Source organism: Salmo trutta, chromosome 12, assembly GCF_901001165.1.
Source record: "Salmo trutta chromosome 12, fSalTru1.1, whole genome shotgun sequence".
In the NCBI taxonomy this organism is placed as follows: domain Eukaryota; kingdom Metazoa; phylum Chordata; class Actinopteri; order Salmoniformes; family Salmonidae; genus Salmo; species Salmo trutta.
In genome coordinates, this window is record NC_042968.1 from 56641091 (window position 1) to 56762986 (window position 121896).

General features: G+C 42.4%; 1 protein-coding gene across 2 annotated transcripts; it reads right to left on the minus strand.

Annotated features, from left to right (window-relative positions):
• Window positions 1-54757: 54757 nt before the first annotated feature.
• On the minus strand, window positions 54758-119889 carry LOC115203846 (noelin). 2 transcript variants are annotated; one of them, XM_029768878.1, is made up of 6 exons: window positions 119388-119889; window positions 82426-82575; window positions 75007-75162; window positions 72802-73021; window positions 67094-67200; window positions 54758-57162 (listed from the first exon to the last, which is right to left on the minus strand). In XM_029768878.1, exons 1-6 carry the CDS (start codon window positions 119451-119453, stop codon window positions 56488-56490), a joined length of 1374 nt encoding a protein of 457 aa, XP_029624738.1. In that variant the 5' UTR covers window positions 119454-119889; the 3' UTR covers window positions 54758-56487. The 2 variants fall into 2 exon arrangements, with proteins under 2 accessions (XP_029624738.1, XP_029624737.1); XM_029768877.1 differs by lacking the exon at window positions 119388-119889 and adding an exon at window positions 87483-88049.
• Between the last annotated feature and the right edge of the window lie 2007 nt (window positions 119890-121896).

A 121896-nucleotide genomic window follows, 5' to 3' on the forward strand; every position in this document is an offset into this window, starting at 1 on the left:
GGTTATTTGTTATTGTAGTTTGGTCAGGGCGTGGCAGGGGGTGTTTGTTTTATGTGTTTCAGGGTTTTTGGTTTATGTTCTATGTTAGTATATTTCTATGTTTATTCTAGTGTGTCTAGTTCTATGTTTAGTTTCTTGGGTTGACCTTCAATTGGAGGCAGCTATTCCTCGTTGCCTCTAATTGAAGGTCCTATTTAGTAGGGGTGTTTTTTTTCCTGTGTTTTGTGGGTGGTTGTTTCCTGTTTTGTGTATGTTGCACCTGATGGGACTGTTTACGGTCGTTTTGTTTTTTGTTTGATTTTGAGTTTAATAAAAGTAAGTATGAGCACATCACACGCCACGTCTTGGTCCCCATTAGATGACCCACGTTACAGAACCACCCACCATGACTGGATCAAGCGGCGTGCCTGGGCAGAGATGGACACCTGGTCGGTATTGGAGTAGATGGAGAGAAGAAACTGGACCTGGGGGGCAAGTTATTGAACATTATCGGAGCCTACCAGGGAAGAACGAAAAGCAGCCCCCAACATTTCTTTTGGGGGGGCACACGGGTAGTTTGGCTGGGCCAGGGGTAAGCCCTGAGCAAACTCCCCGTGCTTATTGTGTCGAGCATGTGCCTGCTTCTCGCACTCTCTCTCCGGTAAGCCTCAACAGTCCAGTGCGTCCTGTTCCTGCTCCTCGCACTAGCCCTGAGGTGCATGTTACTAGGCTGGCACCTCCTAAGCCAGTCCTACGCACCAGGCCTTTAGTGCGCCTGCCCAGTCCAGTACGTCCTGTTCCTGTTCCTCGCACTAGCCCTGTAGTGCGTGTCACTAGTCTGGCGCCTCCAAAGCCAGACCCACGCGTCAGGCCTTTAGTGCGCAGTCCCCGTCCAGAGCTTCCGGCGACAGTGCCACGTCCAGAGCTTCCGGCGACAGTGCCCCGTCCAGAGCTTCCGGCGACAGTGCCCCGTCCAGAGCTTCCGGCGACAGTGCCCCGTCCAGAGCTTCCGGCGACAGTGCCCCGTCCAGTGCTTCCGGCGACGTCCCACAGCCCGGCGCAGCCAGAGTCGCCCGCCAGCCCGGCGCAGCCAGAGTCGCCCGCCAGCCCTGAGCCTTCAGCCTTCAGCTGAGCCTTCAGCAGGGGTGGACAGGTTAGAGTGGGGATTAAGCCTGGAACCAGAGCCACCTCCGTGGGGGGAGGTTTGGGAAGGGGGGGTGTAGCACAGGAACCGTAGGTGACGGTGGCCACCGTCCCTTCCCTCCCTTTATTTTGGGTTAATTTTGTGTTTTTTGTTTGAGGTGCATACGGGGTCTGCACCTTTGCGGGGAGGTACTGTCACCTCCTGACCAGTAAGGGTGTTATTTGTTATTGTAGTTTGGTCAGAGCATGGCAGGGGGTGTTGGTTTTATGTGTTTCGGGGTTTTTGGTTTATGTTCTATGTTAGTATATTTCTATGTTTATTCTAGTGTGTCTATTTCTATGTTTAGTTTCTTGGGTTGACCTTCAATTGGAGGCAGCTGTTCCTCGTTGCCTCTAATTGGAGGTCCTATTTAGTAGGGGTGTTTTTTTCCTGTGTTTTGTGGGTGGTTGTTTCCTGTTTTGTGTATGTTGCACCTGACAGGACTGTTTACGGTCGTTTTGTTGTTTATTTGATTTTGAGTTTAATAAAAGTAAATATGAGCACGTGACACGCCACGTCTTGGTCCCCATTAGACGAGCCACGTTATACTCTCTGCCATAACAAATTTATTCAGATGCTAGCCTCGTTACAGAAAAAAAATGCCACCATTTTAATTCAGCAGGCTACCTCTTTGAAAGAACTTCTAAGGCTATTCATATTAATATTGGGCTGGATGCTGATAGGGGAAACTTGCTGAATGATCAGAGAAATGATAATCAAATATTTTCTTTGCTAGCAATAGACAATGAGAAATCCACAGGGGCCGACCAATTGGATCCCGGTCTGCTTAAATGTGCAGTGGCCGTGAATGTTGGTTCAAAAACCCACATTTTCTATTTAACATTGTAATCAGGAAATATTCCAAAAAGTATGGAAATCAGCTCGTGCTGCCACGCCATAACGGAGGGATAGTAGTGATATTAATCATTATTGCCCCATTTTAAGGCTTGTTTGCCTAGCTAAGATTCTTGAATCCTTGGTAAATGTACAACTTTGCCCTTTTCTATCTGTGTATTTTGAATGTAAACCAATCAGGGTTTAGGCCTGGGCATAGCAATATTACACCAACCACTTTAGTTTTGAATGATCTTGTCAATGCTTTAGACCCTAAAATGAAATCAAATCAAATCAAATGTATTTATAAAGGCCTTCTTACATCAGCTGATATCTCAAAGTGCTGTACAGAAACCCAGCCTAAAACCCAAAACAGCAAGCAATGCAAGTGTGGAAGCACGGTGGCTAGGAAAAACTCCCTAGAAAGTCCAGAATCTAGGAAGAAACCTAGAGAGGAACCAGGCTGTGAGGGGTGGCCAGTCCTCTTCTGGCTGTGCCGGGTGGAGATTATAACAGAACATGGCCAAGATGTTAAAATGTTCATAGATGACCAGCAGGGTCAAATAATAATAATCACAGTGGATGTCGAGGGTGCAACAGGTCAGCAAATGTGCTTCTTTCTTTGTGGACCTGTCAAAAGCTTTTGATACTGTTGATCATGCTATTTTATTGAATAAGTTGTCCTCAATAGGCCTGAGCTCTGATGCCTGTTCATGGTTTCATGATTATCTTAGTGACAGAACTCAGCCCATTGGGATTGATGGGGTTAAGTCTGAATTACTTGATGTACAGTTCCAGTCAAACGTTTGGACACACCTACTCGTTTTCTATATTTTTACTATTTTCTACATTGGAGAATAATAGTGAAGACATCAATACTACGGAATCAAGTAGTAACAAAAAAGAGTAAAAAGAATCTGAATATATTTTAGATTCTTCAAAGTAGCCACCCTTTGCCTTGATGACAGCTTTGCACAGTCTTGGCATTTTCTCAACCAGCTTCATGAGGTAGTTACCTGGAATGCATTTCAATTAACAGGTGTGACTTGTTACTGGTTTACTTGTGGAATTTCTTTACTTTGTAATGTGTTTGAGCCAGTCAGTTGTATTGTGACAAGGTAGGGGTGGAATACAGAAGATAGCCCTATTTGGTAAAATACCAAATCCATATTATTGCAAGAACAGCTCAAATATGCAAAGAGAAACCACAGTCCGTCATTACTTTAAGACATGAAGGTCAGTCAATCCGGAAAACTTTAAGAACTTTGAAAGTTTCTTCAAGTGCAGTTGCAAAAACCATCAAGTGCTATGATGAAACTGGCTCTCACGAGGACCGCCACAGGAAAAGAAGACAGAGTAACTTCTACCGTAGAGGATAAGTTCATTAGAGTTGCCAACCTCAGAAATTGCAGCCTAAATAAATGCTTCACAGAGTTCAAGTAACAGACACATCTCAACATAAACTGTTCAGAGGAGACTGCAGGAATCAGGCAATCATGGTTGAATTGCTGCAAACAAACCACCACTAAAGGACACCAATAAGAAGATACTTCCTTGGGCCAAGAAACACAAGCAATGGACATTAGACAAGTGGAAATCTATCCTTTGGTCTGATGAGTGCAAATTTGAGATTGAGATGCAGAGTTGGTGAATGGATGATCTCCGCATGTGTGGTTCCCACCGTGATGCATGGAGGAGGAGGTGTGATGTTGTTGGGGTGCTTTGCTGGTGACACTGTCTGCGATTTATTTAGAACTCAATGCACAGTTAACCAGCATGGCTATCACAGCATTCTGTAGTGATATGCCATCCCATCTGGTTTGTGCTTAGTGGGACACCTCCAGGCTGTATAAGGGCTATTTGACCAAGGAGAGTGATGGAGTGCTGCATCAGATGACCTGGCCTCCACAATCACAAAAATAGTACAAATAAAGAAAAACCCATGAAGGAGTAGGTGTGTCCAAACTTTTGACTGGTACCGTAGATAAAGGTGTACCACAGGGGTTGATTTTGGGACCTATTGTCTTCACTATTTGTATAAACACCATTGTTCAATCTGTTAAATTGCAAACCTCATCTAAAATCAGAAAAAAAGAAACACCCCTTTTTCAGGACCCTGTCTTTCAAAGATAATTCATAAAAACCCAAATAACTTCACAGATCTTCATTGTAAAGTGTTTAAACACTGTTTCCCATGCTTGTTCAATGAACCATAAACAATTAATGAACATGCATCTGTGGAACGGTCGTTAAGACACTAACAGCTTACAGACAGTAGGAAATTAAGGTCACAGTTATGAAAACTTAGGACACTAAAGAGGCCTTTCTACTGACTCTTTAAAACACCAAAAGAAAGATGCCCAGGGTCCCTGCTCATCTGTGTGAATGTGCCTTAGGCATGCTTTAAGGAGGCATGAGGACTGCAGATGTGGCCAGGGCAATAAATTGCAATGTCCATACTGTGAGACGCCTAAAGACAGCGCTACTGGGAGACAGGATGGACAGCTGATCGTCCTCGCAGTGGCAGACCACGTGTAACAACACCTGCACAGGAGCGGTACATACAAACACCAGACCTGCGGGACAGGTACAGGATGGCAACAACAACTGCCCGAGTTACACCAGGAACGCACAATCCCTCCATCAGTGCTCAGACTGTCTGCAACAGGCTGAGAGAGGCTGGACTGAGGTTTTTTAGGCCTATTCTAAGGCAGGTCCTCACCAGACATCATCGACAACAACGTTGCCTATGGTCACAAACCCACCGTCGCTGGACCAGACAAGACTGGCAAAAAGTGCTCTTCACTGACAGGTTGGGGTTTTGTATCACCAGGGGTGATGGTCGGATTCGCATTTATCATCAAAGGAATTTGTGTTACACTGAGGCCTGTACTCTGGAGCGGGATCGATTTGGAGGTGGAGGGTCCGTCATGGTCTGGGGCGGTGTGTCACAGCTTCATCCGACTGAGCTTGTTGTCATTGCAGGCAATTTCAACGCTGTGCGTTACAGGGAAGACATCCTCCTCCCTCATGTGGTACCCTTCCTGCAGGCTCATCCTGACATGACCCTCCAGCATGACAATGCTACCAGCCATACTGCTCGTTCTGTGTGTGATTTCCTGCAAGACAGGAATGTCAGTGTTCTGCCATGGCCAGCGAAGAGCCCGGATCTCAATCCCAGCACGTCTAGGACCTGTTGGATCGGAGGGTGAGGGCTAGGGCCATTCCCACCAGAAATGTCCGGGAACTTGCAGGTGCCTTGGTGGAAGAGTGGGGTAACATCTCACAGCAAAAACGGGCAAATCTGGTGCAGTCCATGAGGAGGAGATGCACTGCAGTACTTAATGCAGCTGGTGGCCACAGCAGATACTGACTGTTACTTTTGATTTTAACCCCCCCTTTGTTCAGGGAAGCATAATTCCATTTCTGTTAGTCACTTGTCTGTGGAACTTGTTCAGTTTATGTCTCAGTTGTTGAATCTTGTTATGTTCATGCAAATATTTACACATGTTAAGTTTGCCGAAAATAAACGCAGTTGACAGTGAGAAGACATTTCTTTTTTGCTGAGTTTATTAGTTGATGGTACTATTATGTATGCCATTGCCCTGACTGTTGATCTGACTGTGTCAAAAACCAGCTATGCAAGAATCCTTTGCTGATTTAAACGTATGCTTAATACAGGAAAAACAAAATACATGTTGCTTTCAAACTCTTGTAAGAATGTTTAAGATTAACTGTACCTGCATATGTGTGCCCGCATATGTAAACGCAACAGTAAAGTGTTGGTCCCATGTTTTATGAGCTAAAATAAAAGATCCCAAAAATGTTTCATACACACTAACCTTTTTTAAAATTTCAAATGTTTGGCACATCCCTGTGAGTGAAACATTCTCCTTTGCCAAGATAATCCATCCACCTGACAAGTGTGGCATATCAAGAAGCTGATTAAACAGCATGATCATTACACAGGTACACCTTGAGCTTATAATGTGCAGTTTTCTCACATAACACAATGCCACAGATGTCTCAAGTTTTGAGAGCGTGTTCTATTGGCATGCTGACTGCATGAATCTCCACCAGAGCTGTTGCCAGAGAATGTAATGTTAATTTCTCTGCCATAAGCCACCTCCAACGTCATTTTAGAGAATTTCGCAGCACTTCCAACCGGCCTCACAACCAATGACCACGTGTCACCACACCAGCCCAGGACCTGCACATCCAGCTTCTTCATCTGCTTGATGGTCTGAGACCAGCCACCCAGACAGCTGATGAAACTTTGGAGTATTTCTGTCTATGATTAAACCCTTTTGTGGGGAAAAACGTGTTCTGATTAGCTGAGCCTGGCTCCGCAGTGGGTGGCCCACCCATGGTCTCGCCCCTGCCCAGTCATGTGAAATTCATAGATTAGGGATTAGTAATTTGATTTCAATTGACTGATTTCCTTACATGATCTGTAACTCAGTAAAATCTTTGAAATTGTTGCAGGTTGCGTATAAATACTTAGGCATGTGGATTTATATTGATTTGACGTTTAAAAACATATAGATATGGCGGTTAAGATCTAAGATTTGGCATTTTCTTTAGGATCGGATCGTGGTTTTCTCAAAACAGTAGGAAGCAGATTATTCAGTCAACCTTTTTATCTGTTACTGATTATGGTGATTGTCACGATTTCCACCGAAGGTGGCTCCTCTCCCTGTTCGGGTGATGCTCGGCGGTCGTCTTCGCCAGTCTACTAGCTGCCACCGATCCTTTTTTAGTTTGGTCTTGTCTGTTTTGATTGTGCACCTGTTCCTTGTTTAGGTTAATTAGTGTGGTTATTTATTTTCTTCCTACCCGCTTTGTTTCGTGCGGGTTTATTTTCGTTTCCCTGTTTCTATGTTGGGCAATGTTATTTTTGTTCATGTATATTCATTCAGGTTTTTCCCTAGATTGTTATTTCTAGTGGTGTTAACGGACTGTGTATTTAGGTCCTGGGCCTGTATGTTTTGGATGGACTCATTAAACACTTTTTGCATCTACTCCTCTCCTGCGCCTGACTCCTACACCCATCTCTCGTAGAGAGTTCTGACAGAAACCTGCACCTATTATTATGGAGTCAGCAGGAGCAGACGCACCCTCCCCATCCATGGAGGAGCGCGTACACCAGCATACAGCCGTACTCCACCAGTTGGGAACGGCAATGGACCAGGTACTGGCGAGACTGGAGAGATGGGAGAGGAGAGGTATTCCTCCACCATCATCAGCCACTTTTCAGCCTGCACCACCACCCTCTCCAAAGATATCCAGCTCCAGCGGGATTCGACTCGCGCTTCCGAGGGAGTACGATGGAGCGGCTGCCGGGTGCAAGGGGTTTCTTCTCCAATTAGATCTTTACCTGGCGACCGTTCGCCCAACTCCCTCGGGAGAGGAGAGAGTTAAGGCCCTCGTTTCCTGCCTTTCGGGGAAAGCCCTGGAATGGGCCAACGCAGTTTGGGAAGGCCCAGACTCAGCGAGGGAGGATTACCCAGAGTTCACCCGCCGCTTCCGGGCTGTGTTTGACCATCCACTGGAGGGTAGAGCGGCGGGTGAACGTCTGTTTCATCTAAGGTAGGAGACGAGGAGCGCACAAGACTTCGCGTTGGAGTTCCGGACCCTGGCCGCAGGTGCGAGGTGGAACGAGAGGGCCCTGATAGACCATTATAGGTGTAGCCTACGAGAGAACGTCCGCAGGGAGCAAGCTTGTCGGGACACCTCCCTTACCGAGGACCAGTTAATTGACATGTCCATTCGACTGGACAACTTGCTGGCTGCTCATGGGCGTCCTGATCGGGTCCTGCTCGTTCCACCTCCCAGCCCACCTGCTCCGATTCCCATGGAATTGGTAAGTGCTGCCGCTAGGCCGACCGGAGGAGGAGCCTCCTCCTGCACCAGTTGTGGTCGTAGAGGACACACTGCTGACCGGTGCTGGAGGAGCTCATCTGGGAGTCGAGAGGGCAGGCAGAGCACTGCTCGAACATCCCAGGCGAGTCCGCACCAGACTCACCCAGAGCTCCCTGTTGGTAATATGTATGTGTATGTTTCCTTTCCTGAGTTTTCCCCTCACTCCCAGCATAAGGCGCTAGTAGATCCAGGCGCAGCGGGGAGATTTATTGATCGTGGGTTCGCTAATAAGTTAGGGATTCCCTTGGTTCAGTTGGACCAACCCTTCTCCGTGCACACCTTAGATAGTCGACCACTAGGGTCAGGGCTGGTCAGGGAGGCCACGGTCCCACAGGACATGGTGATGCGAGGGGGGCATGAGGAGCGGATTAGTCTCTACCTCATTGACTCTCCTGCGTTTCCGGTGGTACTGGGGTTTCCCTGGTTGGCTGATCACAATCCTAAAATTTTGTGGAGACAGGGGGCTCTAGAGGGGTGGTCAGAGGAGTACTCAGGTAGGTGTTTAGGTGTTTCCATCGGTGCAACGACGGTGGAGAGTCCAGACCAAGTCTCCACCGTGCGCATCCCCCCCGAATATGCCGATTTGGCTATCGTTTTCTGTAAGATGAGGGCGACCCAATTACCACCTCATCGTAGTGGGGATTGTGCGATAGACCTCCAGGTTAACGCTGCACTTCCTAGGAGTCACGTGTATCCCTTGTCACAGGAGGAGACAGTGGCTATGGAGACATATATCACTGAATCTCTGAGACAGGGATACATTCGGCCATCCATGTCACCCGTCTCTTCGATTTTCTTTTTTGTGAAGAAGAAGGATGGAGGTCTGCGTCCGTGTATTGACTATCGAGGTCTAAATTCCATTACAGTGGGGTTCAGTTACCCACTACCTCTCATCGCCACAGCGTTGGAGTAATTCCACGGAGCACGCTTCTTCACAAAACTGGATCTCAGGAGCGCGTATAATTTGGTGCGTATCCGAGATGGAGATGAGTGGAAAACCGCGTTTAGTACCACATCTGGCCATTATGAGTACCTCGTCATGCTGGGTTGAAGAATGCTCCAGCAGTTTTCCAATCCTTTGTAGACGAGATTCTCAGGGACCTGCACGGGCAGGGTGTGGTGGTCTACATCGATGACATTTTGATCTATTCCGCTACATGCGCTGCGCATGTGTCCCTGGTGCGCAAGGTACTTGGACGATTGTTGGAGCATGACCTATACGTCAAGGCCGAGACATGCGTGTTTTCCAAGCAAGCCGTCTCCTTTCTGGGGTATCGCATTTCCACATCTGGGGTGGTGATGGAATGTGACCGCATTGCTGCCGTGCGAAATTGGCCAACTCCGACCACGGTGAAAGAAGTGCAGCGGTTTTTAGGGTTTGCCAATTACTACCGGAGGTTTATCCGGGGTTTTGGACAGGTGGCTGCTCCCATTACCTCAATGCTAAAGGGGGGGCCGGTGCGTTTGAGGTGGTCGGCGGAGGCGGACAAAGCTTTTAGTCATCTGAAGGCTCTGTTCACCGATGCGCCCGTCTTGGCACATTCGGACCCCTCTTTACCATTCATAGTGGAGGTTGATGCGTCTGAGGCTGGGGTTGGAGCTGTGCTCTCACAGCGCTCGGGCACGCCCCTCAAGCTTCGCCCCTGCGCTTTCTTCTCTAGGAAGCTCAGTCAGGCGGAGCGAAACTATGATGTGGGGGACCGGGAGTTGTTGGCTGTGGTCAGAGCCCTGAAGGTGTGGAGACATTGGCTTGAGGGAGTGAAACACTATTTTCTCATCTGGACTGATCACCGTAATCTGGAGTACATCCGGGCGGCGAGGAGACTAAATCCCCATCAGGCTAGGTGGGCGATGTTTTTCACCAGATTCCGCTTCACCATCTCGTATAGACCAGGTTCCCAAAACACTAAGGCTGACGCACTGTCCCGTCTCTATGACACTGAGGCGAGGTCGATCGATCCCACTCCCATACTTCCGGCCTCTTGCCTGGTGGCACCGGTGGTGTGGGAGGTGGACGCGGACATCGAGCGGGCATCACGATCAGACCCCCCTCCACCAGGTTGTCCAGCTTGTCGGAAGTACGTTCCGCTTGGTGTTCGCGATAGATTGATCAGATGGGCTCACACGCTACCCTCCTCTGGTCATCCAGGTATTGATTGGACGGTGCGGGGTCTTAGAGGGAAGTACTGGTGGCCCACTTTAGCTAAGGACGTACGTCTCTTCCTGTTCGGTGTGCGCTCAGTGTAAGGCTCCTAGACACATGCCTAGAGGGGAGTTACAGCCCCTTCCCATTCCACAGCGACCTTGGTCCCACCTGTCGGTGGATTTCCTCACTGATCTTCCTCCATCACAGGGGAACACTCCGATCCTGGTCGTTGTGGATATGTTTTCTAAGTCCTGCCGTCTCCTCCCTTTGCCCGGTCTGCCTACGGCTCTGCAGACCGCAGAGGCCCTGTTTACACACGTCTTCCGGCACTATGGGGTGCCTGAGGACATAGTTTCTGATCGGGGTCCCCAGTTTATGTCCAGGGTGTGGAGGGCGTTTATGGAGCGTCTGGGGTCTCGATCAGCCTGACCTCTGGTTTTCACCCCGAGAGTAATGGGCAGGTGGAAAGAGTTAATCAGGATGTGGGCAGGTTTTTGCGGTCATATTGCCAGGACCGGCCAGGAGAGTTGTCGAGGTTCGTCCCATGGGCTGCGATGGCCCAGAATTCCCTCCGCCACTCTTCCACAAACATGTCACCGTTTCAGTGAGTGTTGGGCTATCAGCCAGTCCTGGTACCATGGCATCAGGGCCAGACCGAGGTTCCTGCGGTGGAGGATTGGGTGCAGCACTCAAAGGAGACGTGGAGAGCTGTCCAGCAGTCTCTTAAAACCTCTTACATCTACACGTTCCGCTAGCGGAACGTCTGCTCCAATATCCAATGATGGGCGGGGCGCGAAATTCAAACTCCTCTAAATCCGAAAACTTACACTTTTCAAACATATGACTATGTTACAGCTATTTAAAGACAAGACTCTCCTTTATCTAACCAAACTGTCCGATTTCAAAAAGGCTTTACAGCGAAAGCAAAACATTAGATTATGTCAGCAGAGTACCCAGCCAGGAATAATCACACAGCCATTTTTCAAGCTAGCATATCATGTCACATAAACCCAAACCATATCTAAATGCAGCACTAACCTTTGATGATCTTCATCAGATGACACACCTAGGACATTGTGTTATACAATACATGCATGTCTGTTCAATCAAGTTCATATTTATATCAAAAACCAGCTTTTTACATTAGCATGTGACGTTCAGAACTAGCATTCCCACCGAACACTTCCGGTGATTTTACTAAATTACTCACGATAAACGTTCACAAAAAGCATAACAATTATTTTAAGAATTATAGATACAGAACTCCTCTATGCACTCGATATGTCCGATTTTAAAATAGCTTTTCGGATGAAGCACATTTTGCAATAATGTAAGTACATAGCCCGGCGTTACAGGGCTAGCTATTTAGACACCCACCCAGTGTAGCCTTCACCAAAATCACATTTCCTATAAGAAAAATGTTCTTACCTTGCTTGTTCTTCATCAGAATACACTGCCAGGACTTCTACTTCAATAACAAATGTAGGTTTGGTCCCAAATAATCCATCGTTATATCCAAACAGCGACGTTTTGTTCGTGCGTTCTAGACACTATCCCAACGCTAAATCTCGGCCACGAGCATGACGCAAAATATGACAAAAAATTTCGAAATATTCCATTACCGTACTTCGAAGCATGTCAACCGCTGTTTAAAACCAATATTTATGCAATTTATCTCGTAGAGAAGCGATAATATTCCGACCGGGAATCTGCCTGTCTGTAAACTGAGGAAAAAACCGAAAGCCGGGGGCGGGGCGTGTCACGCGCCTAAGGCTTAGTCCATTGACTGACCACTCAGCATTTGCTCTCGTGTGCTTCAGCCAGGGCTTTGAATGACATCATTCCTGTTTTTCCCGGGCTGTGAGACTCCATTGTTGACGTGAGAAGTGTCACGTAAGAGCAGAGATCCTTTGTAAACGACAGAGATAATAAAGAAGGGCAAGAAATGTTCAGACAGGGTACTTCCTGAACAGAAGCATCTCAGGTTTTTGCCTGCCATAGGAGTTCTGTTATACTCACAGACACCATTCAAACAGTTTCAGAAACTTTGGAGTGTTTTCTCTCCAAAGCTAATAATTATATGCATATTCCAGTTTCTGGGCAGGACTAATAATCAGATTAAATCGGGTACGTTTTTTATCCAGCCGTGAAATTACTGCCCCCTAGATGTAACAGGTTAAACAGGCTGGGGGACGGCAGAAGGTGAGCGCTGACCGCCACCGCAGTAAGGCTCCACTGTTCGCGCCGGGAGACCGGGTCTGGCTCTCGACCCGAAACCGGCCCCTCCGCCTGCCCTGCCAGAAGCTGGGCCCACGGTTTGTAGGGCCATTTAAAGTCCTGAGGAGAATAAACGAGGTATGTTATAGGTTAAGGCTCCCCCCTCACTATCGTATTAACCCCTCGTTTCATGTCTCTCCTCAGGCCGGTGGTAGCTGGTCCACTGCAGGACGCTGAGGTACGGGAGGTCACTCCGCCCCCACTGGACATCGAGGGGGCACCGGCGTCCACTGTACGGTCCATCCTGGACTCTAGGCACCGGGTGGGGGGCCTGCAGTACCTCATGGATTGGGAGGGGTATGGCCTGGAGAAGAGGTATTGGGTAAGGAGGGGGGACATCTTGGACCCATCATTGCTAAATGAGTTATACAGCCGCCGTCCGGATCGCCCTGCGCCTCGTCCCCCGGGTCGTCCTCGAGGCCGGTGTCGGCACGCTGCGAGAGCCGCGCGTCGGGGGGGGGGGGGGGGGTACTGTCAGGATTTCCACCGAAGGTGGCTCCTCTCCCTGTTCGGGTGATGCTCGGCGGTCGTCGTTGCCGGTCTACTAGCTGCCACCAATCCTTTTTTAGTTTGGTCTTGTCTGTTTTGATTGTGCACCTGTTCCTTGTTTAGGTTAATTAGTGTGGTTATTTATTTTCTTCCTACCCACTTTGTTTCGTGCGGGTTTATTTTTGTTTCCCTGTTCTATGTTGGGCAATGTTATTTTGCTCATGTATATTCATTCAGGTTTTTCCCTAGATTGTTATTTCTAGTGGTGTTAACGGACTGTGTATTTAGGTCCTGGGCCTGTATGTTTTGGATGGACTCATTAAACACTTTTTGCATCTACTCCTCTCCTGCGCCTGACTCCTACACCCACCTCTTGTAGAGATCTCTGACAGTGATATTATTTATCAAATTGCAGCTGCTACTGTGCTACTTAACTTTGGATGCCATCTACCATAGTGCCCTTCATTTTGTTACAGCTGACAGTTTTGATACTCATCACTGCATACTGTATCAAATGGTTGGCTGGACTTCGCTAAAGGTCTATAGATCTTTACATTACTCCCTTTTGATTACAGAGCTCTACTTGATAAACTTTTGTCCTGTCTAACTTTGCTGTTGAATTATAGACACCTGAGTTGCCTAACCCGTTCACATGATTGGTTAACTCTTGAGGTTCCTATGGTCTCAACAAAGCAAGATAAATCTGCTTTTAGTTTTAATGCACCGTAATGCTGGAACCAAATTCAAAAAATGCATTTCATCTTGATGTTAAGGGCAATTTAAAATATTGATTGGGGAATTATTTGTAGAGCAATGTAACTGTTTTTCTGGGATATTTGTGATGTTTTATTTGTGCATCCCATGATTGTATTTTTGTATTTTAATGTGTATATGTTTGGGTCTAATGTGCATATTTATGTTGTGTGTGTGTGTGTATATATACAAGTCTCAATATGTTTTCAAAATAAAGGTTAAATAAAACCATTAAAAAAATATGACTCTTTACATCATTGTCATAGCCTATGTTTCTTTAACAGTTTAGATCATGGTTAGTCATTTAAGCTGGCGGTTGCATTTGATTAACATCAAATGTTTTGTCACTCATTGAGCAACGGTCAGGCCTGAACGTTCTTCCAGCGATGCGGAAATAAGCAATTTTCTTATTCCGCCATTAAAATGCAACTGTCCAATGCCATCAGTTATGTAGGTTCAGGTATATCCCTCATTCTGAAATGAGTGGAAAAGATAAGCACAGAATGAAACAAGGGAATTATATCGCACTTACAGTATGTTTCCATTTAGCATTAAGGCAAAGAACATTTTTCTTAACTAATCCAATTTGTTATTTATATTTTTTGCACCTGCTACTGAAATGTTTGTTACAGTTTAGATTCTTCAGTCGTCTCACAATGTTCCTAACCAAGACACTCATTCTGAACGAAGGTTGCAGGTCAATAAACATTCCAACTGTTGAATATCCTAACTCTGTGAAAATGTATATCGGAATGAAACGTTACTTTGCAAATCAGCGAAATGTGACTTATAGGTAGGGTTGCCAAATCAAATCAAAGTTTATTGGTCACGTGCGCCTAATACAACAGGTGTAGAGCTTACAGTGAAATGTTTACCTACAGGCTCTAACCAATAGTGCAAAAAAGGTATTAGGTGAACAATAGGTAAGTAAAGAAATAAAAGCAACAGTAAAAAGACAGTGAAAAACAGTAGCGAGGCTATATACAGTAGCGTTAAAGTGACTATGCATATATGATAAACAGAGAGTAGCAGCAGCGTACGAGGGGTTGGGGGGGGGGCACACAATGCAGATAGTCCGGGTAGCCATTTGATTACATGTTCAGGAGTCTTATGGCTTGGGGTTAAAAACTGTTAAGAAGCCTTTTTGGCCTAGATTTGGCACTCCGGTACCACTTGCCGTGCAGTAGAAGAGAGAACAGTCTATGACTGGGGTGGCTGGGGTCTTTGACAATTTTTAGGGACTTCCTCTAACACCGCCTGGTGTAGAGGTTCTGGATGGCAGGCAGCTTAGCCCCAGTGATGTACTGGGCCGTACACACTACCGTCTGTAGTGCCTTGCGGTCGGAGGCCGAGCAATTGCCGTACCAGGCAGTGATGCAACCAGTCAGGATGCCCTTGATGTTGCAGCTGTAGAACCTTTTGAGGATCTCAGGACCCATGCCAAATCTTTAAGTATCCTGAGGGGGAATAGGCTTTGTCGTGCCCTCTTCACGACTGTCTTGGTGTTTTTGGACCATTTTAGTTTGTTGGTGATGTGGACACCAAGGAACTTGAAGCTCTCAACCTGCTTCACTACAGCCCCGTTGATGAGAATGGGGACGTGCTAAGTCCTCCTTTTCCTGTAGTCCACAATCATCTCCTTAGTCTTGGTTACGTTGAGGGATAGGTTGTTATTCTGGCACCACCCAGCCAGGTCTCTCACCTCCTCCCTATAAGCTGTCTCGTCGTTGTCGGTGATCAGGCCTACCACTGTTGTGTCATCTGCAAACTTAATGATGGTGTTGGAGTCATGCCTGGCCATGCAGCCGTGGGTGTACAGGGAGTACAGGAGGGGACTGAGCACCCACCGATGGTGGGCTCCAGTGTTGAGGATCAGCGTGGCAGATGTGTTGCTACCTACCCTCACCACCTGGCGGCGGCCCGTCAGGAAGTCCAGGATCCATAGCTTAGTGATGAGCTTTGAGGGTACTATGTTTTTGAACGTTGAGCTGTAGACAATGAATAGCATTCTCACATAAGTGTTCCTTTTGTCCAGGTGGGAAAGGGCAGTGTGGAGTGCAATAGAGATTGCATCATCTGTGGATCTGTTTGGGCGGAATGCAAATTGGAGTGGGACTAGGGTTTCTGGGATAATGGTGTTGATGTGAGCCATTACCAGCCTTTCAGAGCACTTCATGGCTACGGACATGAGTGCTACAGGTCTGTAGTCATTTGGGCAGGTTGCCTTTGTGTTCTTGGGCACAGGGACTATGGTGGTCTGCTTGAAACATGTTGGTATTACAGACTCAATCAGGGACATGTTGAAAATGTCAGTGAAGACACCTGCCATTTGGTCAGCATAAACTCTGCTAACTTTTGCAAGTTTTCCAAAAATCCTGGTTGGAGGTTTCCTGGAAATGGAAGCAGGAAATCCATAATCATTCGATCGGGATTTTTGCAACCCTACTTGCAGGACAATTATGCATGTAGCTTAAAGAATAACCTTACTGCGTATCACTACAGAGACAAGTGTTTGTAGCACATTGGGAACAATTCTAAACCTTTTTCTTCTTAAAGTTTAATACAATGGTCTGAAACTCATGGTTTACAGGCCACAGCAGGCCTGCAAGTCACATCCTCCTAGATCTATCCGCTCCCTTCGACACCGTCAACCATCAGATCCCTCCTCTCCACCCTCTCAGGGCTGGGCGTCTCAGGCTCTACACACTCTTGGATTGCATCCTACCTGGCAGACTGCTGCTACCAGGTGATGAGGTGAGGATCTGTGTCTGCACCACGAACTCTCAGTACTGGTGTCCCCCGGGCCTCGATTCTAGGCCTTCTCCTCTTCTCTATATACACCAAGTCACTCGGCTGCACCATATCTTCACATCTCCTGTCATTGCTATGCGGATAACACTCAATTACTTTTCTCCTTCCTCCTTCTGACACCCAGGTGGCAACACACATCTCTGTGTGTCTGGCAGATATCTCCGCTTGGATGTCGGCTCACCACCTCAAGATTTTTGTGAACTAACACTCACACTTGACTATTTTCCCTCTTATTAGCTCTGACTTTGCTGATAGCTACTTTATTGAGGAAAAATGTACTTACTATAAATGTGATATGTGGTTGGCCCACCTAGTTATACTAAGATGAATGTGCTAACTGTAAGTTACTCTGGATGAGAGTGTATGCTAAATGACTAAAATGTAAATATAAAGAATCCCTATCTAATACTATTTAGACCATTTTTGGGTGTGTGTGTACCATAGCTACAAAGTAAGTAAAATGTCCGTTTTGTAGCTGGCTTAGTAGTGATGGTTCAATAGTAGGACAATGTCCTGATGGAGGTTGTTTCAGACTGAATTTTTGGTAAATAAGATCTATTAATTTATTGGATGTATCAAGATTACCAGTGTGTTGGAGTTTCTTATTTTGAATAGTATATGAACAACAGTTTCCGAAAGGGTAGTTCAGTGTTTAAACAGTGACAGTGACTTCTGCCTAATGAATACGCACTATGTAGATCAGAGAGAGAGATACTGACAGAAACATACAGTGACAGGGAGGACAGGAGATGCACACAGCAAATTGGCCAGTGTTACCTAGTATTGATTTTTCAGTGTAACATTGTTGATATTGTTTATTCAGGTGTTAAATTAACTCTAAGTATTAAATGAACACGCATTGGTGTAAAATAACCCCTGTGTTGGTGTTAATGAACAGTGTTAAACCAAAACCACGACCATCCTTATCATATTTCCCAGCATGCTCTATAGCAGGTTGATTTTTAGAATTGTTTGTTTCAATGTCTATGTTTTTGCATGTACATTGGTTGATTAATTCATCTTATGCTACTCAAATATAAAAAACATTTTTCTAAAGTAATCCAATCAAACTTTTTGCACTGTTACTAAAATGTTTTTTTTTTACAATTTAAATGGTTTAGATAATATAATATCTTAGTTTTCTCAACCCAGCAGTCATTTTGAATGCAGGTGAATAAAATATTAAATACCTCCACTCTGTCTGGATTTTCAACCAGCATGATGTAACTTGCAGGCCTGAGGCCTGATGTTGCCTGTAAATTGTTAGGCTAGAAAATAAATGAATGCAACAACCATGTCTCTGTCACTAACAAATAAAGTAATGGGTGGTAACGGTAAAATTCACTTGAAATGGAAGGCACTCAGGGAAATATGCAAATTATAAATATGCAAATAATGCTTTACATTAAGCAGTGTGTTGATTTAACACTGAAATGTGCGGACCCGTATAGACAGTGGACCAGTATTAAACTTAACACTATCAGTGCAGGCCTCAACACTGAGAGACATGGGGAGAGAGAGAGAGAGGGAGAGAAAGAAAGAGAGAGGGTGAGAGAAGGAGAGCGCGAGAGAGAGAAAGACACGCACACGGACATAGAGATGAGAACAATGCTGTTTTAATGAGTCTCTACAGGTTGAGGCGTGTGTCTGGGTTAATCTGATTTTCCATATCAGAGAACCCAAGTACGTCTGCTGGATAGGTCTTCTTGTGTTTACTTTGAAATGAGTGTGGCGGGAGAGTGTGCTTTGTCACTAGTTCATTTTCATTTAAAACCCAACCACATCTCGTTGGATTTCTACTTTCAGTTTCATTCCAATCGAACAGCATCGGCTGAGTTATTCATTTTTAGATCTACGGCCCCATCGACCATCGTCCTTATATGATCTGAGAGAAAGTATGGAGGAAAATGTGGAGTCATGATGGATCACCAATTGCCACTCACACTGTGATAGATCATTACTCATGTTTTCGTAAGTTCATAGCAGCCAAATGCCATTGCATTTACCCAGTATTGCCAAGTATCCAGCATAGAGTGGATTTGCCACAAACACTGACCATATCTACTTACACCAATCTGTTCACTGCGGGGTTCTTCATGGTGCATGTCATACACAACAGGTTTTTACTGGTTGCTCCGTGGCACTATGTGCTCATTGGTCACAGTCCCCTGGGAGTACTGGCACAGTTTATCCACGGACAAATCTCCTGTGTGCACAGATGGCATGCATTTTGTCACCACAGCTTGTGTTGTGAGCGTGGACGTGTGCACACACACACACACACACACACACACACACACACACACACACACACACACACACACACACACACACAACTTGACCCTTGGTAGAGTGCCAACTATATTGTCACAGCAGAGCGTGGGTTTAATACAAGCCTGTTGTCTACACATGGGACTATTTCAATGTGAAGGTATGTGTACTATATGCATGATATTGCACATCTATGGTTACTCAGCCACACGTATGTACACAACACACGCAAGCACCCACACAGGGGCACACGCCAGACGCACTCATGCACACACATGCAAACATACACACAAACATGTACACACCCAATCTATATGCAAAATAGAATATGCAGGAATGGGTGAGACACAAACACACAAACACAGTTTGCTATCTGCCTCAGATCTAGACATCGCCCCTGGGCTTTCTGGGATTTAGGGTAAAAACAGACTTTTTTTGTGCAAAAGTAATTCCCTTATGATGCATTGGGTACTATGAGAAATGGTCTTTATAAATAACGCATATCATTGTTATTCGTGGAATAGTTTGTATATGCTAGTAATGCAGCATTCCCGTGTGAAAAGAGCTAGTGGTGCAATACAAATGGTGGCGCAATAACATAATCATATTTTTTATTTGGCTTAAACTATATTTATTGGTCAACAAAGTGAAAGTAACATGAAATGGGATCTAAGCTAAAAAGTTTTACCTTAGTGGTCGTGTGTGTGTGTGTGTGTGTGTGTGTGTGTGTGTGTCCTCTCCATGGCAATCAAGTTGTTGTTTTGTCTGAGACTATTCTGTCTGTTGCTGTGTCTGGGAAAATGTTAATTGGTTTGGTTTGTGTAGCGGGTTGTTTTTTTGGGGGGTGTAGCAGGTGTTTGAAGCACTGACAAGGAGACATTCTAAATGGAATCAGTGCAGAGAGAATACCAACAGGGACATCCAAGTTCTTCTAACTTTTCCTTTTTATTGCGCACAATGATGAATTGCTTTTTATGGCTGTTGTTTTTCCTCCCAGTCTTCTAGCTATACGGCTCTATTGATTTATCATAGGCTGGTGTTCCAATCTACGCTGGGGTGGTAATAGTTGTAGCTTGCAAGATCCCCACTGAGCACAAATGTAGACGTGGATCTATTGTTATTTTTGCTTCCTTCTGCTGCTCTCAAATTGATGAATTTAGCATAGGCACCGGAACCAAACCGAGAAAGTGGTTCACAGCATGTGTGCGTCATCCTGTACTACCAGTGAATGACTCTTCTTACGGAAAAAAACACATGATTTCATATGTGGAAAATCACGTTTTCACGTGACATTTCCACGTTTTTTGTACATGTGAAATCATGTGAATCCTGGTATTTTTGGAACAATTCACGTGATGGCATTTTACATGAAGTTTCACATGATCACATAACCTTTAACAAATTTTCACACGAGATTTCACAGGTGATGCACTGCACACCAAAATAGTTCACGGCATTCTGATCTTCCTGCTGTGCCACTGTGTCTGTGCCAGTAACTGATTTCACCTACACTTTCCTACACTTTGGACTTCAAAGTAAATCTCAGCTTTCTTAATAATAAACTCAAGAAAAACAATAATATTTATCATAGTGATTCAGGAGTAGCATTAAAACAGAATAATATGCCCCACCAACATTAGACTAGAAATAAGTCAATTAAATCAATGATCAGAAAATAGTCTGAAAATAGTCTGAAAACTGATAGCAGTGCAGATGGCAATCTTTTGCTAACTGCAGAGATGTATTAAAGGTAATGAATGTTTAGGGGAATGCTACAGACTTTGTGGTGCAGCAGAAGGATCAGCGTACCTCAAATACAGAGGTTGTGAGTAAGCATTCCAAGTGTGGTTATGGTTTAGCTCAACAGCGATAACACATGGAATTGCACATTTGATCACATATTAAGTGTTCCAAAAACACATGTTTTCGCATGTGAAATGTCATGTGAAGGGTTCCAAAAATACATGTATTAACAAGAAACTACACTGTTAGCCATTGTTGTTAATTTTGTGGTAAATTGTACAGTCTTTATACAGAACATTTGTATAGTAATATGATACTGTATTAGTGATTTGCTATATATTTACTGTCAATCACAATGCACTTGGGTACTTTTTGGCTCATCCTGCAAATGAACTTGGAATGCCTCACTTGCAATTGCATTTAAACCTATAGGATACTTACTTGCGCTTATGGTAAAAAAAAAATGTTTTTAAATCCTTTAATTTTATAGTAATTTACCGGCTACTGAGTTGCGGTGAAAATAGTGGAAACAAGTTGTGTATTTCTACAGCTGAACTGTATTTTGTCAGTAAATATACAGCAATGAACTGTGTACAGGAAGTACACAAAAATGTAAATTCTAATTATTTTACAGTAATTTCAATAGCGGAAAATTTGGATTAGCAATTTGGTTTACTTTCTGAAAAGACGGGAACTTAACCCCCTAAAGTCGATTGACGCTCCCTAGCGACACACAGTGATGTAATTTGGAATATTGAATAGCTCCTTGTGTGTTTAGGCTAGAGACTTAACATTTTTTGTATAGGCTGCAGCTCAATCCCCCTCTTTCCGCCGATATAAAGCTTGTGCCTATTCCATAACATGAGACAGTCTTTTTCTACAAAAAAATCATTAAGAAATAGTATGTAAAACCCAAACGGCTTGAGCTACAAATGAGTAAGTCACCCCCATCGAAAGATGAGATTCTCACGAATACGACAGTGTCAGTTTTTCTCTATGACATCCACAAGCTTTACGGCAGTCATTTGAACTCTGTCGCAGATGTCCTAATTTCAAAGATGTCTTCAACAGCAACAAAAAATACTGTCCAGACTGAACAGTTGGCGCTACAAATTAATATCTCACCAATATCGAAAGGGGAGATTCAAGAATACGAAGGTGATTTTTATTTTGCTCTGTTTTGCGACACACACCATCTTCAGGGGAGTCGCCTGAAGGTAACCCAGTACCGGTCTGTAAAAGTGTCACAATGTGCATAAGGGGTAAATAGTCCGCCTAATGACATGACCAAAAATGGGCCTTTTATATACTACTAGTCCAAAGTTTGGACAAACCTATTAATTCAACATTTACATTTTAGTCATTTAGCAGACACTCTTATCCAGAGCGACTTACAGTAGTGAATGCATACATTTCATACTTTTTTCCCCCTGTACTGGTCCCCCGTGGGAATCAAACCCACAACCCTGATGTTGCAAACACCATGCTCTACCAACTGAGCCACACGGGACCTCAAGGGTTTTTCTTTATTTAAATTTTTTTTTCTACATAGTAGAATAATTGTGAAGACATCAGCCTATGAAATAACACATATGGAATCATGTAGTAACCAATAAAGTATGAAACAAATCAAAATATATTTTAGATTCTTCAAAGTAGCCACCCTTTGCCTTGACAGCTTTGCACACTCTTGGCATTCTCTCAACCAGCTTCACCTGGAATGCTTTTCCAACAGTCTTGAAGGAGTTCCCACATATGCTAAGCACTTGTTGGCTGCTTTTCATTCACTCTGCAGTCCAACTCATCCCAAACCATCTCAATTGGGTTGAGGTCGGATGATTTTGACTGGTACTGTATATATATCTCAGCTATAGAACAGGCACTTCAAAACCTTATTCCTTATGATTTATTTTTTGGGTACATGTGCAGATATTCTAATATAATGGTACATTTTTCCCCAAAATATATGACATATAAAGCTGCATTCATAACAATATGGAAGGTGGGAATTTACTAGTTGTGAAGTTGGAAATTCAAGTTGGAAAACGTCAATTGGCCAATGGCCAACAAGCTGCGTCAACCATAAAGTAAAAGTACAGCTATCATGCTTTTAAACAAATTCTAGAGTTCAAGAACAATATTAATAGATTGCTTTTAATGAATAATATTTTGTTGTTAGATTTATCTGCTGAAAATGCTGTTGTTGAGGTCATTTCCTTAGTAGGTGATGTCAGAGGTCAGCATGTGGGAGAAGTTGGAGCTCAGGGATGAGTAATTACCACGAGTAATTATCAGTTGTAGGGCCGTTCAAGTGGATTTTTCCCAGTCTTACGTGGTAAATTCCCACTTGGTTACGAACACAGTTTTAGGTACAATCATTACTGCACTTTGAAATGTAGGTGGAGGCAATGTGCTGGTGGGGCTCATTAGCATATTTTGGGGTTTATAATCTGTTGTATTTGTGTCAACCATCAGTAAAAATATTGTACCAGTTTAAGTAGTTTAGTCTAGTGATGGGGGAACAAACCTTCCTGAAGCATTGAGGTTTTCCAGCTAATTGTGTCAAAAATAGGTTAATTACTCAAGGCTTTTACCAACACAGTGTACACTAGTGGCACCTCCTGGTCAAATTAATGATATACGATGCCCCATAGCACGTGCTCAGCGTAGCCTTTTTGTGTTATACCAAACCAAATCAGGTGGTTGTTCGATGAAACTAAACTTCGGATGTCATTGATCACATGCTTCTGATAAAGTGATACAGGCATCTGCACCAGAGTATGTGAGCGGAGCGAAGCTGGAGCGGAGCGAGGGAGTCTAGGTCTTAAATCATTTTCCTGTATTTAGTTTTCATGCTAGTGAGGGCCAAGAATCCACTCTCACATAGGTACGTGGTTGCAAGGGGCATCAGTATCTTAACAACACAATCTGCCAAGGCAACAAACTCTGAGCACAGCCCTATCCAGAAATCTGGCAGTGGCTTCTGATTAAATTACATTTTGTTGCAATTTTGATGAGGCTCTCTTGTTCAGATATCGGTAAGTGGACTAGAAGCAGGGCATGAAAGGGATAACGCATCCAGTTGTTTTTGTCGTCCGTGTCACTTCTAAATAAGTCACAGCCTATAAGGGCAATTTGTAGAGTATAATGATTTAACAACAAAATGGTGTTTAAATGCTGAGCGCTTTATGTCCCTACTAGCTTATTGAGTCGCATTCGCAAATGCTTCGCAATATATTTCTTTGTAGGTTATAGCCTTGAAATCATTTAAATAATATAGCCTAAATAATTCATTTTCAGCTAACCTAGAGTCCAATCAATGAGACGAGATTGGAGATGTTGGTTAAAGTTGCCCTGCCCTTTAAAAAACACTCGCAAAATTTGAGTTTGCTATTCACAAGAAGCAGTGCCTGATGTGAACCACACCTTGAACAAAAGAGATCGCAGAAGACCTAAGAATTGTTGACTTGCATAAAGCTGGAAAGGGTTACAAAAGTATCTCTAAAAGCCTTGATGTTCATCAGTCCACGGTAAGACAAATTATCTATAAATGGAGAAAGTTCAGCACTGTTGCTACTCTCCCTAGGAGTGGCCATCCTGCAAAGATGACTGCAAGAGCACAGAGCAGAATGCTCAATGAGGTTAAGAAGAATCCTAGAGTGTCAGCTAAAGACTTACAGAAATCTATGGAACATGCTAACATCTCTGTTGACAAGTCTACGATACGTAAAACAGTAAATAAGAATGGTGTTCATGGTAGGACACTACAGACTTCTGTCCAAAAAAAACATTGCTGCACATCTGAAGTTCGCAAAAGAGCACCTGGATGTTCCACAGCGCTACTGGCAAAATAGTCTGTGGGCAGATTAAACTAAAGTTGAGTTGTTAGGAAGGAAGGAACACACAACACTATGTGTGGAGAAAAAAATGGCACTGCACACCAACATCAAAAACTCATCCCAACTGTAAAGTATGGTGGAGGGATTATCATGGTTTGTGGCTGCTTTGCTGCCTCAGGGCCTGGATAGCTTGCTATCATTGACGGAAACAGTTTTGTAAAGAGGAATGGTCCAAAATTCCTCCTAACCGTTGTGCAGGTCTGATCCGCAACTACAAAAAAATGTTTGGTTGAGGTTATTTCTGCTAAAGGGTCAACCAGTTATTAAATCCAAGGGTTCACATACTTTTCCCAACCTGCACTGTGAATATTTTTGTGGTGTGTTCAATAAAGACATGAAAAAGTATAATTGTTTGTGTTATTAGTATAAGCACACTGTGTTTGACTATTTTGTGACTTAGATGAAAAGCAGATGAAAAGCAGATCAAATTGTATGAATAATTTATGCAGAAATCCAGCTAATTCCAAAGGGTTCACATACTTTTTCTTGCCACTGTATATCCAGCATCAAAAGTAACATCACTAGTTTTATCGTTATGTCGATGAAGGTTGAAAACCTCTTTTGCCATTGTCAGTTCTTCAATCTTTGTTAGAACTTCTGGCAATCAAGAACTGCACTGTTAAGAGGTTACTTTCCATTTTCCAGTAGGATAATGGCAGCTGGTTCATCAGAAAGTGAATGTTTAATTTTCAATAACTTCCTGTCAACTACACTGGACAAAAATATAAATGCAACATGTAAAGTGTTGGTACCAATGTTCCATACACACAAAAAGTTGGGTTGGGCTGGGCCTGGCCTGGCTCCTCTCTGGGTGGACCCCCCCCCCCCCCAATGCCCCCCACCCACCCACCCATAGCATAGCTATCAAACACTCCAACTGTTAAAAGACTTAGGCATATATTAATACACACATATATATATATGTACCCCCCCCCAAATATGCTATTGAGCCCGACCAGTACATTACCCCCACCTAAGAAAGAGCAGTGATGATCATACCTTATATAAAAACATTGGCTGTGAAGTGTACCTTTGACCTTTTTCTACCCCAGGTAACAACACCGTACCCTAACCATACCCCAATTTGGCACTGCAGAAACAATGATGCACACCCAACCAAGAGGTTGCAAGATTAAATACTCAAATAATTGATTTATACTCTATGTGTAGTAAGATTGAACAATTCAAGTTTTACATTGCTGGTAATAATTGGACAATTATTTACTTGACTCTGGGCAGCTTTTAGCAAAGTGCAGAAATGCATTTTGCCAGTAAGTCTGTGGCCATATCTCTTTCACACTCACAGATCTAGTGCTATAGCTGCACTGTAGCAGGAAATTTCAGGTTGTTAGCAACCAAGAGATTAAGAGATCTAATCCAATTTAAGTCTGAGTCACAAGTTTGTTTTACACTAATTGAAATCAGAATACAGCTGCATAATGTTTATAGAAATAACACATTCCATTTGTTTTATATACACTGCTCAAAAAAATAAAGGGAACACTTAAACAACACAATGTAACTCCAAGTCAATCACACTTCTGTGAAATCAAACTGTCCACTTAGGAAGCAACACTGATTGACAATACATTTCACATGCTGTTGTGCAAATGGAATAGACAACAGGTGGAAATTATAGGCAATTAGCAAGACACCCCCAATAAAGGAGTGGTTCTGCAGGTGGGGACCACAGACCACTTCTCAGTTCCTACGCTTCCTGGCTGATGTTTTGGTCACTTTTGAATGCTGGCGGTGCTTTCACTCTAGTGGTAGCATGAGACGGAGTCTACAACCCACACAAGTGGCTCAGGTAGTGCAGCTCATCCAGGATGGCACATCAATGCGAGCTGTGGCAAGAAGGTTTGCTGTGTCTGTCAGCGTAGTGTCCAGAGCATGAAGGCCCTACTAGGAGACAGGCCAGTACATCAGGAGACGTGGAGGAGGCCATAGCAGGGCAACAACCCAGCAGCAGGACCGCTACCTCCGCCTTTGTGCAAGGAGGAGCAGGAGAAGCACTGCCAGAGCCCTGCAAAATGACCTGCAGCAGGCCACAAATGTGCATGTGTCTGCTCAAATGGTCAGAAACAGACTCCATGAGGGTGGTATGAGGGCCCGACGTCCACAGGTGGGGGTTGTGCTTACAGCCCGACACCGTGCAGGACGTTTGGCATTTGCCAGAAAACACCAAGATTGGCAAATTCGCCACTGGCGCCCTGTGCTCTTCACAGATGGAAGCAGGTTCACACTGAGCACGTGACAGACGTGACAGAGTCTGGAGACGCCGTGGAGAACGTTCTGCTGCCTGCAACATCCTCCAGCATGACCGGTTTGGCGGTGGGTCAGTCATGGTGTGGGGTGGCATTTCTTTGGCGGGCCGCACAGCCCTCCATGTGCTCGCCAGAGGTAGCCTGACTGCCATTAGGTACCGAGATGAGCTCCTCAGACCCCTTGTGAGACCATATGCTTGTGCGGTTGGCCCTGGGTTCCTCCTAATGCAAGACAATGCTAGACCTCTTGTGGCTGGAGTGTGTCAGCAGTTCCTGCAAGAGGAAGGCATTGATGCTATGGACTGGCCCACCCGTTCCCCAGACCTGAATCCAATTGAGCACATCTGGGACATCATGTCTCGCTCCATCCAGCAACGCCACATTGTACCACAGACTGTCCAGGAGTTGGCGGATGCTTTAGTCCAGGTCTGGGAGGAGATCCCTCAGGAGACCATCCGCCACCTCATCAGGAGCATGCCCAGACGTTGTAGGGAGGTCATACAGGCACGTGGAGGCCACACACACTACTGAGCCTCATTTTCACTTGTTTTAAGGACATTACATCAAAGTTGGATCAGCCTGTAGTGTGGTTTTCCACTTTAATTTTGTGTGTGACTCCAAATCCAGACCTCCATGGGTTGATAAATTGGATTTCCATTGATTATTTTTGTGTGATTTTGTTGTCAGCACATTCAACTATGTAAAGAAAAAAGTATTTAATAAGATTATTTATTTCATTCAGATCTAGGATGTGTTGTTTAAGTGTTCCCTTTATTTTTTTGAGCAGTATATTTACTTTATTTTTATTACACCTTTAGGAATTGCAATTATGGCCACAGACCTAGTGGTGCATCAATAACTTAATGTTGCTAACAACCGAAAGTTTGTCAGTTCAAATGCCATTTGAGGTGTAAGTAATCAACATACAGCAGCATACTGACCTTTAATTTTAAGACCTACTGTAGTTGTAGATCTACCATATTTTCACAGAAATTAGACAAAATCCTCCACGTGACCATGACTAAAAATGTCCTTTGGGACGTCGCTGGAACAAACCGGGAACAAGACAAAACTTGCAGGGGACCATAACTGTTTAAATTGAACTAAATATAGTAGAATATTCAAAATCTGACACCTGGATTTTCACACACTCACATGTTGTCATGTGTTGAAATTTTGCATCCCCGTGTTGTCATTTTTCTTTCACAGTTTCACATGAGATCATGATGTCATATGTAGTGTTATCACATGTTGCTTCACATGTTGCTTCAGGTTGCCACATGTTGTTTCACATTAACTTTACATTAAATCACGTGATCACACAAGATCATGTGTTCACATGGTTCTCTTTAGTGTTAGGATCATCAACCTTGTATATCTATAATGAAGTTGTAAGTCTTCCTCCAAACGTGGAGATGTATCCACTCAGTCAAGTAGGCCTACTCCACGACCCACAGCAATGCAGTTTATGCCAAAATCTCTGTCTGTAGCAAAACAAGGCCAAATTGATATTGTATTGGCTAAAATGATTGCCACAGATTTCCAGCCATTTCCAGCCATTAGAAATTATAGCAATAGTCTAAATCCAATGTACACAATTCCAAGCAGGAAAACCCTTTCAAAATCACTTATTCCACAACTGTACGAGAGCACACAGGCTTCAGTGCGGGAAAGAGTCCAAAAAGCTACTGCAGTTTGCATTAAATCAAATCAAATCAAATCAAATCAAATTTATTTATATAGCCCTTCGTACATCAGCTGAAATCTCAAAGTGCTGTACAGAAACCCAGCCTAAAACCCCAAACAGCAAGCAATGCATGTGAAAGAAGCACGGTGGCTGGGAAAAACTCCCTAGGAAAAACTCCTGAGAAAGGCCAAAAACCTAGGAAGAAACCTAGAGAGGAACCAGGCTATGAGGGGTGGCCAGTCCTCTTCTGGCTGTGCCGGGTGGATATTATAACAGAACATAGTCAAGATGTTAAAATGTTCGTAAATGACCAGCATGGTCAAATAATAATAATCATAGTAATTGTCGAGGGTGCAACAAGCACGTCCGGTGAACAGGTCAGGGTTCCGTAGCCGCAGGCAGAACAGTTGAAACTGGAGCAGCAGCATGGCCAGGTGGACTGGGGACAGCAAGGAGTCATCATGCCAGGTAGTCCTAGGGCTCAGGTCCTCCGAGAGAAAGAAAGAAAGAAAGAAAGAAAGAGAGAATTAGAGAGAGCATATTTACATTCACACAGGACACCGGATAAGACAAGAGAATACTCCAGATGTAACAGACTGACCCTAGCCCCCCGACACATAAACTACTGCAGCATAAATACTGGAGGCTGAGACAGGAGGGATCAGAAGACACTGTGGCCCCATCCGATGATACCCCCGGACAGGGCCAAACAGGCAGGATATAACCCCACCCACTTTGCCAAAGCACAGCCCCCCACACCACTAGAGGGATATCTACAACCACCAACTTACCGTCCGAAGACAAGGCCGAGTATAGCCCACAAAGATGTCCGCCACGGCACAACCCAAGGGGGGGGCGCCAACCCAGACAGGAAGACCACGTCAGTGGCTCAACCTACTCAAGTGACGCACCCCTCCCATGGACGGCATGGAAGAACACCAGTAAGTCAGTGACTCAGCCCCTGTAAAAGGGTTAGAGGCAGAGAATCCCAGTGGGAAGAGGGGAACCGACAAGGCAGAGACAGCAAGGGCGGTTCGTTGCTCCAGCCTTTCCGTTCACCTTCACACTCCTGGGCCAGACTATACTTAATCATAGGACCTACTGAAGAGATAAGTCTTCAGTAAAGACTTAAAGGTTGAGACTGAGTCTGCGTCTCTCACATGGGTAGGCAGACCATTCCATAAAAATGGAGCTCTATAGGAGAAAGCCCTACCTCCAGCCGTTTGCTTAGAAATTCTAGGGACAATTAGGAGGCCTGCGTCTTGTGACCGTAGCGTACGTGTAGGTATGTACGGCAGGACCAAATCGGAAAGATAGGTAGGAGCAAGCCCATGTAATGCTTTGTAGGTTAGCAGTAAAACCTTGAAATCAGCCCTTGCCTTAACAGGAAGCCAGTGTAGGGAAGCTAGCACTGGAGTAATATGATCAAATTTTTTGGTTCTAGTCAGGATTCTAGCAGCCGTATTTAGCACTAACTGAAGTTTGTTTAGTGCTTTATCCGGGTAGCCGGAAAGTAGAGCATTGCAGTAGTCGAGCCTAGAAGTAACAAAAGCATGGATTAATTTTTCTGCGTCATTTTTGGACAGAAAGTTTCTGATTTTTGCAATGTTTCGTAGATGGAAAAAAGCTGTCCTTGAAGCAGTCTTGATATGTTCTTCAAAAGAGAGATCAGGGTCCAGAGTAACGCCGAGGTCCTTCACAGTTTTATTTGAGACGACTGTACAACCATCCAGATTAATTGTCAGATTCAACAGAAGATCTCTTTGTTTCTTGGGACCTAGGACAAGCATCTCTGTTTTGTCCGAGTTTAAAAGTAGAAAATTTGCAGCCATCCACTTCCTTATGTCTGAAACACAGGCTTCTAGCGAGAGCAATTTTGGGGCTTCACCATGTTTCATTGAAATGTACAGCTGTGTGTCGTCCGCATAGCAGTGAAATTTAACATTATGTTTTCGAATGACATCCCCAAGAGGTAAAATATATAGTGAAAACAATAGTGGTCCTAGAACGGAACCTTGAGGAACACCGAAATTTACAATTGATTTGTCAGAGGACGAACCATTCACAGAGACAAACTGATATCTTTCCGACAGATAAGATCTAAACCAGGCCAGAACTTGTCCATGTAGACCAATTTGGGTTTCCAATCTCTCCAAAAGAATGTGGTGATCGATGGTATCAAAAGCGGCACTAAGATCTAGGAGCATGAGGACAGATGCAGAGCCTCGGTCTGACGTCATTAAAAGGTCATTTACCACCTTCACAAGTGCAGTCTCAGTGCTATGATGGGGTCTAAAACCAGACTGAAGCGTTTCGTATACATTGTTTGTCTTCAGGAAGGCAGTGAGTTGCTGCGCAACAACTTTTTCTAAAATTTTTGAGAGGAATGGAAGATTCGATATAGGCCGATAGTTTTTTATAATTTCTGGGTCAAGATTCGGCTTTTTCAAGAGAGGCTTTATTACTGCCACTTTTAGTGAGCTTGGTACACATCCGGTGGATAGAGAGCCGTTTATTATGTTCAACATAGGAGGGCCAAGCACAGGAAGCAGCTCTTTCAGTAGTTTAGTTGGAATAGGGTCCAGTATGCAGCTTGAGGGTTTGGAGGCCATGATTATTTTCATCATTGTGTCAAGAGATATAGTACTAAAACACTTTAGTATCTCCCTTGAGCCAAGGTCCTGGCAGAGTTGTGCAGACTCTGGACAATGAAGCCCTGGAGGAATACCCAGATTTAAAGAGGAGTCCGTAATTTGCTTTCTAATGATCATGATCTTTTCCTCAAAAAAGTTCATAAATTTATTACTGCTGAAGTGAAAGCCATCCTCCATTTGCGAATGCTGCTTTTTAGTTAGCTTTGCGACAGTGTCAAAAAGAAATTTCGGATTGTTCTTATTTTCCTCAATTAAGTTGGAAAAATAGGATGATCGTGCAGCAGTGAGGGCTCTTCGATACTGCACGGTACTGTCTTTCCAAGCTAGTCGGAAGACTTCCAGTTTAGTGTGGCGCCATTTCCGTTCCAATTTTCTGGAAGCTTGCTTCAGAGCTCGTGTATTTTCTGTATACCAGGGAGCTAGTTTCTTATGACAGATGTTTTTAATTTTTAGGGGTGCAACTGCATCTAGGGTATTGCGCAAGGTTGAATTGAGTTCCTCGGTTAGGTGGTTAACTGATTCTTGTCCTCTGACGTCCTTGGGTAGGCAGAGGGAGTCTGGAAGGGCATCAAGGAATCTTTGGGTTGTCTGAGAATTTATAGCACGACTTTTAATCTTCCTTGGTTGGGGTCTGAGCAGATTATTTGTTGCAATTGTAAACGCAATAAAATGGTGGTCCGATAATCCAGGATTATGAGGAAAAACATTAAGATCCACAACATTTATTCCATGGGACAAAACTAGGTCCAGAGTATGACTGTGGCAGTGAGTAGGTCCAGAAACATGTTGGACAAAACCCACTGAGTCGATGATGGCTCCGAAAGCCTTTTGGAGTGGGTCTGTGGACTTTTCCATGTGAATGTTAAAGTCACCAAAAATTAGAATATTATCTGCTATGACTACAAGATCCGATAGGAATTCAGGGAACTCAGTAAGGAACACTGCATATGGCCCAGGAGGCCTGTAAACAGTAGCTATAAAAAGTGATTGAGTAGGCTGCATAGATTTCATGACTAGAAGCTCAAAAGACGAAAACGGCATTGTTTTTTTTTTTTGTAAATTGAAATTTGCTATCGTAAATGTTAGCAACACCTCCGCCTTTGCCGGATGCACGGGGGGTTTGGTCACTAGTGTAACCAGGGGGTGAGGCCTCATTTAACACAGTAAATTCATCAGGCTTAAGCCATGTTTCAGTCAGGCCAATCACATCAAGATTATGATCAGTGATTAGTTCATTGACTATAACTGCCTTGGAAGTGAGGGATCTAACATTAAGTAACCCAATTTTGAGATGTGAAGTATCACAATCTCTTTCAATAATGGCAGGAATGGAGGAGGTCTTTATACTAGTAAGATTACTGAAGCGAACACCGCCATTTTTAATTTTGCCCAACCAAGATCGAGGCACAGACACGGTCTCAATGGGGAAAGCTGAGCTGACTACGCTAACTGTGCTAGTGGCAGACTCCACTAAGCTGGCAGGCTGGCTAACAGCCTGTTGCCTGGCCTGCACCCTATTTCATTGTGGAGCTAGAGGAGTTAGAGCCCTGTCTATGTTCGTAGATAAGATGAGAGCACCCCTCCAGCTAGGATGGAGTCCGTCACTCCTCAGCAGGCCAGGCTTGGTCCTGTTTGTGGGTGAATCCCAGAAAGAGGGCCAGTTATCTACAAATTCTATCTTTTGGGAGGGGCAGAAAACAGTTTTCATCCAGCGATTGAGTTGTGAGACTCTGCTGTAGAGCTCATCACTCCCCCTAACTGGGAGGGGGCCAGAGACAATTACTCGATGCCGACACATCTTTCTAGCTGATTTACACGCTGAAGCTATATTGCGCTTGGTGACCTCTGACTGTTTCATCCTAACATCGTTGGTGCCGACGTGGATAACAATATCTCTATACTCTCTACACTCGCCAGTTTTAGCTTTAGCCAGCACCGTCTTTAGATTAGCCTTAACGTCGGTAGCCCTGCCCCCTGGTAAACAGTGTATGATCGCTGGATGATTAGTTTTAAGTCTAATACTGCGGGTAATGGAGTCGCCAATGACTAGGGTTTTCAATTTGTCAGAGCTAATGGTGGGAGCCGTCGGCGTCTCAGACCCCACAGCGGGAGGAGCAGAGACCAGAGAAGTCTCGGCCTCCGACTCCGACTCGCTTAACGGGGAGAACCGGTTGAAAGTTTCTGTCGGCTGAATAAGCGACACCGGTTGAGCATTCCTACAGCGTTTCCCTCCAGAAGCCATGAGAAAGATGTCCGGCTGCGGGGACCGTGCGAGGGGGTTTATACTAACGTTACTATCTGTACTTGCTGGTGGCACAGACGCTGTTTCATCCTTTCCTACACTGAAATGACCCTTGCCTAACGATTGCGTCTGAAGCTGGGCTTGCAGCACAGCTATCCTTGCCGTAAGGCGATCGTTCTCCTGTATATTATGAGTACAACGACTGCAATTAGAAGGCATCATGTTAATGTTACTTAGCTTCGGCTGTTTGAAGTCCTGACGAACCATGTCCAGATAAAACCTCCGGGGTAGGAAAGTTGAATGAAAAAAAAGTTGAGTGAGGGAAAAAGTAAAAATATACGGTAATGAAAAAGTAAAAACCGTCAGGTAGCAAAGTAAAAACGCACAACAGCGTAAACAAGTCTGCAAGTTGTGACCGGAAGCAGGAAACAGGAAACAGGAACAGGAAACAGGAAAAAAAGTTAGACACAGTACCACTGACTGTTGGACATCAAGGGTAACCACTTCTTTCTTACATGTCGGTTACATGTCACTTCATTGAAGATTTTTCGATGTCTAGCTGTCTTCTGGACTGCTTTGAGTTCAGTGACAGACAAACCACAGAGAACTTGGCAGAGAAACTGTTGAGAGTGACCAGAGAATGGCAAGTAGATGGAAAAGTGGTCTGTTGTGTTAGCGACAATGCAGCTAACATAACCAAAGTCATTAAAATGTTAAAATGAACCCATCATCCATGTCTTGCCCACACAATCAACCTGATTGTAAGAGATGCTCTGATGGTGATGAAGTCCACTGTGGACAAAGTGAAAGCAGCTGTGGAATACTTCCACAGGAGCACAGTAGGTGCTGACAAACTAAAGTCTACACAATGCCAGATGGGGATGTCTGAGCTGAGGCCTAAACAAGACTGCACTACAAGGTGGAATTCAACATTTATATGTTGAAGTGGTTCCTTGAGGCAAAGGATGCCATCATCTCTACCCTGGCCATTGTCAATGCACCTGCTGATGCTCTGACCCAAGAGGAATGGGAGATGGTGGAGGAGGTGTGCAGAGTCCTGGAACCCTTTGAGCAGGTAACTGTAGAGATAAGTGGAGAGAGGTACAGAAAGTAGTTATTACCAGAGGTGGGACCAATTCATTGTTTTACAAGTCACAAGTAAGTCTCAAGTCAAGACAGGCAAGTCCGAGTCAAGTCTCAAGTCCTAAACTTTGAGTTTCGAGTCCTAAACAAGTCATAATGTTCTCTTCACCAAATGTAATACCATTTCATATTTTTAACAAGAGTAATAGTTAGTATATTACATTTACGCAAATCATAATTGCTTTTAAAAATATAGATATTTATTATTTTCCAAATAAACTTTATATTTCCATGGAAATACATGGGTAGCCATGAGAAAGACCACCCCATAGCGATCGACTATCGAGGATTGCTATAGGGCGCAAACGGGCAATGTACACAATCGCCCAACCTTAACAAACACACACACACACGCACGCACACACACACACACACACACACCCTCTTTGTGTGATATCATAAGGTGAATGCACCATTTTGTAAGTCGCTCTGGATAAGAGCGTCTGCTAAATGACTTAAATGTAAATGTAAATGTGTGTGGTTACAGTAGGCTAACATATGTCAATGGTTTTAGGAACAGCAGTAACATCAGGCAGGATTTAGGCTACCAACTGCCTAGCCAGTTGTAGCTCAATCTAGGGTGCAATGATCATGTTCCCGCACTGACTGACTGTGTAGAGGCTCATTGATTTAACGTTACTTTAGCCTACATGCTACACTAGCAAATATATAAATTATATAGCTGTCGGCTATATTAGCCACTACTTACCCTTCTTTTTGCAGCTTCAAATGTCAAACAAAGTTGTAAGTTGTTGCACCTCCATCTGTAATTTCCTTCCCCCATGTTTTGCAAGTTGCAATCCGTTTTTTGTTGATACAGTGTAGTCTTTATATCCAAAATTATAATTTTGGGTATCATCTTTCCAAGGGCTCCATCTGAATTCACCCTCCGACGTTCCTCTGCACAACTTTTTCTCAGCTGGCACAATTTGATTGGCTGCTGTCCGATTCAAACTGTAATCTGTTAAATGAAGAGTTGATGCGCTGCACACTTTTTTTAATAGCATCATTTTTAATATCTGGGCTTGGGGAGGGTATCAATTCAGGTCGAGTCAAAAGGCTCAAGTTCAAGTTAAGTCACGAGTCATTGGTGTTAAAGTTGAATTACAAGTCATCATATTTGTGACTCGGGTCTGACACGAGTCCAAGTCATGTGACTCGAGTCCACACCTCTGGTTATTACTACATCATTATACAATCCAGTATTATACATGTATATTTGCAGTAGATGAGAATGTAGTATCAGTAGACAAAACATGAACCTGAACTAGTAAGTTACTGTTCTCTCTTTTCAGCTATGTGACAGCCTCAACAATGATACTCCTGTGTAAGGGTCTGCAGCGAATCACAGCCAGCCGCCAGAGAGAAGCAAATGTAACCACAGGACATATGACAGAGTTGATGGACACCCTCTGTTCACAAATGGACAGAAAGTTCCACAGAATGGAATATAATCACGTGCTATCAGAAACCACTGCACTTGACCCCAGGTTTCAGAAGTTAGCCTTCAGTGATGCCAGAGCGATTGATGAGGCTCTTCAAAGAATAACCTCAGCAACAGGGAGGGACAGCCCCAGCAGTCAGCTGGCTCAGGCACCAGGGAAACAGGAAGAAGAGCAGTAGCAGTAGTGCCACAAAGAGAGAAGAAACCGCACCAGCCCCTCGAAAGTGAAGCAGCTTGCATTTCTGAATGCAAATCTCTCATAAAAGCATAATATGGTCAGCATTGCTGTGTGCTGCTGGTTATAACATGGCAATAAATAAGGGAGAGAAAAGAGGGATCAGTTTAATGTTTTAAGTGGGATGCTGCAGTTTCCACATTGTTATTTATTTTTCTTTGATATGGAGCAATATTCTATTATTATGTTGGTCAGATTGTATTCATTTTGAATTGTTACATTTATATGCACTTTGTTTATATACGTTAAAAAAGTTATACTTCAAATGCAGATGTGTAATAGCATCCTTCTTTTTTACATTTATTTCAATTTGTGGGATGCTGCAGTTTTGCAAATTGTTATTTATTTTTCATTGATATGGTGCAATATTCTATTATGCTGTTCAGATTGTATTAATTTTGAATGGTTAGATTCATATGCACCTTGTTTATATGCATTAAAAAGTTATACTTTAAATGCAAATGTTTAATAGCATTCTTTTTTATAACAAACCAATGCATTTTTAAATAAATTGTGGTTAAGGTAGAGTATGATTTCATTTAATGATTTAATTATAATTGTTTTAACACCAATCATAGTCAAACTATGGCAAACTGTTTGACTTGAAAAAATACAAAACATATTTTTTTTAAAGAGCTGTTTGGGAGTCACAAGAGCCGGCTCTTTTTCGTGAGCTGAGCAGAACGAGCCGGGTCACTGAAAAGAGCCGCAATGCCCATCACTATCAAACACTACTAGAAAATAGAAAAAAGGGAGTATGCTGTCAACTGGGCCTGTCAGATTTAAACAGACAAAATAAGAGGTTTGGGAAACACTGGTTTAGAAGACTAGGGTCTCTACTCAACCCGTATCGTGGATGTTTAGCGTGTGATTGAAATACACTACATGACTAAAAGTATGTGGACACCTGCTCGTCATACGTCTCATTCCAAAATCATGGGCATTAATATGGAGTTGATCCCTTCCGGAGACACCTGAAACCCCACCTCTTTAAGGAATACCTGGGATAGGATAAAGTAATCCTTCTAACCCCCCCCCCTTTAAAGGATTTAGATGCACTATTGTAAAGTGTTTGTTCTACTGGATACTATAGGTGAATGCACCAATTTGTAAGTCGCTCTGGATAAGAGCGTCTGCTAAATGACTTAAATGTAAATGTAAATGTAATCCCTCTTTTGCTGCTATAACAGCCTCCACTCTTCTGGGAATGCTTTCCACTAGATGTTGGAACATTGCTGCGGGGACATGCTTCCATTCAGCCACAAGAGCATTCGTGAGGTCGGGCACTGGCTCGCAGTTAGCGTTCCAATTCATCCTAAAGGTGTGTCGTTGAATATTCTAATCAAGTGAGAGAGACTTTGTCATTTCTTCAAACAATCATCTTTATTCAATATTAATTATTATTGCAAAAAGGAGACTAGTCAGCCCAACACTCTTGACTGTTGGGCCAAGCAGCCTAACCTTTACAGAAAATGTTGTTCCTTATATAGCTGACACTAAGAATGCTTAGTCATGGCTGGTTCTACCCCCCTCATGCAGATTGGGTGGCACCATAAGCCACTTTGGGTTCATTTCCTGGTTATCTGCCTCTGGTGTTGTTTCTCAGATGCAAGAATGATTACACATAATAATGGTTTTGTTCTATTCCTCCAGGCTCTCTCTATCTCGGTTACACCCACCACATCTTATCTATGGAATGCCCGCTGTAGGTTTTTAAGCTCCTCTCAGTTCACATAGACATAGATGAGAGTACTCATCAAAGCTATTTGATGCATAAACAGCATTATAACCTAATCTTGTAATTTTCCCACCATAGGTGTCCGATGGGGTTGAGGTCAGGGCTCTGTGCAGGCCAGTCAAGTTCTTCCACACCGATCGCAACAAACAATTTCTGTATGGACCTCGCTTTGTGCACGGGGGCATTATCATGCTGAAACAGGAAAGAGCCTTCCCCAAACTGTGCCACAAAGTTGGAAGCACAGAATCATCTTGAATATCGTTGTATGCTGTAGCGTTAAGCTTTCCTTTCACTGGAACTAAGGGGCCTAGCCCGAACCATGAAAAACTTTACAGTTGGCACTATGCATTGGGGCGGGTAGCGTTCTCCTGGCATCCGCCAAAACCAGATTCGTCCGTCAGACTGCCAGATGGTGAAGCGTGATTCATCACTCCAGAGAAGCCGTTTCCACTGCTCCAGAGTCCAATGGCAGTGAGCTTTACACCACTCCAGCCGACACTTGGCATTGCGGATGGTGATCTTATGCTTGTGTACGACTGCTCGGCCATGGAAACCCATTTCACGAAGAGGCCGACACACAGCTCAAGTGCTGATGTTGCTTCCAGAGGTAGTTTGAATCTCAGTAGTGAGTGTTGCAACCGAGGACAGACAATGATTACGCACCATGCGCTTCAGCACTCGGCGGTCCTGTTCTGTGAGCTTGTTGTCACGGCTGTTTAACCTGTTATGGATAGGGGGCAGTATTTTCATGGCCGGATAAAAAACATACCAGATTTAATCTGATTATTACTCCTGCCCAGAAACGAGAATATGCATATAATTATTAGCTTTGGATAGAAAACACTCCAAAGTTTCTAAAACTGTTTGAATGGTGTCTGTGAGTATAACAGAACTCATTTGGCAGGCCAAAACATGAGAAGATTCTGTTCAGGAAGTACCCTGTCTGACCATTTCTTGCCCTTCTTGATTATCTCTATCCATTACAAAGGATCTCTGCTGTTACGTGACACTTCCTACGGCTTCCATGGGCTCTCAGAGCCCGGGAAAAAGCTGAATGACGTAATTACAAGCCCTGGCTGAAACACACGAGCGCTTTTGCTAAGTGGTCTATCAGCGGACAAAGGGATTCATGCTCGTGCATGATACGACACCATCTTTTTATTCTATCGTCTCTGAACGGATTCAACGACTCCCGGTCTGAATATTATCGCTTTTTTACGAGAAAAATGGCATAAAAATAGATTTTAAACAGCGGTTGACATGCTTCGAAGTACGGTAATGAAATATTTAGAAATCTTTTGTCACGAAATGCGCCATGCGCGTGACCCTTATTTACCATTCGGATAGTGTCTTGAACGCACGAACAAAACGCCGCTGTTGGAACATAACTATGGATTATTTGGGACCAAACCAACATTTTTTATTGAAGTAGAAGTCCTGGGAGTGCATTCTGACGAAGAACATCAAAGGTAATCAAACTTTTCTAATAGTAAATCGGAGTTTGGTGAAGGCTAAACTTGCTGGGTGTCTAAATAGCTAGCCCTGTGATGCCGGGCTATCTACTGAGAATATTGTAAAATGTGCTTTCACCGAAAAGCTATTTTAAAATCGGACATATCGAGTGCATAGAGGAGTTCTGTATCTATAATTCTTAAAATAATTGTTATGCTTTTTGTGAACGTTTATCGTGAGTAATTTAGTAAATTCACCGGAGGTTTGCGGGGGGTATGCTAGTTCTGAATGTCACATGCTAATGTAAAAAAGCTGGTTTTTGATATAAATATGAACTTGATTGAACAAAACATGCATGCATTGTATAACATAATGTCCTAGGGTTGTCATCTAATGAAGATCATCAAAGGTTAGTGCTGCATTTAGCTGTGGTTTTGTTTTTTGTGACATTATATGCTAGCTTGAAAAATGGGTGTCTGATTATTTCTGGCTGGGTACTCTGCTGACATAATCTAATGTTTTGCTTTCGCTGTAAAGCCTTTTTGAAATCGGACAGTGTGGTTAGCTAGCGGAACGTCTAGATGTAAGAGGTTAACTTCTCTGGGCTAGGTGGGACGTGACCGTCCCACACTATTCAACAGCCAGTGAAATAGCATGGCACGAAATACAAAACAGCAAAATTAATTTCATTTTCTCAAACAATCAACTATTTTACACCATTTTAAAGATAAGACTCTCGTTAATCTAACCACATTGTCCGATTTCAAAAAGGCTTTACGGCAAATGCATAAAATTAGATTATGTTAGGACATAAACTTCACAAGAAAATCCACACAGCCATTTTCCAAGCAAGGACATGCATCACAAAAACCAAAAGTACAGCTAAAATATTCACTAACCTTTGATCTTCATCAGATGGCACTCATAGGACTTCATGTTATACAATACATGTATGTTTTGCTCGATAAAGTTCATATTTATATCAAAAAACAGCATTTTACATTGGCGCATGATGTTCAGAAAATGTATTCCCACCAAAACATTCGGTGAATGTGCACATCAATTTTCAAAAATACTCAACATAAACGTTGATAAAATTTACAACAGTTATTGAAAGAATTATAGATACACTACTCCTTGACACAACTGCTTTGTCAGATTTCAAAATAACTTTAAGGAGAAAGCATATTGAACAATAATCTGACTACATAGCTCAGCCATCAAAGCAAGCTATACAGCTACCCGCCAAGTTCTGGCATGAACAAAACTCTGAATTAGTATTATAAATATTCTCTTACCTTTGCTGATCTTCGTCAGAATGCACTCCGAGGACTCCTACTTCCACAAGAAATGTTCTTTTTGTTCGAAATACTCCATATTTATGTCCAAATACCTCCATTTTGTTTGTGCGTTCAAATCACCATCCAAAGGCATAACGCGCGAGAACAGTACCAGAGACAAAAAGTCAAATAGTTCCATTACTATTCGTAGAAACATGTCAAACATTGTTTACAATCAATCTTTAGGGTATTTTTTACGTAAAAATGTGATAATATTCCAACCGGACAATAGCGTATTCATTCCAGGAGAAAAAGAAGGAGGGGCGCGCTGGTGGGATCGAGTATCACCAAGCCCTTTGTCCATAGGCAGTCCACTTATTGACTGAGCTACTATTCTCTGCCCGGTAACAGGAGAATGATGAAAAAACTTTCGGAAGGCTGTTGACAGCCAATGGAAGCCTTAGGAAGTGCAACCTGCCATATGAGTTCTGTTATACTCACAGACATCAGTCAAACAGTTTTAGAAACTTCAGAGTGTTTTCTATCCAAATCTACTAATAATATGCAAATATTTGACTCTGGGCCCGAGTATTAGGCCGTTTACTCTGGGCACGCTTTTCATCCGAAATCGAAAATACTGCGCCCTATACCTTGAAAGGTTAAAGGATCGGACCAAAGCGCAGAATAGTTGTAGTTCCACATATTTATTATTACCGTGAAATGTTGCAATACACCAAATACTTGAAACAACAAAACAACAAAACCGTGACACAGAGAGAAATACACACTACTCAAAAATGAACAACCCACAAACGCAATTGGAAAAACCCCCTACTTAAATATGATCTCCAATTAGAGACAACGAGGACCGGCTGCCTCTAATTGGAGATCATCCAACAACTCCAACATAGAAATAGAAACCTAGAAAAACCACATAGGAACAGATCACAAGAAAACCACCCAAAAACACCCCCTGTCACCCCCTGACCTACTCTACTATAGAAAATGACATCTTACAAGGGTCAGGACATGACACTTGTGTGGCCTACCTCTACGCGGCTGAGCCGTTATTGCTCCTAGACTTTTCCGCTTCACAATAACAGCACTGACAGTTGACTGGGGCAGCTCTAGCAGGGCAGAAAGTTGATGAACTGTCTTGTTGGAAAAGTGGCATCCTTTGACGATGTCGCGTTGAAAGTCACTGAGCTCTTCAGTAAGGCCATTCTACTGCCAATGTTTGTCTATTTTTTTATTTTATTTTATTTCACCTTTATTTAACCCGGTAGGCTAGTTGAGAACAAGTTCTCATTTACAACTGCGACCTGGCCAAGATAAAGCAAAGCAGTGCGACACAAACAACAACACAGAGTTACACATGGAATAAACAAACATACAGTCAATAACACAATAGAGAAAAAGTCTATATACAGTGTGCAAATGAGGTAAGATAAGGGACGTAAGGCAATAAATAGGCCAATAGTGGCGAAATAATTACAATTTAGCAATTAAACACTGGAGCGATAGATGTGCAGAAGTAGAGATACTGGGGTGCAAAGTAGCAAAAAAAATATAACAGTATGGGGATGCAGTAGTTAGATGGGCTATTTACAGATGGGCTATGTACAGGTGCAGTGATCTGTGAGCTGTTCTGACAGCTGGTGCTTAAAGTTAGTGAGGGAGATATGGATCTCCAGCTTCAGTGATTTTTGCAATTCTCTCCAGTCATTGGCAGCAGAGAACTGGAAGGAAAGGCGCCTAAAGAGGAATTGGCTTTGGGGGTGACCAGTGAAATATACCTGCTGGAGCGCGTGCTACGGGTGGGTGCTGCTATGGTGACCGGTGAGCTGAGATAAGGCGGGGCTTTACCTAGCAAAGACTTATAGATGACCTGGAGCCAGTGGGTTTGGCGACAAATATGAAGCGAGGGCCAGCCAACGAGAGCATACACAGTGGTGGGTAGTATATGGGGCTTTGGTGACAAAATGGATGGCACTGTGATAGACTACATCCAATTTGCTGAGTAGAGTGTTGGGGGCTGTTTTGTAAATGACATCGCCGAAGTCAAGGATCAGCAGTATAGTCAGTTTTACGAGGGTATGTTTGGTAGCATGAGTGAAGGATGCTTTGTAGCAAAATAGGAAGCTGATTCTAGATTTAATTTTGGATTGGAGATGCTTAATGTGAGTCTGGAAGGAGAGTTTACAGTCTAACCAAACACCTAGGTATTTGTAGTTGTCCACATATTCCAAGACAGAACCGTCCAGAGTAGTGATGCTGGAAGGCGGGCAGGTGCAGGCAGCAATCGGTTGAAGAGCATGCATTTAGTTTTACTTGCATTTAAGAGCAGTTGGAGGCCACGGAAGGAGAGTTGTATGGCATTGAAGCTTGTCTGGATGTTAGTTAACAGAGTGTCCAAAGAAGGGCCAGAAGTATACAGAATGGTGTCGTCTGCTTTGAGGTGGATCAGAGAATCACCAGCAGCAAGAACAACATCATTGATGTATACAGAGAAAAGAGTCGGCCCGAGAATTGAACCCTGTGGCACCCCCATAGAGACTGCCAGAGGTCCGGACAACAGGCCCTCCGATTTGACACACTGAACCCTGTCTGAGAAATAGTTGGTGAACCAGGCAAGGCAGTCATTTGAGAAACCAAGGCTGTTGAGTCTGCCAATAAGAATGTGTTGATTGACAGAGTCAAAAGCCTTGGCCAGGTCGATGAGTACAGCTACACAGTATTATCTCTTATCGATGGTGGTTATGATATGGTTTAGAACCTTGAGCGTGGCTGAAGTGCACCCATGACCAGCTCAGAAACCAGATTGCATAGCGGAGAAGGTACGGTGGAATTCGAAATGGTCGGTGATCTGTTTGTTAACTTGGCTTTCGAAGACCTTAGAAAGGCAGGGTAGGATAGATATAGGTCTGTAGCAGTTTGTGTCTAGAGTGTCTCCCCCTTTGAAGAGGGGGATGACTGCGGCAGCTCTCCAATTGTTGGGGATCTCAGACGATGCGAAAGAGAGGTTGAACAGGCTAGCAATAGGGGCTGCAACTATTTCGGCTGATAATTTTAGACAGAGAGGGTCTAGCCCTGCTGATTTGTAGGGGTCCAGATTTTGCAGCTCTTTCAGAACATCAGCTTTCTGGATTTGGGTGAAGCAGAAATGGGGAGGCTTAGGCAAGTTGCTGTGGGGGGTGCAGGGCTGTCGACCAGGGTAGGGGTGGCCTGTTGGAAAGCATGGCGAGCTGTAGATGGATTGTGGATTTATCGGTGGTGACAGTGTTTCCTAGCCTCAGTGCAGTGGGCAGCTGGGAGGAGGTGCTCTTATTCTCCATTGACTTTACAGTTTCCCAGAACGTTTTTGAGTTTGTGCTGCAGTATGAAAATTTCTGTTTGAAAAAGCTAGCCTTTGTGTTCCTAACTGCCTGTGTATATTGGTTCCTAACTTCCCTGAAAAGTTGCATATCGCGGGGGCTATTTGATGCTAATGCTGTACGCCACAGGATGTTTTGTGCTGGTCAAGGGCAGTCAGGTCTGGAGTGAAACCACGGGCTATATCTGTTCCTGGTTCTACATTTTTTGAATGGGGCATCTTTATTTAAGATGGAGATTGCACGGCTGTGTGTTCGATTTTACACTCCTGTCAGCAACGTGTGTGGCCGAAATAGCCAAAACTACTAATTTTAAGAGGTGTCCACATACACTATATATACAAATGTATGTCGGCTCAATATGTCGGCTCAATTGGAAATTATCTTAACATTTCCATTACGCAATCTGTAACGCTTCAGCGATGCAGATTCAATAGAGACATATTTTTAATGTGCTGGCTATATAGTGGCCGAAGACACTTTGGGTTATTTTTTATCTTGCTAGTTGGGTCACTCAGTTTGGTGATTGAGCGATGATCCACCGGAACAGGTCAGAAGACGGAGGTGTGGCTTAGTAGGGGTGTGACTTTCGGATTGTTATTTTTTGCCACCCGTGAGAACAAATGTCATTCTGGTTTATTTTGTTCTGTTGTATTGTATAGGTAAATCATTGACACTTTTGTATTACAATAAAGTTTATGTTGGAGTTTATGAGATGCATATGTGTATTCTGGTGATGTGCTAGTTACCACTTTGTTATGATGTTAAAATAATAATTATATTGTGTATTAAAAGATGAATATATGTGTTTTTCCAAAACATTGCAGTTGAAAATGTGGCTTGCTTTTCTATATTAAAATATGTGACGTGCCAAAAACATCGAAGGGAAATTCAAATTTGCAGAGTACGGACATAACATCATGCACACCAATGATATTTACTCTCACAGGTGGAAAAAAATACCTATCTGAAATCCATGCCCCCAATAGGCCATGCCTCTGGAAAATAACCTATGGCTTACATAGAAAAAGACCATGGGTCAACCCATATGAAAGTGAATACAAACCCAACTGATGGTTATTTTAGTAATTTTCACCCCTTTTTCATGATATCCAATTGGCAGTTTTGTCCGATCACTGCAACTCCCGTACGGACACGGGAGAGACGAAGGTCGAGAGCCATCCGTCCTCCAAAATACGACCATGCAAAGCTGCACTGCTTCTTGACACACTGCTCGCTTAACCCGGAAGCCAGCCGCACCAATGTGTCAGAGGAAACACCAAACAGCTGGCGACCGAAGTCAGCGTGCATGCACCCGGCCTGCCACAAGGAATCGCTAGAGCGTGATGGGACAAAGACATCCCGGCTGGCCAAACCCTCCCCTAACCTGGACGATGCTGGGCCAATTGTGCGCCGCCTCATGGGTCTTCCTGTCGAACACAACCCGGGATCGAACCCGGGATCGAAGTGCCTTTGACCACTGCGCCACTTGAGAGGCCCAAATGATGGTTAATTTAACCCATGTTTGGTTATTCCAAAAAGGCTTGGCTTTTTGGGGGCGCTTTCAGATAGTTCTTTTTTGCCACCCGTGAGAGTACATTTCATTCACTTTACATTGACATTTTTCTTCAGTACCTTTTCTAAAGACATATTCTAATCTAAAATGAATAATGTTATTATTTAAATATTGTAACAAGTGGTAACTACCCCAACATTGTGCTATGCATAGGAAACTTATACTCCTCTGTAAGCCTTACATGCTGACCACACCGCATGTGTGAGCGTTGCAAAATAAATGTACACATACATGTTATTCAGTCATTGCACCCACACTGCCCGCGTGCGCCAGCGAGTGTCTGCGTTGCCAAGCGCTAAAATGGGAGTCAGTTCTATTTGTGACGCTGAACGCAGTGCAAGTCCTGCCTCTCCAAACTCCTCATTGGTTTATAGAAGCAGATATCTAACTGCCATCTCCTCATGGGTTATACCCACGTGGATGATTGAAATATGAACTGAGGTCTGTCGGTCGTGGTAATACACCTATGAAAGTTAGATGCCAGTCACCCTGTAGAAGCACATTCACACACACACACACACACACACACACACACACACACACACACACACACACACACACACACACACACACACACACACACACACACACACACACACACACACACACACACACACACACACAAGTGTCTCTGTCCTTGGGGGTGATCTACCTTGCTGTCGGCTCAAACAAGGGCATACAGGCCACAGTCTTTGTGTCCTTCACCTTGCCTCTGCTTCCACTCTGGTTGGCTTTGTGTGATTGCGCTCCTGGTAAAGTCACAACGGACACCTGATGCTTCTCATTTGTGGCAGGCTTCATTATTACTGTTGCTAAATAATTAGCAAGTGGCATAGCTAGAGGAATCTGGAATACACAAGACAATAGACACAGGAAACAAACATTATGCAGCATGATGAAATTAAATGCAACTGTTGTGTGTGGTGGGGGGGAGATAGTTGCAGCAGTGTGTGTGTGAGTATGTGTGTGTGAGAAATGGGGAGTAGAGGATGTTGGGGGTAGTTGTAGGGGTGTTGTGCGTCTCAGTGTGCCTGCCAATCACATTCTTAAACATGGTAATGTATTCGGTGCATTGCAACACACAGTCAGAGACCTTGTTCAGAACATGTTTTATCTTATTTATCTTACTTCTTATTATTTTTGTTTCTCTTTCTTTCTCTTTCAATTTTTCTCAATCTCAACAACTTTCCTTGTGACGAACAAGGACGCATTTGCTGGCCAAGCACTCTCACTAAAAATAGAAGCAATCATTTATTCATCGATTGAAACATCAGAGGACGAGAGAGAGAGAGAGAGAGAGAGAGAGAGAGAGAGAGAGAGAGAGAGAGAGAGAGAGAGCGCGAGTGCCTGGCCTAAAGAGCAGGAACCCAGACTTCATCAAAGAAATTAGAAATACAGACATTGTCATCCTACAAGAAACATGGTATAAAGCAGACGGACCCACTGGTTGCTCTCTGGGTTACAGAGAGCTGGTAGTCCCATCCAACAAACTACCAGGTGTGAAACAGGGAGGAGACTCAGGGGTTATGCTAATTTGGTATAGAGCAGACCTAACCCACTCTATTAAATTAGTCAAAACAGGAACATTTTACATCTGGCTAGAAATCAATATGGATATTATCTCAACATAGAAAAATGTCCTCGTGTGCAACCTATATCCCCCTTAGTAGAATCCCCGTACTTTAACGGTGACAGCTTCTCCATCCTAGAGGGGGAGATCAACAATTTCCAGGCCCAGGGAAATGTACTAGTCTGTGGTGACCTAAATGCCAGAATTGGAAAAGAACCTGACACCCTCAGCACACAGGGGGACAAACAAGTACCTGGAGTTGACAGCATTCCCTGCTATCTGGAGGTGACAGCATTCCCTACTACCTGGAGGTGACAGCATACCCACCTAGACACAACTACGACAACATAACCAACAAAAACGTGTCACAACTCCTGTGGCTCTGTCGGACACTAGGTATGTACATAGTCAATGGTAGGCTTCGAGGCGACTCCTATGAAAGGCACACCTATAGCTCATCTCGTGGCAGTAGTACTGCAGACTACTTTATCACTGACCTCAACCCAGAGTCTCTTAGGGGTGTCAGTGGACTGACTGTAAACACTATCAGATCACAGCAAAATCACACTACTTGAACAGAGCTTTGCTCAAATGATGAGGTATCAAAGCCAAAGAAACTGAATAATATTAAGACATGCTATAGATAGAAGGAAAGTAGTGTGGAAATCTAACAAAAAACAATTAGGCAACAACAAATTCAATCCCTTCTAGACAATTTCCTGGACAAAATGTTCCACTGTAATAGTGAAGGTGTAAACTCGGCAGTGGAAAACCTAAACAGTATATTTGACCACTCAGCTTTCCTATCAAATTTAAAAATATCAAGCAGGCAACCTAAGAAAATTAACAACAATGACAAATGGTTTGATGAACAATTCAAAAACCTAAGAAAGAAATTGAGAAACCTATCCAACCAAAAACATAGAGACCCAGAAAACCTGAGCTTATGCCTGCACTGTGGTGAATCACTAAAACAATACAAAAACACACTACGGAAAAAGAAGGAATAGCACATCAGAAATCAACTCAATGTAATTGAATAATTCATAGAATCTAACCACTTCTGGGAAAATTAGAAAACTCCAAACAACAACATGAAGAGTTATCTATCCAAAATAGAGATGTATGGATAAACCACTTCTCCAATCTTTTTGGCTCTATAACAAAGAACAAACAGCAAAATCATATACATGATCAAACACAAATCTTAGAACTATTAAAGACTACCAGAACACACTGGATTCTCCAATAAAAATTAAATGAACTACAGGACAAAATACAAACCCTCCAACCCAAAAGGTCTGTGGGGTTGATGGTATCCTAAATGTAATGATAAAATATACAGACCACAAATTCCAATTGGCTTTATTTAAATTCTTTAACATCATCCTCAGCTCTGGCATCTTCCCCAATATTTGGAACCAAGGACTGATCATCCCAATCCACAAAAGTGGAGACAAATTTGACCCCAATAACTACCGTGGGATATGCGTCAACAGCAACCTTAGGAAAATCCTCTGCATTATCATTAACAGCAGACTCGTACACTTCGTCAGAGAAAACAATGTACTGAGCAAATGTCAAATTGGCTTTTTACTAAATTACCTTACGACAGACCATGTATTCACCCTGCATACCCTAATTGACAAACAAACAAAGTCTTCTCATGCTTTGTTGATTTCCCAAAAAGTTTGAGACTCAATTTGACATGAGGGCCTGCTATACAAATTGATGGAAAGTGGTATGGGGAAAAAATATACATTATAAAATCCATGTACACAAACAACAAGTGTGCGGTTAAAATCAGTTATAGAACCATTGCAGTTTATGGTTTTGAGGTCTGGATTTTGCTCACCATCCAAGAATTCACAAAATGGGACACACACCAAATTGAGACTCTGTATGTGCAATTCTGTAAAAATATCCTTTGTGTACAACGTAAAACACCAAATAATGAATGCAGAGCAGAATTAGTCCGATACCCGCAAATGATCAAAATCCAGAAAAGAGCCATTAAATTCTACAACCACATAAAAAGAAGTGATTCCCAAACCTTCCATAACAAAGCCATCACCTACAGAGAAATTAACCTGGAGAAGAGCCCCCTAAGCAAGCTGGTCCTGGGGCTCTGTTCACAAACATAAATAGACCCCACAGAGCCCCAGGACAGAAACACAATTAGACCCAACAAAATCATGAGAAAACAAAAAGATAATTACTTGACACATTGGAAAATAATTTACAAAAAAAACAGAGCAAACTAGAACGCTATTTTGCCCTAAACAGAAAGTACACAGTGGCAGAATACCTCACCACTTTGACTGACCCAAAATTAAAGAAATTACTATGTATAGACTCAGTGAGCATAGCCTTGCTATTGAGAAAGGCCGCCGAAGGTAGACCAGGCTCTCAAGAGAAGACAGGCTATGTGCACATTGCCCACAAAATGAGGTGGAAACTGAGCTGAACAGTGTGCAATCACAACAGCAAGATTTGTGACCTGTTGCCACAAGAAAAGAGCAACCAGTAAAGAACATACACCATTGTAAATACAACCCATATTTATATTTTCCCTTTTGTACTTTAACTATTTGCACATAATTACAACAAAATTACAGTACAGTCGTGGCCAAAAGTTTTGAGAATGTCACAAATATTAATTTTCACAAAGTCTGCTGCCTCAGTGACTTTAGATATTTTTGTCAGATGTTACTATGGAAAAGTGAAGTATAATTACAAGCATTTCATAAGTGTCAAAGGCTTTTATTGACAATTACATGAAGTTGATGCAGAGTCAATATTTGCAGTGTTGACGCTTCTTTTTCAAGACATCTACAATCCGCCCTGGCATGCTGTCAATTAACTTCTGGGCCACATCCTGACTGATGGCAGCCCATTCTTGCATAATCAATGCTTGGAGTTTGTCAGAATTTGTAGGTTTTTGTTTGTCCACCCGCCTCTTGAGGATTGACCACAAGTTCTCAATGGCATTAAGGTCTGGGGAGTTTGCTGGACATGGACCCAAAATATCAATGTTTTGTTCACCGAGCCACATAGTTATCAGTTTTGCCTTGTGGCAAGGTGCTCCATCAAGCTGGAAAAGGCATTGTTCGTCACCAAACTGTTCCTGGATGGTTGGGAGAAGTCGCTCTCGAAGGATGTGTTGGTACCATTCTTACTCATGGCTGTGTTCTTAGGCAAAATTGTGAGTGAGCCCACTCCCTTGCCTGAGAAGCAACCCCACACATGAATGGTCTCAGGATGCTTTACTGTTGGCATGACACAGGACTGATGGTAGCGCTCACCTTGTCTTCTCTGGAAAAGCTTTTTTCCGGATGCCCCAAACAATCGGAAAGGGGATTCATTAGAGAAAATGACTTTACCCCAGTCCTCAGCAGTCCAATCCCTGAACCTTTGCAGAATATCAGTCTGTCCCTGATGTCTTTCATGGAGAGAAGTGGCTTCTTTGCTGCCCTTCTTGACACCAGGCTATCCTCCAAAAGTCTTCGCCTCACTATGCGTGCAGATGCACTCACACCTGCCTGCTGCCATTCATGAGCAAGTTCTGTAGTGCCCCAATCCCGCAGCTAAATCAACTTTAGGAGATGGTCCTGGTGTTTGCTGGACTTTCTTGGGCGCCCTGAAGCCTTCTTCACAACAATTGAACCGCTCTCCTTGAAGTTCTTGATGATCCGATAAATGGTTGATTTAGGTGCAACCTTACTGGCAGCAATATCCTTGCCTGTGAAGCCCTTTTTTCGTGCAAATTAATGATGACGGAATGTGTTTCCTTGCAGGTAACCATGGTTGACAGCGGAAGAACAATGATTCCAATCACCACCCTCCTTTTGAAGCTTCCAGTCTGTTATTCGAACTCAATCAGCATGACAGGGTGATCTCCAGCCTTGTCCTCTTCAACACTCACACCTGTGTTAACGAGAGAATCACTGACATGAAGTCAGCTGGTCCTTTGTGGCAGGGCTGAAATGCAGTGGAAATGTTTTTTGGGGATTCAGTTCATTTGCATGGCAAAGAGGGACATTGCAATTCATCTGATCACTCTTCATAACATTCTGGAGTATATGCAAATTGCCATCATACAAACTGAGGCAGCAGACTTTGTGAAAGTAAATATTTGTGTCATTCTCAAAACGTTTGGCCACGACTGTAATATAGACATAATATAACATTTAAAATTACTTTATTCTTTTGGAACTTTTGTAAGTGTAATGTTTACTGTACATTTTTTATTGGATATTTCACTTTTGTTTATTATCTATTTCACTTGTTTTGGCAATGTAAACATATGTTTCCCATGCCAATAAAGCCCCTTAAATTGAAATTGAATTGAGAGAGAGAGAGAATGGCTGAAGGATGGAGAGGGGAAAGAGTGGACAGGAAGAGGGAGGAGAGAGAGAATGGGGGTTAAACAGGGAGAGGGAGAGAAAGGGTTGGAGGCAAAATACAGAAGGAGGTAGAGAAAGAGGAGCTATATGGAGACGGGCAGAGAAATCAAACAAAATCGGGAGAGAGTGAGAGGAGTTTGATAGAGAGAGGGAAAGAGAGCTATAGAGGCAGAGAGTGAGAATGGTAGACTTGGAGAACTTTACACCAAAGTCACTTTACACCAAAGTATTTTATCTCCACAAGAGATTTGATTTGACCCATTTTAAGGAGACTCAACAGATTGTTGAGAAATACTTATGCTGAGGAAGGAAACATGAACAATCCCTACCAGTCCCTGTGAAGGTTTGATCTCCTAGCAAGAATCACTCTCATTTATTATTGCAACAATGTGGAAACAAATAATTTCTTATTACAAATAATAAATAAAAAAATAAAAAATTGTAAGCTACTATGAAAGGGAGCAGGCTTTTTAGCTATCTGGAATGGCTGGGAGCCCACAGTGAAATAAAAAAGATGCTTAAAATAAATACTATTTTTAATGGGTTACATTGTGCTTTGTGATGTTTGATGTTAGACGTCTGATAACTTAATTATGACACTTAACGGTAATGATGTTTGGGAGATTAGCATTATAAGGGACTAGTGTTCTCCCACAGTGTTGTGATTGTGACCTACAGGCAAGCAGATAGTGCACAGGAAGTCTAATCCGCCATTCTGAACCGTGCTGGGGAAGCTACTCTGAAAATATAGTTTACCAAGCTACCAATTACTTCAAACGGGAAGACGTCGAGATACACTAAAGCTACCCTTATGAAAAATATAGTTCACTTAATTTAACTAAAGTTACTTTGAAAAGTAGTTCAGTACATCAAAGCTACTTTGTGAAAAATGTTCATATCTTCAGTGGGCATCAATGTATTCACCCCCCTTGGATTTCTTCACATTTAATTTTTTATTAAAATGGAGGTCATTGTCATTTTTTTTGTCAATGATCAACACAAAATACTCTGTAATGTGAAAGTGGAAGAGAAAATCATAAAAAAAGATGAATTAAAAATAAAACACAAATATACTTGGATTACATAATTATTCACCCCCCTGAGTAAATATATGTTAGAATCACCTTTGGAAGCAATTACAGCTGTGTGTATTCTTGGGTAAGTCTCTAAGAGCTTTGCAGACCGAGATTATTCAATATTTGCCCATTATTCTTTTCTAAATTCTTCAAGCTCTGTCAAGGTGTTCGGGATCATGTGTAGGTAGACAGCTATTTTCAAGCAGATTTAAGTCAAAACTGTAACTTGGCCACTCAGGAACATTCACTGTCTTCTTGGTTAGCAACTCCAATGTAGATTTGGCCTTGTGTTGTAGGTTATTATCCTGCTGAAAGGTGAATTTGTCTCCCAGTGTCTGTGTAAAGCAGATTGAAGCAAGTTTCACTTTTGGATTTTGCCTGTGCTTAGCTCCACCCCATGAATTTTTATCTTGAAAATCTCCTGTCTTTGCCAATATAAAGTATACCCATACCATGATGCAGCCACCACCTTGAAAATAAGGAGGCAGTTAGTCACTGATGTATTGTGTTGGATTTGCCCGAAACATAAGGCTTTGTATTTAGACCAAAAAGTGTATTCCTTTGCCTGTTTTTTTCAGAGTTGTTTTATTGTTTTGATGCAAACAGGATGCATTTTTTTGAGTATTTTTTATTCTGTATATTTGTATTCTTCTTTTCACTCTGTCATTTAGGTCATGATTGAGATGTCACTACAATGTTGTAGAACCATCCTCAGTTTTATCCCATCAACCCCATTGAACTCCGTAGCTGTTTTAAAATCATGGTGACATCCTTGAGCTGTTTCCTTCCTGTCCTGCAGCTCGGTTCAGAAAGATGACTGAATCTTTGATGTGTCTGGGTGGTTTAATACATAATCGAAAGCATACTTATTAACTTGACCATGCTTAAACAGATGGTCAATGTCTGATTTGTTACTGTTACCCATTTACCAATCACTGCCCTTCATTATGAGCCTTTCGAAAGCTTACTGGTCTTTGTAGTTGAATCTGTGCTTGAAATGCAATGATTGACTGAGGTACCTTAAAGATGTTGTATGCATGGGGGACAGAGGAAGGGGTAGTCATTCAAAAATCATGTCAACCCCTATTATTTCACAGAGTCCAAATTTTACTCCTGAACTTATTTAGGCTTACCTAAATACTTATGCAACACCTATATTTAGTTGTATAATTTTTATTAATTTGTAAAAATGTGTAGAATTGTCTTTTTTGGGTAGATCAAATGAAAAAAAATCGCTAATCTATTTCAATCCCACTTTGTAATGCAACAAAATGTTAAAAAAAAATGTCAGACTACAAATTGCAAGAACAGTTCACTCTGGAGTCAGATGTTTACAGAATGGGTAATGTAGTCTTTTAAACACAAAAACAATGTTTCAAGTGCGTATAAGGAAGTTCTGACTTTCTTTTCTTTCTGCAAAAAAGTACTTTGTAGTTCCAGTAGTTAAGTACACCGCTAACATGGCAGAAAAGTAATCAACTACTGAAAACACGAACAAGATTTGAATGTAGTTCAACTACCACCAAGCTACTGCAAAATGTAGTTAAATTACTAGTTGAACTACATGTGGTTCACTACTCCCCACCACTGATTCTGAAACACTTGTCCACATACAGGAAATTATATACTGTAAATTATCTACATTTAGGGAATAATCTTTCTTTAACTTTTATCTGAAGGAGAATACACTCAAAAAACATGACTTTAGAGTAAGACCCATGTGTCACGTCCTGGCCAGTATAAGGGTTAATTAGTATTGTAGTTTGGTCAGGACGTGGCAGAGGGTATTTGTTTTATGTGGTTCAGGGTGGTGTGTTTGTTTAAAGGGTGTTTGATTTAGTATTTCCGGGGTTTTGGTTTATGGTCTAGGTTTATGTATGTCTATGTGGAATCTAGTGAGTGTATGTCTATGGGTGATTAATTGGGGTTGGGACTCTCAATTGAAGGCAGGTGTTTTCTCTTTGCCTTTGATTGAGAGTCCCATATATTGGGGTGTGTTTGTGATTCGTGGGTGATTGTTCTGTGTTTCGCCTTGTGCCTTACCAGACTGTTTTTGTTGATCGTTCGTTCTTTGTTATTTTGGTGTTCATTTTGTATTTATTAAAAATCAAGATGAGCCTGCACGTACCTGCTGCGTTTTGGTCCTCCTTCACCGACGACAACCGTGACACCATGAGGTGGTATTGCAGTCAGTCACATGCACACAAATAGCAGCCATAACCTGGGGTCTGCAACCTGTGGTTCTGTGTGGCTCTTCAATTGCCCCTTTGTGGCTCCATGGCAATCAATAATTTGTCATTCAAACTGTGTGAGGCATCAGCTCGGAACAAAGATTCTCTGTTTATTGACACAAATCATTAACTATCTCATCTCAGGTACAACACACGTTCAGCAAAAGCACAAAAAGAGTGAAAAGCCATTGTCCTCTGCGATGGGATTTACATTTAAACAGCATTATTCTTTGCTCGGTGGGTGGGAGGGGAGATATACATATAACATCATTACCCTCGACTAAGAGGGATACTTCAAACAATAGGCTGATGATGATTAAGTTGAAGCCATAGGACTGAGCCCCGGTCTCCTGGATATATTACGTGATACATTCTATTATTGTCTAATCTTCTGAAATATATAAACTGGATATGAGCTAGGGTTCTCCCACGCATGTTCCAACTAAACACAGACAGAGAAGCAAAGCCGGTGCCAACAGTTAGGGGGTGATACAAGAACATTACACCCCCCCCCAAAAAAAATTATCTGATTGGAAGAAAAAAAAACATTCAAAAAGCAAACAGCTTTGTTACTCCCCTCCCCTGAAATCCCAAAGGTACCTACACTAACCCTTTATCCCATCCCCTTCTTTTATAGGCATAGCATAATACAGCAAAACGACGTTCAGAAGGTAGCAGACGAGAATGGTAACAAAAACACTCATGCAAATCAAGGCTGTTTAACACAGAGTCACAAACACAGGAAAGTCTTCAACCGGGATTCAATCCAATAGGAGCGTCTTAGCGCAGTCGACAATTCGGCTTTTAAAGGCAAAGTACGCGGAGATTGCGTCTACGTAAACGCTGCAGATGTTGGCTCAATCAATTTACCTTTAAATGTCAAGTGCGTTACTACACGGCTCAGATTGAATCCCGGCCTTCTTCTTGTACAATACAACAGTTTGCCCCAACAGTCAGTGCTTTCAGGGACTGTATTCAAAAAGTGAGTGCTGATTTCGGACCAGATTTGCCCTTCAAACATAATGCATAAGAGAGGGGACCCGATCCTAGATCAGCACTCCTACTCCGAGACTCTTGGTGAATACAGGCCCAGGTCTTCTCATGGATATTGATGTTGTTGTTTACTTGTTTACAGACTTCTTTATTTGCTACTGAACGGATAAAAGTGTGTGTGACAGACTGTGGTCATAGAATCAGTGGTCTTCTGGACATAATATCCTGGTTCTTCCCACAGTTCTCCAAATAATGTCCTAGTTCTAACCGTTTGACCAGGTTCTCCTCGGTTTCCCCCTTATCTGTTCGAGGGGCGAGGTTCTCCCTCTCTGTCTGAGGGGCCAGGGGGTCCTGGTTGGCAAACAGTTAATAACCAATCCCATAGTCCATTGCTAGGACCTCCCTGACCCTGAGATAAGTCCAGGGGGGAGGAAGGAGGTACAGTACATCCAGAGACAGACACAGAGCCACAAAGACAATCTTCTACGATAGTTACTATTCATTATTAAAAAAGGCGTGATGTTTATTTGGCATCTGTTCTTTTCAGTCCAATATATCATTTTGAACTCTAGATGTATCCTGTTCCTTTCCTTTTTAGCAAACAGTTATCTTTTTAATTCCAATAGATAGTGCACATTCATCTACGTTGCAGTTCCAGTCACATTTAATCTAATCTCTCGTAGTACAGGTTTACGATATACTATATATGATACTCATTCCATAAAGTCTCTCATAGATATATGTTCATATATAGGATGATCTCTCTCTTTCTATTGTGTGTATATATTATGTTGTATATAGTCCTGCCTCTGTGGTTACAGTTCCTGTGAGCTGATGACGTGGAACAGTGTGACGTTGTACAGAACCTGGTGTCCGTTGTTCCAGGCGTAGAGCGCACGGTCCCGAGGGTTGTAGTCAAGCATGGAGATATGGGAGTACTTGTTCTGGAAGGCGATGTCTATGTACTCGTACGTGGAGGAGTTAGTGCTGTAGGCGTAGTAGACCTTGGTCCCTCCAGAGTAACCGTTGGTAACATAGAGAGTACCGCAGATCATGAAGGCTTCGCCGGCGCTCCTCTTGGGGTGGTTGGTGGTCCAGCTCTTGATGATCTGCAGCGTGCTGGGATTCAGCTTGCTGATCACGATGTTCCCTGCATTCTGATTGGTGGCGTAGACGGCCCACAGCCCGCCCTCGTCCACCATGAGGTCGATGTCGGAGTGGCCGCCCCAGGCGTAGTGATACATGTTGTTGTAGCCGGCATTGTCCAGCTGCCGGGACTTGCTGATGGTGGAGGTTTTGAAGTCGAACTTGATGATGACGTGGCTCTGGAACTTGTTGAAGTAGATGGAGCCGTTGTAGACCACCTGACCTGTACCGGACCATGGGTGGGGGAGGCGGTGAGACGTGAAGTTGTCTGTCGTCATGAAGTCCGCCATGGACTTGTACTCCCGCACAAAGCGGTTGTTGTGGTAACCATCCATGTACCACACCTAACAGACAGAACAAATGAGAAGGAAGAACAGAGGAAACATTAACACCGAGTCAGAAGCAACTTTATAACACAAAAAAGATAAAACACACCCTGCAGTCCTTTTAAAACCCTCATATCAAACTCCTCAGTGCACCATTATGTAGATCGGAGCCATATAAACGTGTGGCTCACAGAAAGCCTCATTAAATCGGAGCCTCAGCTCAGAGCGGAGCGGGAAGCAGTGTTCCTGCCTCCTGATGGAGCAGACCAAGACGAGATTGTGAATACAAACAGTCAGGAATGACAGGCAGCTGCAGGCGGCGGCAGGCCGGGATCGGGAATGAGCCTCTCGGGAATAATGCGGATCATTCCGGATAAAATGCTCATCTCAGCTGCATTCTCCCTATGGCTCTTAGAGAAGAAAGAAAGAAAGAAAGAAAGAAAGAGAGGACCTCTCTGTTGTGATCAATCACATCTAATCTGTCTTCCTGGTACTATTAGAACACATTACACGTGGTCTCACAGATGTAAACGATACCTAGCACATATTTTCCAGTCCCACTTAGCTACTTTATCTTGCCTTACTGTGTCATACACTCTCACACCACCTTGCCACTCACAAGCAGTACATTCTAAAATTACTGGAAAGTTTGTGGAATTTTTCAACCCTACTTGCAGGCCTGATACAGCCTATAGACTATGAGTTTCTGGCCAATGTATAGAGCCTTATGATACATGTAAGGATTCAATAATAATGATAACATTAGCCTAGAAACTCACTTAGTGAAGGCCACAGGATTGAACATTTTCGAAATCAACAACCATGTTACTGTCACTAACAAATGCATTCATGGGTTGTATCTCTACAATTCAATCAAAAAGGCAAGGCACACTGGGAAATTATTGGAGGTGTGGCTTAGTGGGGGCGTTACATTTAAGTATACCTTACTCAAAAAAACTGCATTTGTTTTACTCATATGAAGGTAGTACTGCTCACTTCAGCTATTTAAGTTTCTTAACTTATTTTTGTTTGGTTGTCATGGAAATTCTAGTCAGTAATGAGGAGAGACAAGGTCAATCACCAATCAGGATATTACTTCATTCAAACCTTATTAATAAGGGAGCATAGAGTAATTGCTTCTACAATAATGAGGATGGTCGACTCAACGCCCTTGAGTGTTGTGGCGAGTAGCTCTGACATACAAAGTATGCAAAATATGTTTTCTAGCAGATACACCCTCTTAGTCTACATGACAAACAACAGATGTATGGAATGGGTCACAAGGTGAGAAAGGGGTACCCCCCAGCCAGATAGCATTTGTTATGAAGACTCTTTTTATTGTACAGAGTTAGGCCCCTAAGATCTCGTCCCTGGTACTTCACAGTACAGAAACACCAACTAATTCTATGGAATAAATCAATTGTAAAGTCCTGAGGTGAGTGAGCCTCTGGGTCATACACTATCCCAGGATAGGTGCAACATCAGATGACGTACAATGGTTCCAGACACTACCCCACACATCTTGTCTCAGACCTTATCTCCCCCAAGGCCAAAGGAGGAAGTGACTGGCGCACAGACATTGTGGAGACAAGTAATTGTTCCCCATGAATCAAGCCATCCCTTCACATGGTTTAAAATAGGTAAAGACATTCACACATGAAGACAATGTTCCCTCCTGTCCTCTTACCTTTCTGATATTCTGCATATCACCAGGGACATGTGATAGACAAGTGATAAGACAAGCCTAACTCCTACCCGCTCTGGACCCCAGGTGACTGAGGCCCATTTGAGGGGTGAAGTGCAACTGCCAACAGGGATACATTCTAATAACAAGAGTTCAACAGTTCAATTATATAAGCATATTATGCAGATAATACATCTTAATTATCTATATTACCAAGCTAATTATGATTCCTCCACCACAAGATATTTGGTATCCTCAAAATGTTTGAGAAGCCAAAACTTATCCGGTTTTATAGTGCATGGTCCGATGTTACCAGGGTTGGGTAGGTTACTTTCTAAATGTAATCCGTTACAGTTAACTGTTCAAAATTGTAATCAGTAACTTTTGGATTACCCAAACTCAGTAACGTAATCAGATTACTTTCCCCTTAAAGTGGCAATCTGCAGTTGCTACAAACATTTTTTCACTTAACAATTAATGATATGTAACCATTGATTCCTGAAGAATATAACTTAAATTCCCCATTAGCTTAGTTCAACTGATGTACCCCATCAGAACCCCAAATATAAGCTTGTAAATGTAAACAAACACTTTATAGCCTCAAAACATGATTAAATCTAAAATGTTGTTTCATGGATGGTCAGTCCTTGCATCCATAGCTCCTGCATTCATTGCTCTGGACCACAATATCACAGAGGAGTTTAGAAGGGAACTTTTATTCCACAGGCTGGGATCTGCAAGATCACATTCCTCACTGGCGGTCCACTGGTCGCAGTTTAAACTTCGTACATTTAATACACATATACATTTGTGAACAGCCATCCACAATAACCAAAATCTGTAAATCGCAGATGAGAGAGAAGTAGTGTGATTCATGTAAATATCAATAGTAAGTCATCCGTATCGCCAGTATGCTACACCACTGCTCTAGTCCATACCTCCAAGCATTTATTCAAGTTGGATGTATAATCTTTGAATGCTGACAGCAGTCACATCATTTGAAAACATACTGTAGCTTGGACTGTAGCCTACAAAAGCCTATTCCTGCTCTTTTCCTGTGATCCATCAAAACACATTTGGTTTGTCATCATAGTGGTCTCTGATTTGTGGTCAGACTCGCTCATGTGGAACAAATTTAAACTCAGCCATTTTTTTTCAATGCTTATTTGAATGTCATTGAGAAAACAAAAAAGGTGTCAAAATATTTGGTTTTAGCAAACATCGTTTCTATTTCATTTAAAAGTAATCCTAGAAGCAATCATATCGTTTTTCAAAAGTATCTGTAATCTGATTACAATATTTTTGCTGGTAACATAATGGATTACCTTTTAGAATGTTTGTAATCAGTTACATGTGATGGATTACATGTAATCTGTTACTCCCCAACCCTAAACGTTACACAGAGAAACCAAGGGTAATGAGCAATAGCAAGGATACTCACATATGACTTAATAATGTAACGTGCAAATCACATTGCTTTGATGTACACATGAATAAGACTATGAAAGAATCATGTGTATGTTTTAAAGAAAACATCTTGGTTGACATACTGTATAAACATCTTCGCTGACACCCTCCCTTCATTAGTGACCTAGCCGTCTGGGCTCAGGTGAAAACCACACAGATGTATCCTCTGCATTTGCATTTGAATGTGTTTCAGTAACCAATGTCTCGCCTTTTTATTTTTTCAACAGATGACCAGCCCAGGAGAGCTTAGTAGAAGAACAACAGACAGACAGACAGACAGACAGACAGACAGACAGACAGACAGACAGACAGACAGACAGACAGACAGACAGACAGACAGACAGACAGACAGACAGAGACGTGTGGGTGTGTCAGGGCTTTCAACAGCCTGGCCACTTCAACTCAGCGACATTAATGATGTCATCTGAGTGAGGGTAATGAAGTGTGTTTGTGTTTTTGGTTTTACTATCCTTGTGGGGATCAGAAGTCCTCAAAAGGATAGTAAAACAAGGAAAATCTGGAGAAGTGGGGACATTTTGCCTGTCCCCACAAGGAAAAAGGCCATTTTTGGCTTGGGAGTTAGGGTTATAGTTATGGTTAGGGGTTAAGGTTAGGTTAAGAATCAGGATTATGATAAGGGTTACAGGCTGACTTCACCGCTCGCGTCGCATGCGCGACCGTTGCAAAATAAATTTAGAAATCTATATTATTCAGCTATTGCGTGCGCTAACGAGCATCTGCATTACCAAGCGCTAAAATAGAAAGTCAGTTCTATTTGTGACGCAGATTGCGCTGCAAGTCCTGCCTCTCCCATCTCCTCATTGGTTTATAGAAGCAGGTACCCACGTGCCATCTCCTCATTGGTTATACCCATGTGGGTGACTGAAAGACGAACGAGGTCGGTGGCAGTAATGCACCTAATTTATGAAAGTTGCCAATCGCAACATAAAGTCCAGAGAAGAAAAAGCCTAGAAGGAGGAGAGATGACTAGAAATTATTTGGTTGATCGTTTTATGTGTGGAGTAGAGGACGTTGTGCATTTCAGGTAAAATAACAACTCAATGTTTATATCCCAGGACAAATTAGCTAGCAACAGCAATCTAGCTAAATAGGACAAATTAGCTAGCAAGTGCAAGCTAGCTAGCTAAATTGCCATAAATGTTTAATGCTTTTCGACCTGTCCCCAAATTAATGTAATTGGTTCAAAGTTTGTTTTGATATTTTAACCTGCGTGTTGTGATCGCGCTTGGCGTGGGGGGACAAAATAAATTCATGCACGATGATGCACGCGCTCAGACGGTTTTTGTCTTGTGTTAGGTTTAGGGAAAATAGGCTTTTGAATAGGAATCAATTGTTTGGTCCCCACAAGGATAGTAAAACAAACGTGTGTGTGTGCATGATCTGAGTGAGAGTAATGCGATGTTGTCAAGCACTTAGTCTGATCTTTCAGTAGCAACAGGAGTGAAACACAGTACCAAGGTCATGAAATCATTACCTTAATGGAGCTGGGCTTTCCATGTTGATGGATGGCTGAAGCGTGTGTGTATGTGTGTGTGTATGTCTGTTTGTGTGTGTGTATATATACTGTATGTTTGTGCATGTGTCTGTGTGTGTGTGTGTCTGCATGTGTTTGTGTGTGTGTGTGTGTCTCAGCCAGTATTGTGTCGAGACCACCTAAAGCCAGACCGAGTCAAGACCGAGACCAGGAAAATGCGAGTCCAATTCAAGACCATGATTGTTATTTTGTCAAATCAACACATAATAAGAGTTAAAAATGTCCAGAATTTCTGTGTTCATATTTCAGAACAACATATGGATTCTTTAGACATTCAGAATAGTGAACAAATGCATGCTGAGGGGAAATAGAGCCTATTATTACTAACCCAAACACAGTGGGGAACAATGGGCCTTCTGTGCATTCAGAGAAGGGCTAAGGATTTATAAATTAATGATTATAATAATAATCAATAATTATAATAATTATAATATTATTTTCAATAACGCTCTGATTTAATCTCTTCAGTTTTTGCTGTAAAGGAAAGGGTAAACACTGCTGGTCTCTGGGGAGATAAATCTAGCTAGCTAAGTCAACCATTGGCTAGTCCATCAGAAGCTAGATAAAGGCATGTGCCATTCAAGTGTATTAGGGAAACATTTTGAAGTGAAAGTGGAATAAACCAATCACATTTTGACTTAATGGGTGGGACTGTTTTTCAAAAACTTAAGGACATTTCTGCCTTTTTGAATGTCAACAGGTCACTGCGTAATAGCGAGCAGTAGTTTTTCCATGGTCAAGCTAGCTAGCTTTTGTTGTCGGTTAGTTTGCAGGAGGATGCAGCAGGTCGACAACTTTCAACAAGAAGTTAAGTTTCAAATCATCATCTGGTGAGTGGAACTGTGTTTTATTGCAGAATGTTTGCTGTTGTTAGCCATCTCTTTGAAAATAACTTATGTGTGAAACATTGTTGCATTTTAAGTGAAACTGAAAGCAGTTTAGCAACATGAAATCTTATTAAAAGCGGTTCATATACAGTACACTCCCAGGAAGAATATGACACTTTAAAAACATTTTCTGACAAGCGACCACTTAAATATGGTAATTTTCACATTTTCATAAATTCATAGATTTTTTAGGAATGATGTATACTAAGGCATTTGTGAAAATTCTATAGTAACATAGAGTGGGAAAGCGGCCGTGCGTTTGGACAATTAATAGACACTGCAGTAAATAAAACCAAATAAAACCATCTGTCTTGTCCAGGACCAGAGTATACACAGGCAGCTGCGCAATAGCCAATCAGAGCTACAGTAGGCCTTTATACAAAAAAAGCCATTTGTGACATGGGCCTGCCATCATTCACTTTGAACTGGACTGTGTGTTTACAGACAGTTACAACAGTGTGACTTTAGATCATTAGAACGCATTCACCAAAAGCCACAAAATACACGTGAATGGATTTCTGCAAATACTGTATGTAAACACCATAGGAGTCCTCTAACATTTGGGAATTTTACAGTCCTATTGATCAAACAACCATGAAAAGGTAGTCTCTCTCTCTCTCTCTCTCTTTCTGTTATGCACATCATCAACAACAACAAGATCAACAACTAATGCTAGCCAGAGCAAGATGAGCGAAATCTAACGAAGGAACATTAGATAAACCCTCTCAAACTTTTTCAGCTAGTTGACTGTCAAAATTCCAATGATAAACAATAGGAAATAGTAGCCCCCTCGTCCTTCTGCAGCTTGCCTGCCGATGCATTCTTGTCCCCAACCAAGCTAACTGGCTAAAGTTGTCTAGCTTGCTAGCTAGCTACTTCCAGACACCTCACTTTGACTATTTTACTCATCGTAGAAGAGCTGGTTAGCCTGTTTACATGTTATCTGGAGCGTTCTTGACTAAATAACTTTTTTTTGCCTACGTTTATTGACACCGGTCATACTCAGTGGATGTTGCGCGTTTGAAAATTAATCAGTTGTTTTGCGCTCTAACACACTCAGACAAGAGTGCTCTGAAATCAGAGTAGATATCCAGAGTGAATTTGCGAACGCAAGAGATATGCTAACTGGATAATAGTCGTTCAAGTTCTTGCAAGCTATCCAAATGACACCTGCATCTCTAGGTGTATAGCCACCAGAAAACGATATGAGGGGAAAAAGTCAGTCACTCACCCACTCCTCCAATGGCAGGAATTCCTCCTAGCAGCTAGCTAGCTATCTACAGTAACTAACGTGTTTTTAGTTTGCTCCATAAACATAAACTCAGCAAAAACAGAAACATCCTCTCACTGTCAACTGTGTTTATTTTCAGCACACTCAACATGTGTAAATATTTGCATGAACATAACAAGATTCAACAACTGAGAGATAAACTGAACAAGTTCCACAGACAAGTGACTAACAGAAATTGAATAATGCTCCCCTGAACAAAGGGGGGTCAAAATCAAGAGTAACAGTCAGTATCTGGTGTGGCCACCAGCTGCATTAAGTACTGCAGTGCATCTCCTCCTCATGGACTGCACCAGATTTGCCAGTTCTTGCTGCTCTTCCACCAAGGAACCTGCATGTTCCCAGACATTTCTGGGGGGAATGGCCCTAGCCCTCACCCTCCATTCCAACAGGTCCCAGACGTGCTCAATGGGATTGAGATCCGGGCTATTCGCTGGCCATGGCAGAACACTGACATTCCTGTCTTGCAGGAAATCACGCACAGAACGAGCAGTATGGCTGGTGGCATTGTCATGCTGGAGGGTCATGTCAGGATGAGCCTGCAGGAAGGGTACCACACGAGGGAGAAGGATGTCTTCCCTGTAACGGACAGTGTTGAGATTGCATGCAATGGCAACAAGCTCAGTCTGATGATGCTGTGACACATCGCCCCAGACCATGACGGACCCTCCACCTCCAAATCGATCCCGCTCCAGAGTACAGGCCTCGATGTAACGCTCATTCTGACCATCACCCCTGGTGAGACAAAATGGTGACTCGTCAGTGAAGAGCACTTTTTGCCAGTCCTGTCTGGTCCAGCGACGGTGGGTTTGTGCCCATAGGCGATGTTGTTGCCGGTGATGTCTGGTGAGGACCTGCCTTACAACAGGACTACAAGCCCTCAGTCCATTCTCTCTCAGCCTATTGCGGACAGTCTGATCACTGATGGAGGGATTGTGCGTTCCTGGTGTAACTCGGGCAGTTGTTGTTGCCGTCCTGTACCTGTCCCGCAGGTGTGATGTTCGGATGTACCGATCCTGTGCAGGTGTTATTACACTTGGTCTGCCACTGCGAGGACGATCAGCTGTCCGTCCTGTCTCCCTGTAGCGCTGTCTTAGGCATCTCACAGTACGGACATTGCAATTTATTTCCCTGGCCACATCTGCAGTCCTCATGCCTCCTTGCAGCATGCCTAAGGCACGTTCATGCAGATGAGCAAGGACCTTGGGCATCTTTCTTTTGGTGTTTTTCAGAGTCAGTAGAAAGGCCACTTTAGTATCCAAAGTTTTCATAACTGTGACCTTAATTTCCTACCGTCTGTAAGCTGTTAGTGTCTTAACGACCGTTCCACGGGTGCATGTTCATTAATTGTTTATGGTTCATTGAACAAGCATGGGAAACAGTGTTTAAACCCTTTAGAATGAAAGTCTGTGAAGTTATTTGGATTTTTCTGAATTATCTTTGAATGACAGGGTCCTGAAAAAGGGGTGTTTCTTTTTTTGCTGAGTTTATATGCTAGCCTATTAGCCACGTTTTGACTGACTTGTGATCATTGGTTGTATTAGCCTTAGTTACATTTGTCCATTTTTGTCCAGAATATTGAGTCATTGAAACTGAAACCGTGCATCCCGAATAGAAGCAGTATGTACCAAGCCAGCTGTGATTTACAACCTGATAGCAACATTTTTGGGATTACCAAGACATTTATTTGTGAATTATATTTGTCATGCATTGAACTGCATCCATCTATTCTGCCAACAATGCCTTTTTGTACGTCATTGAACTTTGAGTCAAATATAACCTATTTTTAAAGCTTCTTATAAAGTTGGTTTTGTAGCATAAACTGGGAATTTGATATTTGTGACTGATATTATGATTGTCTGTTTGTTTCATATCTGCATAGTTGTTAAAACACTGTCAGTTCCACTTTATATAATAGTTTAATTGCTAGTTACAGTCTTATCTCATCGCTACAACTCCCGTACGGACTCGGGAGAGGCAAAGGTTGAGAGACAAGCGTCCTCAGAAACATGACCCTGCCAAGCCACACTGTTTCTTGACTCACTGCTCGCTTAACCCAGAAGCCAGCCGGACCAACGTGTCAGAGGAAACACCATCCAACTGGCAACCGTGTCAGCGTGCAGGCGCCAGGCCCGCCACGGGAGCCGTTAGAACATGAGGGGACAAGGACATCCTGGCCAGCCAAACCCTCCCCTAACCCAGACGACGCTCAGCCAATTGTGCGCTGCTTCATGGGTCTCCCGGTCGCGGCCGGCTGCGACACAACCTGGGATTGAACCCGGATCTGTGGTGGCGCCTCTAGCACTGCGATGCATTGCCTTAGACCGCTGCACTACTCAGGAGGCCGTCCACTTTAAACTTTAGTTCACTGGTTAATTTGTGTGCTAAAAGTGAAATGTGTTTTTTGCAATGGTAAGTAATAGTTGTACATTTAGATTGGGAAATAGTTAATGGTTGTGTTTTTGTATTCTCATGATTGGGACCTACTGGCTTATTATGTGGAGGTTTATGGACTGCTTATCCTTTAACATCACGCTGTGTGTGACTGTTGTATTTCCATCGGCCCTATGCAGTGGTGTCGTGGTGCCTGGAGAAGTGGGTATACTCTAATTTTGCCAGAAAATTCCCAAACGGCCCACCCAGCAATGGAAAGGCACCCTGTGTGAAAGATCCTATGTTTTCTTATGTTTTTTTTGTTTGTTTGTCTTTCTATAGATTTTTCAGATTTTCAAAAAATGTTGATGGTCTAAGTCCACAACAATGCTTAAACCACATCAATCTGATTGGGTGGGGGTGTAAAGGCCTGGCTCCCCAGATGGTGGGCCTCTATCCACCCAGGCCCATCCATGTCTACGCCCCTGATGCAAACAGTGCATCAGGACAATTGCGCATCACAAATAGCCTACTAATCAACACTTCGGACTAAACTTTTTCAATACCTGGTTGCATATCCATTGTTGCCTTACTTTATAGTATATTGATGATATACTGGTAGATATCATCAATTGAAATGTCTTTCCTACCCTACCGGCTGTCTAAATAAATTTGATTGATTGTCTGCGTCTTACCCGTGTATCACCCTCCGGTGCTGCAGGGTCAGTCATCCAAGATCCGAACCTGGATCCAGACGTCTTGATGGTGACAGGATCGCTGATGCCCGTCAACTTCCCACATGCTGTGAAGGAATAACGGACATAGAAATACCTCTCATAGACACAACATATACTTCTCATAGATTCAGCATTCAGGGGCACATCTGTATGATTTATATTGTCTAGCGTGCTGTAATAAAGAAAGCATGTTGTACTTGCACATTATAGCATCATTTACAAAACATGCCCCTGTAGCCTTCATTCACAAAAGGAGAATGGAATGTGTATATTTTATTGCTGTGTGTGTCTATGTTGGTTCCTATGTTGGTCTGCCATCTTGAGAGAATAAAGGTACTGTAATGGTCTTTGTTATTCTGTGCTTATGTTTGTGTCTGTGTTTGTGTCTGAGGGATGGAGAGAGAGAGAGATTTTATTGTTATTCAAGTTGTGTAGGATTGTGCTGTTGCTCCTGCTTCTATTTGTTCTAAGCTGTGTGAGCTGAGCATATCGTTCATAAGGCTTGATTGAGGTGTTAATGTGAAGTTGACATATCTAGCTCTGAACGCTCGGCTGTGCCTCCCTCCCCGATGACAGCCAGGTAGTTGGACTAATGGGCTGTTATTTTGAAACAGATGGGGAACAGCCTCGATTCTGTGGTTAGATCTTAATGTCAGCTAACGAGCAAACAGCTCAAACACACTGACATTATTGTTCCTTAATTTGAAAGGCAATATTTTGTTAAATTGACTTAACACCTTGTTTTGACGAGGCAAAGGTGAATTCGATATTTTATTTTAATGAGTTTATTTATATCACTGAACTTGTTTTGTATGCTAATGGGTAAAAAAAAAAATCTATACATTTAAAAGGTCTCATTTTCTCTCTACATCTTTATTTTTGCTATCTGGTCCCATCCCCAACTATTCTCTCTCTCTATGCTTCTCTTGCCCTCTATACCTTTATCTCTCTCTCTCTCTCCTTTTCCCATTCTCTCTCTCTCTCTCTCTCTCTCTCTCCCTCTCCTTTTCCCATTCTCTCTCTCTCTCTCTCTCTCCCTCTCCTTTTCCCATTCTCTCTCTCTCTCTCTCCCTCTCCTTTTCCCATTCTCTCTCTCTCTCTCTCTCTCTCCCTCTCCTTTTCCCATTCTCTCTCTCTCTCTCTCTCTCTCTCTCTCTCTCTCCCTCTCCTTTTCCCATTCTCTCTCTCTCTCTCTCTCTCTCTCCCTCTCCTTTTCCCATTCTCTCTCTGGCAATAAAGTGGTTGTGAAATGCAATTATAGGATGGAGTCATAGAATCCAGATTAGATTTCTGCTCCTTCTTTTCCTTTTACTTTCACCCTCACATGACCATCTTCATCTCTCACAATTTCTGTGACAACTCTGTTCCTTTTTTCACAGTCACACTTTGAATGTTTTTGATGTGAAAACTGGATCATTTGTGTGTTTTAGCACATTGGTTATATAAAACATTTCGTATATCAAGTAGAGAGGTTTGCGTACAACGTTCACATTCCTGTGTGTTCCCTGCGTGTGTGTGTGTGCTCCTGTGTATATGTATTATTTGTTCATGCCCTCATGTGTATGGCTGTGACTATGACACCTCAGCATCTGCAGCAGCGAGTCAAACACAACATCACATGAGCAAACAAGCACCACTACCATCAGCCCCTTACATAATACTTCAGTGGGAGTACCAGACTATATTAATAATCTGGACCTTTGTTTCTTTATTAATTTCCTCTAATCGTTCCTATCTTTAGATTACCTTTTGGTCTGGACCTCTGGGAGAAATATGCACATCAGGTCTAATCTAATCCCCTCTTGGCCTGAATATGGCTCCAGCCAACCAGAGCTAGACTAGGGGAAATCTAATGGAAATCACAACTAGACTATAACATTGAAATAACCCAAACACCATCAGTCAGTCATTGTGGAATGGAATGATGATTTGAGGATTATCGAATCAGTGAATGAACGTGGACACATAAAAGAGGGAACAGCCTGATCCTAGTGTGAAGGGAACATAGATATTTCAGAGAGAGAGAAGACGGGTTTTATTACCTTTTAGGTTTTATATACTGAGCTGGGGTCAGAAAGAAGGACTATAAGAGAGAGTAGGAGGATTGTCTACTGAGACAGAGAGAAATAACAGAAGGCGAGAAAGAGAAAGGACAGCAGTGATAAAGAGGAAGATATAGCAATGATGTAATGTTTACACTTAGAAAAAAGGGTACCAAATGAATATTCGGCTGTCCCCGTAGAATCCATTTTTGGTTCCAGGTTGAACCCTTTTGGGTTGCATGTAGAACCTTCTGTGGAAAGAGTTCTACCTGGAACCAAATAGGGTTCTTCAAAGGGTTCTCCTATGGGGACAGACGAAGGACCCTTTTAGGTTGTAGATAGCACCTTTTTTTTCCAAAGAGTGTAAATATAGAGACAATAGAAAAGAGAGTGCGAGAGAGAGAGGGAGGGAGAAGGAGCTTGATAGTTAAAGATCTAAGTGCCTGGGGGCTATGTCAAGCAGTGATAGGGGGCGAAATGTCCGTATATCCGGGCTCGGTGTAGCAGTGAAAGGGAGAGAGAGCTGTCGGTGCCTGGGGACCTAGGTGAGATTGCCTTTCTGCTCTATCCATCACCATGTGATGGTGTCGTTCCACTCCCTGTGATGTCACACACAGGAGTCAGACCTGGGTTCAGATACTATTTCAAATCTTTCACCCAAAAATAGTGTTTGCTTTAGCCTGCCTGGAGTGCCAGATGGGCGGGGTTTGCACTTTGGCAACTACTCTAGCTCAATCAAGCCCAGCTAAAGAATTTGAAATGATATCAAATAGTATTTAAACCCAGGTCTGACAAGAGCTACTGCGCGTTCGCCCTGTCCTGCAGAACAAGGGACCTCACCGGCCCAACCAGAGCCAGGAGCACTACAGGATGATTTATTTATTTGATTATATCCCTGTGAGATGCCATGTCCCCGTGATGGATGGCCATTGTGTCGCCAACGTCACAGCACTGTTACTCTATCTGCCACAAAACAGCCTGAAGGAAAGGCCTTCAGCGATCCATTCTCTTTATCTCTCTCTCTCTCCATCTTTCTCCCCTCCATTTGCTGTTTTCTGGTGACAACCTAGTTGTTTACCCTGCTCAGGTCAGTCCCAAAGAGTATGAGTTTCCTGTGAGTGGCTGCAAAATGCGTTCAGTGCCTGTGTGTGTGTGTTCACATGCATGTGTTCCTGTGTGTGTGTGTGTGCATGTGTTCTTGCGTGCATGCATTCTTGTGTGTGTGTGTGTGTGTGTGTGTGTGCGCGCGTGTGAAAAAGTGCCTGTGTTTATGTGATGATGAAAGTGATAACCGTTCTGTGTACTACTGTATCAGATAAAGTCCCATTCTGACTGACCTGTCATAAGTGTTGAGCGATTAATCAACATATATTTTTTTTGGGGGGGGGGTTATTGACCAACTTCGGTTCAATTACTTAAATTCCATTTAGTTATGTTTTTTTCTGAGCCGAACGCGCTGAAAACTCTCGTGAATGATTCGAGAAATCTAATCATTCACGAGAAAGTGGGACACTGGTCTGAAGGGAGTTATAGTTTTCATTAGGCAAATATTCAGCCTAGTTCAGCGCAGAAACATGGTAATTACCTACAAAGACCATAATCCATTGCGCCTGTTTTTTTCCACTAGTGATGTACATTCCGAGTATTTTCGGTGAGCCGGCTCATTTGGCACCGTTCACATAAAAGAGACGGCTCATTTGGCTCCCAAATGGCTCTTTGTAAAAAAAAAATTAAAAAAAATGATCTAGAACAATCAAAAAAATGCAAATCTCCAATGTAAATCCCAAAAGGTAGGCTACCATTATGTCAGATCATGAAATGCGAGTTAACTTTTTACCTGGCCAAATAATTAGATGGCCTGTTTTTAGGCACTGACAAAATCAGAGATGCGCTCTCCCTACTATTTATTGTTTCTGCAGTGAGGATTCACCCTCTTTAGAGAATTATTTTGTATCTTATCTGAAGAAAAACATTGTTTTGAGCTCAAAAAGCAGTAGTAAGTATGGAAATCAGGGAGCCAAATGAACGGCTCTTTCACCGAAGAGATTCGGTTCCCGACGTTCACCAAAAAGATCCTCACCAAAAAGATCCGTTCAAAAAGAGCCATTCGCGACCGAACAACCCATCACTAGGATACACTTTTATGCCTGCAATATTACGTTGGATACACACAAACCGCATGAGAGAGGAAAGTACACAACACCATGAAGAGAGAGAGTGACGGAGACAGTTTGTGGAAAGTATGCCTGATCTACTTTGAAGAACTAGTCAAATGATTTCGGCAGACAGCTCTGCAGCATACTTAGGCAGGCTAGCCTAGCATACTTATGCAGGCTAGCCTAGCTAAATAGGATGACTAAAGACAGTAGGCCTACAGTATAGGGAGCAGGGAGAACATTGTCTGGATGTTTGTCTGCTACTGCCTGAGCAGAGATCAGACTATTGACTTTTAAGGAATGAAAAAAAACATCATCAAATAAAAAACGAAGTAATATAGATCCTATTTTTCTATTGATGTCTACTCAATGTGGACCTGATAGAAATAGTGGAATATTTCACAATGTTTTAGCAATTGAATCTTTAAGCAATTGTTGGCATTTCCTTTTAAAAACGGTGAAATCATTTAATTTCATTCTTTCGTAACTACTGTATACTGGGTGACTGTCTCCTGCGGTTGTCTCTTCATCCGCACAGAACTCTACATAGATAAGAGGCTTTGCATGTGGATTGATCTCGGTGTGTGTCCCAAATAGCACCCAGTTCACAATATAGCGCACTACTTTGACCAGAGAGCCCTTAGAGCTCTGGTCGAAAGTAGCGCACTATAGGTGTTACAGGGGAAAGGGAGCAATTTGGGACACAAGCTGTGAGCGACGACACCACGATCGGTGCTGGAATAATCATGTACTGGCAGTAAGCAGTGGGCCATCACTGTCAAATAAAGGGGGGAGGTAGGGAACATGAAATAGAAAATGAGGGAGAGGGAGAGTGAGAGTGTGTATGTTGCAGAGAGTAATGTGTGTGTTTAGCACATGTGTGACAGAATATGTTTATGAATAAGTGAATCACACTTTAAATTGGATGTAAGTTGTGCATACAACTCATCTATGTTTTCAATCAAATGCATCTATACCACATTGGCTAATTAGAGGCTAGATTGAGGCAAATATATGGGATCATGTTTTCTTTCTCAGTGTAAAATTAGATTCCTTCCTGTGTGGAAGATACATATAATTCACAGATAAAATGTATGTAATAGTTTGTCTTCTCTCCCAAAAAATCTAAGGTGTATTCCAATGTGTTAAAAAAAAGGATTGTGTTTCTTTTCAGGTGTATCCAATGCGTACATTGTGCGCCTTGATGTTGAACGTTTCTGAGTTGTGTACTACATGTGCCTGAAGCTCTCACTTTAGTCTAAAACTATAAAGAACTTGTCCATGAACAATGGAAGTGTGCAAAGGCTGTTTACACAGACAGCCCAATTCTGATATTTCGCCCAATTATTGGCAAAAGAGCTGATCTGATTGGTCAAAAGACCCATTTTTGGCAAAAGAACTGAATTGGTCTGCCTGTGTAAATGCAGCCATAGCGTGTGAGTATGTATCAGAAACTTTCTCAGCCTACCTAATTTTTGCATGCATGCTCGGAGTCTCTCCTCAAGATTTGACACTCTGGTGTGGAGTTCCTCGTAGTCATAGGCTCCCATCTCCTCCTGGAGCTCGCTTAGAACTGACGTCAGATTCTGGACCTCTTCCTTAAACTGCAATACCAATTTGGCATCGGCCTTGTACTCCTCCAACACTGGTATCAACGGCCTAAGCTCCTCCATTTTCGCTTTTATGGCCTGAAAGGATTAAAATAAGCTGGGTTCAGTGTCATGCTTGGCGACAAAAAAGAAGAGACTCCAAAAAAAGCAACAAAAAAAAGAGAAAACACCTATCTGGCCTTGACTACTCTAGCCTTGCCTATCTTGACTCTCTGACAATACACAACTCTGTAACAACACCCTGTTTGTTAGTGTGTGTGTGGGTGTACAGTGCTTGTACCTGTGTGTGTGTGTGTGTTCCACCGTATCGGCGAGATAGCAGAGGCTCCATCCTAATGGAGACGAGCCATTGCGTTAAACACAAGCTCTCGGTACACCAGGAAACAATTGGGAAAGCGCTTTATTGGTCATCATCGTTTAAAATGCAACATCTTTAAAAGGTTACATGCTTTTACATGTCACACACAACAAAGTGTTTTGGATTTTATTATCACTAATGTTTATAAGTACGTTGTAGTCTTTAGTAACCAAATATACATAGACAAAAAACTAAAGTAAAATAACAATAATCATAAAAATAACAATATCAATAATTGTAAATAACTAAATGTTTACTTTTGAAAAAGCTTTTGTATGGAAAACATTGTAACAGTAACATGCAGGAAGTGATCAGTGGTAGGTAGGTAGATAGGTAGGTAGACTGGCTGGTTGGGAAAGGCGGTAGGTGGGGTTTCTTAGTAGTAGTACTAATGGTGCTAAAGGTAAAACATAAACTATTTGATGCTCAGTACTGTGGTAGCCCAGTTCAGGTGGAACATGGTATTGACCTGCCTCTTCTTCTCTCTTTACATGTCCTATAGTTAGCCCTGCAAGCAAGAAAATAACATACTTTTGACATCTAGCTCACTAACCTATCTAACAGACACAAAACAACACACAGTAATGCACACACTGGATTAGAGAGTATGTTAAACAGGCTTTGATTATTTTTGCATTCATGATATGAAGGCGGGGGGCATGCAATGGAAATGTAGACACTCCGAAAGGAATGCGGGGGGTGGAAGTTGTTGTTTCGCAAATTGTCATCGACACCGCTGTTCATGTTGAGATGTACAATATGTACAAATATGTTTTTCTGAGTGCCAGGAAAGTAACATCAGTGTGCAGGTGTAGCTTATGATTATGTGGTTTAAAAAGGTGTAGTTGGTTAGCTGTGATTTACTGGTGGATCTACTCTTTCATTGATTAGTCAAATCAATCAATAAAAAAATGTGGTGCTAAACTTGCATTGTTGATCATCATTTAAAAGGAAGCAGAGGGAGGAGTGAGAGGAAGGAAGGAAGGAAGGAAGGAAGGAAGGAAGGAAGGAAGGAAGGAAGGAAGGAAGGAAGGAAGGAAGGAAGGAAGGAAGGAAGGAAGGAAGGAAGGAGAGCTAAGCAATGAATTAATATCTGGTTGATGATAGTTTTTGCATGTGCCCACTGAATGGTCTAGAATCCCCCCAGTACCAGCTAATAAACTAGAATTCATTATTGTTACTAGTATTAGTACTACTAGTATTAGTGGCAGTGGTAGTTGTTGTTGTAATAATGGTTATTGTTGTGGAGGAAGAAGACTGTTTCTCGGTAAGAGAGAAACCCAAATGTTCCTATTCAAAAGTCTTAAGTCCCAATACAGTTCATTTTGATACATACTGATGCATTCAATTCTGAGAGCTTTTCCTAGAGAATATGAAAAGCACTCTAGACGAACTATAGAAGAAGGAAATATGCAGCACTCCAATGGTTCAATATCAATACTCATTCGTCAAACATGCATGGGTAATACATAAGTATTGAGTGCTCTCCATTGATTATCTGTGAGGATCCAGCACATCCACAACTTTTTGATTGAGAATGTCGTTGTTTATCATCTGATGCTGGACCATATCCAGAGGGGGCAGTGGGCACATACATAAACCAATCCATGGTGGATGGAGGTGGTTTTTATCAGATGAGTGGTGATGGTGATAGCCCCTATAGCCCCAGCAGGGTGGGTTTAGGTGTACTGGTCTGCTGCTGTACCTTGTATTGCTTGGCAATGTTCTGCTTGTGGTTCTCCTCCACCTGTCTGAACTTGGTCTCCAGACCTCTCAGCTGCACCTCCATTTTCTCCACGTACTGCAGGTCTCTCTGTGTCCGCTGGTCCAGCACCTGGATAGACTGGGTCATGTTCTGGACCTACATAGGGGAGAACAGGGAAGACATGGAGATGGGTATGCCTACACTCAATATGGCCACCGATTCTTCCATCACAGAACATTGACTTGAATAGGATTCCCATTCTAGCAATTATATTTCTATGGTCTGGGCTCAGAGTCTGACTTCTGCAGAACACATCTTAGCTTTGTGGGAAATCACTGATTGGTACTAACTGGTGGCACAAGAAAGGGCCTGATGCTCTCTTCCGACTAGCTTGGAAAGACAGTACCGTGCAGTATCGAAGAGCCCTCACTGCTGCTCGATCATCCTATTTTTCCAACTTAATTGAGGAAAATAAGAACAATCAGAAATGTATTTTTGATACTGTCGCAAAGTTAACTAAAAAGCAGCATTCCCCAAGAGAGGATGGCTCTCACTTCAGCAGTAATGAATTCATGAACTTCTTTGAGGAAAAGATCATGATCATTAGAAAGCAAATGACGGACTCCTCTTTAAATCTGCGTATTCCTCCAAAGCTCCGTTGTCCTGAGTCTGCACAACCCTGCCAGGACCTAGGATCAAGGGAGACACTAAAGTGTTTTAGTACTATATCTCTTGACACAATGATGAAAATAATCATGGCCTCTAAACCTTCAAGCTGCATACTGGACCCTATTCCAACTAAACTACTGAAAGAGCTGCTTTCTGTGCTTGGCCCTCCTATGTTGAACATAATAAACGGCTCTCTATCCACCGGATGTGTACCAAACTCACTAAAAGTGGCAGTAATAAAGCCTCTCTTGAAAAAGCCAAATCTTGACCCAGAAATTATAAAAAACTATCGGCCTATATCGAATCTTCCATTCCTCTCAAAATGTTTACAAAAAGCTGTTGCGCAGCAACTTACTGCCTTCCTGAAGACAAACAATGTACACGAAACGCTTCAGTCTGGTTTTAGACCCCATCATAGCACTGAGACTGCACTTGTGAAGGTGGTAAATGACCTTTTAATGACGTCAGACAGAGGCTCTGCGTCTGTCCTTGTGCTCCTAGATCTTAGTGCTGCTTTTGATACCATCGATCACCACATTCTTTTGGAGAGATTGGAAACCCAAATTGATCTACATGGACAAGTTCTGGCCTGGTTTAGGTCTTATCTGTCAGAAAGATATCAGTTTGTCTCTGTGAATGGTTTGTCCTCTGACAAATCAACTGTAAATTTCGGTGTTCCTCAAGGTTCCATTTTAGGACCACTATTGTTTTCACTATATATTTTACCTCTTAGGGATGTCATTCGAAAACATAATGTTACATTTCACTGCTATGCGGATGACACACAGCTGTACATTTCAATGAAACATGGTGAAGCCCCAAAATTGCCCTCGCTAGAAGCCTGTGTCTCAGACGTAAGGAAGTGGATGGCTGCAAACTTTCTACTTTTAAACTCGGACAAAACAGAGATGCTTGTTCTAGGTCCCAAGAAACAAAGAGATCTTCTGTTGAATCTGACAATTAATCTGGATGGTTGTACAGTCGTCTCAAATAAAACTGTGAAGGACCTCGGCGTTACTCTGGACGCTGATCTCTCTTTTGAAGAACATATCAAGACTGTTTCAAGGACAGCTTTTTTCCATCTACGTAACATTGCAAAAATCAGAAACTTTCTGTCCAAAAATGATGCAGAAAAATTAATCCATGCCTTTGTTACTTCTAGGTTGGACTACTGCAATGCTCTACTTTCCGGATACCCGGATAAAGCACTAAATATACTTCAGTTAGTGCTAAATACGGCTGCTAGAATCCTGACTAGAACCAAAAAATTTGATCATATTACTCCAGTGCTAGCCTCCCTACACTGGCTTCCTGTTAAGGCAAGGGCTGATTTCAAGGTTTTACTGCTAACCTTCAAAGCATTACATGGGCTTGCTCCTACCTATCTTTCCGATTTGGTCTTGCCATACATACCTACACGTACGCTACGGTCACAAGACGCGGGCCTCCTAATTGTTCCTAGAATTTCTACGCAAACAGCTGGAGGCAGGGCTTTCTCCTATAGAGCTTCATTTTTATGGAATAGTCTGCCTACCCATGTGAGAGACGCAGACTCAGTCTCAACCTTTAAGTCTTTACTGAAGACACATCTCTTCAGTAGGTCCTATGATTAAGTGTAGTCTGGCCCAGGGGTGTGAAGGTGAACGGAAAGGCTGGAGCAACGAACCGCCCTTGCTGTCTCTGCCTGGCCGGTTTCCCCTCTTTCCACTGGGATTCTCTGACCCCCACCCCTATTACGGGGGCTGAGTCACTGGCTTACTGGTGTTCTTCCATGCCGTCCCTGGGAGGGGTGCGTCTCCTGAGTGGGTTGAGTCACTGACGTGGTCTTCCTGTCTGGGTTGGCGCCCCCCCTTGGGCTGTGCCGTGGCGGAGATCTTTGTGGGCTATACTCGGCCTTGTCCCGGGATGGTATGTTGGTGTGTTGGAGATATCCCTCCAGTGGTGTGGAGGCTGTGCTTTGGCAAAGTGGGTGGGGTTATATCCTACCTGTTTGGCCCTGTCCGGGGGTTTCATCCGATGGGGCCACAGTGTCTCCTGACCCCTCCTGTCTCAGCCTCCAGTATTTATGCTGCAGTAGTTTGTGTCGGGGGGCTAGGGTCAGTCTGTCACATCTGGAGTATTTCTCTTGTCTTTTCCGGTGTCCTGTGTGAATTTAAATATGCTCTCTCTAATTCTCTCTTTCTCTCCTTCTTTTTCTCGGAGGACCTGAGCCCTAGGACCATGCCTCAGGACAACCTGGCTTGATGACTCCTTGCTGTCCCCAGTTCACCTGGCCGTGCTGCTGCTCCAGTTCCAACTGTTCTGCCTGCAGCTATGGAACCCTGACCTGTTCACCGGACGTGCTACCTGTCCCAGACCTTCTGTCCCAGACCTGCTGGAACCCTGACCTATTCACCGGACGTGCTACCTGTCCCAGACCTGCTGTTTTCAACTCTCTAGAGACAGCAGGAGCGGTAGAGATACTCTCAAAGATCGGCTATGAAAAAGCCAACTGACACTTTCTCTTGTGTTACTGACTTGTTGCACCCTCGACAACTACAATGATTATTATTATTTGACCATGCTGGTCATTTATGAACATTTGAACATCTAGGCCATGTGCTGTTATAATCTCCACCCGGCACAGCCAGAAGAGGACTGGCCACCCCTCATAGCCTGGTTCCTCTCTAGGTTTCTTCCTAGGTTTAGGCCTTTCTAGGGAGTTTTTCCTAGCCACCGTGCTTCTACACCTGCATTGCTTGCTGTTTGGGGTTTTAGGCTGGGTTTCTGTACAGCACTTTGAGATATCAGCTGATGTAAGAAGGGCTATATAAATACATGTGATTTGATTTGTATGTGATGTTGTTATGTCAAATTGTATTGTACTCTATTTCTATACTTGTCCATAATAATGCAATGTATTATTAGTTGCCTATTGTATGCCACAGACAACTCCACAGACATGACTGGACAATAAATCACTTAGTCTAAGGAAGACAGATCTTTATGCGTCAGTCATACTTATTGGCAGCTTGAGCAATACTATGGACACTCACCAACTGTTCTAATACACTCTGGGTTATTTTGAGATTAGTTTTACCAATTGCTAGCCAAAACAGCACAAACCATGCATCATAAATACCGCAAACATTTGATAATTGTTCCTTCTCTAAGCACTGTACTGCAGGCTTTTCCAAACTCAGTTATGCCACCCACATTTTGGTTTTTACCCTAGCACTACACAACTGATTCAAATAATCAAAGCTAGATGAGGAGTAGGTTATTTGAATCAGCTGTGTAGTGCTAGAGTAAAAACCAAAACGTGCACCCAGGAGGGCCCCAGGACCGAGTTTGTAAATCCCTGCTGTACTGTATGTGCATTGAGCTGGGTTGCATCATCTGTAGTGTTGTCTGGCTAGTGTGCGGTGATGTAATAGTGACTCCCATAATGCCTGCTTCTTGCCCTGAGGTTTCCATGGAACTCATTAGTGGCTGGCTGGTTCCCGGTTCCCATTCTTGTCTTATGAACAACAGGGTGGATGAGGATGGAGCCGCAGGTGGGCGTGGGTGACAACCATCTGAACTCAACTAAACACTTTTCTGTAAAACATAAGGCATTTCGAATTTCAATAAATGTTTAGATTGTACATACCAGAACATGTTTATTCGCTGTAACATTTTTTTTAAACACACGAACATGTTTATTCAGCACAAGGAGTTTAGATTTTAAACACTAAACACTGGGGATGTTATTTTAACACTGTAGGTAGGGTGTAAAGCTGTATTTGCATATTTCCCTGCGTGCCTTTCGAATGAATGTGAGAAATACCCACCAACAGCGTGACTGTGTTTGTTTACTGAGAGACACATGGTTGTTACATTCAGAACCTTCTACCCCTGAAGCCTTCACGTGACTGCCTAAGTGAAAGCATTTCAACTGAATGTAAAACCTTTATGACCAAATGTAATACATTTCGTAAGGCAATCAGCTATCCTGGCCATTCACATCTGAAAATCCTGACTCACAGGCTACATGAAAACCAACAAGTCAGTGAAGCGGTAAGTAATTACTATCAGAATCAAACCAGTGGGAGAACATCCAACGACCTGATTATTTTAGCACCCACAACGTGCACTCAGAATGACTGCTATGATGGCGTAACAAAGACGATACCTAAACCATCTAAACTGGAACAACCATCTCGGCAATAAATAGAAACCCTTAGCGATTGGATTAGTTTAGAAAATCTTTAGTTATTTGTCTTTGTATAGTATAAGACCAATAGATATTAAGACAAACTACTCTAAAAATCAACCTGCAACAAATCATGCTGGGAAAAAAATTATCATGACACCCTTCCCACGTCTCTTTCACTCACGAGAGAGTTAACGGAAATGAATTCAACACAGTCGAGTAACAACAACACCATGCGATTGAAAAGGTTTCTTGAATCAAATGTCCTATTCACTTGTGCTGAAATGTAGGTAAGGTGACAGACATTCCTAACACTGATCTGAATAAAAGGCATGGAAAGTTCCATCAATTTCGAATCACTAAATGCACTCTAAACAGGATGATGGGAAAGTAAACACTAGTGTTTGAAATCGGATCACTTAGGAGATATACAGTAGGTGTTCTCCTGATTGGAAACTGACTGGAAAAAGCTGCATATCATGTTTAATCTTGCATTCTAAACAGCTGTGTTTAAGATGAGAACACTTATTGGCAAATCTAAATGCCTAATGTTGAAGTTTTAAACACCAACGTTTAAGTTATGAAAGTGTTCACATGTTTCATGGTTTTACAGTGTAGTTACACTCAAAAAATGCTGGGTTAAAAACAACCCAATGTGGGTAAATATTAGACAGACAAATGTTGGGTTATTTTGTACCAGTCAGTTGGGTCACAAACAACCCAGTGTTTACTTTAAGTTGGGTTGTTGATGCTGTGTTATTGAGCAATGATCCATCAGGTCAGATAAGAAAACTGGAGGGTGTCTTAGTATGGGCGTGGCTTTCATATTGTTATTTTTGGCCACTCGTGAGAGTAAATGTCGTTCCGTTTCATCTGTTGTGTTTTATTGTCAATGCATGTTCAAGAAAACAATGCTAAATAACCAAATTGTGTTTGTTTTTTTACCCGTCATTTTTGGAGGAGTAAATTTGGGTAGATTTTGTGGAGCTGGTGCTGAACAAGTTAAGGCAGGGTGCTGAAGTAGTGTGTTGTCTTGGACTGCTGCTAGTATGTGTGGGCTGCTGTCTGTGGGTTGTGTGGTGGTGGGGTAGTTGAATAATTCCTTTGATGTCTGTGAGGTAAGACTTGACAGGTCATTGGTTGGTGTTGATTTGGACATTAAGTAATAATATAATGAACAAAAATATAATCGCAACATGTAAAGTGTTGGTCCCATTTTTCATGAGCTGAAATAAACGATCACAGACATTTTCTATTCGCACAGAAAGTATATCTCTCAAATTTTGTGAACAAATTTGTTTACATTCCTGTTAGTGAGCATAATCCATCCACCTGACAGGTATAGCATATCAAGAAGCTGATTAAACAGCATGATCATTACACAGCTGCACTCAAAAATCTGCAGTTTTGTCACACAACACAATGCCACAGATGTCTCAAGTTTTGAGGGAGCACACAATTGGCATGCTGACTGCAGGAATGTCCACCAGAGCTGTTGCCAGAAAATGTAATGTTCATCTCTCTACCATAAGCCACCTCCAAAGTCATTTTAGAGAATTTGGCAGTACGTCCAACAGGCCTCACAACCACCGACCACGTGTAGCCACACCAGCCCAGGACCTCCACATCCGGCATCTTCACCAGCGGGATCGTCTAAGACCAGCTACACGGACAGCTGATGAAACTGTGGGTTTGCACAACCGAACAATTTCTGCACAAACTGACAGAAACCGTCTCAGGGAAGCTCATCTGAGTGATCGTCGTCCTCACAAGGGTGTTGATTTGATTGCAGTTCGGCGTCGTAATCGACTTAAGTGGGCAAATGCTCACCTTCGATGGCCACTGGAGAAGTGATGAATCCCGGTTTCAACTGTACCAGGCAGATGGTAGACAGTGTGTATGGCGCTGTGTGTGTGAGCGGTTTCTCAACGTTGTGAACAGAGTGCCCAATGGTGCAGTGAGTTTATGGTATGGGCAGGCATAAACTACGAACAACGAACTCAATTTGAATGCACAGGGAAGCGCTGACAAGATCCTGAGGCCCATTGTCGTGCCATTCATTTCAGCATGATAATGCACGGCCCCATGTCGCAAGGATCTGTACACAATTCCTGGAAGCTGTCCCAGAAATGTCCCAAATCTTCCATGGCTTGCATACTCACCAGACATGTCACCCATTGAGCCGCTTTGGGATGCTCTGGATCGACATGTACGACAGCGTGTTCCGGGCCCCGCCAATATCAAGCGATTTTGCACAGCCATTGAAGTGAGACAAAATTCCATAGACCACGATCAACATCCTGAACAACTTTATGCGAAGGAGATGTGTCACACTGCATGAGGCAAATGGTGGTCACACCAGATACTGACTGGTTTTCTGATCCACGCCAGTACCTTTATTTTTTAAGGAATCTGTGCCCAACAGAGGCATATGTGTACTCCCAGTCATGTGAAATCCATAGATTATGGCCTAATTGTTTTATTTAAATTGACTGATTTCCTTACATGAACTGTAACTCAGTAAAATCGTTGAAATTGTTGCATGTTGCGTTTTATATTTTGTTCAGTGTAGTTACCTTCTCTAGCAGTTGCCTCAACTGTTTGGTGCGGGCATCTCGTGAACACATGGACTGCTGCGGTGCCACCACGGTGCACACACACCTCCCCTCACTGTCCTGGGCTGAGCTGTACACCTGCCACGACTCCTCTGGGTTCGCTGGCAACACCTGGAAGAAAGAGAGAGATAGATAGAAAGAGAGAGAGTGGGAGGGAGGGTGGATGGGGGTTCGGGGAAAAAAACTGGTGAGAGAATAACAAAAGCATCCATCCTATAATCCAATTGTCAGGGATTTGTTGAACAAATAACTTATTCTACCCCTTCCATCCTCGCCTGCTCCCTGACTGCATTGGCTTAGCTTGGCCGCACACTTCAAACATACACTGTAGGCTTGTGGTCACATATAGCACCATTTGGAGTGGTGGAGCTGTGTTAAACCCTCAGTACTTTGTGTTTATTTTCTCTCCACAGTGGCACATACATAATGTCTCTCTGTGGGATGCACACGAACAAAGGATTACGCACGGGGACATATGGCCACGACGAGAACCGTTAAACTCTTCCAACCTCCCACCCCGCTCCATCCAATCATCAAATGCAAACAGAGGGGAACAGCAGCCAATCCAACTGGTCGAGACGTCGAAATACTCGTGTATGTGTACATTATCAAAGGTTTTGGTGTCCAACTATTTAACAATACAAGGATGAGGTGTGAGATGGTCAAGATTAAACAATGAACAGAGTCCAATCATGTTCGCATTGAGACAGGGCTAAGCTGGGTATGCAGAATCCTACAAAGCTTGAGAGGTCATCAATGAATACTGAATGTGGGGCTGATGCTGGTCTCACAACCAATTGACCGCAATCTGATAGGGATCTGACAACGGTGTTGATTGACATGTCTCTATCCTTGTCCCTGAGTGATTGACAAGCTGAGGCCCACACTCAAACAAATGCTGGGTTAAAAACAACTGACCCAGCCAGTTGACTCACTTAGTTGGGTTACTGAGCTATGATCCACCGGGTCAGAGCAGAAGACTAGAGGCATGGCTTAGTCGGGGCATGGCTTACGGATAGTAATTTTTTGGAGTAAATGTCATTCCAGTTAATCTGTTCTGTTGTATAGTCAACACATGTTAAGGTTGAGCACGGACACTTTGTAGGCCGACGGCCTGGGCTGACAGAACACTACCAAATCAACATCCCCTGTTACTCTTCTGCAGTAAAATGCTGTAATGCCAAGTACTTCTCTGCAGCCGCCACCACAATGTGTATTTTCTGTGACTCACGTTCCATTTCTGCTGTACAGTTGATAACCATGACTGTCAGGTAAAAACTCAGCAGGACAGACACTGTCTTCTCTGTTTCACCACGCTCTCCACTGGGTCTGCGTCACATACACCTGGAATCTTCAATTTCAGTTGATCCTCCTCAACACTTAACACCATCACTCCTTTTAAATGGCACCCTGCCCCAAAGAGCAAAGCAAGTCATAGTTATTGTCCCAATGTGCGTGGTTGTGAGCGCCCATGCCCTCTGGATGGAAGAACCTTCAAGTTACTTTCACCGACTCTTCTTTTTCTACTTTGGGATTGGGTTGGCGGTTCGCATCCAACTTCTAGTTGCATACACCGCCACCTACTACTAACTTCCGGTAATACAAAATTGGGGGAAAGGAAAATGATCCTGACAATTATTAGCCCTCACAAAAAAAACACTACCCTATTCCATTATTTAACCCTATCTAATCCTTCTCCGGGCCAAAGGTCTGGGAGGAAAAAACTACCACTCAACACCCCCTGCAAATCTTTTTCAGTAAAACCTCACAATCCCAAGGACTTCTCTGCAGCTGCCACCACAACCTCAAATCTTCTGTGACTCACGTTGCATTTCTGCGGTTCAGTTGACAACCACGTCTATGAATGCTAAGAAACCCACCTTACTGAAGCGCATATTATTCCCATCCCTCTCTAATGGTCTCTTCCTACTCGCAGAAATCCTCTCAGGATCCCTCACGCTGTACCCATCTTCCTCTACCACTCTCTTCACTGCTTCAGTACAACACTTTCTGTACTACTCTGACCCTGGCAACCTCAACCTGCCTTTGTCTCAATGGAGACCCGATCTCCAGCCCCATGGGCACCGCCACAGCTGACACACGACTTTCTCCACCGATACTACACATTGCTTCGTCTCATGCCCTCCTGCACACTTGTTACATGTAGGAATCTCCCTCATACACACTGCTGCAACATGACCATAAGCTTGGGTCATAATACACCGCAGTATTTTCAGAACAAAAGCTCTCACAGGATAACTAACACATCCTAACGTTGCAGGACAGACAACGTCGCCGTCGTCACCAATTCACCACACTCTCCACCAAGTATTTTACTGACTGACTCAACCTTTATAATTCCTTGACAATACAACAGAATTTCTTAACTGGAATGACATTCACTCTCACGGTTGGCCAAAAATAACTACCGGAAAGCCACGCCCCCAGTCTTCTTATCTGACCTTGGTGGATCATAGCTCAACAACCCAATTTAAAGAAAATAATTGGTTGTTTGTGACCCAAGTGGCTGGGTCAAAATAACCCAATGTGTGTTCTGTCCAATATTTACATCAATTGGGTTGTTTTTAACCCAGCATTTTTTAGAGTGCAGATATCTTTGAAATGATTAATCACTAAAACTTTTCAGCCAAAGACTCATGCTCCATATGTAAATGTATCTACAGGTCTGGTGGCATGAAGATAGGAAATAGCCAATTGTTCGTCTGTTCATCTGAAACCGTTGCACTTCCGTTCCATTCAGTCTCTCTACCTGGGCCATTACATATCTGCAGGACTAATCTGAAATCGTAGCACTTTCATTACTACTGTACATAAAAGCCAACAGCGTCCTGATCCTGAATCCACACACTCATTCCACAATTCATCGTTTGACTGTACATCATGACCAGGGTGCAAGAGAAGCCTATTCCAATAGTGAATATTAATCTGAGTCAAATGTCCGGTGGCCAGAGTGCTGCTGAGAGTGAATGGATAGTGCATGGATGCAGTTTGTCATCCCTACATACATCCCTACCTTAGAGCCCTAAAGGGAACCAAAAAGGTCACCAACAATTAACTTAAAGTGTGGTAAATAAATTTGAATTTTAAAGCCAACTGGCAACCTTTCCATATTCCCTTCACAGAGGCATTGACTGAATATAATGGAAAGGTAGATGCTCAACTACACACAAGAAAAGAATGGTTCTAAATAATACCAGATAGGGGTTATTTGGCTTGTAACCATAGCGGGAACCCTTTTTTGAAGGTTCAATAAAGAACCATGCTAATAAGGTTCTAAATGGAACCTGTATGGTGATATAAAGAAAATTTCTCAACATGAAAGCTCATTTGTAGATCCTTTTCGGAAAAACAATACAGGTTTTTTTATTCCGGTCAGCCATATTATATTGTTAAAATGCCATAGGTGTTAATCGACAAGTTGAATCAAGTGAGCTACCGCTGGAACAGACGGGGGTCCCTGAAGAAAGAATTGAGAACTGACTGATTTCATCAATCGTTCTCAATTAACAAGGCCATACATGAGTCTTTTACAAAACACTTCCACCGGCTAAATTCAGATACTGGCCAAACACAACACATCAGACAAACTGGAATGACACTCTGACTCGGTTACACAACAATATTCTAATGAGCCGCGTCCCCTACATTTTAATTATCACTAAAATGACTAAATAACCCCTTTGTGAACTGTAAGGAACCATTGAAGAGCTCAAAGGGTTATTTTAGTCATTATATACTTCTTCTTTTTTTACATCTAATTAAGCATTATGATTATGGCTCTAGACTACAAGAAAAAGCTATTTCAGGTGATTGAAAAATTTTAAATTCTCCAACTTCAACCCCCCCCAGCCGTCCTCATGTACTTTGTGCCCCCCTAGATTTTTTTGGTGCATGGTTTAGAGGAAGTTTTTTATCAATAATCCCACAGGAGAACAGCTCAAATTCAGAGTGCAAACACTCATGAATGTTATAACCAGAGCCATGTCTTATCTAAACACATGGCTCTGGTTATTACTATGTAATAACACAACAGTTTGTCTATCAGATCACCATGTAATAAGCGAAAATGACTATGTAATATTGTAATATGTCGGCCCTTCATTACAGTGCAGCCTTTATATCGGACCAGATAGTATTGTTTTATGGTTTAATTATTGAAATGGTTTATGTTCTAATCAAATAGCTTTTTGCCAAAAATGTAAACGATTAAGGAGTGCGTTTTATTAATTACTTCTTACTCAACCTCATTGCGTAAAATCACATAGAATTTCTTTTTCTATAGGTTTCAACATTTATTTCACAAAGTATTAGCCTATTTATGTTTAATAATCATTACATTTTCTTCGATTAACCAAAAGGTCAGATTGTGCTTGACAAAGATACAAAGAGAAGAAGCCTTCTGCCCCGAGTAATAACAGGACCCAATGATTTATCTGGTGCGCTTTTCATTCGATGATCAGAGAATCAGAGACCCCACTGAGGGTGCCTGAAATCCGGGGACAAATATGAACCCAGCTGCTTTCACTGTAAAGGTCTGGCCGCGAAATTTCATTTTTCACTCAATTTTCACCTTGCAGCGTTTTATCAATGACAGCATCCAAGTCCATTACCGCTCTCAGTTCCCACCGCGCGCCCTTGTTCTCCTCCACCTCTCAGCGCGCTCCCCCGCCTCACCTCGAAAATACAGTAACCTACAACTAGTCTCTCTCTCTCTCGAGTGATATCAGACTGGAAAAGACGATATCAATCATGCCTCTGCAATTCCATTTGCTCTAAGATCTGAGAGCCAACCAAGCGTTGGAAACACAGACAGCGCAACATAAAAATACACTAGTGACCCAGTCAAGCAAAAAAAAAGAGCTTTAAGAGAAGGGCTTTTATATGTTTAATAATTAATGAACCAATGAGAGCGAAAAAAATATAACAAGTAATAGTTGAGAAAATAATATGCAGCCAAAACGAAGCCGCGAGAAACGAAAAGTTGTGGTGCCACTTACTCCGGTGCTCCTGTCCGGGTAGCCTGCCCTCTCCGCGGTGATCTTGGTGGTGTTGAGTCCCACCAGCGAGGGCAGCGTCTGCGACATCCAGTTAGTGATCATCGCCATGGTGCTCAGCACCACACCGATTTTCAACAACGGTACCGACATCTCTTCACTCTGTGTTTAACCCAAATTAGCTGCATTCTATTTCGGCACAATCCGGTGAGAAACGAGCAAGGCAATCCATGTTGCCTAGTGAAGCCATAGCCTGCTGGTGTAACACCCGTAGCCCCGTTTCGGTCGGTCGTTTCTTGGACATCACTGGTGAATGGCGGAATGGTTCGGAGCTGGAAAAAGCTCTGAGGAGCAGGTATGGATCACGTTAATGAGAATAAAGCCTCGATAACCAATCGGACAGACCCGAAAGTCGTGAGAAAGTGAGATTGAGGAGTGGGTTAGAGATGGAGAAATCTGGATGGACAGGCCTATCTCTTTCAATTCAATTCAAAGGGCTTTCTCTCTCTGTGCTGTCCCGCGCTCTGGTGGCTTTCCCGTTCTCCCTTCCTCTTTCGTTCACGCCCTCAGTCCGCCTCCTGCCTCGCGCACTCTTGAATATAAGTGCGAGTGACTACACACAGGCTGTTCCAAATGGAGAAGGAGGTGCCTGCAGATATATACACACAAAACAATGGATATGTATACTGCCAGATAGGGGTTATTTGGCTTGTAACCGTAGCGGGAACCTTTTGGTGCAATATAGAACCATTTTTTTCAAGACTCTAATTGGAACTTGTACGGTGCTATAAAGACCCATTCAAATGTTTTCTATATAGCACCAAAAAAGGGTCCCACTATGGTTACAACTCTTTTCGGGGCTATATAGCACCCTTTATTACGGTTCTTTATTTAACTTTGTGGAGAATGGTTCCATAAAGAATCGTTCTCAGTCTGAACGATTCTTTCTAGATCAATTTGAAGAACCGCCGTTTATTTGTTATTCTTGTCAGCAATATCATATTGCTAACATCCCTTAGGTGTTATTATTGTGTTAATTGACAAGGTGAATATGAAGTGAACTACCTCTGGAACAACTGCGGATCCCTGAGAACAATTGCGACCAACGGACAACCGTTCTCAATTAATAGAAAAAAACACCGTTACCGGCCATAGTTACATATAATGCCACAACATAACATATTACAAAACTGGAATGACACTCTCACTCACGGTTGCACAAAAATAACTATGCGCATACCATGACCCAGCATATTCTGATGAGCCGTTTCACTATGTTTTAATTTTCCCTAAAAGAACAAAGACCCCTTTTGTGAAACCGTAAAGAACCATTGAAGAGCGCGAAGGGTTCTTTAAATCATTGTGGTTCCACATAGAACCATCACCTTTCCCAAAGTACCCTTGAGGAAACCACATTATTTAATTTGTATAGCAACTCAAAAATGATGGTGTCAACCAGGATCGAGACTCCCTTCCTCGTGCCACCGGGGGTCCGTGTCTACTTGGTTTGTGTAATCTCGGATTGCGCGCCGTTATTGTCCTCAATCGCGCCCCCAGAGGAATAGGGGAAAGAGTAGTTCCCGGTAAAATTGCCCCACTTGTCTGCTCGCAAAACGCTGAGCGCTTCTATTGCCAAGTTTAAAAAAAAGTGAACTCGAAAAAATACGAGGTCAAATCATGAAGTAGGTGATCTTCAAGTCGGAAAGTTGAAGCTCTAGAAAGAGGCCCAAATTCACGAGTTGGATGACCTTTCAAATCTATTTTTCTCAGTCAGGGATCATTTGTTTCTGAGTTCCCAGTTGTTTTGAACGCACTGATGTCGGAAAGTCGGAGATTTCCAAGTTCCCAGTTGTCTTGAACGCGGCAATTATCCCGAGTCGCAGCAGGTGACGTTTCTCACTCCCCACTCCCCCCCCCCCCCCCCCCCCCCCCCCCCCATGGACCCCGAGGTGTTAAGGTACCGATAATTACTCAAGTTGACCTTCATATAATGAACAGCCTCATGCAATTAAAGTCCATTATGATTTGATTTAAATACTCCACCAGTTCAGAATTTGATCAGAAATTGTGGTGGGCAAATTAAGGTGAGATAGGCAAATAAGGGTTGTACATATGCCTAATAGGGCACCCAATAAGGATAACAAGTATTTATTATCCAATAATGAAAAAAAAAGTGCATTAAAACACATCAACGATTTTAACACAAAACCAAGCTTAATTCAAAAGTCCCCAAAGCGCACACCTATCATTATCAACACTGCCTTTACAGTATAATCTGAAACTATTGATGTTGAAGACTCTGGCACCATCTTGTAGCTGCTTTTGGTGTTGCTGGTACTTCAAACTGTCTTTTAAAGGGACAGTAGTCATAAGGCAATACTGTTCTTCATTAAATCGCCGTGAAATATCACATACATGTCACAACCCAATTTAAATGTGTAAATGAATCACCCAACGGTTAGCGACTAATTTCGTGTTGGAATGTGTGCCTAATTTGCATCACCTAAAAGGATTTCTGAAGGTGTTACAGGCAAAAGAACAAGCACAGCAGGGGTAGGCAACCCTGTTCCTGGGGTGCCACAGGTACTGCAGGATTTTGTTCCAACTAGGCAACTGAGCTAATTGATCAGTTCAGTGATTGCCTAAATTCAACACACCTGGTCTTCCAGGTCGTTTAAACAAAAAACATGAAGTGGCAGGGGCACTACAGGACCAGGGTTGCCTACCCCTGACATACAGGTTCAGGTGAATTGATTCTCACTCACTCACACTCTCTCTTTCTCATTATTTGAATCAGCTCTGTAGTGGTAGGGCAAAAACCAGGGTTTTGGAAACCCAGTCATAGGCCATATATATAGTATCAACCTTGTCAGAGTAGTAGAAGTACTGATTTAGGATCAGTTTTTCCTTCAAGCTCACAATGAGTAAGATTACAAGGGGGACTTGATCCTAAATCAGCACTCCTAGTCTGAGAAGCGAGATTTGGTTTGGGAGCCCCCCACCTCACGGGTAAAGCATTTTAGTGGGCCCCTTCTTGATGGCGAAGAGAACAAATTATGTTTTAAAGTTCATTTCCTGCAATTCTACAGATTTTGCCATGGGGCATAGAGAAAATGTTGCAGTTTTAAGGCACATTTTCTGCAACATTTTGCCACAGGGCGGAAAGAAAATCTTTCCGTTTTAAAACACATTTCATGCAATTCTACTCATTGTGCCATGGGGCTGAACAGAACATTTTCTTGTTTTAAAGCTAATTTCCTGTAATTCTACAAATTCTGCCATGCAGTGGAGATATATTTTTCAGTTTTAAAACAAATTCTAGTCATTTGTCCATGGGGAGGAGAGAAAAATGAGCAGTTTTAAAGCTAATTTCCTGCAATTCTACACATTTTACCATGACTTATCCCATGTTCATATGATACCTGAGTGAGAGTGACTAACAAAATCAATGAGTGCCCCCTATAGGTCAGGGCCCCTAGGCACATGCCCTGTGTGCCTGGTCAGTAATTTGGACATGATTACAACAAGGTGTAGATAGATGGCTATCAATGTTTGCTGACATGGGCTAATTGAGTGACTGTCAGTAACTGACATTACATGAGAAAAACTGCTGATACACTACCAAATTTTGATTATCGGCCGTGGCCCTAAGCAACCGCTTATGTTGCTTATGCCCAAGGCCAGCCCTGCATACAGCCCCTGAACCATTTACATTTTAGTCATTCAGCAGACACTCTTATCCAGAGCAACTTACAGTAGTGAATGCATACATTTCATTTCATGCATATTTTTTAAATATTTTTTTTATTTTTTGTACTGGCCCCCCGTGGGAATCAAACCCACAACCCTGGCATTGCACACACCATGCTGGCATTGAAAACACCATGCTCTACCAACTGAGCCACAGGGAAGACATTCCCACAGGGAAGAACCACAGTGATATCCACAGCAGCAGGATGACACACCAGTACTCTAGACCCCATACCTGTCTCCTTCTTTTATCCTATCACCTCTCTCCCATCACCTTGTGACTATTTTGAATCCTCACTTTAATAAGTCCCTTAATATTACCCAATAAATAATTTCATTACAGCGTTTTGGTTCATGTGACCGGAATGGTGTCACACTTTTTTTCCCATCCCTAGTAAACACAGCTGATTAAACTAATTGCATTCTAAACCGAAGATCATGATTAGTTTATTATTGTATTCAGGTATGCTAGCTGGGTCTGGGGCAAAAGTGTGACACCAATTAGCACCCCGAGGACTGGAGTTGCCCAACCCTGAAGTAAAGAATCAAAGCACTGACCAGAGCATCACACTACCTGGGTAGTGCTCAACCTATAGGTTACATCAAGACCCAAAATATCCAGTGTTATATGGGCTATTTATGTCCTCTCAGTAATGCAGTATGCTGATATAAATAAGACTCAGTCTCCCATTCTCTCTCACCTTCAGTCTCTCCTTCCTTTTCCCTTTTCCTCTCTCCCCCTCCTACAATGTATCTGTCTCTCCATCCCCCCCTCTCTCTTTGACCTTTCTCAGTGTACAGTACACAGCAGTTGTAACTCTACAGGACAGTGTGAGGTATCAGAGGGGGTCAGCTCACCTCTGTGTGTGCCCTCTCCTACCCTGCCCATCCCAGCCCAACCCATCCAAGTGCTGTATTGTCCTGCCTTGACCTCCCCTCCCCTCCTGCCCAGCTCAGCTCTGCTCACCCCATCCCAGGGCCATCTCATCTCTGCCAGTCAGTTTGCATAGCAGTGCTGAGCATTAATAACCTGCTTTAACTGGGTCGGTTTCCCCAACACAAATTCAACCTAGTCCTTGAGCATGGTTTTTAGTCCATGACTAGGCTTAGTCTGTGTATGGGAAACCGTCCCTATGACTAAGCCCTGGACAGATCAGCTAATACGGGATAAACCACTGGAACAGATCAGTCAGTGGAGGACTAGCTCGGGCTTGTCAGGCTAGGCTGGCTTGACTGACCGATTCACAGAGAGTGGCAGAGGGGAAATTAAGGAGTAAAAGGAACATTACAGTAAGTATCATGCAGAAAGCCTGAGGTTCACACAGCACCAATTATGTCTCTCATTTAGTCAGACTAGAATATGTCATTTAAAACGGCTATATTCTCCCATGTTATATGATTACTATGACCATATGGCATGTATAACTAGTGCTGCTGCTGCTACTACTACATACACAACTGTGAAAGTACAGTATGACATATGATTATCAATGATCTCTCCCATTGAGTCAGATGGAGCTGTGCCAATTCAAATGGACAACTTCTTTCACTCACACTGAATTATGAATCAATCAAATCCAAGATGTCAATCACATAATGCAATGCAGCTGCAGAGAGACTCCATCTTTCTCTCCATCTTTCTCACTCTCCCAAGAACTGAATTGATTATAGTGTAAACCTTGCATTACAGCCCCCCACTCTCGCTCTCTCGCTCACTCTCTCCCTCTCTCTCCCTCTCGCTCTCTCGCTCACTCTCTCCCTCTATCTCTCTTCTCTCTCTCTTGGATCCCTACATTTCTAGCTGGGTGAGAGATGTAGCTGAAGCTGAACAGCACACGGGACATAAGTGTTTGGAATTTTGTCTCTACAAATGAATGTCTTGTCTGCATGAGTGTGTTTGTGGATATGTGTACATTTGCTGAGGATTTATGTATGTGTTTAGTGAATGCATTTGAATGTGCTTCAGCATGTAAATTACCTAGAAAGATGTGTCAACATCGTGTAATTGTCTCTGGCCCCCTCCCAGTTAGGGGGAGTGATGAGCTCTACAACAGTCTCACAACTCAATCACTGGTTGAAAACTGTTTTCCGCCCCTCCCAAAATATAGAATTTGTAGACAATAGGCCCTCTTTCTGGGACTCACCCTCAAACAGGATCACGCCTGGCCTGCTGAGGAGTGACGGACTCCCTCCTAGCTGGAGGGGTGCTCTCATCTTATCTATCAACATAGACAGGGCTATAACTCCTCTAGCTAAACAATGAGATACGGTGCAGGCCAGGCAGCAGGCTGTTAGTCAGCCTGCCAGCTTAGTGGAGTCTCCCACTAGCACAGTCAGTGTAGTCAACTCAGCTATCCACATTGAGACCATGTCTGTGCCTCGATCTAGGTTGGGCAAAACTGAACATGGCGGTGTTTGCCTTAGTAATCTCCCTGAAATAAAGACCTCCTCCATTCCTGTAATTATTGAAAGAGATTGTGATATCTCACATCTCAAAATAGGGCTACTTTATGTTAGATCCCTCACTTCCAAGGCAGTCATAGTCAATGAACTAATCACTGATCATAACCTTGATCTGATTAGCCTGACTGAAACATGACTCAAGCCTGATGAATTTACTGTGTTAAATGAGGCCTCTCCTTCTGGTTACACTTGTGACCATATCCCCCGCGCATCCCGCAAAGATGGAGGTGTTCCTAACATTTACGACAGCAAATTTCAATGTACCAACCAAAAAAAGACTATTTTCATCTTTTGAGCTTCTAGTCATGGAATCTATGCAGCCTACTCAAACACTTTTCATAGCAACTGTTTACAGGCCTCGTGGGCCATATACAGCATTCCTCACTGAGTATCTGGAATTCCAATCAGACCTTGTAGTCATGGAAGATAATATTCACATTTTTGGTGACTTACATTTTTTACATTTTTTTTTTTTTAACATTTTAGTCATTTTAGCAGACGCTCTTATCCAGAGCGACTTACAGTAGTGAATGCATACATTTCATGCATTTTATATTTTTTTGTAACTTTTTTTTGGACTTCAATATTCACATGTAAAAGTTCACAGACCCACTCCAAAAGGCTTTCGGAGACATCATACACTTAGTGGGTTTTGTCCAACATGTCTCCGGACCTACAGTAACAGCCAAAAGTTTGGACACACCTACCCATTCCAGGGTTTTTCTTAATTGTTAAAATTTTGTACATTGTACAATAATAGTGAATACATCAAAACTAGGAAATAACACATATGGAATCATGTAGTAACCAAAAATTGTTTAACAAATCAAAAAATATTTTATATTTAAGATTCTTCAAAGCAGCAACCCTTTGCCTTGATGAAAGCTTTACACACACTTCACATTTTCTCAACCAGCTTCATGAGGTAGTTACCTGGAATGCATTTCAATTAACAGGTGTGCCTGTTAATTTGTGGAATTTCTTTCCTTCTTAATGTTTTGAGACAATCAGTTGTGTTGTGACAAAGTAGGGATAGTATATAGAAGATAGCCCTATTTGGTAAAAGACCAAGTCCATATTATGGCAAGAACAGCTCAAATAAGCAAAGAGAAACAACAGTCCATCACTACTTTAAGGCATGAAGGTCTATCAATCTGGAAAATGTCAAGAAATGTTAAAGTTTCTTCAAGTGCAGTCGCAAAAACCATCAAGCGCTATGATGAAACTGGTTCTCATGAGGACCGACACAGGAAAGGATGACCCAGAGTTAACTCTGCTGCAGAGGATAAGTTCATTAGAGTTAACTGCACCTCAGATTGCATTCCAAATAAATGCTTCACAGAGTTCAAGTAACAGACACATCTCAACATCAGCTGTTCAGAGGAGACTGTGTGAATCAGGCCTTCATGGTTGAATTGCTGCAAAGAAATACTACTGAAGGACAACAATAAGAAGAAGAGACTAACTTGGGCCAAGAAACATGAGCAATGGACATTAGACCGGTGGAAATATGTCCATAGGTCTGATGAGTCCAAATTTGAGATTTTTGGTTCCAACCGTGTCTTTGTGAGACGCAGAGTAGGTGAACGGATGATCTCCGCATGTGTGGTTCCCACTGTGAAGCATAGAGGAGGAAGTGTGATAGTGTGGGGGTGCTTTGCTAGTGACACTGTCAGGGATTTATTTAGAATTCAAGGCACACTTAACCAGCATGGCTACAATAGGATTCTGCAGCAATACACCATCCCATATGGTTTGCGCTTAGTGGTACTAGTATTTGTTTTTCAACAGGACAATGACCCAAAACAAACCTCCAGGGTGTGTAAGGTCTATTTGACCAAGATGGAGAGCGATGGAGTGCTGAATCAGATGACCTGGCCTCCACAATCACCCGACCATAACCCAATTGAGATCGTTTGGGATGAGTTGGACCACAGAGTGAAGGAAAAGCAGCCAACAAGTGCTCAGCATATGTGGGAACTCCATCAAGACTGTTGGAAAACCTTAATTTGTCTACAAGGACAACTTTTTGCCTGGATTAGATCTTATCTGTCGGAAAGATATCAGTTTGTCTCTGTGGATAGTTTGTCCTCTGACAAATCAATTGTACGTTTCGGTGTTCCTCAAGGTTCCGTTTTAGGACCACTATTGTTTTCAATATATATTCTACCTCTTGGTGACGTCATTCGGAAAACACAATGCCAACATTCACTGCTTTGCGGACGACACACAGCTGTACATTTCGATGAAACGTGGTAAAGCCCAAAAATTGCCTACTCTGGAAGCCTGTGTTTCAGATGAATGGAAGTAGATGGCGGTACATTTTTTACTTTTAAACTCGGACAAAACAGAGATGCTATTTCTAGGTCCCATGATACAAAGAGATCTGCTGTTGGATCTGCCAATTAATCTTAATGGTCCCAAATAAAACTGTGAAGGACCTCAGCGTTACTCTGGACCCTGATCGTTCTTCTGACAAACATATCAAGAATATATCAAAGGGCAGCTTTTTTCCATATTCAAAACATTGCAAAAATCATGCAGAAAAGCTAATACAGGCTTTTATCACTTTCAGATAAGACTACTGCAATGCTCTACTCTCCGGCTACCTGGATAAAACACAAAATAAACTTCAGTTAGTGCTAAACACGGCTGCTAGAATCTTGACTTGAACCCAAAAATGTGATCAAATTACTCCAGTGCTAGCTTCTCTACTCTGGCTTCCTGTTAAGGCTAGGGCTGATTTCAAGGTTTTACTGCGAACCTACAAAGCATTGCATAGATTTACTCCTATCTATCTCTCCGATTTTCCGTACATACAGTTGAAGCCGGAAGTTTACATACACATTTACATTTACATTTTAGTCATTTAGCAGACGCTCTTATCCAGAGCGACTTACAGTAGTGAATGCATACATTTCATACAATTTCATACATATCATACATTTTTTTTCTGTGCTGGCCCCCCGTGGGAATCGAACCCACAACCCTGGTGTTGCAAACACCATGCTCTACCAACTGAGCTACAGGGATACACCTTGGCCAAACACATTTAATCTCAGTTTCTCATAATTTCTGACATTTAATCCTAGTAAAAATGCCCTGTCTTGGGTCAGTTAGGATCAGCACTTTATTTTAAGAATGTGAAATGTCAGAATAATAGTAGAGAGAATTATTTATTTGTCACGGCTGTCGTAGGAATTAGACCAAGGCGCAGCGGGTTGCGTGCTCATCATATTTATTTATTAAAGTGAACACGAAAATAAGGGTCCCAGGGATGCGATGGAGAACAGCAAGGCAGTGGAGCAACTAAACATCCTTGCTGTCTCTGCCTGGCCAGCTCCCCTCTCTCCACTGGGATTCTCTGCCTCTGACCGTATTACGGGGGCTGAGTCACTGGCTTACTAGTGCTCTCCCATGCACTCCCTAGGAGGGGTGCATCACTTAAGTGGGTTGCGTCACTGACGTAATCTTTCTGTCCGGTTTGCGCCCCCTTCGGCTCAGCGTTGGATGAGATCTTCATGGGCTATACTCAGCCTTGTCAGGGGGTGGTTTGTTGATATTCCTCTAGTGGTGTGGGGGCTGTGCTTTGGCAAAGTGCGTGGGGTTATATCCTGCCTAGTTGGCCCTGTCCGGGGTATCGTCGGACTGGGCCACAGTGTCCCCCAACTCCCCCATCTCAGCCTCCAGTATCTAAGCTGCAATAGTCTATGTGTCGGGGGGCTAGGAGCAGTCTGTTATGTCTGGTGTCCTGTGTAAATTGAAGTATGCTCCCTCTAATTCTCTTTCTCTCCCTCCCCTTCCGGAGGACCTGAGCCTTAGGACTACCTGGCCTGCTGAGTGCTGGCTGTCCCCAGTCCACCTGGTTGTGCTGCTGCTCCAGTTTCAACTGTTCAACTGCCTGCGGCTATGGAATCCTGAACTGTTCACCGGGATGTGCTACCTGAACCTGCTGTTTTCTACTCTCCCTCCCTCTCTCGATCTCTCTCTCCCCTGCACCTGCTGTCTCGACCTCTGAATGCTCGACTATGAAAAGCCAACTGACATTTACTCCTGAGGTACTAATCTGTTGCACATCCTATAACCACTGTGATTATTATTTGACTCTGCTGGTCATCTATGAACGTTTGAACATCTTGAAGAACAATCTGGCCTTAATGGCCATGTACTCTTATAGTCTCCACCCGGAACAGCCAGAAGAGGACTGACCCCCCCCTCCCAGAACCTGGTTCCTCTTGAAGGGGTTAGGGTCCCAAAGACCCTCCCCATTATTGATTAAGGGGACCTTAAGATTAGATACGGTTGCTATGTGCCTAAAAACTCTACCACTATACGTTCCACAAGCCATCTATTTTAGTCTTTGTGGTTAAGCCCTAGCTGTTGCAAGAGTGTGCTTGCAGGCAAGGTCTGAGTCAGACCGAAACTAGATAAAGAGAAGTAACCACTGTCTGGTTTTGATATTTTGATCTTGTATGACAGTGGACAATGCTAATGAATTCAGAGAAGCTACTGTACTAGGTCACGTTATAAGGTAACCTCAAAATATTGCTGTATACATACATTGACGTAGGTGATCATACCACTAGGGAAGTGATCACATGTATAAAATCAGCTGCGCCCTTAGGTGGGGTGCTGTTTGGGGTTTTAGAATGAGTTTCTGTATTAGCACTTTGTGACATCTGCTGATGTAAAAAGGGCTTCATAAATACATTTAATTTGATCTATGAGGGAGTCCGCATGTGTTTACATTAGTGGGAGTATGTTACATATCGCTCTGAGTTAGCCTGTAACTGTGTGTGGGTTTGTATTTGTTTGTAGGCGTGTGACGATATGTAGAGGTTTGCACTTTGATGTAGATTGTAGGTGTGTGATATGTAGCATGGAATTGTAGGCCTGAAAACTTTAGGTTTATAGAGGAGAGGGCTGGTATATTACTGTAACAGCAGCATACCTGGGTTCAAATAATAATTTAAAACATGAAAAATATATTTTGATCTAGCCTGCATAGAGTGCCAAATGTGGGTTTACAGTTTTGGGACTACTATATTGGTCAGTTAAGCCAGAAAAGTTCAATCAAGCACAGATAAAGTATTTCAAATAATTTCAAATAGTATTTAGAATTTTTTTCAAATGGTATTCGAACCTAGGTCTGAACATCAGGCCTTTGTAAGAATGCAGGAAGAGACAGGTAGAGATAGAGTGGACCTGAAACCTTGACAGTTACAGAGGGCTGTTATATTACTGTTACAGCAGCATACCTGGATTCAAATACTATTCAAAATAATTTCAAATACTGTGCTTGACTGAGCTTTCAGGTGCAGTGGAAACAACAGAAAAATCTCAAATGTGCAAACTGCGCTAATCTGACACACCAAGCCTCTGTAAGAATTTGTATTTATTTTTATTTAAACTTTATTTAACTAGGCAAGTCAGTGAAGAACAAATTATTATTTACAATGATGGCCTATCAGAATGCAAAAGGCCTCCTGCGGGGACACGGGCCGTGATTAATATATATATATATATATATATATATATATATATATATATATATATATATATATATATATATATATATATATATATATATATATATATATATATATATGGGACAAAAAACACATCACGACAAGAGAGACACCAAAACACTACATAAAGAGAGACGTAAGACAACAACATAACATGGCAGCAACACATTGGTAGCAACACAACATGGCAGCAGCACAAAACATGGTACAAACATTATTGGACACAGACAACAGCACAAAGGGCAAGAAGGTAGGGGACAACAATACATCACGCGAAGCAGCCACAACTGTCAGTAAGAGTGTCCATGATTGAGTCTTCGAATGAAGAGATGGAGACAAAACGGTCCAGTTTGAGTGTTTTTTGCAGCTCGTTCCAGTCGCTATGGTGAAAGAGGAGCGATTACGATAGAGGAAACCAAGTCTAGATTTAATCTTTGCCTGCAGCTTTGATATGTTCTGAGAGAAGGACAGTGTACCGTCCGTACCGTACCTCAAGCTCTAAAACTTCAGAGGTAGTAATCACACTGGTGGGGGGTGTGATTAGGGGCATTCTTCTTACCAAACCACATGACCTTTGTTTTGGAGGTGTTCAAGACAAAGTTAGGGGCAGAGAAAGCTTGTTGGCCACTAAGAAAACGTTGTTTTATTGCGTACAACACAATATCTGGGGAGGTGCCAGCTGAGTATAAGACTGTATCATCTACACATAAATAGATGAGAGAGCTTCCTACTGCTTAAGCTCTGTTGTTGATGTAAATTGTGAACAGTGTGGGGCCTAGGATTGAGCATTGGGGTACTCCCTTGGTGACAGGCAGTGGCTGAGACAGCAGATGTTCTGACGTTATACACTGCACTCTTTGAGAAAGGTAGTTAGCAAACCAGGCCAAAGACCCCTCAGAGGCACCAATACTCCTTAGCCAGCCCACAAGAATGGAATGGTCTACCATATCAAAAGCTTTGGCCAAGTCAATAAAAATAGCAGCACAATATTGCTTAAAATCAAGGGCAATGGTGACATCATTTAGGACCTTTAAGGTTGCAGTGAAACATCCATAACCTGAGCGGAAACCAGACTGCATCCCCGAGAGAATACTATAGACATCAAGAAAGCCAGTCAGTTGATTATTGACAAGTTTTTCCAACACTTTTGATAAACAGGGCAAAAAATAAATTGGCCTATAACAGTTAGGATCAGTTTGATATCCCACTTTAAATAAACGACGCACCGTGGCTGCCTTCCAAGCAATGGGAACCTCCCCACAGAGGAGGGACCGGTTAAAAAGGTCAAAGATAGTCTTGACGATTATATGGGCAGTAACCTTAAAGAAAGAATTCATCTCATTTCTAGTAGTAGTACAAGTACATTTATCTTAGTCAAGATAATGTATTTTAAGCACAATATGCTATTTTTCTGTAAATTCCCGTGTATATAGCCTTATTTCAAGACGATTGCGATAGCATTGGATGCTAAATTTAAGCACATTTTCCTACATATTGAGAAAATGATTCAGAAATATTTTCTTTGTATCCAGACTTACTTGTTTTTAGTCTGGCTGCACTAGTTTTAACCTGTTGGGGATAGGGGGCAGTATTTGCATGGCCGGATAAAAAACATACCCGATTTAATCTGGTTACTACTCCTGCCCAGTAACTAGAATATGCAAGCGTCCCACCTAGCCCAGGGAGGTTAAGAAGAAAGGGTCTAAACCATCTGAACCAGATGTTTATTGGGGGTCAAGTTTAAGAAGCTCCTTTAGCACCTCGGACTCAGAAACAGCCTACAGGGAGATACTTTGTAGTGGAGCAGGGGGAAAAGATGGAGGAGCATAGTCACATTAGAAGGGGTGAGAGATGAGGAAATGTTGGATGGGCAAGGAGACATGGCATAGTCAAATAGGAATGCTGACTTAATGAAGTGGTGATTACAGAGCTCAGCCATGTGCTCCTTGTCAGCAGCAACCACATCATCAACGTTAAGTGACATGGGCAGCTGTGATGAGGAGGGTTTACTCACCAGGTCTGTAACCGTTTTCTAGAACTTCTTGGGGTTAGACCCACAGAGAAAGAGCTGCTCCTTCAAGTAACTAACTTTGGCCTTCCGGATAGCCTGAGTGTACTTATTTCTAATTTGCCTGAACGAGAGCAAGTCAGCCTGAATGCCGTGTGCCGAGCCTTTCGCCAAATTAAATTCTTGAGGTGGAGTAACTCTGCCAGATCACGGTCGAACCAGGGGCTGAACCTGTTTTTAATTCTCATTTAGCTTATGAGCGTGTATTTGTTACCACTAAAAATATCAAAAAAGAAGGGCCAAGCGTCTTCGACAGAGGGGATCAAGCTGATTCTATACCAATTTACAGAGGCCAGATCACGAAGGAAGGCTTGCTCATTAAGCTTTTTTAGCAAGCGTCTATGACAAGTCAGTACAGGTAGTTTCACTGAGCAGCCATTATGAACACTGGCTGTAAAACAGTGATCACTAAGGTCATTACAGAAAACAGCAGACTGATACCTATCAGGATTATTTGTAAGGATAAGATCAAGGAGAGTAGCCTTTTCTTGGTGTTTGGAGTCATACTGTGCTTTGGCAAAGTGGGTGGGGTTATATCCTGCTTGTTTGGCCCTGTCCGGGGGTATCATCGGATGGGGCCACAGTGTCTTCTGATCCCTCCTGTCTCAGCCTCCAGTATTTATGCTGCAGTAGTTTGTGTCGGGGGGCTAGGGTCAGTCTGTTACATCTGGAGTATTTCTCCTGTCTTATCCGGTGTCCTGTGTGAATTTAAATATGCTCTCTCTAATTCTCTCTTTCTCTCCTTCTTTCTTTCTCTCGGAGGACCTGAGCCCTAGGACCATGCCTCAGGACTACCTGGCATGATGACTCCTTGCTGTCCCCAGTCCACCTGGCCATGCTGCTGCTCCAGTTTCAACTGTTCTGCCTGCGGCTATGGACCCCTGACCTGTTCACCGGACGTGCTTGTTGCACCCTCGACAACTACTATGATTATTATTATTTGACCATACTGGTCATTTATGAACATTTTAACATCTTGACCATGTTCTGTTATAATATCCACCCGGCACAGCCAGAAGAGGACTGGCCACCCCTCATAGCCTGGTTCCTCTCTAGGTTTCTTCCTAGGTTTTTGGCCTTTCTAGGGAGTTTTTCCTAGGGAGTTTTTCCTAGCCACCGTGCTTCTTTCACATGCATTGCTTGCTGTTTGGGGTTTTAGGCTGGGTTTCTGTACAGCACTTTGAGATATCAGCTGATGTACGAAGGGCTATATAAATAAATTTGATTTGATTTGATTTGTGGGATGGGTTATAATCTGAGGAAGATTTAGAGAGCCCCATTGCTTTAGGACTTGGTCAGGTGGTTTAAACATGTTCCAGTTTAGGTCACCTAGCAGGACAAATTAAGACTTATTGTAAGGGAGCAGGAGAGAGTTTAGGGCATTTAGGGTACAGGCTGGTACTGATGGTGGCCGATAACACCCAGCAACAGTCAACAAAGAGTTATTTGAAAGTTTAATGTGTAAATCCAGTAGATCAAATTGTTTGGGAACAGACTTGGTGGAGACAACCGAGCACTGAAAGTGTTCTTTGGTAAAGATTCCCACTCCACCACCTTTGGAAGATCTGTCTTGCCGAAAAAGGTTAACATCAGTGTTCAAAGCACTCTTTCTTAACCACGTCTCAGTAATGACCAACACATCTGGAATGGAGTTGTGAACCCACACTTTCAATTGATACATTGTAGGTAATAAGCTTCTGGTGTTAACGTGCAGAAATCCCAGGCTTTTACATGAGCAGAAATCAGGGAAGCAGATATCAGAGCACAAATCAGAATTGGGACTAGCAACAGTAGATGGGCCAGTGTGTACTTGCACATTTCCAGATATAATCAATAGTAATACAATCAGGGAATGGCAGAGGACAGGGAGAGCTCTGCAGTGCTGATTTATAAAATTTGAATGTGCTAATGCACATTCAAATGTTATAACAAGATCATACAAGATCATATTGTACAGCAATTTCATCAGGTAACATTAAGACAAAGCCAGCAAGAGGTGGTTAGAATAGGATGGGAGGCCAAGAGTCTGTGTAACCAGTAGAGAGTCAGAGTCCCGAGTGTTTGAAAAAACATAGACTTTCCCATGGTTGGGTAAACAAGCAAGTTCATAGTCAACAAAGCATACAGGCGTCATGAGGCAAATAGCATAAGGCACAAGAGAAAAATATAACTTTGGGCTAGCCGTTGTAAGTTCAGAGTCACTAGCCTCAACAGTGCATGTGTGCTGGAGGCAAGAGAAAGTTCGGGAGAGAGGGGGTAGTGTGGCGGGGGTACCTATACCAGATAAGGGGAGACATGCCAGGGCAAACGGTGAACAGATCGCCAGGTGGAATCCAAGCAGCAGTGCAACAGGCAATGGGAGTAGGTGTCAGACCCACTTGGGAGAAGCTATTTTCAGGAGGCAGATTCCTTGTAGAAAATCCCAGCTAACGTAGCTAGTATGTCTCTGTCCATCTTTTCCACATGGAAAACGAGGCCGTTAGCTAGCTTTATCTTGTCAGTGTTGGCGAATGGTGCTTTACAACGTCCAAACAAAGTTGTCCTGTGGCTGTTGTATTTTGGGGATTCTGAGGAGGATATTTTCTCTGCACAGATGGAGAGGGCTTCAAAGGCCTCTGCATTTGGGTGGGGAGAGGCTGTGAAACTCTCCTGCATTTTTTGAGTTTTCACTCCTCTCACTTCACACTTCAGTGCTAATTTCAGTCAGATTATTTCCTAGCAGATTAGTAGCCTTATTTATTAAGCTTCATATAACAAAATTACCTCAAGATTGTCTTTTACTTTTTGGCTTCAGAAAGTAGGTTCAGTCTGAACATTACTCATGCAATTTTGTGTTGGAATGTTATTTCCAGGTTCCGTTGTGTTTCTTCTGCAGGTCTTGGCTTGTTAGAAGTATTTTTCCTTGATAGTACTCAGTAGTAATAGTCCATTCAGGTAATTTTGTCCAAAATCAAGGTTTTAGGTATAGAATTGTGAATTGCAACAAACGCTGACACTAATCCAAGTTATCCAAGTATATCGGACCAAATTATGAAAGACAAGTGTTGTAATTTTGAATTCCGCAAAGTCAGTGTGGAAGAGGAAAAAATTATTGTTGTCTATCAACAATGACAAGCCACCGGGGTCTGACAATCTGGATGGAAAATTACTGAGGACAATAGCAGACGATATTGCCACATCTTCAATTTAAGCCTACTAGAAAGTGTGTGCCCTCAGACCTGGAGGGAAACTAAAGTCATTCCGCTACCCAAGAATAGTAAAGCCCCCTTTACTGGCTCAAATAGCTGGCCAATCAGCCTGTTACCAACCCATAGTAAACTTCTGTAAAATGCTATTTCACAGTACCCAAATTGACAACAGACTTTCAGCATGCTTATAGGGAAGGACACTCAACAAGCACAGCAATTACACAAATGACTGATGATTGGCTGAGAGAAATTGATGATAAAATGATTGTGGGGGCTGTCTTGTTAGACTTCAGTGCAGATTTTGACATTATTGATCATTGTCAGCTGCTGGAAAAACATGTGTTATGGCTTTACAACCACTACTATAATGTAGATAAAGAGTTACTTGTCTAACAGAACACAGAGGGTGTTCTTTAATGGATCCTCTGAAACATAATCCAAGTAGAATCAGAAATTCCCCAGGGTAGCTGTTTAGGCCCCCTAGGCTATTTTCAATCTTTACTAACGACATGCCACTGACTTAGAGTAAAGCCGGAGTGTCTATGTATGCGGATGACTCAACACTATACACGTAAGCTACCACAGCGACTGAAATGACTGCAACACTTAACAAAGAGCTGCAGTTAGTTTCAGAGTAGGTGGCAAGGAATTTGTTAGCCCTAATTATTTCTAAAACTAAAAGCATTGTATTTAGGACAAATCATTCACTAAACCCTGAAGCTCAACTAAATCTTGTAATAAATAATGTGGAAATTGAGCAAGTTGAGATGACTAAACTGCTTGGAGTAACCCTGGATTGTAAACTGTCATGGTCAAAGCGTATTGATACAACAGTAGCTAAGATGGGGAGAAATCTGTCCATAATAAATATGCCACACTATGCCATCTTAACAACACTATCAACAAGGTAGGTCCTACAAGCCCTAGTTTTGTACCACCTTGACTACTGTTCAGTCATGTGGACAGCTGCTACAAAAAAAGGACTTAGGAAAATTGCAATTGGCTCAGAACAGGGCAGCACGGCTGGCCCTTGGATGTATACAGAGAGCTAATATTAATAAGATGCATGTCAATCTCACCTGTCTCAAAGTGGAGGAGAGATTGACTTCATCACTACTTGTATTTATGAGAGGTATTGACATTGTAACGATGTACACTGAGAGTCGGGAAGCAAGCTCAGGGAGTGAATACATTTAATTAATAAATAAATGAACAAAACAAGACACACAAACAGCGCACCGACATGAAACAGGAATAATGACGACTGGGGAAGAAACCAAAGGGAGTGACGTATAAAGGGCAGGTAATCAAGGAGGTGATGGAGTCCAGGTGAGTGTCATTATGCGCGTAACGCTGGTGACAGGTGTGCACCATAATGAGCAGCCTGGTGACCTAGAGGCCGGAGTGGGAGCACACGTGTCAGACATGTTGAATGCACCGAGCTGTCTGTTTGAACTACTGGCACACAGCTCGGACGCCCATGCATACCCCACAAGACATGCCACAAGAGGTCTCTTCACTGTACCCAAGTCCAGAGCAGACTATGGGAGGCGCACAGTACTACATAGTGCCATGACTACATGGAACTCTATTCCATATCAAGTAACTGATACAAACAGTAAAATTACATTTAAAAAAACAGATAAAAAACACATTACGGAACAGCGGGTACTGTGAAGCAACACAAGCATAGGCACAGACACATGCATACACACACACGATAACATACACACTATACACACACATACACATGGAGTTAGAACTGTAGATGTGGTGGAATAGGGGCCTAAGGTCACACAGTGTGTTGTAAAATCTGTGAATGTATTGTAATGTTTTAAAAAAAATTATAAACTGCCTTAATTTTGCTGGACCCCAGGAAGAGTTACTGCTGCCAGCAGCTAATGGGGATCCATAATAAATAAAAAAATTGGAATGAAGGTTTTGATGTTGAGGTTAGTATCCTGTATAAGTCCTTGCAAAAAAAATGCAAGTTTATCTACATTTATCCAACTCTATTTCTATATTTATGCAGAAGAACTCATGGGCCCATGCTCGCTGTGTTACTTTGTATATCACTTCATAAAGCTGGAGGGAGAGGTGGGCCTGAATCCTTGAGTGTTACAGAGGGTTGTTATATTACTGTAACAGCAGCAGCTGCTTTTCAGGTCTCTGTGAGAGGGCAGGCAGGGAAAGGGGTCTAAAACTGCCATGCAGGGAGATGTAGTGGGCCTATGTAGTGGGCCTTGAGGGAACTGCCAGGTGAACAGCTGGCCTTTCACTGCATGACGGAAAACCTGAACCAACAACAACAAATACTGCCCTCACTATCTATTCTAAAAACATGTTAATTAAGGAATTCTGGAATACATACTGCCCACATACTAGCTATGCTCTGAGTACATCTTCATTAAGGAACTATTGGATATGTAGTGCTCTAGGGGAGGAGTACGCAACTACATTTGGCCGAAGGAAGATTTTTGTCAGAGAGAAAATAATTATAAAAACAATTAGTTGTGAGGCCGATTGCATGTACTGCCAAATTCTCTAAAATGGAGGTGGCTTATGGTAAAGAAATGAACAGTCGATTCTCTGGCAACAGCTACACTAATGTTCAAAAGCACAGTTTTCTGACCATTAAAATAACATCAGATTGATCAGAAATACAGCGTAGACATTGTTAATGTTGTAAATGACTATTGTAGCTGGAAATGGCAGATTTTTTATGGAATATCTACATAGGCGTACAGAGGTCCATTATCAGCAACCATCACTACTGTGTTCCAATGGCACGTTGTGTTAGCTAATCCAAGTTTATCATTTTAAAAGGCTAATTGATCATTAGAAAACCCTTTTGCAATTATGTTAGCACAGCTGGAAACTGTGGTTCTAATTAAAGAAGCAATAAAACTGGCCTTCTTTAGACTAGTTGAGTATCTGGAGCATCAGCATTTGTGGGTTCAATTACAGGCTCAAACTGGCTAGAAACAAAGAACTTTCTTCTGAAACTCATCAGTCCATTCTTGTTCTGAGAAATTAAGGCTATTCCATGTGAGAAATTGCCAAGAAACTGAAGATCTCGTACAACACTGTATACTACTCCCTTCACAGAACAGCACAAACTGGCTCTAACCAGAATAGAAAGGGGAGTGGGAGGCTCCAGTGCACAACTGAGCAAGAGGACAAGTACATTAGAGTGTCTAGTTTGAGAAACAGACACCTCACAAGTCCTCAACTGGCAGCTTCATTAAATAGTACCCGCAAAACACCAGTCTCAGCGTCAACAGTGAAGAGGCGACTCCGGGATGCTGGCCTTCTAGGCAGAGTTCCTCTGTCCAGTGTCTGTGTTCTTTTGCCTATCTTTTCTTTTTATTGGCCAGTCTGAGATATGGCTTTTTCTTTGCAACTTTGCCTAGAAGGCCAGCATCCCGGAGTCGCCTCTTCACTGTTGACGTTGAGACTGGTGTTTTGCTGGTACTATTTAATGGGCAGGGAGCTTAAATGTATGAGCTCGCCTTGACTAACAGCGCTTTTAAACAACTATGTCAAGCAACTTGGATGCAGTGAGCAGTGCTGCAGTAAAATCATCTCAAGCAAATTTGGTGATCCACAAAGAAACTCATACAACATCTAAATTGTTTCAATGATGTCAGGCTAAAAAAAATATGAATGCGTTTTTATATACACAGTAACTTCGGAAAGTATTCAGACCCCTTGACTTTTCCACATTTTATTACGTTCCAAATTCCTCACCAATCTACACAGAATACTCCATAATGACAAAATGAAAACAGGTTTTTAGAAATGTTAGCAAATGTATTAAAAATTAAAAATAAAAAAATACCTTATTTACATAAGTATTCAGACCCTATGCTATGAGACTCGAAATTGAGCTCAGGTGCTTCCAGATTCCATTGATCATCCTTGAGATTGGAGTCCAGTTATTGGAGTCCACCTGCGGTAAATTAAATTGATTGGACATGATTTGGAAAGGCACACACCTGTCTACATAAGGTCCCACAGTTGACAGTGCATATCAGAGCAAAAACCAAGCCATGAGGTTGAAGGAATTGTCCGTAGAGCTCCTAAACAGGATTGCATTGAGGCACAGATCTGGGGAAGGGTACCAAAACATTTCTGCAGCATTGAATGTCCCCAAGGACCAAGTGGCTTCCATCATTCTTAAATGGAAGATGTTCGGAACCACCAAGACTCTTCCTAGATCTGGCCACCAGACCAAACTGAGCAATCGGGGTAGAAGGGCCTTGGTCAGGGAGGAGACCAAGAACCTGACGGTCACTCTGACAGAGCTCTAGAGTTCCTCTGTGGAGATGGGAGAACCTTCCAGAAGGACAAGCATCTCTGCAGCACTCCACCAATCAGGCCTTTATGGTACAGTAACCAGATGGAAGCCACTCCTCAGTGAAAGGCACATGACATCCCGCTTGGAGGTTGCCAAAAGGCACCTAAAGACTCTCAGACCATGAGAAACAAGATTTTCTGGTCTGATGAAAACAATGAATGACAAGTGTTACGTATGGAGGAAACCTGGCACCATCCCTACGGTGAAGCACAGTGGTGAAAGCATAATTATGTGGGGATGTTTTTCAGCAGCAGGGACTGGGCGACTAGACAGGATCGAGGAAGAAATTAACGGAACAAAGTACAGAGAGATCCATGATGAAAACCTGCTCCAGAGCGCTTAGGACCTCAGACTGGGGCGAAGGTTCACCTTCCAACAGGACAATGACCCTAAGCACATAGCCAAAACAACGCAGGATTGGCTTCGGGACAAGTCTCTGAATGTCCTTGAGTGGCCCAGCCAGAGCCCAGACTTGAACCCGATCAAACATCCCTGGAGAGACCTGAAAAAACCTGTGCAGCAACGCTCCCCAACCGACCTGACAGTGCCTGCAGAGAATGGCAGATACTCCCCATATACAGGTGTGCCAAGCTTGTAGTGTCATACCCAGAAGACTTGATGCTTTAATCACTGCCAAAAGTACTTCAACAAAGTGCTGAGTAAAAAGTCTGAATACTTATGTAAATGTGATATTTCAGTTTTGTATTTTTAATAAATTAGCAACAATGTCTAAACCTGTTTTTGCTTTTTAATATTGGGTATTAAGTTGAGATTCAATCTATTTCAGAATAAGGCTGTAATATAACACCATTGGGAAAAAAGTCAATGGGTCTGAATACTTCTCAAAGGCACTGTACATCCCATTTGGCATGTCTCTTGTGATGTTATCACAGCAACACTGATTGATGTGTTGACTTGACAACTGCATCAGAGTTTTGAACAGTCCTCCCCACGTTTGTTACATGCTAGCTGAAGACCTAGCTAGCCAGTAACTAGCGAACACCAGACACAGATGAAAGGGGAAACCTATACGTATCTTTTCTATAGATGAACTGGGTAAACTTTTAATTTTGCACTATTTGCAGAGACACTACAGTCAAATGTTGGCACCAGTAGAGTAGCTCCTAGCTATATAAACCATGCCCCTCTCCAAACACGCATTCTCTGATGTTGGTTACAAGGTGGTACTTATTGACATTTCTCAACCTGAAAAGTTCTCTAAAGATCCTTTTGAAGAACCATACATGTTTTTTTATTCTGGTCAGCCATCTCATATTGTTAAAATTCCATAGGTGTTATTGTGTTAATTGACAAGCTGAATCAAGAGAGCTAGCTCTGGAACAGCTGGGGGGGGGTCCCCGAGGAGAGCATAAAGAAATACATTTAAACAACCATTCTCAATTGACAGAAGCCCATACATGAGTGTTTCACACAACCCTATCACTAACCATAGACATAATATGCAATTGCATAACACAACACATTGGATGAACTGGAATGACCTAATTCATGGCTGCACAAAAAGAGCTGTGCACATACCACACAGCAAAATATCTTAATGAGCCACCTCCCCTACATTTCAATTATCACTAAAAGAGCAAAGAACCCTTTTGTGAACTGTAAATAACCATTGAAGATCTCAAAGGGTTATTTGAGTTATTATGGTCCCCACACAGAACCATCACCCTTCCCAAAGAAACTTTGAAGAACATTTAATTTTTTTTGTGGGCATGTGTGTGATGCAAAAGGATGGGCAAAACAGGACACAATTCAGACAGAAAATACAGTGATCCGTGTATCAAAATAAACTACAAAACACTTGTTTTCTCTAATGTATTTAATTAAAATACATACTCAAATACAAAAATAAATTTGCAAGTAGCGGTTACAAAAATGTTTTTCATGTTAACTGTGATATGTTGTTGTTTATCTACCTTAGTTGAGCAAGTCACTCTGGATAGGAGTGTCTGCTAAATGACCAAAATGTAAATGTATATGTGAAAATGAACATACCAAAATCAACAACAAAGCACACTGGGTACTATTAATGGCCTTGTTTCAGGGCAGAGCTCATTAGAATAATACTCAGCAGGCTCTGCAATTTTTACATAAAAATTGACATTTTAGTCATTTACCAGACGCTCATATCCAGAGTGGTTTACAATTAGTGCATTCATCTTAAGATAGCTAGGTGAGCCAACAACATATCAAAATCGTATCAAGTATATTTTCCCTCAAAGTATTTATCAACATTTTTACTTATACAGTAACAGTCAAAAGTTTGGACACACTTACTCATTCCAAGGTTTTTCTTTATTTGTAATATTTTCTACATTGTAGAATAATAGTGAATACATCAAAATGATGAAATAACATATATGAAATCATGTAGTAACCAAAAAAGTTATATTTGCACACTCTTAGCATTCTTTCAACCAGCTTCATGAGGTAGCCACCTGGAATGCTTTCAATTAACAGGTGTGCCTTGTTAAAAGTTAATTTGTGGAATTACTTTGCTTTTTAATATGTTGAAGACACTCAGTTGTAGGTTGAAAAGGTAAGGGTGGAATACAGAAGATAGCCCTATTTGGTAAAATACATAGTCCATATTATGGCATGAACAGCTCAAATAAGCAAAGAGAAACGACAGTCCATCGTTCCTTTAAGACATGAAGGTCAGTCAATCAGGAACATTTCTATAACTTTTAAAGTTTCTTCAAGTGAAGTCGCAAAAACCATCAAGTGCTATGATGAAACTGGCTCTCATGAGGACCGCCAGAGGAAAGGAAGACCCAGATTTATTAGTGAAATGCACCTCAGTAATTGCAGCCCAAATAAATGCTTCAGAGTTCAAGTAACAGACACATCTCAAAATCCACTGTTCAGAGGAGACTGTGTGAATCAGGCCTTCATGGTCGAATGGATGCAAAGAAACCACTACTAAAGGACACCAATACGAAGAAGAGACTTGCTTGGGCAAAGTGACACGAGAAATGGACATTAGATCAGTGGAAATTTGTCCACAGGTCTGATGAGTCCAAATGTGAGATTTTTGGTTCCAACCCTGTCTTTGTGAGACGCAGAGTGAGTGAACGGAAGACCTCTGCATGTGGTTCCCACAGTGAAGCATGGAGGAGGAGGTGTGATGTTGTGGGGGTGCTTTCGTGGAGACACTGTCAGTGATTTATTTAGAATTCAAGGCACACTTAACCAGCATGGCTACCACAGCATTCTGCAGCGATACGCCATCCTATATGGTTTGCGCTTAGTTGGACTATCATTTGTTTTCAACAGGACAATTACCCAACACACCTCCAGACTGTGTAAGGTCTATTTGAACAAAAAGTAGAGTGATGAGTGCTGCATCAGATGATCTGGCCTCCACAATCTCCTGACCTCAACCCTACTGAGATGGTTTGGGATGAGTTGAACCGCAGAGTGAAGGAAACGCATTAAACAAATGTGTTCAGCATATGTGGGATCTCCTTCAAGACTGTTGGAAAAGCACTCCAGGTGAAGCTGGTTGAGAGAATGTCAAGCGTGTGCAAAGCTGTCATCAAGGCTAAGGGTGGCTACTATGAAAAATCTCAAATCTCAAATATATTGATTTGTTTAACACTTTTTGGTTAATACATGATTCCATGTGTTGTTTCGTAGTATTATACAACGTAGTAAATTGTAAAAATAAAGAAAAACCCTTGAATGAGTAGGTGTGTCCAAACTTTTGACTGGTACATATACTTACATGTATATATATAGTTGAATTTGGAAGTTTACATACAGTTAGGTTGGAATCATTAAAACTCATTTTTGAACCACTCCACAAATTTCTTGCAAACAAACTATAGTTTTGGCAAGTCGGTTAGGACATCTGCTTTGTGCATAACAAGTAATTTTCCCCACAATTGTTAACAGACAGATTATTTCATTTATAATTCACTGTATCACAATTCCAGTGGTTCAGAAGTTTAGATACACTAAGTTGACTGTGCCTTTAAACAGCTTGGAAAATTCCAGAACATGATGTCATGGCTTTAGAAGCGTCTGATAGGCTAATTTACATCATTTGAGTCAATTGGAGGTGTACCTGTGGATGTATTTCAAGGCCTACCTTCAAACTCAGTGCCTCTTTGCTTGACATCATGCGAAAATCAAAAGAAATCAGCCAAGACCCCAGAAAAAAAGTTGTAGACCTCCACAAGTCTGATTCATCCTTGGGAGCAATTTCCAAACGCCTGAAGGTACCACGTTCATCTATATAAACAATAGTACGCAAGTAAAAGCACCATGAGACCATGCAGCCGTCATACCGCTCAGGAAGGAGACACGTTCTGTCTCCTACAGATGAACGTACTTTGGTGTGAAAAGTGCAAATCAATCCCAGAACAGCAGCAAAGGACCTTGTGAAGATGCTGGAGGAAACAGATACCAAAATATCTATATCCACAGTAAAACGAGTCCTATATCGACATAACCTGAAAGGCTGCTCAGCAAGGAAGAAGCCACTGCTCCAAAACCGCCATAAAAAAAGCCAGAGTAGGGTTTGCACATGGGGACAAAGATCGTACTTTTTGGAGAGATGTCCTCTGATCTGATGAAGCAAATATAGAACTGTTTGGCCATAATGACCATCGTTATGTTTGGAGGGAAAAGGGGGAGGATTGCAAGCCAAAGAACACCATCCCAACCGTGAAGCACAGGGGTGGCAGCATCATGTTGTGGGGGTGCTTTGCTGCAGGAGGTACTGGTGCACTTCACAAAATAAATGGCATCATGAGTAAGGAAAATTATGTGGATATATTGAAGCAACATCTTAAGACATCAGTCAGGAAGTTAAAGCTTGGTCACAAATGGGTCTTCCAAATGGACAATGACCCCAAGCATACAAAGTTGTGACAAAATGGCTTAAGGACAACAAAGTCAAGGTATAGGAGTGGCCATCAAAGCCCTGACCTCAATCCCATAGAAAATGTGTGGGCAGAACTGAAAAAGCGTGTGCGAGCAAGGAGGCCTACAAACCTGACTCAGTTACACCAACTCTGTCAGGAGGAATGGGCCAAAATTCACCCAACTTATTGTGGGAAGCTTTTGGAAGGCTACCCGAAACGTTTGACCCAAGTTAAACAATTGAAAGGGAATGCTACCAAATACTAATTGAGCGTATGTAAACTTCTAACCCACTGGGAATGTGATGAAATAAATTTAAAAAAATTGGTACCCCCATGCTTCACGATTGGGATGTTGTTCTTCGGCTTGCAAGCTTCCCCTTTCCTCCAAACATAACAATGATCATTATGGCCAAACAGTTCTATTTTTGTTTCATCAGACCAGAGGACATTTCTCTAAAACGTACGATATTTGTCCCCATGTGCAGTTGCAAACCCTACTCTGGCTTTTTTATGGCAGTTTTGGAGCAGTGGCTTCTTCCTTGCTGAGCGGCCTTTCAGGTTATGTCGATATAGGACTCATTTTACTGTGGATATAGATACTTTTGTACCTGTTTCCTCCAGCATCTTCACAAGGTCGTTTGCTGTTGTTCTGGGATTGATTTGCACTTTTCGCACCAAAGTACGTTAATCTCTAGGAGACAGAACACGTCTCCTTCCTGAGCGGTATGACGGCTGCGTGGTCCCTAGGTGTTTATACTTGCGTACTATTGTTTGTACAGATGAATGTGGTACCTTCAGGCGTTTGGAAATTGCTCCCAAGGATGAACCAAACTTGTTGAGGTCTACAATTCTTTCTTCTGAGGTCTTGGTTGATTTCTTTTGATTTTCCCATGATATCAAGCAAAGAGGCACTGAGTTTGAAGGTAGGCCTTGAAAACATCCACAGGTACACCTCCAATTGACTCAAATGATGTCAATTACCCTATCAGACGCTTCTAAAGCCATGACATCATTTTCAGAAATTTTCCAAGCTGTTTAAAGGCACAGTCAACTTAGTGTATTTAAACTTCTGAGTCACTAGAATTGTGATACAGTGAATTATAAGTGAAATAATTTGTCTGTAAACAATTGTTGGAAAAATGTGTCGTGCACAAAGTAGATGTCCTGACCGACTTGCCAAAACTATAGTTTGTTAACAATACATTTGTGGAGTGGTTGAAAAACAAGTTTTAATGACTCCAACCTAAGTGTATGTAAACTTCCGACTTCAACTGTATAATGTCTTATGTTAACTGACAAATAAAATCAATCAGTCCAAACTGTGCAGCAGCTGGTTGATGAATGGAAAGAGACATCTAATACAGAAAACAGAAAAGTTTAATGACATTCGGACATTGTCAAGCCAAGGATTTGATACTGGGTAAGCCTAGAAGGTAGGGATGTATTTTCTGTTTGTCGAGATTGACATAATCTATTTATTGTGGTGTTGAAAATGCAAACCATGATATTGAATTGCCCAATGTTGGTATGCTTTGTGTATTAGTTGTGTGGTGCATTAGCACAGAAACCTGTTGGTTGAAAATATGTTGCATACATTTTATATAATTAGAAATATTGCATCAAAATGTTGAATGAAATGTGATTTCCCCCTATCTGATTGTGTCTGCAGCCAACTCTGATCGTAGTGTAATCACTGAGGCAGGGAGAGTTAACTCGTCTGTGGTGGTCAGCGAAACCTCAACCTTCTGGCCCGTAGCCCTCTGTGGAATCAGCTGTACCACAAAAGCATGCTGAAGTGGCAAAGTCGATATCCATGTTTATAAACACAGGATCCCTACAGTTATTGTTATTTGTGGCAGTAAACACATTATTTTGAGTTAATTCTATGAGGGGGGAGGGTGTTCAATATATTTTATAGTACAACGGCAGGGTCAAGTGAAAATATGTTTTACTTTGTGGAGGGGGGTGCTTTTTTTATGACACCTTGAGGTAGACCAGTCCCGCCCTAGTAAATTCCGATCTGTCCCTAACATTAATCCAATCTGAAATGAATTAAATTTTGAGGCCTGTGGTTGAATTTTAATTAAAATAAAGGTTCAAATTTGGTAGAATATTGTGTGTTCTATGTTTGTGCATTGCCAAATAGATGTCCACATAATGTATTCATGTTGACAGGATTATTATGTTGAACTAATGTCCATTCTGCTTGTTAATAACCTCAAGCGGCTAGGGGGCAGGATTTTCACGGCCGGATGAAAAACGTACCCAATTTAAACAGGTTACTACTCTGGCCCAGAAAATAGAATATGCATATTATTAGTAGATTTGAATAGAAAACACTCAGAAGTTTCTAAAACTGTTTGAATGGTGTCTGTGAGTATAACAGAACTCATATGGCAGGCAAAAAAACAGAAAAATTGAACCAGGAAGTGGGAGAAATTAGAAATTTAGTTTTTGTTTTGAATCCCTTGAAAAACTACAGTGACATAGGATTTACGTTGCACCTCCTAACTCTTCCATTGGCTGTCAACAATCTTTAAGAACTGGTTTCAACCGTCAGCTGTTACCGGGCAGATCATTTTGGCTCAGTCAATCATTGGCCAGTCTGAGGAGAGGTGTCTTATGATGCGTGTGCATGTGACTTCATCGTTTTTATATTTTTCTTCTGGGATGAATAGCTATTGCCCGGTTGTAAAATGATCGCAATTTTACGTTAAAAAATACCCTAAAGGATTGATTGTAAACATCGTTTGACGTGTTTCTACAAACGGTAATGGAACTTTGAACATTTCGTCTATGGATTTGCGTCCACGCCACATGGCATTGTAAAGTGTTCTGGATGGGTCAACAAAACGGACGTATTTGGACATAAATGATGGACTTTGCAGAACAAATGAACATTTCTTGTGGAAGTGGGTGCCGATCCGAGTGCATTCCACCGAAGATCAGCAAAGGTAAGTAAATATTTCAAACATATTGTTAGAGATTTGTCGACGCCGTGGTTGTAGGCTAACTGTATAGCTTAGCATTGAAGGCTAAGTTCTGTACTCAGAATATTGAACAATGTGCTTTTTCCGTAACGTTATTTTGAAATCTGACAAAGTGGTTGCATAAAGGAGTAGATTATCTCTAATTCTTTAAATAATTGTTATACATTTTTTCAACGTTTATGAGTTCTTCTGTAAATTAAATGTGCCTATTCACCGGGAGTTATGGGGAGAAAAAAATTTCTGAACGTCACGCGCCAATGTAAAAATGGGGTTTTTGGATATAAATATAAACTTGATCGAACAAAAAATGCATGTATTGTCTAACATGATGTCCTAGGAGTGTCATCTGATGAAGATTGTCAAAGGTTAGTGCTTAATTTTAGCTGTATATCTGGTTTTGTGATGGCTATCGTGCTTGGAAAATGGCTTTTTTTTTTTTGCTGAGGTGCTATGCTAAAATAATCAAATGTTTTGCTTTCACCGTAAAGCCTTTTTGAAATCGGACAATGTGATTGGATTAACGAGTAGAGTATCTTTAAAATGCGGTATAATACTTGAATTTTAATTTTGAGATTTTTTTGTTTTGAATATCGTGCCGTGCTATCTCACTGGTTGTTGTCCAACCAATCCCGTTATCGGGATTGTATCCTCAAGAGGTTTTAACCAGTTGTCAACTTGTTCATGCTTAGGGAGATAGGTAAAAAAATATGAGGGTTCCTCAAGAGTTCTTTGGGAAGGGTGCTGGTTCTATGTGGAACCATAATGACTCAAGAACCCTTTGAGCTCTTCAATGGTTCTTTACAGTTCACATAAGGGTTCTTTGCTCTTTTAGTGATACTTAAAATGTAGGGGAGGTGGCTCATTAAGATATTTTGGGGCTCTTTTTGTGCAACCGTGAGTGAGAGTGTCATTCTAGTTTATCTAATGGTCCCGTGTGGCTCAGTTGGTAGAGCATGGTGTTGTGGGTTCGATTCCCACGCGAGACCATTATGGAAGAAAAAAAAAATGTATGAAAACGTATGAAATGTATGCCTCTGGATAAGAGCGTCTGCTAAATGACTAAAATGTAATGTAAAAATGTGTTGTGCTCTGCTATATGATTATGGGCAGTGGCATATCTTGTGAAAGATTTTGCATGGCCTTGCGTCAATTGAAAATGGTTGACTCAATCAGTCAGAGTTTCTCAATTCTCTCCTCATGGACCCCCAGCTGTTCCAGAGGTAGCTAACGTGATTCAATTCATCTTCTAACGCCTATGGATTTATAGCAATGTAATAGGGCTTACCAGAAAGACAAGAAAAGTGTGGTTCTTCAAAAGGATCTACACAGAACCTTTCAGATTGATATAGGTAATTTATAGAACCCTTCTCCATAAAATAAACAGTTATTTATAAAGGTTCTCAAAATAACCATAAAAAAGTGTTATATATAGCCCCAAAAAGGATTGTAACCATAGTGGAGCCCTTTTTTTGGTTCTATAAAGAACCTTTTTTAATGGTTGTTTATAGAACCTTAGGAAAGGGTGTTTTATAGCATCATACGGGTTCCATTTAGAACCTCATGAGCATGGTTATTTATAGAACCTTAAAAAAATGTTCTATATAGCACCAAAAAGGGTTCCACTATACTTACAAGCCAAAGAACCGCAATCTGGGCCTATTTATAAGCATTCTTTTTTTGTCTGTAGGTCTCTGGGAATGAACAGACACAGTGTAGTTTTGGGAAACATAAATAATTGCTTGAATATCTGTGTAACCCTTTATGTAAAAATGTGTGCTAAAAATGTGAGAATTTACTTTAAATTATAGAGTAAAATGTGCACAATGTGAGTTAAAGGCAACTTCCTCACAACAATAAACCAACCATCAGCACCATGGACAGCACCACCGTAAGCATCTCCCAGAAGTGCTGTGTGGGTGGTTCAGACAGAGAACAACACTTGACAACATTCTTCCATCACATTGTCAACTCCTGCATTACAGCCTTGGATACATTTTTGGTGATTGGATCAATATGTTGTATAATGGTTTATACCAGACAAAATGTACTTCGTTGGTTAGAATGAAGACCTCCCTATTCCTCTCAGAAGTCAAATTCTTACTGCTCGTTTGGGCATCTTCAAAGGACGAGCTGTGCTACTTGATATGCAATCATCTTTAACTGTTATTTATTCAAAACAAACGACACATCCAAAATAACGATACATCTAGCAGACAAAGCACAACGATTCGATTTGGAATTAAAAACATTCTGACATAACCCTAACCCGCACATTGATTATTTGGATGGGTATATTTGTCATTCATTTATTACATTTGCTCATTATTTATACGTGTGTAATATATTTGTATATTGTATATTGACACACATTTGTGCGTTTTGTATATCTCTGTATCCCTGCGCGTTAGACGGAGAGCCCCAGTAGGGTCAGGCTGTGTGACATTCATTGGGCGCTTCTGGCGCTATCTGCGCCGGTGTAGCACAATGTATCCACATCATCGCCATGTAATCCCACCGGTTAATCTGTTTAAGTGCGGAAACTGTCTGATTTACCGGAGCTCTGTCTAGCGAGCAGGCACTGGGTAGCCTCTTAATCTTTCATCGGACCAATTAACCGCCCGCCACGTTGTAGCTCTAATACAGAGGGGAAAATGGCGTGTGTTCAAACCTACTTGGGTGAGTTCTGTGCCCATCAAGACGAGGACGATAAGACTCAGGATCTTGCTCGAGGGCTGCATCTCTTGCCTCCGGTGTGTGGAACGTACCAATGCTCTCACATGCAGATCGGTTCCTTTGCGTCCCCCGCACGGCAGTCCTCTCCGCTCCCTCGTATCGCTGAGGTCGCTCGCCGCCTGTTTATCACTCAGCAATCAAATAGTAGAAAGCGATAAATCTGTGCGGAATCACAGTCTCTTCGCATATTTAAAAAAAAAAAAATTCGGCTCCTCTCGGTCTCCGTGTTTCTGCTCTCCCTCTTTCGTCCTCCCTTTCGTCCTCTAATCGCCACTACGGGTTCTGATAAACATTTGCGAAGGAAGACGTTGGTTTACGGAAAGCTGCACCGGTTACTCAGATTTTGCCAAAACTTTGCTCTCCTGCCTCGAGCCTCAAGAATAGCGATTGGTGAAAAAATGTGAGAGACGGCGGAGCTGTCCACGGTGTTGAACCAGGAAATGACATGCCAGAGCGTGGGAAATTCAAACAGGGAGAGCACGAGAGATATGGGAGAAGGCCTAATATTTGATGATTTTTATTATTAAGAAAACATGTCCCTCAATTCTAGTATTTCATTTATTTGTCACAGGTTTATTAAACTAAAGCTGGCCTGTCTGTGTTCTAGATAGCCTATTTAGTCCATTGGGAGTTTCTTCTTTGATTTGGCTCATATTCCAAAATAATGGTATTCATTTCACATACACCTCTGTTCATTGATATTGAAATAATACATGATCATAGTCTGTAAGGCTGAAATCGTGTGTTGGTTTCTAAATTGAGAAATTGATCAAGCAACACTGGCGGTAACAGTGGCTTTACTGTAAAAATAGAAAGACTCAAAACACTGGGATTATGTCATGTTGTTTGTGTTGCATGAAACCATGAAAAGTAGTGCTGAGATCTCGTTTTTGGAAGGTGTTTGAATGTAAACCCAATGTAAGTGTTACGATGCACAGAAAGCGTTTTAAAAATGGAATAGCATTATTCTGAAACACCCAAAGTGGTTCTTCAATCTGAATATTAGTGTTTTTAAGAGAGTGTTTGAAAACACTTTGCGTTTCAGTGTATGTAAAATGCAGCATCAAAACAAACATAAATATATTTTTAGCAGACTGTGTGAGACTGAGAAATGCAAATGGGTTATACCTTAAATATTGATTAATGATAAGGGTTTATGAAGAAATGTTTGTGGAATTCTAATTCTAACTAGATTTTATGAGGATAACCAAAGATAGAGAAAATTAAGTTATTGAACTCATTGGAAGTCTGTTTTAAATCTCCTTGCACTTCCTCTCTTGCCCTGTGGCTCTGTTTTTAGAGGACTGTAGGTAATTCAAAAGGTTCAGACTTCATTATTATTTTACACAATGTGGTATGCATGTTTGAAGAAAGAAAAGTATACCTCTATATTAGTATTAAGCAGCTTGTTGTGCCATGAGGCGTAATTGCTCATGATGAACAGATTTAAAAACCGTCAGGCAAAATGAAGTTCAGTGATGAGACGACCCATTCCCATATTTCTAGCTTGTAATGTTGGAGGCTAATACCGTATCCTGCAATGTTTCTGGAAAACCTGCAGCTACTCCTGGGGGATCGAGAACTGTGCTCAACTGTGCCTGCCAAAATGGGTTAAACTGGCAAATGATCAGATACATAAATCAATGTTAAACATTAAAATACTCCAAAAGAAGTGATCCAATTATGTACTAGACAGGATTTGAAACACCATAATAATGTTTAGAAGCTTCAGAGAGAGGAAACAACACCAAAAGAGAAAGTATCTAACCGAACTCGAAACACCAAAATAGGTGTTGAAAAACACTTGATTAAGTGGTAATAAAACACACCAAGTAATGTTTCAAAACATCTCAGGATGATGTGTTTCAATACTCCAGCAAAGTTAAGGTTTCGGCTCCTTCGCATTGGTGATAGCTCAGTTGCCACTTGTTTTGGTGATACGAAGCACTTCGTTTTAACAGTGTTCGTACTGTGTGGTAGGCTGCAACTACAGCCTGTTCTTGATCTGCTTTACCCAACTGCACGCTAGGGATATCGCAGTTCATGAAATTGACTGCAACCATAGTTGGAATTGAAAGTGCAGTTCAACACTTTTCATCTGAATGCCTTCCTCTCGTAGCCACATGTGATGTACAATGTGTTCAAGTGCTGTGTGTCAGCTTGAAGAGGGTTTTATAGACTTTTATAGACTGTCACTGTAAGCTGGCTTATGTCCTTCCTCAAACTAAAGTGAAAATATGTTGGTGGTGTGTCTGTGTGTGTATGTGTGTGTCTAGAGGGGGTATGTGTGTGTGGGGGTATGTGTGTGGGGGGGGCGAGCCACAGGTAAGTAAGTGTGTGTAACTGAGTTTCTATGCTACAATATTATGCATGGAGAGAATCTAACTATTTGGATTGGGTATATTAGTGCGCAGGGGGTCTTGTTTGTGTAGGCAGTAGCCCACAGTG

Excerpts from the sequence above, each read along its gene's own strand:
- LOC115203846 (XM_029768877.1), bottom strand. The coding sequence starts at position 87,632 with ATGTCGGTACCGTTGTTGAAAATCGGTGTGGTGCTGAGCACCATGGCG. Across the intron at positions 73,022-75,006 it reads ACATTGCCAAGCAATACAAG|GCCATAAAAGCGAAAATGGA; the intron begins GTACAGCAGCAG and ends TAATCCTTTCAG. Across the intron at positions 67,201-72,801 it reads AGCATGCATGCAAAAATTAG|CATGTGGGAAGTTGACGGGC; the intron begins GTAGGCTGAGAA and ends ATTCCTTCACAG.